Raw genomic sequence first — 142,614 nt, 5'->3', positions numbered from 1 at the left:
TTACAGTTTCAGTACTGGTTCAGATCAGTACAGCCTGCGTCAGCTATGTGATAGCGTGATGACATAGTAGCATGGCACAGTGTACCCTGCTAAGAAATCCAACGAAGAAGAAAATGCAACACAGTAAACAAAGAGCAACTATGGAAGACATCCAGCAATTTGTCTTCTTTGTGGTTGGTATGTGGCTCTTTGTTTCAAAGTGCAATCAAGCTTTGTTTCAGAGAAGGCCATGTGAGGAGAAAGGCAGCAGCCACTGTTGCACAAAAAGTGACACTTCTTTCGACCAATCAACTGCAGTATTTCTAGTGCCACCTTCTGGGGTTGGATCAGTATGTCTGGCACCCTAACAGAAGGGCCAAAAAGTAGGATGGTAATTTAGGGACTTGTCTTGTTTTAGTCAAAGGAGACTCCACCAAATGCGTGCCATACCGAGACGAACCGAACTGATCCCCTTTTTAAAGACAGGGCTAATGTGTCAACTCACACTGGATCCATTGGGGTCCAGCCGCGTGGTTGGTCCAGCAGGCTTTTAGGTAGTTTCCATGCACTACATCCTGTCCTGTAAATTCACTCATCACCATCTCTGGCACAAATATGATTGCTGCATATTAGCTAAAAACACACAGTGACTTTCAAAATAAAACAAACCATGAAAAAAAATCAGACTCTATTTATCTTTACCATGGCAAAAAACAAACATAATGAGCGGAGCCAGACTAGGAGCCTGCAGACATATCTGGTGTATTTGAGGCGTTGAAGTTTGACCTGAGTGTCTCCAGTTTGCTTTTCTTGAGCCCCAAAGAGAGCAGTACCATCCCTCCATCTGTCAGCTTGTTGTTACCCAGGTCCAGCTCTCTTACTTTGGATGAGCTGACAGCAAATCCCAGGGGTCTACAGCAGGCTGCGGTGAGGTTACATCTATTCAGACTGTGGAATGGACAGAATAAAATATATAAAAGAGTGGCACAGAGAAATTACTTTATCAGACACAGAGTCAGCTTGAAAGCGATGTCAAACGTTCAGAGTTTCATTGAATCAGAAAGGGTTGACTTACTCTGCGATTCGTGCTGTTTTCACCACAGGCAGCAGCCTCAGAAGACCTTCCTCTGTCCTGGTGTAGTTGCTCAGTTTGAACTCACTCAGCTCCTCCTCAGACGTCAGCAACACAAACACCAGAGTGGCCCATTGCGCCGGTGAGAGTTCAGCCCTGTTGAGACTACCAGAACTGAGGAAGCTCTGGATCTCCTCCACCAGAGAGTGGTCGTTGAGCTCGTTCAGACAGTGGAAGAGATTGAGGCATCTGTCCGGGGATGGACTCGCCCTGATCTTTTCTTTGATGTGTTTGATGATCTCAGCTCTCGCCTTCGGGTTGGATCTGTTGCTGGTCATCAGATGTTTTAACAGAGTCTGATTAGATTCAAGAGACAGCCCCAGGAGGAAGCGCAGAAAGATGTCAAAATGTCCATTCTCACACTGCAAGGCCTTCTCTACTGCTGCTTTATAGAGGATGAGCTCTGAGGAGTCTCTTGATAAAAGTCGTCGAGAAGCAGACGACTTCTTGACCAAGACGTTGATGTTGTCGTTGTGAAATGTGAGGTAAACGTACAAAGCAGCAAAGAATTCCTGGACACTCAAATGCACAAAGCTGAACATCCTTTCCTGACACAGTGTCAGCTCCTCGCTGAAGATCTGGGTGTAGATCCCTGAAAACATGGATGCCTGTGTGACTTTGATACCGTTTAGGATGAGGTCACTCTCGTAAAAGATCAAATGGCCTTTCTCGAGCTCTTTGAAAGCCAGTTTACCCAATGAGATGAGGTTTGTCCTCACACAGTCAGCGTTTGAGTCTCTCCTCCCAGGGAGCTTTCTCTTCATGTTGTCCACATACAGGGTCAGGAAGTGTATGTACATTTGTGTCAGACTCTTTGGCGTGTCTTTACCGTCCATTGTTGACAGCTTCTTCTCAAGGACACTGGCTGCCATCCAGCAGAAGACTGGTATGTGGCACATGATGTGGAGACTCCTACAGGACTTCACATGTGTGATCACCCTTTCTGCCAGGCCCTGGTCACCAATTTTCCTCCTGAAGTACTCGTCTTTCTGGGAGTTATTAAAACCTCGTACCTCAGTCACCAGGTCAACGTACTCAAGGGGGATCTGACTGGAAGCAACTGGCCGAGACGTTATCCAGACGAGGGCTGAAGGAAGAAGTCTCTTCCTGATGACGTTGATCAAAAGATCAGCAACTGTGGTTGGCTGTGTCACGTCAGTCACAATTTCACTTTTATTGAAATTCAAAGACAGTCTGCTCTCATCGAGGCCGTCCAGGATGAAGAGAATCTTGTGTTCACCTACAGTCAGTAACCGAGAGTCTTTTAGTTCAGGGAAAAAGACATTGAGAAGTTGCACAAGGCTGAGGGTGTTCTTCCGCATTAGATTCAACTCTCGGAAACAAAGAGGAAACACAAAGTCCAGGTTGGTGTTTTCCCTCTTCTCTGCCCAGTCCAGAGTGAATTTATTGGTGGACACAGTTTTTCCAATGCCAGCAACTCCCCTTGTGATCACAGTCCTGATCTGGAGGTCTTGTCCCCATTGGGAAATAAACAGTTGATTGCAGTGAATAGATTTCTCCTCTGTCACATGGCTCTTGGACGCCGTCTCAATATGTCTCACCTCATGCTCCTTGTTGACCTCCCCGCTTCCTCCCTCAGTGATGTACAGCTCTGTGTAGATTTTATTGAGAGGTATTTTGCTCACTTCTGTCGTCATCCCCTCGAGCAGGTAGCTGAACTTCCTCTTCAGGGTGTCTCTCAGCTTCTGTTGACATTCAGCAATCTCCTCATCTAAAGGAAGAAGGATATAAAGATATCATGGAATCTTTTCCTAATTCACAAATATTTCACAAACAAGTCTTAAGAAGTTCTTACGTTTAGGTTGGGAAGAAGCATCCTGGTTCACAGAGCCTAAAAACAAACAGCCAGAATGATCAGCAGGAGCCAAAGCCTGGTTTCAGATATTTCATGTATGTTATAGCATGTCTACCTTGGTCTACAGAAGAGATACTGATGTTGAGGTTGCTTATGCTGGAACCATTGATGAGGGGAGCAACCACAATCCCCCCGCTATGAGCAGAGTTACTGGGGTTGAAATGATGAACCACAGCGTGAAGAGAGTGGAGTGACTCTACAAGAAACCAGTAAATTCAGTTTAAGGCAAAAATACTGAGTATTAAAAGAGTAGGGACAAATTGTTTTCAGATATACCAAACTTAAAGACCAAGTTTAACCAATTTTAGGAGAATGAAGTACCCCTTGTTGGGTGGCCTAACCTACAGTGCATCCAGAAAGTGCTCAAAGAGCTTCACATTTTCCAGTCTTTTTGAATGTGATGCTACAAGCTTCACACACCTAACTTTGGGCTGTTTGGCCCATACCTCTTCAGCACCTCTCAAGCCCCTTCAGTTTTGATAGGGAGTGTCAGTGCACAGTCATTCTCAGATCTCTCCAGAGGCCCCAGTCTGACGTCAGAGGTGCTCTTTAGCAGGTTTTAATCCAGGATGCCTCTGTACATTACTGTATTCACCTTTCTCTCAACCCTGTATAGTCGCCCAGTTCCTGCTGCTGAAAAACATCCCCACAGCATGATGCTGACACCGCCATGCTTCACTGTAGGGAAGGGATTGTCCAGGTGATGAGCTGTGCCTGGATTCCTCCAAACATGGCGCCGACATTCATGCCAGAGAGTTCAGTCTTTATCCCATCAGAGCGGAGGATTTTCTGTCTCGTGGTTTGAGAATCCTTCAGGGGCCTTTTGGCAAACTCCAGGTGGGCTGTCATGAGCCTTTTACTAAGGGGCGGCTTCTGTCTGACCCCACCACCATACAGGCCTGATTAGTAGATTGCTGCAGAGATGGTAATCCTTCTGGAAGGTTCTCCTCTCTCCAGAGAGGACCACAAGAGCTCTGACAGAGAGACCTTTGGGTTCTTGGTCATCCCCTGACTAAGACCCTTCTCCCACAATCACTCAGTTTGGACAGGGAGCCAGCTCTAAGAGGAGTCCTGGTGGTTCTGAACTTTTTCCATTTACAGATGATGGAGGTCACTGGACTCATTTGTGACCTTCAAAGCAGCAGAAATGTTTCTGGACCTTTCCCCAGATTTGAGCCTGGGGACCATCCTGTCTCAGAGGTCTACAGACTGTTCCTTTGACTTTGAGCTTGGTTTGTGCTCTGACATGCTCTGTCATCCTTATACAGACAGGTATGTGCCTTTCCAAATCATGTCCAATCAACTGAGTTTACCACAGGTGGACTCACATTAAGCTGTAGGAACATCTCAAGGATGATCAGTGGAAACAGGATGAACCTGAGCTCAGTTTGGAGCTTTGTGGTAAAAGCTTTGAGTACCTATGTACATGTGGTGTCTTAGCTTTTTATTTTTAATACATTTGCAAAAACTAATAAATAAATAATAATTAAAAAAATAAAATAAAAAAACAACAACTTTGTATCTATTGTCTTTATGGGGTAGTGTGTGTTAAATTTTATGGGAAAAAAAATTGAATTTATTCCATTTTGAATTGAGGCTGTAACATAGCAAAATGTGGAAGAAGTATTTTGTAACATCAGATTAGAGACCTGCTGTGCTTGGACTCTTATTCCTTCCTTTAGTGTAGTCCATATGAAAGTCATAAAACCAAGAAATCTTTTCAATAAGTGCCCACACTTTTATGTAACTGAAAATAGCATAAACGTAGCATTTCAAATGTTGAACCAAAAAAAATTCTCGGTCAAATAGGAAAATTGTACAATCAATTTGGAAAATTGGGATCCCAAAGGGACCTGTTTCTGGACTTAAAAAAGTGAAATTTTGTCCCATTTTTGCCTGGTACCTGATTTCAGCTGCTCAATCTTTCAGGGTCTACAATGTGATATATTTTTTTTTTACTTCCATGAGGTCTTTGGACAGGCCAGTCTAGCACCAGGACTTTCCTACTACAGAGCTATACTGTTGTAATGCGAGCAGAAATGACAGACTCAGACCCTTTATTTTGGTCTTTTTAAACCCTGTCACATTGCCACATGTTGTAAACAACCTAGTTAGTACAGAGATGTTTCTTTTTAATATGACAACTTATTTCTTCATGATTGTGTCCTTTCTGTCTTATAAAAGTGTTGTTGACATCATAATCAAAAGGAGTGTTGATGTTTCATGAAACATTTTTTAGTTTCAAAAGTTGATACTTTGTTTTTGTGTAAACTGCAATGAAACTGAAAAAGGGTTCAGATGATTTGCAAAACATCAAAATCTGTTTTTAATTAGCATTCTGACATTTTGATGAGTAGCTCACTTTCATATTCTGGTGTCTTTCTTCATCTTAACTGACTCAAATAAATATTTACTGATGATTAAACAGCTCTGACATTTTGTTACTTGTTCAGTTGCTTTTTAAAATAAAGTTAATGTCTAAAAACTGGTGTTTTATCAGAACCTCCAATACCTTCAGTGACATCCTCACCTCCAGACACATCCCCACGTTTGTCAGCAGCTCTTCCTTTCTCTAGGTCGGCGTCTTCCACTCTCATGTCTGTTGATTAGGCCTCTTTATAGATGATTTCTACTGCGGCTTAAACATGTGCAGTTCCTTCACTTTCCTGGTCGCGCACAGAAATTCTTTCAAATACGTGGTAAACCATGCTCCATGAACACTGATCTAAAGCTCTGATTGATCAAAATGTGGGGGAATTTCCTTCTTCAATAAAAACGCTGTCTGCAGCCTTTTTTTTGCCTTGAGAAATGTGTCTCGTTTCCCCTCTTGCCGATGAAGAAAACAGGAAGTTGGTATTTCTTTCAGAGTCTGGTGCATTTCGAAGTCTCCTTGAATAGACCACAACTCTCACATCAGTTTCTTTTACTGCAAAATGAACTTCCTTTTCAGATAAAATGCAACAGCACGACCTCCTTTACTAGCAAGTAACACATTGTTTTGTTAGGAATCAGAAAATATACAAACCAAATGTGTGGTAAATTAAAAAAAACTTTATTCACGTGTACAAAATCAGGTAGAAAAATTCACATTATTCAGCTGTGTTCTTATTTACAACAGAGACAGTCAATCAGTGATAATCATTCTGTATATGATACCCCATGACATGAAGAGCGGTCACTTCTCATTCTAAGACCAGGAAGTGACAAGCTGTGATAGGCGTATTGTCTCTTTAAAGTGTAGCTTGAAAACAAAATGACAAAAAAAAAAAACATGATAGGATGTATTTTATTTAATGGACAGTTAATCTTGGTGGTTGAACTCGACACTTAGGTTGGCAGATAAATTATCAACTTCCGATTCTGGATCTTAATTCGAGTCAATTTAAGAGGCAGGGGGCATTGTGCCAAAAAATGAGCCACAAAGGCCAATGGCTCTAGTTTCCCTCCACCATAGAGTGGTCACCCAGCTCCTTCAGACAGTGGATGAGGTTGCAGTGTCTGTCTGAGGGTGGACTCACCCTGATCTTTTCTTTGATGTGTTCGATGATCTCATCTCTTGTCTTTGGGTTGGTTCTGTTGCTAGTCATCAGAAACTTTAATGGTTTCTGATTAGAGTCAAGAGACAGCCCCAGGAGGAAGCGCAGAAAGATGTCGAAATGTCCATTCTGACACTGCAAAGCCTTCTCTACTGCTGCCGTAAAGAGGTTGAGCTCTGGCTTATCATCTAGTTTAGCACCTGACAACTTATTGATCAAAACATTGATGTTGTTGTTGATGAACATGAGGTAAACGTACAAAGCCGCAAAGAACTCCTGGACACTCAGATGCACGAAGCTGAACATCTTCTCTTGAAACAGTATCAGCTCCTCGCTGAAGATCTGTGTGTAGAGTCCTGAAAGCATGGATGGCTCGGTGTCTTGTACCAAATTTTCAGAAAGGTCACTTTCATAAAAGATGGAAAGGTTTTCATTGAGCTTCTCAAAAGCGAGTTTACCCAATGAAACAATGTCGCTCTTCACACATTCAGGAGTTGATCGACTTCCAGGCAGCTTTTTCATCATGTTGGCCACACAGGAGGTCAGGAAGGCTATGTACATCGGAGTCAGGGTCAGAGTCAGAGGCGTGTCTTTACCATGCACCTTGGCCAACTTCTTCCCAAGATCACTTGCCAACATCCAGCAGAAGCCCGGTATGTGGCACATGATGTAAAGACTCTTGCAAGACTTCAGTTGTGAGATCACCCTGTCTGGGATGCCATGCTGGGTGGGCACTGTCTTTCTGAAGTACTCGTCTGTCTGGGGGTTTGTGAAACCTCGCACCTCAATCACCAGGTCAACATACTCACCAGGGATCCTCTCAAAAGTTTCTGGCCGAGTGGTTATCCACACAAGAGCTGAAGGAAGAAGTCTTCCCCTAATGATGTTTATCAAAAGATTAGCAACTGTGGTTGGCTGCTTCACATCTGTCACGATTTCACTGTCAAAATCCAGAGACAGTCGGCTCTCATTGAGACCGTCAAAGATGAAGAGCATCTTGTGTTCACCCAAAGTAAAGATTTCTGAGTCTTTTGTATCAGGGAAGAGGGTTGTAAGAAGTTCAGCAAGACTGATGGCTTTCTCCCTCATTTTATTCAGGTCTTGGAAAGGGACAGGGAACACAAAGTCCAGGTTGTCATTTTCTTTCTTCTCAGCCCAGTCCAGGGTGAATTTATTGGTGGACACGGTTTTTCCGATGTCGCCGACTCCCCTTGTGATCACAGTCCGGATGTGGAGGTCTTGTCCCTTGAACAGATGGTTGCAGTGGATAGATTCTTCTTCGGTCATATCGGTCACATCTGTCTCCATCTGTCTCACCTCATGCTCTTTGTAGACTTCCCCGTTGCCTCCTTTAATAATACGGAGCTCTGTGTAGACACTGTTGAGAGGTGCCTTTTTCATTCCTGGCCCCACCTGGAGCAGGTAGCTGAACTTTCTCTTCAGGGTGTCTCTCAGCTTCTGTTGACACTCAGCAATCTTTTTATCTGAAGGAAAGAAAGTATTGGGATGTCATGGAAGCTTTTCCTAATTTACTAATGAAGATATTTGAAGTATTTCATAACCAAGTACTGGGTCTGAAGAAGTTCTCACCCTTGGGTTGTGAAGAAGCATCATGGTTCCCAGAGCCTGAAAACAAACAGCCAGAAAGATCAGTAGGAGCCAAAGCCTGGTTTCAGATATTTCATGTGAGTGATAGTGTCTACCTTGGCTGGTTGGGTTGATATTGATGTTTATGACTCCGACATTGGAACCATTGAAAAGTGGAGCAACCACGTTTGCCCCTTCTTTCGCCGAGTAATCGGGGTTAAACTGACTAACCGTGGAGTGGACAGATGAAATTGACCCTAAGAGGAACCAGAAAACTCAGTTTAAGACAAAATTACAGAATACTGTGCAACAGTGCGAGTCATGGCTTTAACTGGATTAAGCCTGTTTGCTCACCCTGTCTGGGTTTTTTAGGTGAAAGTGGCTCATATGAAGTCTTATAACTAAGGTTGGGCAATTGTGGAAAAAATCAAAATCATTTTGAGTTGAACCTTCTACCTGGATTTTGGTTAATGCATGATGATCCCACTCTCAACTCAGCTTATTCCATGAATGTTCTTACAATTTTCAAACAAGTTACTGAAATCAACATGCACAGATGGACAATTAAGGGTTCCTAATTGAAACAATGGAAATAAAAACACACATCAGCTAGAATGAGAATGTTCTGTGAAAGAAACAAAAAGAAAATAAAAAGTTGTATTTCTTGCAAAATAAATATTTTCAATACTGTAGTGTTAATGTAGAAAATAACTTTCGCCTTAAGAAAAAAGTACTTCACTACTTTTAGATCTACATCATCCTTACTGTGGCCATAGTGTGTCCAAACAACTGACACAGAGCTCCTTTTGGGTCCAAGCTGCTTGTGTTGTGCTGTCCACTTAAGTTTGAGTTTTCCCTCCCTGATGCTTCTGTTGTGAGACCTGCCGAGTCCTGTCAAATCGAACCACTGTCTGACAGCAATCACATTACCAATCTGTGTCGATCGAGCTAGGTTTTGTCCAATTTTGGTCCAACTAAGCTGTGTACACACATTTCAATAATCCAATCTTATGCTGACTAAACTCATAGTCAAATTTCTAAAGCTTGAAACTGAGTGTCATGCAGCTACTTTTTCTGCTGGTTTTCTGGAAGCCTTCAAGCTTTGCAACACCTGGCTGCCGGTCGTGTAACTACACAACTAGCAGTGTATTTCAAGGGGATGGTGAAATCATAGAGAGAGAATTAAGAGGGGAGAAAAGCTAAAATAATCAACACAGCAGTTTTCCAATTAATCACCCAGCCCTACCTTTAAGACCATTTTTATTCAAAATAATTACTTTGAGAGGTCTCAGCTAGCTGATGTTTACACTCTCAAAGCAAACCTCTTTTAGAACGTTCTCCATGGTTTGTTTTGCCTGCTTTAGTTCCCTACCGCATGAAGTCCTTCCTCACCTCTGCACACCTCACCTGTGTTATCAACAGCTTCTTTTGGCCCCAGTTTGAATTCATCCTGTTTTCTGCAGAGTACCTGGAAAGAAACAGATAATTTTGTTGCATGCGCAGTTTGCAGAAGCAGAGTGAAAGCTCTCCTGGGTTAGGATGAAAATGCTTACTGCATCAAAAACTGATTCACACACTGACATGTGCTTCTTGAGTGCAGAAATCCACCTGCTCATTTCACAGATGCTAGCATGCAGATGTTAATCAGGGATCAATTCAAGTCCATCAAGTGTACCTAACTCTGATGTTAGCAAGAAAACATGCAGCAGAAGTGCTCATATTGAGTATGTTAACATGCTGCTGCTGCTGAGAAGGGGTTAATAAAGTCTGAATGTGCCGTTTTAGTGTACCCGATGAAATGCCAGCAGTAGCTCATGAGTGTTAAACCAAAGCTGTAGCCAAAGGTGAATTAATATCATTACCTTTGCAGGTATCTGGACATAAAGGAAATAACCAAACAGGAAATATGTAAGTCACTTAAATTGAAATGTCTAAGAATGACCTCATGGGGGCGCCAGAGGAGGTCTAATGTTGATGGATACAGCTGTCACAGATATGCTGTTTAATCTCAGAATATCAATAAAGAAAGTCTCAATGATGAATGTCTCTGGAGTTTTCTTAAATGACCTCACCTGGTGGAACTCTTCTGTGTTTCCTATCTCCTTCTCATTTCCACTCAAACTCTTTGGAGCTGGATTGAGGTGAGATGTCTGCTGGTCCATATTTTTGGTCTATTTATCTGAAATCAAACCAAACAGAAATTGTCACAAATCAGTCACAGATAACTAAACAAGTCCTGAGCAACATCAGATGAGGTTAATCAACCAAAACTGTTTATGTTGTTCCCATGGAGTTAATGAGAATTTAACTGTGGCCTCAATGATCAACTGTATAAATGAAATATGACTCAGACCAGACTTTTTGTTTCAAAATGGAGTTAAAAAAAATATATCTGTAGCATTAATTACCCTTTATAAAATAATAAAGGTTATCTATCTAAAGCTGGTTCAGCTCTTAAATTATCCAGCAGATAAGACACTTTACCTTTGATCAGTTCTGTGTAAGGTCAGGGGCCATCTTTATTTTTCTTGCTCTTATTCCCTCAGGTTGTCCGCGTTCAGCTCTTTCCTGAAATATATGTGAAAATGACAGAAAAAAAGGTTGGACTTGGCTTTGGAGTAGGAACTTTACTCCTAGGAACTTTTGACTGACTGTTTTTAAGGCTGAATGTGAGACCGTGTGAGCTTAAATACAGGTGTTTCTTCAAGGCCTCTGGCTCCATATTGCATCACATAGCAAATTGCTGCATATGATTGATAAGATTGTCAGTGTATTTGAGTGTTATGTTATGTATTTTGTGAAGCATATTAATTGAAATGGCTTTATAAATAAAGTTATGATCAATGTGAATAATAATATTATCTTTGTGTGTAACATTAAGAGATAGCTTTATGGGTTTTTTACTTAATCAAATGTTAACAGACGTTATGAACCACTATAAACACTTTTAACAAAGCTTTTGCTTAATATGTGTCCCCGTAATGACAGAGACATTTAAAAATTAACCTAAGGGGACATTTGTTCACTTTGTTAGGTTTTGCACTCGATAGCGAGAAACTTATTCAATGCATTTCCGTGTTATTTTTTTCCTTTCGTTTTCATGAGATGTTATATAACAACCTCTTCAGCTCTTTGTTTAAAGGTTTATGAAATTAAAAGCTCATAGTTCGGTTTAACCTTATCAAAAAGCAACTAATATCGTCGAATAAAATTATACATAATGAGAAAAACTGAATCACAATACAGTAAAACTTAAACTACGGAAGAGTTAGAGTTCCGCAAAGTTGAGCAGTTTCATGGCATTGACGCATTTACTTTCAAGAGGTTCAAGAGTTTATTCCCAAATTCAAAATAGCAATTAACGCGTGTTGAAATACAATAGCTTCGAATTATTCCTCATTTTTTTGTTGCTACTTACCCTGTAAATCCAATTTATCCCTGAAACCAAAGGTCTGCTCCTCCTGCCCTCCTTCCTCTCTCCGCGCTGCCACCAAATGGTTATCACCGTCTGTGCTTCGTGGTTTCATGCCGAACATTACTGGCCTCTAGTGGAGAGAGATGTGTACTGCATCACAAAACAGGAAAGGCAAAGTCCAACAAATAAGGATACTGTTAAGGATTTTTTTTGTTTGTTTTGTTTTGTCTTTGTTGTTGTTGGGTGCACTGTTTGTCTAGAAATAGACAACTTTTACGGATGTCTTAAAAATTTCTTCCATGATTTAATGTAGTTCTTTCTTTCTTTCTTTCTGAAATTTTCATTCAAGAGCTCAGCTGCAGAAAAATGTATGCATAACTTTTTAAATCTTATTTTATTTACTATGTAAATAGATACTTCCTCAGTTGACGCCCTTAGTAGTTTGCCCCTCTTCCCCACACTGCATCCAGATCTCAGGTGTTTATGCAATCTTCTTCCTGAAGCCCTCTAGTGGAATTTCCTGAAACTTCCTGCCAGACTTTATTGGGATAGTTCCAACATCTTGATTGTAACCCTGAATTAGAGATAAAGAACAACCTAGCTCTAAAACTAACACACATAGAGTCACTTTATAGCAAAATAAGACCACAGAGGATGCTCCATACAGGAATATATTTTTCTGCGTTTTGGCTGAAGCAGGATACCAGCTGTCCCGGCCACAGGACATGGATGGAGAAATGCAGCAGAGAAACCCACTCACTACCAGTGCATCTTGGTACATAAAGGCACTGCTGGAACAGCTCCACAAGCAACAGGACTTAACTTTCTCTGGCAGAGAAGCACATGCTGTGGGATTTAGTGCTTTAACTGAATGTATTTGCCTGAAATGATGATTTGACATTCAAATTCATCAAGGGGAAAAAAGGTTTTAAAGAAAGAGGTTTTGCATTTTGTCATTTTAGTATTACCCAGCTGCTGTTTTACAATTGTAATAATAATAAGAGACTTTTCTTCTTTACTGTGCATAATGTTTTTAAAACACAAAGAGAATCAGTATTTAATCCCTTAACTGTTTATCATCTGCATTGCTTTTTCTGTGAAAATTAAAATTAAATCTAGTTTTCTTTGATGATGTTGTCATCACACTGTGTTCACATCAGTACCATGTTACTCCAGCCATGGAGAGGAGTTTGTGAAAGATGCTAAAACCTCTGACCACTACGTGGCACCAGTGTGTCACTATCTGACAGTGAAGGTGTACTGAGTTTACCTGAGGTCAAACTGTTTACCTGAGACAGGATACGAATCAAACCCTACTCTGACATAGCAAGATGGATTGCAGACAACTTGAGCAACGTCAGACCATAAAGGAGTGCCTGAACAGTGCAGTGGCAATGATGTTCAGAGCCAATGTGAGTGTTTTTTTTGTCTCCTTTTGCCCTGTTTCCATCAGTTCAAGCAGTTCAGTTTGGGTCCTCTCAGTACGGCAATCATTTTGCGGCGTTTTCTCTGACTAAAACTGTGACAGGTCCCCAAATATCCTACCTGTACCATCCTACTTTTTGGTACCCCTCTGTTGAGGTGCCAGACAACTGACCTGACTCCAGAAGGTGGAGCTAGAAACACTGCAGTCCTTTGACTGGTTGAAACAATCAATTTACAATTGTTTTGTTTCAATTTACACATGTTTACAACAATTTGTTTACTGTTTCACACTTTTCTTTCTTGTTTGAATTATTAGTAGGATGCATTGTGCCATGCTGCTTTGCTGTCACACCATAGTTGGTGCGTAGGTAGCATGGCTATCTACATCAGACTTACATGGCACTTACCAAGAAGGGTACAGTTGGCTGTTAAAACACAAACAGGATCAGGCTTCACCGATCCGATCCATTGCGAATGGTACTGATCCACACTGAACAGCTTGATGGAAACACTGCTTTTGATTTCCTCCTTTGCTGCGACAATCCCACGATGAGCTTCAAGGGTCACATTAGTCAAACGAGCTGTCAATCTTTTGTTGTTGTTACATAGCACCTAATAACTAAAATTAAAACTACCTTTTTGAGGTGGATTTATTTGACGTGTACCACAGCCAGCCAACAGAAGGAGCTTCTAATGTTTTGGTGTCACTTACATGGTGCTGACATATCATCCATCATGCTTTTTGTGCAGTCCATCTAAGACACCGTTTAGTGATCAGTATGATCAGTGAATGTACTCTCTGTTTTTCTCATCATGTAAACAGTAAAGGTTTATGTTTATACTTCAGTTTGTTATCTAAAGCTCACACGGTGTAGTCAGAGACATCCTTAAGCAACCCAAGTACGTCAGGGCAATATTGTAGGATTTCCGTGCCAGTGTGAAAAAAAAAGAATAAAAGAGCAGACTCTGAACTTTGAATGACAAAACTCTTTAATCATCAAGAACAGGAGTAGAGAACATGTCACCTCTGATTTTTGCTGTGATGTTCAAAAATGCACCATTATTTATTTATCCCGGCTGAGCTGACTGAGCACACTGCCCTTTCATCAGCGACACCCCGATTTTTACCCACTCAGCCACACACACTGACAGCCAGGACGCTGTCCTACACGACCACGACAGTCGACTTGAGCAGTTGGAGGTCAGGTCAGTGTAGCTTATCGCTCCAGGCCATCACGACGACGACGCTATCTGTTGGAGGAGGAAGGAGCGTTACTCATTCACTTCCTCCAGTCAGATTATTTCTCCTAAGAAAGCGGCGGAGGAGCAGGAGTGTCATGACTCAGCTCTTGGCCCTGTTCACTCTCTGGGTTGTGATGATGTAACAGATGGCATGTTCACCCTCATTAGTCACAACAAAGGAAAAGTCATGCCTAAATGTATCTCAGCGACTGCAGCTCTTTTTGCAAAATTATTCTATTCTGGATACAAAGGGAGCTTCGGTTTTCTACAGGGGGAACGCTGCAAACAGATATGTGATATTTTGGCTGGATCATACCACAAGACTTTTTTTTAGCTCAGAGAGCATGTCAAATTCCTGCATGGGTGTACTGCAGTAAGCTTCATACAAAAGATAGATAGGTGGGCAGATTTTTTTTTCTGCTGCTGATACAACTGGATTATACCAGATTCTTCCACTGCCTGCAGCTAGGTTTAGTGAAGAAAGTTTGTGAGCACACTTTACGATGGATATACCCTCAAATCCAAAATTCACCCAAATCTTTTTGTTTGTATTATTTATAAAAGAGATTTCGGCAATAATCAGTTTGGAGATTTTCCTGTGAGCAGACGGGATGGGATCCTCAAAAAGAAAGGCTAAATACCAGACACCCAAACTCAAATGTAGGAACTCAGTTTCTTTTCTACAACAGAGGAATTTTTAAAGTTTTGTACCTACACTCTAAGACATGATGAGTTTTTGGACCAAACCAGTGTTAGGTTACTTTAACCTCGCACAATGGCAGGATGGTTCAGTGGTAACTTGGGTTCAAATATAATCTGTGGCCTCTTTCTTGCTCTATTCACTGTTCTCTGCTCTAGTTAAAGGCAATTAAAACCCAGGAAAAAAAAATAGATAAATAGATAAAATGGGAAAACAGGAAGTTATTGTATTAAAGGGGCTGTGAGGTTTTTAAGTTAAAGTGATCTCGAAAAGGTATCCCTTCTTGATAAATGCCTAATTTTAATCTAAACTCTAAAGTGACATTATCAGCGCCAATATAGGCTCATTTGAAATGCTACTTTTTAGCTTCCCGATCAGGTCAAGCAGGACTCTAAGTCAGGATTCTAAGTGAATTTAGCAGCGAGAAGATAAATCTGTGTTTTTCTCTGTTGAAAACGATTTCTGTGACTAATTTTGTAGTGATGGTGGACACAGGGGCCCAACTGTCAGACAGAAAAAGGACAGAAAAGCAGAAGAAAGCTAAACAGAGGAGTGATAGAGAACGAGCTAGTGGCTAAAATACCAGCTTCACTGTTTGTGGTAACGTCCATTCCAACACACATGCAGCAGTTATTCTGCAGTGGTTAAGCTCTGCTTGGTAGATGATCACTGGAAGGACATAACCAGGATTCACTAATGTTACATGTTGTGGACACGTCTCAGAGCACCTGGCTGTCAATAGCCGTAAATATAGCCGGTAACTAAACTATGGTACAAACTTACAGCGCTTTGTAACGGTTGATAAGTACCTAACCTCATTGTGTTGTATCTGGTAAAAAGTTGTCTTGAACAAAGAAAATTTGTTTCAATCCCATCCCTATTCATTTTCAAAAGAAACAAACACATGCCTTGCTAAAAGTCACGTCTTCACGGCAGTCTGCATGAGACTCTGGGCCAAAAGGTGGCGCTGCAGTCCAATTAAAACAGATCCTCCTCACAGCACGTTTAAATTTCTCTGTATGTAACAAGTGGCAACCTCTGGTCCTAAGAATATAACACAACAAGGAAATGCTAAAACCTGCTGTTTCTTGAGCGTCCGTTTGAGGCTGGCTCTAGGAGTACTGGTTGTCACAAACACACCAAGTCAAAAAAAAAGACTTTTTCAAAGCAGAAATTAACCTATTTACAGCCTGGTTCAAAAAATGTCTCCTGTCTGAATTGCTAAGTTTACTATCAGCACACACTTTATGGAGGGTGAATTTGTTTCTAAATCTGCAGATTGCAAGGTTGCCCAATCAGAGGCATAGCTCAGCTCGAATGACTTACGAGCGCTTTAGAGCTGTATTCTGAGAAAAGCGCTGTCTTGTACAGTTTCACTCTGTAACTTTTGGAGTACGGAGTGGCGTAGGATGCAAGCTTGGTTGGCTAATTTGACCTAAAGAGCAACATCCAGTTTCAAAATATGAAGCCAATGCAGAAGTGCTGAAAGCTGTAGTTCATGAAGTGTCCACTTGAGGCTGGCTACAGAATGACAGGAAACCACATACACACCAAGCCAAAAATAATGGACAGCACTGAACAACATTCTTACAGCTTAAAAAACAGCTTGTGTCTGAATCGGTAATTTCTCTATTGGCACACACTGCACAGCTATTTTTTTTTCTTACTCAGCAGTTCAGAAGATATTAAGATCACAAGTTTGTCCAATCAGAGGCAGAGCTCAGGTGACTGACAGGTCAGGCATCCTGTAGCTGTTAATGATCAAGTCTTAAAGCCCGCCTTTTGAGTCAGCACTTCCAATATGGACCCCGCCAATGACTGTCTGCATTACTCAGATCAGGAACAGATGGGTGGCATCACAGAGACTATGTCCATATATCATACAGGCAGTGGTTGGCACCAGATAAATTGTGTTCAGTTTTGAATATTTTATTGCAATTTTTCGTACCTTTAGACCATGCTGGTGGGAATTTGAGTTTCTGTTTGAATTATTGGAAAATGATTTCCCTCTAAACGCTTTATTCTGCAAAAATAGCAAGAGGCTGAAACAGTGTAACTTCTATCTCCTTCAGTGTTAATTCAAAACCTGCAGGTGGTCTTTGAGTCGAATGTGAAAGTTGTATTGAGTGCATCAAGAAGAGTAGTTGAAAGGTTACTCAGGAGGAAATATTAGGTCTGACGGTTATAATAATACAAAAATAATAAGAATACTACAAAACTGAAAATTGCACACAGACTCTTCTTTTCCTCTCTCACTGAATCCTGATTTTAGCTGCAACCATCCTACTTTTCTCTTCTCTCGGCCTCCCGTGCTCTCACTCCTCTTCCCTCCTCTGCTCCTCTGTCTCTCATCAAGCGGGCAAGGCGTAGTGTGTGGTTGGTGTGAGATAACAAAGGCTGAGGAGTTCACCATTATATAACTTCTGTGGAGGCTGAGGAGGTGGAGGAAGAGGAGGAGAGGCAGCAGGGTTAGCACGTAGGAAAAGGAGGGCAGGAGAGGGCCAGTAGCCTACGTTGCAGTGCTCATTTGTCTTCCACATAACACACACACACATACACACATACAAGCACAAACATTCACACACACACACACACACACACACACACACACACACACACACACACACACACACACACACACACACACACATGCTGGCCTGCTTTTTCTTGCTCTCCATCACGGATTCAGCAGGCTGCACTTGCAGATATGGCCTCATAATATTTGAACTTTTCAGTGTTCCAGCTTTGTGTTCCCACGCTGACAACCACACATAAAGGTTTTCAAGCAAAATCACCATTTCACTCTCCGACTATGAGAACCAGAGTGCTGAGCAGGCACACACACAAACACACACATAGACATGCAATAACACACACTCACTCATGGGCCTTTTACTCTCAAGCTGTATGGCTCCCTCCAGCCCCACCCGCCTGTCCTCTGATGGCCTCCCACTCATGCCACATTAAACATTTAGTGAGGCACTCTGGATCTGTGTGACACCATCTTTTAGCGCCGCCAAGCTTACAGCCCTCACACTGTGGAAAAACATAGGTGCATGTTAGTCGGTGGAAACTCGATACAGCAGTCCCTCTCTTCTCTCTTCTCATCTCTTGCTCTCTTATGCACAAACACGCACGAGCCCTCAGATGCAAAAGGCAAAATCAGTGGTTCAGAGAAGCCCTCTGTGTTCAGAGCAAGACCTGCATTAATCAATATTGATTCCTTGGGTGTGTGTCTGTGTGTGCATGGAGAAATGCAATGTGTTTGTCACAGTTTGCCTTCCTGCTGCAGTGGAGTGTGACCCAGGCAGGCTTGGGTGTATCCCAACCAGTGCAGTAAAATGCTGCTGCTGTGTGGTGTTCCCTGCACTGTTTAGTATATATGAGAGGAGACTGCAGCTGGGTTCAGAGTTGTCTCTTCAGCCAGGCACATGCACTGTGATAATATATCTTCCATCTTCATTCCTCCTAATTATGATCCACCTCCTTATTCAGAAATGTTCATGTAATCCAAACCAAAACCCTGCTTCATCTTTTAACATTCTCAGTGACTTCATTGGACAAGAGATTGATGGGCTGACCACGGACGAGTTGACTTGAAGAACCTACTCCTTTCTGTGAACAAGGGAAGCTGCCATTCTGCTGAGAGACTTTCTTTCTCATACGTTCAAATAAAGTCACATGGAACGTTGTGGAGTCTATCAATAAAATGAAGGGCCAGGTTATGTTTGGTCTGGTGAGGTTGGAGTTGGTAGATGAGCACTGGTAGGACATAACCGGGAGTCACTAACGTTGCACGTTGTGGACACGTCTCACAGAGCCAGGGTATGAGGAATACTAAATAACACTGGGCACTAAACCACACTACACACTGAGTTTACAAAGGATGCTTGTCGCCTTTCAAATTGTAGTGCTTAACTACAAATAATGCTGTTGCATCCTTGGAAAAGCTGTCTTAAACAAAAAAGTAGTGTTGAAAAAGAGCTCTGATCTACATTCATTTGCTGCAGATGCTGGCGCTCATGGGAAATGGAGTCTTTTCACTAGCTTTTCTGGATAGTCCTTAGAGTGCCTTTATTATGGGATCTAATGCAGTTTCTTGCCTTTTGGAGCCACCCTCATGTGGCCACTCTAGGAACTACAGCTTTTTGCAATTTCACACTGGCTCTTTTTTCTCATAGACTATATACTAAACAGGCATAGTCTCAATGACATCACCTGACTATTTCTGAAATAGAGTTTTGTTGGTGGGAGTCATATTGAAAATAGGGCGGGCTTTGAGCATCCACACTAAAAGATATAGGGTGCCCCAGATTGGGTAAAATCCCATTCTTTATAAGAGATGTCCCAGTCCGATATTGACATCGGATATCGGTCCGATATCAGCAAAAAAACAAGTATCAGTATCGTATGGGAATGCATCTAAAACCTCCGATATATGCACTCCGATACAAGCAGTTTCTGTTATCCATTGGTTAATAGTAAATGGGTCAGTTTTTCCTCATACCTACTGTTGCTGACTACTGTTCCTTGTTTGAATAATATCACTTAATCAAGCCTTTTCTAACATGACAGACATACTACAAAATAAGTCATAAAAGTATGTATGTTTAATGCTGATATTGTATCGGATTAATATCGGTATTGGCCAATACTCAATGCTGCAGTATCAGTATCGTATCGGAAGTGAAAATGTAATATCGGGACATCCCTATTCTTTATACCTCCAAACTTCTGAGTTAGAAAAATTAAAAACAGCCCCCGCACAGCTGTTAAAGAAATCAGCCCTTCATATACTACATACTTGGTGTGTATGTGGTTTTGTGTACTTCCGGAGCAAGACTCAAGAGGACAGTCGGCGAACTGCAGATTCAGCACTGTGTCATAATTTTGTAAATGGATGAATGAATGCTTTATTTTGAACATGTGAAAATTTTAGAGGTTGCACATGCGTCTTCTGCATCAGAAGTTTAGAGATAGAGATGTATGTTAACATTATTGACTTAAAGAAAGGGTAATTAGCTGAGATCTGCTCAGAAGCAGAAGAGTCGAGTCTTTTCTTCAAGATGTGCCAAATGTTCTGGTTCAGTTTACAGTGTCGTAATTCCCATCATTAAAACTGGAGGCCTTGGTCTCATGCTCACGAGCCTATTCTCGCGAGGATACCTCCCCTTTACCACACACACACACACACACACACACACACACACACACACACACACACACACACACACACACACACACACACACACACACACACACACACACACACACAACCATCATCACCCCACCTCCTCCTCCTCTCACCAGCCCCTCCCTTTCCGTCTCTGCTCGCCTCTATCCTCTTCAGCCTTGCCTGCCTGTCAGAAAGGTACTCCAGTATTGGAGGCTAGGCTACCCTCCTCCCGGACCCCGCACGAGAGAGAGCCAGCCATCGTCGTACCCTAAGGCTCGGGCTCCCCACTCAGCGGCTCCAACCATGGCAACCACCGCTACTTCCACCCGGTTTACCGACGAGTACCAGCTGTACGAGGAGCTCGGGAAGTAAGCAGCAGCAGTCTCAACGTTACAGTGTGCATCGTGTTTGTCTTGTCGTTTTGTCCCCCACCCCCGCAACCTCGCCTCACATTATTACTGGTTAGCGAGCTATCAGGCAATAGCTAGGAGAAATAGCTTGCAGACCTGACATTTCCAGTGCTTGAATAATTCGTCAGCGTATGTAAATGTGGGTCTGTCATCGCCGTGGTGCAGTCAGGCTAAGTGACCGTCGCTAACGGCTAACTAGCTGAGAACAGCGCACTAACGTACAGTCACTAGCCAACCAGCTACCATGCTGATATTGATAAACTAGCTGAGTTAGCCCACTAGTGTTGCGTCTTTTAGTCTCTCATGGTGATGGAGTTGGTGCATTAACATCTGTCGGTTCATACGTGTGTGCTAACCGGCATTGTCTGGTCTTGTGGAGCCGTCAGCGGGGCCCCGAGAGACGCCGGAGACGGTAGCCCTGTGACATTTCACCGGCCCCCGGGTCTGACAGCTCCGTGCTGGCTCGGTACACCAAAAGGCTGCGGTCGCTAGCTAACTAGGCCGACCACTTTTTTCCTCCCCTTGAGCAGCTGCAGATGATTTGTGTTACCGTGTTGAGTATCGTTACGTACCCCTGGATCACTTAATGAGGAAGTTATTCTTCTGCGTTATGTTTGCAGTGAGCTGCCTGTGCGCTCCAGCTGGACAGATCATCACGTCATGTTATCCACGAATGTACCGTGGCTCTTGAAAACGGATCTTGATTGTTAAACCGTGGCAGTGATAGTGGTCATTTTTACTGTGCAAGAGGCAGTGACGTGTTTTCTTGGTATTGTGATGACGACAAGAAGACTGGGCCACTACCTCATCTGTTTCATCATCATCAGCAGCAGCATCTGTTGTTCTTGGCCGGCGAAGGCTCCCCCCACCCCCACCCTCACCCTCACCTCCCCCTTGTTGTACCCAAACCAGAGGCTGCAGGGCGGCACTGGCCCTATCACGCAGACTGAAGGTCAAAATTTTGTTTTAATATAGAAACAAATCAGCAGAAAGACTATTGTGCAATCCACAATCCAGCCCAGCTCGCCTGTTGTAACATTGCATGTGCATGCTTCACCTTCAAGCTCAAAGCCTCTTGATGCGGTGAATCACAGAGCAATGCAACTCATAACATCTCACTCGTCATGATGTATCAGAGGACAGACTGCTCCTCCTCAACTTACAGGAGTCTAGCTTGATCTATTAGGCCCAGTTTCCTGCTGCTAGTTTACTCATAGTTAGCTCACATGGCAACATCACCTTGCAGAGTATTGTGACATGAGCAGTATCTCTTGTTTTTAGTGACAAGGTAAAGTAGGTTCAAATACTTGGATGCAATTAAAAAGAACAGGCTCTGACGGCATATGAACAGGTTGTACTTGTACACTTGCAATCACACTTGATGTAAAATTGTGTGTGCATGTGTTTTTGTTTGAAACGATACATTCTTGCTTTTTGGATCTCAATCTCAGTGTTTGTTAAATAAATGAAGATACAAAGGCTTTAATTCCAGCTGTTGTTTCCACTCTGTGCCAAATAATTGACAGTAATCGATGGCACTGATTGCACAGGCAGTACACACACATATAAACACCTACACATCCTCCTCCGTGCTGGAGCCGAGCTTAACTGCTCCCTGCATCTCCAGTACACCGACTGACCACTTACCTCGTCTTATATTTCTGCTTCCGTTTGTTAATGCATCTTGCTCCGTCATAGGCTATTAACATCAAGGCACTGACTTGTGCTTCTGTCACCTGTCACCTCTCATTTACTGGTAAATAATTGAAACAAGGAGCAGAGTGGCTGGAGTGGAGTGCAGCATAAAAGTAGCAGCCCTTGGTATATCATGAAAAGTAGTAAAAGGCTGCTGTCCCCTTTAAAGAAAACTCCAGATACTGCAGGCTGTACAGACTCTATGAAAATCATGCATAATTACTTGTCCTATGATGCTCAGAGCTGAGCAGTCAACTGCTGAGCAGCTAGCAGGTGAAAAATGTATAGAGCATTCATTGAGGTCAATATGAAACCCCTCAGACTGAGAGGTGCTTAAAAGTGTGATGTGCACTTCCCTCTTTGCTTGAGCAGGTTTAAAAGCGAGCGTTGTTACCTTGTGAATGTGGTCAATATAGCCCATTGTTGCGCAAGATGCAGTCTGTTCTTTATGCAGGCTGGTGCAAATTGAATTTCCTTCTGGGGCTGCAGGTTGCATTGTGTGCCTTTCAAAAATTAGTTCAAGTTCAGCCATGTATTTATAATCAACAGCCTCAACTGATATGCTCACTCCCGAGTGTTGTTACACTGCTGCTGCTTTGCTAGATTGTTGCCCACACTGCTGCTCTGTTAGTTATGACTCTAAACTGTGTGTGCGTGTGTTTGTGCGCGTTTGTGTGAGAGGGGGATCAAGGTTGTTAGCATACACACAAAAACAAACCACCTGCCACAAAAATAAAAGCAGTTTTAATGTCACACTTTTTGAGCATGCAAAAAGCAAAACGAGCATGTGTAATGGAACTGATTTTTGGTTGTTTATGTTCTTCTTTCTTAGGGGAGCTTTTTCAGTGGTGCGTAGGTGTGTAAAGAAGTCATCAGGACAGGAATATGCTGCAAAAATTATCAACACTAAGAAGCTGTCTGCAAGAGGTACGGTAACATCACACACTCACACAGAAACTGAGATTTACACAATTACTTTTTTGTGCTGAATTGAAAAAGGAGAGCTCTGTTTTATACATTGTGTCCTGTTGTGACAGAAATGTCCATCTGTGCCTATGCACATCACCTATCAGTTTAAATACTCCAGTATGTATAATAGAGGATGTAAAATGTGACAAAAGTATGAGATGTACTTTTAATACCTTGCTATTTTCAATGAAAAAATTTGTGCCTCACTTCTTGAGGCGCCACCTGGCTAAAATACCATTACACGAATAATTACTTGTACTACCTCTTTATTTGTGTGACCAATATGCATATATAAAACAAAGGAAGTAGCTCATTGTGTTACAGTATTTAACGCAGTAGATGGCACTTTAAGAAGCAAGGTGCCACCCATAGACTGTGTATTTAATGGACGTAGTCTCACCGACATCACCAGTCTGTATCTGAAACAGATTTTTGAAGCAAATTGACTATTGTGGCTATCTTGGAAGTGGTGGGGGCTTTGAGTACAGCTATGTGGCGAGCTCGAGATCTTAATACCCTCTAAACTGCAGAGTTAGAAAAAATTCACCCCCCATACAGTAGGTGCTGATAGCGAAACTAACGATTCGGACAGGAGACGTTTTTTGAACCACAGCATGTCCGTAAATAAGTTAATTTCTGCTTTGAAAACAGCTTTTTTGGCTTTGTGTGTATGTGATATCTGGTACTTCCGTAGCCAGCCTCAAGCCAACACTGGAGAAAAAGCAGATCTTAGCCATTCTGCTTTTTCTTATATTCTCCGACCAGAGGTTGCCGCTCGGTGCCACCTCACTACGTGTCCTGGGCTACTTCACGGTTGGGACCAGGCTGTTCAAGAGAAATTATACAAACCAGTTTATAATTTAAAAATCCAATTTTCACCAACATGGCCAATGTGTTTGTCAACAAAGCAGGGGATTATTTGGTAAAGAAGCGGCTACACTGTATGGAAAACACGGTAACCAACATCCATGTGCAGATCCACGCCTAAGAGCCTCTACACAACAATTCCCTGTGGCAGCTAAAGTGAAAACGATAGCTGACAAACTTCTTCAGCATGTTAACAAGAAAATAAATTAATTAACAAAACATTGCCACATCAGAGATATACTAGGGATGCACTATATTAACGGCACAATATTGGTATCGGCAGATATGAAAATTTCTGCCGATATGCACAGCCGATAAGGTGCTATTCAGTTAGGATTATTATTATTTTCCATCTAAAAAATAAGCTCCTTAAATAAAATGTAGCACTTCATTTATTTTCACTGCAGAGCTCTGTGTCTGTCACCAGGTTGTTACAGTAGCTCTAAAATAATCAAATGCAACTTGGTTATGTTTAAAAATGCATTGTACATTCAAAGTTCATGTGATCTAAAGGAATTATTTTTCTCTATTTCAATACTAAATGTCTTGGGTTTGAAAAAATAATACATTTCTTATTTATGGTAAAATCAAATGTTTTTTGTCTTGTTCATGTGTGTTTCTTAAACAAATAAGACCGTCACAATAAGAGTAACATATAAATTCCAGTACAGGATAGACTTAGCTTTCTTTACAGTGAAAAAAACAAACAAACATGTGATTATCGCTATCGGTATCGGTATCGGCCAAAAGGGGTTTCGATATATTGGCATATCGGATATTGGCAAAAATCCAATATCGTGCATCCCTAAGATGTACCGTTCAGTAAATAAACTTTGAAAGGTTAATTTGGTTGATGTGCAAACTCCTCACAGTGGAAAATAAACAGATAGTACCAAAAAGAGCTCCACATCTGCACAGAAATTGCACATTGCAGACTTAGCTATGGGAATTATCATACATGAAGACACTTTGAACCTTTTTCCTCTTAGATCTCCCAGGAGCAGTTTGCACTTTGAATACCGGTGTGATGTATAATCCAATCCAGACCCTACAACAGTTTAAAGTCTGGTTTAAACCACACTGGTTTTGTTCAGCAATTACTGGTTCCATCTTGAAATATATCGTCTAGTGTGAGTGGAGAGCACACAACTGAACAAGACTCTCAAGTTTTCGATTGCAGTGGAAATCTTTTATTCAATCACCGTGTCTATTGAGGATTCTTAACAGGGACCTCTTGGTGCCTTAATGACCCTCTTTATAGAATAACTTTCATTTCCTCCTTTGTGGTTTCATTAGGAAACCCCTGTGTGAATGAATTGATCTAAAATTCTATGAAAAGGGAAGAAGAAGAAATGGATTCAAATCACACAGGATGTGAAACACCGCTCTTGTCTGTTGTCCTCGCTCTGCTTTTGTTGTTGCAGTGTCTCCTGAATTTTATTCATCACGTCACTCGCAGCGCCTCGGCATAGATTCCACACCTACGTGCACATGCCTGCTGTGGCGTGCCGTGTCGTAACAGTGACGCGAGCCTGTGTCAGTGTGTCAGATCCTCCTCTTGGCTTCAGACTCGGATACTTAATTGCCTTCTCCTTTTTTGTATCTTGACAAATTAGGCCTGCACTCCTTCCTGACATCCACACACACACACACATACACACACCTGGCTTCCTTTGTCCTCCTTTCCTGCACACTCTTTCTGTCTTTCTTTCTGTCTTTCTGATTAGTTCTTCACCTCTTTCCCTGCAAGCCTCTTTCTCACTCATTGCCTTTCTCTTGCAAAGGGGGATTGGTTTGTATTGAGGCTAATCCACTTATGCTAAATGTATCTCATCAACTACTAAGACCCCACGGATTCCATAGGCGCCTCCCTGTTTGCCCTGTTGTTGTCTCTGTCTGAAGGCATTTGTGTGTGCGTGCGCGTGCGCGTGTGTGAAAGAGACAGAGAGGGCAGGGAGTAACACTAATAGAGCATGTCTGCATTGTGAGGCATCTGTGAGTGTGTTGTAATACTGTTATTGTTCTATCCCTGCCATCAAGTGTCCACACAGGCCAGCTCCTGGTATTAATGTCCCACCAAGGAAAAGCAAGGGCTCAGCAGAAAACTGTTGGCTCTTTGCAGAGGCAGGCAGCACAATGTAGGCCTGTTGGTGTGTGTCTGTGCGTGTGTGTGTGTGTGCCAGAGGAGAAGAAAACCATCCAAGGGGGCAGAAGAAGGAAAAGGAAGAGGCCATTTTTAACAATGTAGTCTTGTGAGGAGATCAGTGACACTCTAAACCAGGGCGGCAAAGGTGAGACAAGACAGAGATGAGGCAGGATTGAGGAAGCAGGAGGATTCTGTGCAAAGCGAAGAAACGCAGCACGCCTCACGCAACATGCACCTTTATGCACACAAAACCCCAACGTCCGCAAACACGGGCAGCCAGTGCGTGAGCAGGCAGCCTGCCTGGTAGGATTTGGGTGGGTTTTTTTTAGCCTGATGGGGCGAGTGTGACCTCACGCGTGGCCTGGTGGGTAAGTCTCTCAAAGCTCTGGTAAACACTGCAGTAATCTGAGGAGGGGGGAGGGAGAGAAAGAAAGGAAGGAAGGAAAGAAGGAAGGAAGGAAGGAAGGGTGGATGGGATATATGAGATAGGTGTAGGTAGTTGGCTGTGAGACAGTCCGGCCTACAGGCAGTTTGGGGGTGGATGCGTGTGGGCAGCATGGTGCACAGTACGTGCTAACACACATCTACAAATATACATACACCTGATTCTCACCCCAGAGGACTCTATTTTCTCCTAAGAGTTGAATCTTATAAGCTGAACAACCAACTAGAACCATGCAAAAGAGAAGCACCCCAAAAATCCAGAGCATGGGCACGGTGTTTCGTTTGAAATATGTCTTTGTTTGTTTTACTTGAAAGTGCTTGAAGTGTTTTGATGATGTGATACAAGTTTCATTGTGCAGAATGAATGCTCAGCTTTATTTTTTGTCTATGAGTGGAGCAAACGTGAGAAGTGGTTGGCTGCTGCATTGTCTGCTGCGACACTGTGTTTGTGTGTTTGTGTGTAGGTGGGGGAAGGAGAGAGACAGAGCCAGGGTGAGACAGACCATCCACTGGAAGCACTACCCTGAAGCCTTTTCCCTTGAAAGTGTTCGGCTATGTCTGTCGTTTCTTATTGCGATAGTAGTAAAAATCCCTCTTCTTAAGTTTAGTTGGCTCATCTTCTGCTGCCAAAATCTCTGTAATTGCTATTATTGATGACGAACCACTAAACCTCTGAGACTCAGTGGTTCAGCCCGGGCCCAGACCTCTACATCACGTATATGACAGGTTTTTGAACACGTCTGTTTCGTGCTCAGTGACAGCTTTTCAACCCTGTATGAGCAGAACATGACTAATGAGGAGTTGTAGGTTGGGATTAAGAAGCATGTGGTTCATGTTTGCCTTCAGGCTTTTCGTCCTGAGGGGACAGCTGTTCCGGTCCCCTGTGAAAACTAAAACTCAATGCAAGCCGTCACCTTTTTCGAAAGCTAACCAGGCAGCTCTGGTGTCCAAACCATAGATTGTATAAAAAACGGATGTAATGTCTGTGATGTCACCCTTCTGATTCAGATGCAGACTTTTGAAGCCCATCATCAACAGAAGCCATACTGGAAATACTGAGCCAAGCCTAGCTTTGTTGGAGTTTGGAGGTAAAGAGGCAGGTCTTTAGTCTCTTTACAAACAGCTACGTGGTGCCCCCCTGTTGATCATGCCCTTATATGGGCCAAACTTATGTTAAACAACTTAAAACTCACCCCTCCCTGTGTGTGCAGAAAAATAAGCCAATCAAACCCAAACTGTTTCCGAACCAGGCTGTAAACATATTTATATTTGTCTCATTTTGTGACATTTCCTCCATTTGTCAATACTTTTTTCTTAATGAGGCGTGCTGACATTTTTACACTCTTTCCTGGTTGTCGCGCTGCACATTTTGTGTATTTTTATGTTACTGCACTTTTAAAAAAATGTTCATCTACAGCATTAGGTGGGCCAAGCGGATACCTCAAAGCCAAATAAGCAACAAAAGAGACACGTACATGAATTGTGCAACTGAATCTGATGTGGGTCCCATACTCAATCAGATAGGAAGATCTTGCTTCAATCTGATGAACAGTAGGTATTTAGTGTTTAAACCTTCCTGTTTCCTGAAGTTCTATGACCAAACGATGTCACTTCACACCAACAAAATCTGAAGAACCCGTTTTCCTCCTTCAGCCTTCCTTCATCCACAGCAAGTATTCTGCTCTGTGCCTCCTTATTTTTACTTACACGGGTGTTCGGTTTCGTAGCAACCGAAGCGTCTCGGCTTAAAAAATGTTGCACCTCCAAAGCGCTCTTAAGGGTTTTCCACCTGGCGTCTCTCCAGCTGGGAAAAAACACTTTGGTGCGTGCACAGCTTAGAGTTACTGGAGATGACAACTGATGGAGTGTGTTTTTGTGGAGTGGCTACTGTGAAGACCAAATGCCAGTTGCATATGCTTTTCCATCGTTCTGTTGAAGTAACGGCTCTGATGACCCTTTTTTGTTATCAGGTCTAGAGTAGCATTTTGCTATTTTGATTACTATTTTATTATGGTGCCAAATGAGTAGGTGCGACTGTTGCTTCAAGTTTTTAAGTTGGGAGCTTCATGTGATATGTGGCATAATCTACTTTAGTGGTTGGGTGGTTTTTCAGAAGAGAATACCTGCTCTCCTTGGTGCCTGTAAAACAGTAATCTAAAATATAAAACCAATGCTAAAAAGTGCAGTTCCACAAGAGTCCACTAGAGGCTGGCTGCAGAAACACTTGAAACTATTAACACTAGGTCAAGATACGGTGTTTCTTAGAGCAAAAATCAGCACATTTTCTAGCCTGGTCCTTAAAACCTTTGGCCTGATTAGCTCATTTCTCCATCAGGACACAATCTTTCCCATAAATCACAATTTTCAATGTTATAAAACTTGTGAGTTTTACCAAGGACATAGCTGGCTTGACTGACAGGTGGGTACTTTTCACATTTAAAACGATACGGTACCAATGCCCGGTACCTGGCAATCGGTATCAGTACTCAATGGTACCCATTTCTGGCTCTTTGTGTGTATATGTGGTTATTGATACTAATTTTTTTAATAATAGAATCTCATGGTTTTTCAATTTAATATATTTTTTTCTCAATACTTACTTTCACATGAATCAGCACTTGGTACTTCAGGCTTCAGACAGATTCAGTTGGTACCTATAAAAGTACCTGACAGGGCTGAACAATTTATTGATTTTAAACCAACATCGCAATGTAATAGAATGCAATTTTCAAATCACAAAGGCTGCAATTTAAAAAAAAAAAAATTTTCGTTCAGTTACACAGACCTGGAGGGAATATAGTAACTTGTACTTGTTCTCCCTTAAAACCAGCTAAAGTCAAAATGCTGTGTTTTTTAGGCAAAAAAAAAAAACCATTTGGGCTACAAAGATCCATCCAGTGGATCGTAGAGCCATACCCCTCGGTCACTTTTTTCTGTATGGTTTGTTACTCTTACTGACAACTGGAGGTCAGTAAAATTTTACAGTGTTCCTTTTTCTTTTTCAATTAAGAAATGCAAAAAAGACTTGTTTAAATGCTAACGGTATCTTTTGTTGGTTAGTCATATTATAAAATGACTTGAAACTTGTGTTAAGTGAACGATGCAGAAGATAAAAAATTGTTCGCTAAATCTTAATCGCAATATTGGTCTAAGTAAAATCGCAATTAGATTATTTTCCAAAATCGTTCAGCTCTAGTACCTGATATGGTACCCATCCCTGGTGGAATTTTGCAAAGAGGCTGAAGACCCGCCTCTTTATCTCATTCAAACCTCAACAAAGCTAGGTTGAGTTCAGCATTTCCAATATGGCCTCTGATTTCAGTGGGCTTCGAAACTCTGCATCAAAAATAATTGGGTGACATCACAGATGATATGTAGAATTATTGATATGAAGTAATGGTCAAAAATGAAGTGCTGTTTCAGCGGTGTCAGCCCCTGTTTGGATTTAAGATGTCTGGATGAACAGTCCTCCATCAGATGTCCGTTTTGCATGTGTGGCAGAGAGAGTGAGAGAGGGGAAGGGGTTAGGGCAGGGCTGCACATGTGTGAATGTGCCGGGTCCTCTCCATCCTCCTCAGCTGATGTAAGATGGCTGTAGGCCCGCCCCGTGGCAAAGCAGATGGCCAATTAGAGAGCAGCAGGAAGTGCCAGTAATTACCCTGCAGCCCTTTCTTTCCTGTCTTCTTCTACCACACACTCTCGCACCAACAAATAAGGAGATTGAATGAATTAGCGAGTGCTGCAGTGACACTGCACCAGGGTAGACGGCTATACACAAATACACACACATACTCACACACACACATACTCACACACAGGGGAGCTGTGATCCTCCTTTAGCAAATGGACGTTCCATGTAATCCCCTCTCCTTCTCTCCCTCCCTGTGTCTGTCTCTCGGTCTTGCGTCACTGGTGTAATTAGAAGGAGGTTCAGGTCTCTCCCTTATTCACTGGCTTTCGCTCACATGCGGGAAATCTATACCTGCAGGGAGCCGAAGGGGAGGCGAGTGAAAGATAGACGGAGCCTAAAAGCACAATGACTGCAGTGTTTAAACTAGTCCAGGTCAGCAACAAGTTAGAGACAGTCGGGGAAAGAAAGGGGAGCCATGACAGTCAGGGGTGGTGGAGCAGGATGCAGAGGGCTGCAGAGGTGATGCTGTCTTTTAATGCACGCTTACATTAGACCTGCACATTCTTTATAACGTGTTGGTTTTGCAGAAGAACAGTTGTGATAGTTGATCGCTCAGCAGCAGCAGCATGTGAGTTTTATCGGAGCTCGTTGCTGCACTGGGGAAATGAATGCAAATCTTAGTGAGCCGGCCTCTGTGTGTGGTGTAATCGCCACGGAGCTGCTGTGTTGAGTTAGCCTGACCACAGTGATAACTCACACTCTGGATCCTCTCAACAGTTCCCACACGCGACCCTTGACCTAAGCAACATGTCTGTGAAAGTGACAAGAGGGAGCAGTTTAACATGTGTGTCATGTGGTTGACACACTGACATCTTGTACAAACAGGCATACATACTGCTACAGGATTCAGTCAAATCCCCAACAAGGATGTTTGTTTGGACATGAGTGTGTGTGTGTGTGTGTGTGTGTGTGTGTGTGTGTGTGTGTGTGTGTGTGTGTGTGTGTGTGTGTGTGTGTGTGTGTGTGTGTGTGTGTGTGTGTGTGTGTGTGTGTGTGTGTGTGTGTGTGTGTGTGTGTGTGTGTGTGTGTGTGTGTGTGTGTGTGTGTGTTGTTGCTGCTGGCGTCCCTTCCAAGCCTGAAGAGCAAACACTCCAGTGTTTTGTCTAACTGTGCTTCACACTAACCCACATGCACACGGAGCACGAAGAACCCAATACTGTTGCTACACTCAACCTGCTTAACATCTACAAACAATTTAATACTCTGAAATAAAACCATACATATATACACACAACATGAGGTGAGTGGTTTTCCATGTACCTGCACCTGTTACCTCTTTGAGACAAATGTGGCCACGAGGTCAGGTTTGAGATATTTGCCTTTAACTACACAAAACAAATTAAGGCAACACAAATAAGCTCTCACTTTTCTAATATTTGCATTGGAATACTTAATTTAGCAGGCTGATTAAGTTGTCTTTGCGTGTGAGGCTTCAGTAAATAACAAGGACCAAAGAAACAACAGAGAGTTGAAGTAAGTTTCAAGCAGTTGGCAGGTATCCACATGCAAGTTTTCACAACAAAGCACTGGCTCAGCCTCGTCGTGTGTGAGGTTGCGTGTATTAGGGATGGGTCAGAATATTAGTACAGCAATATGTCATCGTCCTGACTCCTGCGGTGCTGTTATCTTCACTGTTCATGTAGACTTTTCCTTTGGTATAATTTCCTTCACAAACCAATCCTCGGACTTCTTGCACATGTAGTTGTCCTTGTTCATGTCACACAAACGATGTAGCTTTAGCCTGTGCTTCCAGTGCTTCATGACTTTAGCTGTCCCCTCAGTCCACACAGAGCACCCACAAGGTCTGACTAAACTTAGCACACAAAGTCAGGAAATCTGTGTTGGGTATTTCTTCGCTATTGATTCTTGTTTTGAAGATGCCAATCAGAACAGGGCCTGTGTCATAAGGCAGCTTGTGTGACGAAATGCATTATTTTCCATTTCCTCTTCTCCACTGGTTTAACATTTACAGTCGGAGAGAGCTATTTTACTTGTGATTGCACTTTAAAAAAAAAAAAAAAATTCAGTTTGAGGGTCTGGACAACCGTTTGGATGACGGCCTAAAAACACAGGTGTATCTCTCTTGGTTTTAACCGATTGGTGTCATGTTTAAAGTGATACTCCGGGATGGAACAAGTTGGGTCCTATCACAAGGTTGACCCCTACAGCAGTGTTTTTGTGCAACAGAAGTCCAGGGCACACGCACTAAACACCCCCCCAGCTCCTCTGCCGGTTTGCTCTGCACTCAGACGAGGCCATATTTTACTTGACCAAAAACACAAATAAACGGACTCCCACCTAGGGATGGGTACCGAAATAGGTACTTTTATAGGTACCGACCGAATTCTGTCAAAAGTATTGGGTATCGATTCATGTAAAACCAAAAGGTACCATGTTTAGGTACCTAAATTCATCCTTGTGACTGTAAGGGAGTGGAAGAGTAGGTCATTTTCTATGCTGGACATCAACACAGCATTCCAAGGTTATATATTGTTGAATAAATTTGTTAAATTGATGTTTTTTTTATTTCATTATTTTTTACCACATGAACACAAAAAAGTACCGAAACTTGGTACCGTTGAGTACCGGTACTGATTGCCAGGTACCGGGCATCGGTACTGTATCGTTTCAAATGTGAAAGGTACCCATCCCTACTCCCACCGAAAAATCTGATATCAGTCGCATTCACGCTTTATTTAGAGAATTTTCAGCGCGTTACTTTCACACAAAAACACCGCTAAATAAGGCTCTAGTTCTCATCGTGTCTCTTCGTCCTGGCAGACTACCTGCGTTTGTTTATATCTGGCATGCCGTGTGCGCGGACTGATACACTAAGCAGCGAGCGCCTCGTAGCCAGCTGTGGCTCTGCAGCGGAGGTTTTTACCGTTTTACGACACAATGAGAACTAGAGCCTTATTTAGCTGTGTTTTTGTGTGAAAGTAACGTGCTGAAAATTCTCTAAATAAAGCATGAATGCAGACCGACATCAGATTTTTTTCGGTGGGAGTCCGTTTATTTGTGTTTTTGGTCAAGTAGAATATGACCATGTCTGAGTGCAGAGGAAACCGGCTGTAGAGCAGGGAGGGGGTGTTTGGTGCGAGCGCTCTGGGCTTCTGCTGCACAAAATCCCTGCTGTAGGGGTAATTTCTGCCCTAAACCTTGTGATAGGACCCAACATGTTCCATCCTGGAGTATCACTTTAAGACCCAAACCCTGTAACAACAATTTCCTAGTTTAGGGGCTGTTAACACATTAATGGTTTCAGGATGAAGTGCAAAAAATATTGTTGCGTTTCAGCCTTGCGTTCACATGGAAGCAGCATTTTAGTTGACCTGAAACAGAAACTTTTTAGCGGTAGTCTGCTCGTAACAATGGCAGACTACAGTGTTGTTTGTGCTGCTGAATCCTCTGATAAACAGAACAGGAGAAGTGCATCTGTTGCATCACTTCTACACTTCTGTTGGTTTATCTGCAGACAGACTTTTCTGGTCTGTGGAGGGGTGTGTCTCTTCAGTTATACCGCCAACTACAGGCCTGGCATGCATACTACAGCGTATTGAGTCCTTCAGTGTTTTAGTACGCAGATTATTGTCAGTTTGCATTCTAAGGTGAAACCTAGTTGTGTAAACTGGGCCTATACCCCAGATGATCAGCCTAAAGGCAGGCACACATTTGAATATGTCAAACCTTCACGTGTTTAGAGAGCACACACTGGATGATAACAAAAGAAAGATTGCATAAGATCTCTCTCTTCTGATCTCCAGATTAAACCACACACTAACTGTTTCTTCAGCAGAGTATCAGCTTCTTCACACTCAATAGTCCAAATCTCAAATAGTAAAACGTGACTCCAGTGTGAACATACATAACGGACAAACAAGAAAAAGCAATGATGTTTTTTTTTGGCCTCTAAAATTTTGAAAAATAAACAAAAAAAGAAAAATGATAATGAAAAAAGTTGTGGAGACGGCGGGAATGTGGGCTGTATGCATAACAGTGCGAGTTAGTGGTGACTTAAATTGTCACATGTATTACAGATAGATTTTTTACTACCTCTCCCGTCAGCCAGCTCTTTTTTTAATTGGCTTAGCTCCAGTACACGTGACATTACACGCTGTACCTGCTCGGCTCCTCTCGGAGAGCCACACACACTAAGAGTCAAAGAGTGGTATTTCAAATAGAGCTGAGGCCATATTAAGAGAGTTTTCAGACCCCTCAAGCTACCTCTTATACAAAATAGCAGCTAGCAACAAATGTAGCTTCTTTTCTGGAGTTTGGAGACTAATGGGTCATTCTACGAAACGGGTGCCATTTGGGTCCACAACATTTGATGAGATGTACAAGGCACAAAAAATGTGTTTAAGTGTTTTTACAAATTTTGGAGCTACCAAAGCAAGTGCTTTTACTGACATGCTGTATCGGAAAATTCTATTTCTTAAAGAGAAAAATTTACGTTTGAAAAATAACTGCTCTTTAACTAAACAAAAATATATTTTATCCGATTACTCGATAAATCGATGGGATTTTCAGTAGAATATTCGAATACTAAAATATTCGATAGCTGCAGCCCTAAAGTATATGCCTATCAGGATGTCCCCATCAAATGGAACATTAATTTGTGTTCAGCACATGTTCAGTTCGCAAGGAATCTTGGTCTTTTGAGTGCAGGGAGTCCGCTACGCTGCTGCTGTTGTTGTTGCCATGGATACATCAAGCCGAAGCAGAGATGACGCACATTGCGTCATGACATTCTCTGTGCGTCGAGGTATTGCCTGTGTGCTGCTGTTTTGATTGGTGTACCATGTAAAAAGGAACTAATTTGATTACTCACACATTCACAGGTTTTTCCAAATGTTTCAGAAACTGGAGTATTGACCTTAACCGGAATATTGACTCCATGTAAACGTAGCCACTGTCACAAAAGCGCTAAAGTTATAAGGAAAGCTCTATCAAGCGGTGCATTTTTCAGGATTTTCTGTGTCTTTGGGTTTTATTTCTGCCTGCAGTGTTAGGCTCATTAATTTGAAGCACTTTAATTGTTTACACCATTTGTTTTGTACAACAGTTGCTGAACACTACATGTTGTTTGTCTTCTGTGAATGATTATTGTCTAAACATCGACTCTTGTCTCCTCAGACCACCAGAAACTGGAGAGAGAGGCTCGTATCTGCCGTCTCCTGAAGCACCCTAACATTGGTGAGTATGAGCCCATCCCAACACGCGTCAGGTGTGTTCCTGTTTGGTCCCTAATGCACACAGGTTAACATTCAGCTGGAGTTTGCTGCCGTCAAGATGCTCTAACCCTCACTGTGATCATTCATTTGAAATGTCAATAAGGCTGATCTCACGGCACAGCTGCCATTGTTTATGGATGTTGGTGCAAAGAGCGAAGCTTCGGAGGCAGGAGGAGAAGGCGCAGGGTTATGTCAGATTGCAGGGTGAGCTCGTCGGGATTGGTAGATGGAAAAGTGATTGCTAACAGGCTGCTGTACATTCAGGAGCAGATTCGCTCGCGCTGATTGACAGTGTTTATTGTTGTTTATCTGTGTAGACATCTAGCTCCAGCGAAAGCCTTTTGAAATGTGCAGCAGAGAGTAGATTTTACTCTTAGCGGTTTGTTTTTCAGTATCTTCAGTTATAAAGCTGATCTAGAGCAGAAAGGAAGAGACGTGGTTGCCGTCACTGATGCTCAGAATGAGGGTGACAGAAGGTTATCTTCCTGTTGCTAACAGTGTGACAGCAGATCTTCGCTCTGCCAGCTCAGATGAAACAGACTTTATTAAGACAGAAATGTCCTCTCTGCTTTCCTGGCTCCTCTGCTTTTATCACTCTTGACCATTTTGATATCACGGAGTGAAACAGTCTTTTAATGGTGGAAATGTGGACCACAGCGATGATTAAAGAATGGGACACATTGTGCTCCTCTAATAGAGATATCCAAAGGAGAAAGGTGTTAACGGGTAGGGAGGAGCAATGGGACAAAATCAATGACACCTTTCCCTCTGCCCTCCTCCTTATTTCTCATTCCTCGTCGTGTCCTAGTTTTCTGTCCCTCAGGCACTTATTCGCCCCTTGCCTACTTTCCTCTTCCCTTCTCCGTATAGATTTTTCTCTCCCTCTTGTCCTTCCTCCTCGTTTTGACATATTTTGGCATGGACTGGATTCAAACTTTGGACAAAAGAGGGCACAAAATAAGAGAGACAGATGGAGAGACGAAGGCAGGAGGAGTAGGAGACAGATGGAGGGAGAGTGAGAAGATGGGAAGAGGAGGAAAGAGCAGTCGCTCTTGTTTCTTGCTGCAGGGCCATCCTACTTCATCTTATTATACAACTGATATTCACTTTACATAACGCTAACTGTGGCTCCCTGACACTAAACCTAAGCTGTATCTCCAACCTCTGCTCTGACGCCTGGCTCCTACTGCCTGCATGCCGCTCTGTCACTCTGCTGCTGTGTTGTGATGACACAAGGGCTCAGATGGTTACTGCTGAACCACAGTATCATGGTGGTATGAGCTCATTACTATACTTTCCACTTCAGTTTTTCTACCCCTGCCACAAGGCTACTCATGTTTATCAGTGATCAGGAACTATGACTGTAAGAAACGTTATTCCTTTGCAGACATTTCAAGTCACAGACCTGTGACTCACAGCCTGCAGATGTAGTTGTTTTTTACTTGTTTGATCATTTGAGTGTAACCCAGCACTACAGGGTGTTTTTGTCTGCCACACACAGAAATCAGGGATGTCCTGATTCTGATCTCAGCCATCGGATCAAATTTGTTGAGCATCTTCGTCCATCATCTCATCTGATCAGCCATGTTAGCCATCACTTTGCACAATTTGCTGTTTTAATCTTCCTTTCATCAGTAGCCCTCTTGGGGTCATATGGTTTAAAAAGTGAACATACAAACAAGGGGTAGGAGAAAATTGTTGTATTGTAGTAGCTGGATTTTTTTGTTTAGTGATTTTAAATTGGGAATTTTTTGTTCAAAAATCTTTTTTTTTTTTTTTTTTCAAATTTAAATGCTTCATTTAAGTCTTTGATTATAGGCTGGGTTGGAAAAAAGTTGGGATTTCAGATCCCCTGTATAAATCTTAAAAACTGACTCACATGTGATTAGGGCTGCAACAACTAATCGATTAAATAGATTAAAATCGGTTATTAAATCAGTTGGCAACTAATTTTATAATCGATTTTCATCGGCAACTAATCGCGGGTGTTTTGGTGCATGAAACTGTAGCTTACAGTATGTTAGTTCGTAGGAGATGAGCCCGCTCTCTTGCCATGGGCTACTGAAAGAGGTGCGCACGCACTGAAAATGAGTCAGTGGCCAATTATATTTGCAGATTCAGCTCTACTTCCAAGAAAGAGAAAGCTGTAATAAAATATTACTGAAGGAAAAATGCTTTTATTGTCTTTATTGCTGTTTAGAAAATACCTAAAATAATTTTAAGCTAAATTGTAAAGGAAAGTGCAAAAATTTGTCATTATCCGATTAATCGATTAATCATTTAAATAATAGCTGTATAAGTCGATTATGAAAATAATCGTTAGTTGCAGCCCTACATGTGATGTGCATTTTTGGAGAAAATTTGGCTCCTGATATACTCTGTAAACATTGTTGTTCAACTTTTTCACTTAGTCTGGTTTTAAAAAGCAAACCAAACATTACAAAAATAGGAAATATCAAATGATCGCAATTTGAATCGAATTGGCACGCCAAAAATCGTACAAGAATCGAATCTGGGGAAAAGCAAATCATCCCAGCCCTAATAAAAACACAGTCTGATACCTTGGCAGTAGCAAGTGTAGACATTTTCATGCTAAAAAGTGAAAGCAGTCCACCAGCTACATGTAATAATAAGCAGTACTATCATTTCTCAAAGCGGTCGCATTAAGATTGCGCTCAGTACTACAATAATACTTTTAATTTAATCAAACACAACATTCCAAATCTCAGCATTCACACACTCTTGTGTCTTTTGCAACTATTCACTCAGCAAACTCAAATGCAGGGTCAGGACTCGAGGTCGGCAAACATTCAACCCTGAAAATCAAATCTGATCAGGAGCAAAAAATTCTGATTCATTACGAAAACAATGTTTTGGGTTCCATTTTTTCTTTAAAGGCAGGGTCTGCAGGAATTTTTGTTAGTTGTTAGTAAACACAACGTTCATACTGGGCTCATCCTCCTTGGCTCAGTGCCAGCAGCAGCACACACCCACTGCCTCTGACCCTGACTACGTGAACACATTCACTAGCCCAGCAACCACCTAAAGCATCACGTCTCTCCAGGGGAGGGTCTCGAGAGCCTGACTTGGCATGTTAGCACAAGCTAATCACAGGTATTTGACACATACCTGGTTAGCAGAAAGCTAACTCGTGTCACTCTTTGTCCTATGCTGCTCACCAAGTGCCCAAGCTAGTGAAAGTTGAGCCAAGCTTCACCCACGTTAAGGAAAAAGCTTTATGTGTTTGGCGTTTTGTTTCACTTGGGTTGTGTTTTTCTTCCGCCATGCTACGCCCATTATCATTATCTGATTACCTTCCACTCATGATCACCAACTCGCAAGGCTCATGTGCACTGGGCGCTCTGTGATTGGCTGATGTAACCACACTTATTCCCCGCCAAGAAACGGCCCGAAACAACCGAAACATCAGCATACAGACAGAAGAGGGGTTTGAGGCAGACGCAGACACTTACACTTACATGCGTAGAGGCCTGTACGATTGAACAGGATCATTCCTGTAAAAGTTGACATTTTCATTTTTTAGGAAAATCTTGCAGATGTTACTTTTGAACCCAAAAGAACGACTTTTCCATTTCAAATGGGACCATTCCCATGTAAATGAGACCTTAAACCCTTGGCCTTTTTTAACATTTGATCTGTTTAGATTAGTGCTGCAGGATTTGGGGAAAAGGTGCAATTTGCGATTAGGTGGACAATATTGCGATTGCGATTGTGCTTGCGATTTAATAAAAAAAGTAGTGTCATGATGAGTCTACAGACTTGCTTGGTTATCATGGAGAAAAATCTGAATTGCATGTGCTGACATTGCGATTGCGATTGCGATTGCGATTGCGATTGCGATTGCGATTGCGATTGCGATTATCATGCAGCCCTAGTTTAGATCATAACTTGGGTTTGAAAGTTTGGTAGATCTCTACTGAAACACCTCCATCAGCAGCAACAACATTGTCTGCTACTACTGCAGGATATCTTCCCAAGTCATGTCACAGCAAACAAATAAAGGTTTGAGTTGGGATTTTTGGAAAAGACTTGTAAAAAGTCAAAAATTGATCAAAATTTATTGAGCATCACTAAATACAAGATCATAGTCCGTGTGTAAACAGTGTCAAATGAGTTAGCACCTCAGAGCTAACACTCGTGTCCTTGCAGGTCAGTGTCTACATCCCTGTGCTAATTGTGCTTTAGTTGAGTTGTTGTATGCCACTTTAAGCAGACACAGCCTGCACACAACTTTATTTTCATTAAAGCATCAGCCCTAAAGCACATGTTCATCTTTTGAGGATTATATTTTGAGCCTTTAATTATTCAAGGGATGTGACAGTGGATGGAGGAGGACACTGAAAAGAGAGAATGAGGAATAAGTTGGGTCAGTTTCAAGGACGAAAGCCAAAAAATATCCATTGAGATACATTTGAAACCAGGAAACAAACCGGACTTCCTCTGTCCATACAGTTTCAGAGCTGAGTTTTGTTTATTTTTACTGTCTCTTGTAAATCTGAGTGTTGTGTTTTTTTAATAGCTAATCATGTCAAATCCTGTGGTTAATATTTATGTCTCTTTGAGTTTGTTCTTCTTTCATATGTAGTTTTAAACGTGTTTGGGGCTCTACCTGTAGATATAAGCTGCAGTACCCCAAAAACGTCACAACCATAGTTGACATTTATTCAGCTCAGCCTCGGCCCGTTTCTCTCTTCAAACGCTGCGGCAGTTCTTTCTCTCTTTTTACCTGTCTCCTGTCTTTATGTCTCCATCTCACTGCCCTCCCTCTCTCCCGCAGTGAGACTCCATGACAGCATTTCAGAGGAAGGCTTTCATTACCTAGTCTTTGACCTGTGAGTATACTCTGCACACACACACACACACACACACACACTGACATTTTATCCATGCCTGTGACTATGGTTTATTTGTGTATGCTAACATCTCTTTTCTTTTTCCTCCTCTCTTCTGTTCCTTCCCTTTCCCAGGGTGACAGGAGGAGAGCTGTTTGAAGACATTGTAGCCAGGGAGTACTACAGCGAGGCGGATGCCAGGTGAGCCACTCTGAACATACGAGCAACAATAACATATGAACACACACTCCGCTGCAAACGTACAGTGTAATCCCATTAAATATATGAATACCCTCTCATTTGATGAGCATGAACCCACAGGCGCACAGTGCTGGATGTAATTGGTTTGCTTGTGTTCTTGGCGGTGACTGCACCCCCCCTCCCCGTCAACAAGTGGGTTATTATACCGGTCTCTCATCTCTCTTTGGCCTCATGCGTCAGTCTCCTTCCTACATCCACACAGTCCTGAAATGATCAAATTAATCACAAACCAGTTTCGTGAAATGATTAATTCTGCCAAAAGACGCTGGCTCCATCTCCTCTAAAGTCACGATTTGCTTCTTTTTTGTGTGGTAATTTTGCAAATTGATTATCCTCGGGGTTTAGGTGGCTGCTTGGACACAACCGGCAATTGGAAGACGTCATCTTGGCTCCTGTGAAACAGCACCGAGCATTTTACACCACATTCTGACATTTTGTCGACATTGTGACATTTAAGCTTTCTCCTTCCTCGCTGCATCTTCCTTCTGGGAGTTCCCCTCCTTTTTCTCCCCGTGGCTGTGCGGTGTGCAGCTTATGAAGTCTATTGTACAATTGGATTAGGGGTCTTTGTCTGTTCACGCACACATGGCGAGGGGGTTTGAAACACACCAACCTTCACACACAAACAGGGAGGAAGACACGTGTGCTGAGCCTCGACCACACTCGCCCTCTCTCATCTATCTCTCGCTGTGCCCTTTGACCCGTTAACCTTTCTGGAGACGTGACATGAACATGAGCCTCAAATAACGGGATGGTGGAGCCTGACACCACAGTGTGTTGGACAGTAATAAGGTGGTCGTGTACCGGCTCATTGGAACATTTTATAAGATCCATCATGAGCCAACACACTCACCACCAGGCGAGTGTGAAAACACGCTCAGCAGCCAGGATTGAAAAATAACTATATTAGTAGCAGCTGAATTGACGCCCCCATTATTAAAATTGCTACTGGGATAGAGATTTATTGACTGTGTGGTGTAAGGCCTCCCACACCACTGCTCAGTATTGATTGTTGAAACTACAGTACCTTGATTGTGCCTTTTGAAAAATAATAGTGCTTCTTTGGTTAATGTTTGTTATGCAACTGAACCTTATGTTCAGACGCTCCTGACTGAAAACAAACATTTCATCATGATTTAAGCCAAGAAGAAAAAAAAACTTCATCAAAGCCTAAGCCTTAAAAATATTTATGAATATAAAATGTCTTTAAGTTAAGAGTGTCCTTCCTACAGAGGTAATTCATTTAACAAGACTGAATATTTAAAATGCTTATTATTGACATTTGGTGAACAGCCTAGCATCATGACACAGCAATAATGATTAAGTATCACAAGAAATAGGAGTCAGTCTCATCCTCATGACTTTGTTTATTTGTGTTCATCCTCCTTTCACGGTTTACATCGTGACTTTAGTGAAGAAGAGTGTGAGAGTTGATCAAAAATAGTACTGCGGCCCAGCAGTTAGAAATATAATCCTCCTAAAATTCTGTTTCCACAAGGGATCTTGTAGAGGGCTACCTTCTAGATATATGCCCAATAGTAATCCACACTTTAAAATGAGATTATCAGCACCAATATTGGTTCTTTCAAAATACTACTTTATAGCTACTTCTTAGCTTCCCAATCAGGTCGAGCAAGACTGGATTGATTTATGGCGCGTTGAAGTCTCTGACAACACCACGACGGCTGGCAAAGTTTAGTAGTAAGAAGAGAGATCTGTGTTTTTCACTTCTGAAAACGATTTCTGTGATTAATTTTGTAGTGATGGTGGACACAGGAGCCTAACTATCAGACAGAAAAAGGACAGGAGAGCAGAAGAAAGATAAACAGGAGAGAGATAGAGCAGGAGCTAAAGGCTAACACAGGGGCTAAGCTGTTTGTGATAATGTTCATTCAAACCCACACATGCAGCAGTTTTTCTGCAGTGGTCTGTTTAAACTGGAAAGTCTGTCAATAAAATGAAGAGTGAAGTTACATTAGCTCTGCTTGGTAGATGACTGGCAGGACATAACCAGGATTTACTAAAGTTATACATTACAGACATGTCTCACAGCATCTGGCTGTAAGTGCTGCACGTGGACGGCCACTAAACTTCTGTGCAAACTGACAGTTTACTTGGCCTTCAGATACACCATAGCACCAGGCTGCTAGTAGCGTTACATATAGCCAGCTATTGTTTGCTTTATGTCACTCTTCACTAGGGATGGGTACTGAATTAGGTACTTCTATAGGTACCGACCTTCTATAGGTAGACGACTTTTCTTGCTAAACATGAACACAGCATTGCAAGGTTATATATGGAAGAATTAGCAGGTTGAATTGAAAAAATATATATATTATTAATTAACAAATTGATATTTTTTACCGCATAAACTCAAAAAAGTACCAAAAAGTGGTACCGTTGAGTACCGGTACCGATTACCAGGTACCGGGCATCGGTACCGTATCGTTTCAAATGTGAAAGGTACCCATCCCTACTCTTCACACAACAACACTATGTTACTGATAAATACTTTACCTGGGCGCATTGGAACTAATTGTCTTAAACAAAGACAATTAGTTTCAAAGCAAACACACACCTGGTTAAAAGTCACATTTTCACAACAGTGTGCGTGAGACCCCAGGCCAGATCCTTTAAAACAGATCCTTGGCATAGCATCTTTAAAAGTATGAGGTGCATTGAGTTTTTCTCTTGAAATACCGTGACATTAAACCAATGTTGCAAAGAAACTATAGGCTGGAAGACGTGGTCAATTGGTGTGACCACTGTTTCTGATAAAAATCTGATACTACGCACAAAAGTCCCTGTGAATATGATTTTATCAGTACACTACCCTGTGAAAACTAAAATTTAAATTAAAATATTTTTAAACCAACTGACCCAAAAATGGAGAGAAAACATTGATGTCTAGAGCAAACTGACTTGTTCATACAACAAAACCCATGTTATCAAATATACAAATGAAATATTTTAACTATACTTTGAGATTGCATTTCTTACACAGTCTATGGGCAACACACAGTGGAGTAGCTCTTCAGCACCATCTACCACAGTAGAGGTGTGAATGCCAAAATTTTCTTCCAAATCAGCTAAAATATTATCGTTTTCTTTTACAGCAACAGCCGATACTGAGTTAAAATATATATATTGTATTGTCGCAATATATTGCTGTACCAATATTTTTAACATCTGTAATCGTAACGAGCCAAATCTCACCACAGGAGCCCTAAGTCACATTACTTAACTTTAAGATATCTAAAAAAAAAAAAAAAACATTTACAACAAAGCAGCACAGACGTTCAAATTTATGACTGAAATTTATCAGTTTTAACAAACAGAAAGCAGCTCTGATGAAGTCAGGTGAAGCTTAGGCTAGCTATCAGTGTCCCTTCAGATTAATCTGTGCCTTTTTGTGTTGGTAAGGAGCAGCAGATAAACACAGAGTGCAAGTTAGTCACATTCACTGTTACACATCTTGTATTTATCACATGTGATTCGTGAATGCCTGACCCAGACTGTGATCTGGCGGTCTTAAAGGAAACACTCCGACAGTCCACGTGATGCTTTTTATTTTGGAATGACTGACGTCGCTCTCTCTGTTTTGTCCCCTTTTCTCTCTCCGTAGTCATTGCATTAGTCAGATCTTGGAGAGTGTCAATCATATCCACCAGCATGATATTGTGCACAGAGACCTCAAGGTGAGTGGCTGCCCGTTGCTGTGACAACCACACACTCACACACACCTCTGCTTGTGGCCATGGCAACACACAGACGGTTCTCGGTTTTCTCTCCATCTCTCTTTCTCTGTTTTGTCTTTCTTTCTGCACTCCTGCTTTTATCGCTTATTATTATTTTTCCCCAGCGTCCCTTCTCACCCACCCTTTGTTCCCTTTTTTCCCCTAAATCCATCTCTCATCTCTTCTCAGATGTGTCAGCGCGTCATCAGTGCTGTGTGTCTGTCTGAGTGAGTGTGTGTGTGCATGTGGAGCGCGGGGATGGTGAGTCATGGTCACGTGCCGGGGTCGGTCTCTCACCTATGGCAAGGAAAAGACAAGGACTCGAGCGGCACATGAACACACTCTGTGCTTTTAGGAGGGAGGGGGTCTATTATAAGAGGGACAGATAAACCTCATGGGTTGCTACGACAACCCAAATGACATCACACCACCCACAGAGAAAAAAAGGGGAGTGGCTTATCCCATCCTTAAGAGCTGATTGGCTGAGCGGGGAATAGAGGAAGACAGCTTTTCACTTCTGTGCTTAACCTACTTTAGGTGATGATTATGATACAGGTAGGAAGCAGGAATAATGATACAATCTGAGCTACGCAGAGACCATGAGGTGCTCAGGGGAAGAAAAACAACCACACGAGGTGTTTCAGACTCATGTGGGCGACTTTCCTGTGAGTGTGTCGGAGAATAATGCTTCTACCTCGAGCGCTGCCTGCCTGATTTGTTGGCCTTTTATCCTGAGTGGGCTTTTACTGCGGCCATTTATGTCCCACTGCCCAAACAACGGCCATTTAGAACGCCGCCACACAACACGCTGCCTCTCGCTAAGTACACTCTCCATTTAGCATGCAGTCTGCAGCGCTGCCTAAATGACTCCCGAGTGGTTTCTATGGCTACCAACCCATGCCCATATAAGGCGATGTGGAGATTCTCTCCCACCCATCTTTTCTTTCTCTCTGTCTCTCTTTTTTTCTCTTCATCCTCTCTGCTCCATCACTCCCTCACACCTTTCCCCCGCCCCCACACGAGCTGTGCCCAATTCATCAAATGTGAATATTTCTCAGAAAGAGCTTTGCTGAAGAGTGCTTGTCACTATCTGTCTCTCACTGTCTTGATCTCTTGTCCTACATTCTGCTTTACCGTGTGTGTGTGTGTGTGTGTGTGTGTGTGTCTCCCTCAGCCTGAGAACCTGTTGTTGGCCAGTAAGATGAAGGGAGCTGCAGTGAAGCTGGCTGACTTTGGCCTTGCTATTGAAGTGCAGGGAGACCAGCAGGCTTGGTTCGGTAAGAACACGTAAACAGAGACACCCACAAATCAAATGTGCCGCGCCGTTAACTGAGCTGTTATTCTGTCTGAGTGTTTAGCACTCCATAGTTTCAGTGTCAAACATAAGGATCACTGCTGAACAGGCTCTCATTCAAACACAAGGCCTCCACATATACGTGCACACTCATCAGCCGTCCAAAGACTCGCTGTTGCCGAGTTGCTTAAGAGGCTCACAGACACTCTCCCAGTTCATGCTTAGGCCATTGTGTCTTGGCAAACAGCCGAGCTGCCAGCGTTTGGCTGACTCTCCGGGCAGGGATGAGATGATTAACGGGTATTTGCTTGTGACTCTACGCTGTCATAAACTGGAGTCCAACAGGTCACTATCATCCAAACCATTCACATAACGACACAGAAATAGCCTCCATCACAACTTTATTGAAAGGCACCGGTTAAATGAGCTGTCTGGTTTCTCTGTGGGGCAGGGTTTGCAGGCACCCCGGGGTATCTCTCCCCTGAAGTCCTGAGGAAGGACCCCTATGGCAAGCCTGTGGACATTTGGGCTTGTGGTGAGTCGAGCCTTATCTTTCTGGACATTAAAGCTGGCGTCAGTTTAAGATCTTGGTCATGTTTGATGTCTTTTGAATTCACCATTTATTTTCTCCTGTTATCTTTCTGCACATTTTAGTATTATGAAAATCTGACAACTTTTGATCACGACACTGTGTCACGTTTTGTTCTCTGTACCAAACAACAAAGATTGAGATTTGTAGTCTGGTGCACCACTGCAGTCTTTCATTGTTATACCCTTATGGCACATTTTACATTTATCATACAATTATAGCTTCTGCATTTTTTAATTCATTCAATTCTTGTGGTGCAGCCAGTCTTAAAATACAACATCCATATTTTCACATCAGGATGATTAAAGTTGCTCTCCTCAACCTTTCTCCCACCTTTCTTGTTTTCTGCCAGGTGTTATTCTCTATATCTTGTTAGTGGGATATCCTCCATTCTGGGATGAAGATCAACACAAACTGTATCAGCAGATCAAAGCTGGAGCATACGACGTGAGTCTGCATTGTGTGTATGTGTAAGGTGTTTATTTGTGAAGGGTGCAGTGCAGAGGTTTGCTAAGCACTTTTTGAATGTTTAATAGTGTCCAATTGAGAGCTGGTCCAAAGCTATTGATCCTATCAGGGCCTCCCTGACGCATTGCAGAGAGGGGTGTGTGTGTCTGTGTGTGTGGAGAGAGAATCAGAAAAGGGGTATCCTCCTCTCTCAGTCTCTGGATAATAAAGCCACACTGCAGCCTGTAAGGAGAGAGCCAGTAGAAGCTTCCAACATGCAGTCTGTTTGTTTGGAATCCACTCTGTGTTTAAAAAAACTGTTTTAAAACCTAGAACAGAAGCATGTGTTCATGCCTCTGTATCAATCTGCAGAAAGGAAAATTAACAGTTTTCTTCTCATCGCGGTCTAATTTTGACTGATTAACTGGAAACCTGGAGTCCAGATGGTGTGGATTAGCTAAACATGATGATGCAATCTCTTAACAAGTCCCTCACTGAGCGTGTTTCAAATCTGCATTCCTTCCTCCCAACTTTTCAACCTTTCCCTTTCTTCGTTTCTCCACAGTTCCCTTCTCCTGAGTGGGACACAGTGACTCCAGAGGCAAAGAACCTGATCAACCAGATGTTGACTATTAACCCAGCCAAGAGAATCACTGCCGAGCAGGCCCTCAAACACCCCTGGGTCTGCGTAAGTATTCGCTCACTCGTCCTAACTGCATAATGTCCGTCACACAAAGTGTAAATAGATTTGTTCAGAGTTTGTTCATGATGTGATGATTCTTGTCACTCTGCAGCACCGCTCTACAGTGGCCTCCATGATGCACAGACAGGAAACTGTCGAGTGTCTCCGCAAGTTCAACGCTCGCCGGAAACTCAAGGTATCTATCCTGATAACGACCACACCTCCTTGATTATGAGCTCAATGCGCTGAGTATGTTGACCAGCATAATGAGGAAAGAAAGAAGAAGAACATTAGTGACGTGCATTGTGGGAAACAGTTGGGAGGTGGACTACAGGGCTGGGGGATATGGCATTTGATTCATATCTCGTTATTTGTAGGCTGCATCACAATATATGGTATGTACTTCAATATTTCACCTTAGCCTTAAGAAGAAGCTTTAATGCATACAATCAAACCAGAATGGCATTACTTGGAATTGGCCATTTCTATGGGTGCACCAATCACAATTTTCTGGCCCATCACTGAAGCCTGACCTGCATATACCGATTTGGGCCAATACCGATTTTTGTTTTTTATTTTCTATAACTTACAGCATATACCTTCAATGTTCCAATCGTATTTTATAGAAAACCATTGAACAATCCATGTGAAACAATAAAATCCTTATGTTTTCACTAGTGCTGTCAGGCAATTAAATTTTTTTTTTTTAAAAACTGTGAGGAACTATGTACAAAACACTTAATTCAAGTCTTGGATCAAAGAAAAGTGAAGTATCTTCAGTTTTACATGCTCTGAACACACAAACTGTTGCTCATTGGTGCAGAGCAGCCCCAAGCTGAAACATGACACCAGGAAGATGGAAGAAAATTTTAAAGAATTCTTTAGATTTAAATACGGGACAAATATTGATCATTCAGGACTTGTTTAATGCAGTACAGAGAGTAGAATTATCTGTTTTTTACAGAATTGAGCTAGAGCAAACGGTTGATTTTCTGCAGATTTTCAAAAAGGACGTGTGAATAAACGAGATGTGGACGGCAGTCTCACAAAAATCACTTTCGCTTCCCCCCGTTTAAAGCATGTTGCTGAAGTCAGGTGTGATACATTCAGGGACTGTCGGAAATTTGAACATCTGACGAGAACACCACTTTTTCCAAGTAGGACAAACAGTTTGTAAACGCCAGACATTTGAAAATAAGTGCGTCTTTCAACGCCCCACGAGTTTGGGCTCCAGATTAATCTGCGCTCATTTTTATAATGCGTTAATTTGCAGTGTAATTAATTAATCTAGTTAACGCGTTAAAATGACAGCCCTAGTTTTCACTTAAACAGACAATAAAGTGTCCTGAGTTTTAGGTCTCCGAGCAAACAGCGACAACAGCTGGCTGTCAGACCTTCCTGGAGGGATATAAGATCAGTTTCATATGTACGGATGGGCCTAACCCAATTTTGAAAAGCAATGTACAGGTTTAACAAACAACGGTTAAATACACTTGTTTACATGGAAACAGGAGATTCCCAGGGGCGTTTGTACAGCCATTTACAACTATTTACAAAACTGTTAAGTATCAACAACATTTTACAGAAGAATCTCCATGAATCGGCTCATTGCTCAACTACGCTACACACCAATATAACAATATTGTCCCATGTATATTTCATATAGAAATACATTGATATAAATTAAAATCTTGATATATCACCCAGCCCTGGTAGACTGGCCCATGCATACAGAGAACTTGCTTTTTGGCATACTACAGTTTTTTCCGACAAATCAGTACGTACTACTAGTCTAGTCCGTGGTTTCCAAACAGTTTTGGCTTGTGGTTCTCTGGTGGATAATCAAGAGTCAAACAATGCCCCTCCTTACACGCAAAAAACGCGCTGTGCAATTAGTTTGTTTAACTTTGTCCAACTGTTGGTTCCTTTTCTGAAGATTATCAATTTTACATTCAGTTGAGACTAAAGTTTCAAAATTCCTTGACTTCTTTTCTTCAAATAAAAAGTTTGATTTCTACTTCTCAAATCAATGTTTAAAAAGTTCCAGCTTACAGAAACTTTCAGGACTGAGACGCTTTAACCTGAGCCAGCTCATTTAGCTGCAGTTTGCATTGACATGAGAACATGCAAACTAACGGATCAAGTGTCATTTGCTCTTCTTCCCCCCCCCCCACATCATTTCAATAAATTTGCATAGAAGAAAATGTTCTGGGACTTGGAGATGTGAAGACTGCTAATTGTGCTCCTCAGTTGTAACAGGATACGTAGAGTATCTTAATAATTAGACGCTGTTAGACAAAGAACAAAGACGCACACAACCTTGACTGTGTTGGAAAAAAGAGAGATTATAAAGTTGTTGTCCCTCCAGACGTGAATACAAAGCCAAAAGGGAAAAAAAAAGTTGAATCCTTGTAAATAAAATCAAACTCCTTGTTCTTATTACTCCTCCCTCACTTCTCCCTCCTTCCTCTCCTTCTCCAGGGAGCCATCCTCACCACCATGCTGGTGTCCAGAAACTTCTCAGGTGGGTGTGCCCTTCGCCCTCAGCCTCCCACGCTGCAAATGCAGAGGGAGAGGAGGAAGGAGAGTAGATAAAGTCCTTTGCACCTCTTTTAACCCCCTCACCAAACACACATTTATACACACACTCACAAATACACACACACATACACTCACCCACTCATCCTCAAAATAACAATATGTTTTTGTGTGTTCACAAGAGTTATTATCACACTGATTTAAAATGTGAGGCTCTGTCGGAGTCACTGTAGAGATAATGTTGTGATAACAGCAGATTATTGAGTGAAGATCGTCTCTGATGTATGTTAGCAGGCTAATATGTGATTTTCTGTCATGTACCAGATTATATGTGGGCGCTTGTTTCGTCCTTGTCAATGCTAATGTATCTCTCCCTGTGTGTCTGTGTGTTTATGTGAGTGAGAGAGTGTGTGTGTGTCCCTCTTTTCTGCTGCCCACGGAGCATTTGCATGTTCAAAAGACGGAGGCCTTAAGTTATGAGATTTTATACTGGGGGGGAGTTGTGTTATAAAGTGTTTTTGTTTTTTTCTCAGCCTGCTGAGAGTGACTTGTTTTCGTTGAAGCCTTGTTCTCAGCCTCTAAGTTAATTGGTCAGTCGATGGTTAATGATTTCAATCCTGGGCCCAGGAAACCACAGGGGGGCACGACTTTCGCTTTAGCCCGTTTCCATCAAACCTTGTGATGCTTCTGGGCTGCAGCCAGCTCACCCTGTAGCTCTCTGGGCCCATGAGCGAAAAAAAGAAAAGAAAAAGAAAGAAAAAGCGTGACATTAGACCTGCCTAATTTGAAACAGCCCCACCCAACTGTAGCATTTCTGTCCAATAGTGGGCCGGCAGCATACCAACTCTGCTGCTGCCGCCTCCTCCACGGCCTCACTGGCTCAGGAAGGTACGTCCCAGAGACACGCCCATCCACCTCCTCTCCACACACAGTTACTTCTTTTGGGTCATAGCGCAGGGCGGGACCCATCACCATCCTCACAATCCCGCATGCAGCCTCTGCCAGCATCCTCATCAACATACACACACACACACACACATACCTGATCATATGCATGCAATCTCACACACATTAGGCCCTTAAGTTTGTGTTTAGTCTTTGCTGCTCTGCAAAGACATAATGCACACAGTCATAAACATCAGCATCACTTAGCGGTAATCGATTCAGTCCAACCCGCACTCCAAAGTGCTTCTTCACATTCACACCTCACCACCACTCCAGCCTCAGATGCGCAACCCCCATTTCATCTTCAAAATCAGTTTTACCGTCGCCTCCAACACGCTCCATCCTGAACTCCAGCTGACCCCACGCTCACCTGTGCTCTCCCAGGGCGCAAGGCGGGCTGGGGCAGGGGATGAGGAGGGGCATGTATCCTGGGGGCGAGAACTGACACTGCAGGGGGCCGGCAAGAGCTGGGTTGGCGTGCTGCCATCGTCCGACCTTGGTGGTTGAAGGGAGGGAGGGGAGGGGCCGGGCGGATGTCAAGGAGCAGGGGGGAGTCTGAGACGGATGGGAGTGCGGCGCACAGAGCCAACTGTTGAAGTCATCACTGTCCCGCAGCCTTCCTGATGAATCACTGGAGTCTGAAGGCATCCCACGTCTCATCTCCCCAAACAGAGGTCTGTTTTAGTGCTTTCCAAAAAGGTCTCCAAACCTCTTTGAAAGGAACGGCACCAGCCAGCGAGGCTGTAAACCTGCCACCACGCTCATCAGATACCGGCCTGTGTTTCTCAGGGTGGACTCCTTTTGTTTGAAAAGCACTAAAACCAGACTCTGCTCTCGCCCTGCTGGTGGTTTGGTGGGTGGGTAAAGGTCGGCGATTCCGATGGTGGCTCCATGGATTCAGTACACTAGACGCAAACAGTGTTGAGCAGACTGGATTTGCTGTCGCCCTTTCAGACGTTAGAATCTCGTCTGCTCTACAGTGTGTAGAAATTAACCCAAAGAAGAATAAGATGGCGTTCAGGCAGGGTTGAAGGTTCAGAGTCTAAAGGGAGGCGGGTGTCACCTCAGGGATGTGTGATGAGTTTTGGGGTGTTTGTGGTGGTTTGATTGTCTGCCAGAGCCCCCCTGAATGCGGGCTTCCCCTCTGATCCTGGACCACGTTGCCTGTTTGTAAGTGTGTTTTTGAAGCTCACATGTGACACCATCAATCTAGATGGAACTTCTCAGCTCTCTTTTTTTTATTATTTTATGTTTTGATCGTGCAGCCTTTTTTTTATTGGCTTCTGGTTTCCTGATGATGTCACACATCACTGCAAACACTGACAGCAGCTTGCACATCTCTGCAGAGTTTGGCTGAGGCGAGGCTTGGCAGTTTGCTCATGATGTTTTCTTTTTTTAATGACATTATAGCAAAATGTGACCGAAGCGTTTGAAGCTTCTTTTTTTTCTCTGTTTCCTGAAAAGGTGTTTGCCTTGCTGCCTTTCGCATGTGGGTGTCCTGTGTGGTTTGAGAAATAATAAATGAGGTGCAACTTCAGATGCTTTCTGATCCGTCCTTCCCTGCTCATCACAAGAGCTGGGACAGAGCGGCGAGGAGCTCCTGCTGTGGGTCATCTCGGCTTAACTCATCCTGTTATGAGGAGTTTGTTTACGACTCTACGGAGAAAGCAGGAGGGCAGGACGTGTTCAGAGAGCATTTGAACATGGTGCCCCCATGCTGTCACAATCAGCACCCTGATGGCTTTTCGATAGCAGACATAGCCGAATGAAAACAAATCAGCTCTTTTCTGGTTTTTGGAATGAAAATTTCTTTACTTATAAATCTATGATTCTTTTTCCTTGGATGCTGCATGATCGGGTCAAGTTAGAAGCTGCAAATGGACGCATAATGAGAAGCATGAGTTGTCACATGATGATGTTTGCTGCTGTAAATGCTGTGCCCCTTATCTCCTTTCTGTCATGTATTGAAATGCTAAGCCCTCTTTTCAACCCTCCTCTCTCCCCACCTCCCCCTCTCCCATTTCTTTTTGGAAGGTAAGACATTAAAGACAAGACATTTTCGGGACTGTTTCAGTAAAAAACGAGCCAAAAAAAAAGCTGAAAGTTGAGAGCTTCAGAGCAAGAGGGAAAGTGACCGGGGCGTTAAAGGAAATCAATGATTTACATTAACCCAGCTCATCTCCGTCAGTCCTGGCGGCTGTTTGAGTCTGACCATCCCTCTCTTTTTAGATCTGCTGGGGTCTTCCAGACAGGAAATGGATTGAGGAAGTTTACTTGGCTCTCAGGTTACTCTTTTATCCCCAGATGGCAATGAATGGATTATGATGTTGAATGGGTTTTGCAGAGTGTAGCAACTTGCCCCAGAAATCCATTAAATGCATGTTTTTCTCAGGCAACACCCAGACTCACTTTGTCATGAAGACTCAGGTATTTGGGAAAGGGAGGGGGTGGGGGCAGATATGAAAAATTGCCACTCCAGGTTTTTGCACAAGTTGCGGGTTCCTCTAAGAGCTGAATACAAAGTATGGATTGGCGCGGCTGCTGTCGTCATCAGTTAAACTTTTCTTTTCTGCCGTTTTCTCCCTCTCTCTATCCTCTTTTTCTTTTTACAGCGTGCAAAAGTTTACTCAACAAGAAGTCAGATTCTGCTAAGGTAAGGCTGTCTTATTCCATCTCTGCCCTCTTTTGTCCTAACACACCATTCCCTGTCTCTCTTCTATTTAATGACCTCATTTTTGTTGCTCTCTTGGTCCTCTTAGTGTCGTCTCTTCTGCGCTCATGTTATGATCGTTGAAGATCAAGCAGACATAATTTATGCCTAGTTTCAAATAAAATCGTGTGAGCATAACCCTCGACATACGGCTGTAAAAGTGGTCAAATTAAAGCATTAACGGTTTTATGAGGCCTGGACATAAACTGGGTTATCCACGCCATTAAAGACACGGTGAACCCAGCGTCGTGAATTGTAATTTATGCGATTTGAGTGTATCGTTCCATCCCTGGAAGTCTGAGAAACTGTTTTCTAATCATCTAATAATCTCTAATTGTACATCAGATCTTTTTCTGTGCAGTTCTTCCACCTTGAGTCAGCCCTCAGTCAGGCTCCTTCATTCTCTGCTGCCATTAAGCATCCCTCCTCCTCCTCTTCCTCCTGCCTCCTGCCTCCCTCTCACCCGCCCCAGGGGTCTCTCTGTGCAGTTAAGTGGCGGAGGCATAAAGAGTTAGTGAGGCAGTAAAAAGGATGATCTAGAGGCCATTCTATTGCACTCACCCTCTCATTTACCCTGTTAGCTCTTAACAGCCCGGGAGCCTCAGCCAACATTAGCTCCACTCCCTGAAAGGCGTGCAATTCTAATGCATCTGTGTGTATGTTGACGTCTGTAACGTATGTGTTCACCCTGAGTGTCTGCGTTCTCGTCCCAGCCTTCCACCAACAACAGTAAGAACAGTATAGTGAGCGCCATCAATGCCCTGAAAGACACCAACATGGCAACCAACGCCCAGATGGTACAGTAGGCCGCCTCAGCGACAGTTCAAACCTCCTAACACCCGCCCGTCATCCCAGTAGTTGCATAGTGGCCCATTGTGCATCACCCTCCATCGTTGTAGTCGCTGCTTGTCATCATTCATTCACCATCCTGGAGGTGTAACATTCATCCATCAGCTCCCATCCTCTGGACGTTTACCTCCCGAGGTGCTCATGTGTTCCTGAAAAACTAGTCTCCAAAGTCGGAGGGTGAAAAGAAGAATTATGACTTCCATTTGACTGGATCTCAGCTGCACATTCGCACCTCAGTAGATTTCTAAGGAGCATGAACCTGTCTGCAGGATTAGCTGCACAGAGAACTGTAGAGTCCTGATTCATTCCCATGGAGTAAAAGTAGAATTTAGTTATGTCATGTTTAAGCCTCTGTGGTCTTGGATTTCTGCCTTTAACAAGTTCCCTCCTAACTTTTTAAATCAGCTTTGCAACCATCTCACCTTGTGTTTTACTCTTTATTGGCTCCTATCATCATCCTCAACCCAACACTCCCATTACCATCCCTGTTCTCCTAACCAAACGACCAATCCTCAGTCCATGTGCTGGCATGTTCTAATTCACTGACGCTTTACTAGCATGTGTTACATACTACTAGTCGCTATTACTCTGTCGGGTCTACTGAAGTGTGTCACAACTGGTGGAACAGTTGGCTGAAAGAGAAAGTGTTAGATCCATTTTCAGCTTGGTACTCTGTGCAAGATGTTAATGAAAACAAAATTTGATGGTTTGCAAATCATTTAAACATTTTATGAAATCGAAAATAGTGCAAAGACAACAGATCAGATGCTTTAACGATAAATTTTAACAACCCTCAGCTTTATATAAATGTTTTGAAACTGAGGTGTTGATTTCTGAAGATTTGAAAGTGAAATGTTTTGTTATTTCTGCCAGGAATTCAGTGCTTTAACATCAAAACTGGATTTCATCAACATTTATCAATTGATTAAAATGAAAAAGAAAGATTGGTTTCTTTTTAGGATCACAGCTGTGACTTAGATAAATGTGACATTTGAACTGAGAATTTTGTATTCATTTCTTTCTTATCCAATCAATATGCAGATTGATTTCTCAGTCGATCAAACAAATTCTTAAAAAGTATTTTCTAACTATAATTTTGTTTCCTCTCTTGTTTTAGTAATTTAGCTCCAATATCTTTGTTTCACCGGGGATTTTGAGCACACCCACAGGAAACATATTATGAGTCAACAAAATATGAAATCCTAAAATCAGAGAAGCTGTCGTAAAAAAAAAAAAAAAACAGGCATCAGGTTTAGCTTTCACTCCTGAAGTGATGTATGAGGTCCAGCTTGAAGCCAGTTGTGAGGCACTGGATCAGGATCATAACATGCAGGACTAACTGTTCTGATCTACATTACAGGAGTCTCAGAGCACAGTGGTCCACAACCCTCCTGATGGAGTCAAGGTGAGTGTAGCCGGCCTGAAAGGCAAAGCATCTCCCTACTGCTCCACTCTTTGTGCTGATGGACGACAAACCCGCTGAGTTAATTCAGTTTCTCTCTGTCCATCTCTCGCTGCACTCCAGGGATCAACAGAGAGCAACGCCACCAACGACGAGGAGGAAATGAAAGGTAGGAAAGGTACTCAAGTGTTTACTTCCTCTTGTTTTTATCCGCTCTGTCTCTCTTTCTGTCGTCCATCTGCTAAAATGTCTTTTTTTGACTGTACAGACTGGCAGGTGTTCTGAGAACACAACAAAATGTGTCTCTCACACTTTTGACTGTGTGCCTGTGGTGTGTGTGTGTATGTGTGTGTGTATATGTACGTACTTATCGTGTGTGTGTTTCTAGCGGACAATTCGGCGCAGAGCAGCGCCACAGAGGAGATGCCCCCACTTCTGCCCTCACCTCAAAGCTCACCTGCCAGTAAGTGTATCCATGGCAACCAGAAGCTGTGCGGTCGCCACTGGCAAGGACCTAACAACCCCCACCCAACCACCCACCCACTCCAACCCCCCCACTCCCACCCTGGCTTTCTGTAGTCACTGGCAATGACGTCTCACATCTTTGAGCTCCCTCACTCTGATCCACCAAGCTTCTCTGAGGGTTCCCACTGGTTTAGAAAATGCAAAATATTAACATGTTTTTTTATTACCTCAATTAGAGGAAATCCAGAAAAACAGGAACAAGTTTGAGTTAAAAACTTATTTCTCTTGAAATTGCTGCAGGCAGCCTTAAAGAAAATCCCCCAACTCCTACAAATGAAATCTTAATACTCTTGAATACGGCTCCAGACTGATGTAACCAAAAACATGGCATCAAACCAAAATAATCCGGATGAGCGTTAACCTCATCATTTTAGCCTCACAATCTCTCATTAGCCCACATTAGCCGACTGAACAGGGCTCAGGTCAGCCTGAGGAAAGATACACATCCACATGTCGTGAGCGTCCATCACAGTTTCACTCTGACTCTATTTGTCAGGTTTTACCACGTTAAGTGACCCTGTTTACACAGAGTTTTCTTGGAGAGTGTTCACTAAACTCTTCTTACCTTCATATAAAGTTGTATCTAAAATCCGGCGGAGCTTTAAGCTTTTTGACTTTAAATTGCCCTGGATTTGCTCCTTGTCCACTGAGTCGTCGCCTCATTTGATCTTACAAGCAACAACGACCAATTAAAATAAAAAGTTCTTCACAAGTTAAAGTCTAGAGGTCACGGTGTAAAGTCAGTGAGGGGTTGTTATGAAAATTAGCGTTAAGCTTAAATCTAAAGACGTAAAAAGAAATGATTTTAGACGACTCATTGTCCCTAAAAACAAGAAGTCCTTTCAGTTTCATCGAACGCTCTATTGGAACAAATAACGATAACGTTTTTGCCACAGTGTCAACAGGCTGGGCTGAAACTTTCTGAACAGATTTAACATGATGTGTCCAATCAGGTTGTTGGATTTGGACCAATCAGGATCAAGTATTTTACACAGGTAACAAATTAATTCCTACAGTGGTGCCAAACACCAGCAATATCTGTGTTCAGGTATTGAATATCTGTGTGTTTGGGTATTCATAAGATTTTATTGATACCAGTACCCTTATCAGTTCCGCTTATTGATCTGATTCTTGATCGATTCCCTTATCAGTTCCCTGCACAGAAAAAAGCTTTAAAGGTTTTGTGTGTCAACATTTAATTGAGTTTATAAGTAAATAAATATGGATCTGGATATCTCTGGACATAAATAGGTGAAAAAAATCACATGTTGTGTGACATCGATGTATTTGCGCTTTTTGTTATGTTATTGACTGAAATAGGCCACCTAGTGTCTTGAAGTGGTTACAGCAATGCTTCAAGTTTAACTTTTCTCCTCTCTTGCCTGTTACTGTAATGACGTTAGAGTTGTCAGTATTGTTTACAAAGAGTAATTGTGAAAGTATTCTGTGATGAAAGTTAAAATGCTGTGGTAACACCGAAGTTGAACTGATTTATGCTAACTGCTAGCATATTAATGCAATTTTTGCTGCAGCCTAGGTAAAGATGCCTAGCAGCTCCTGTGAATTCTAAAGAATGGATAAGGGAATCGTTAGGTATAATTGCTAATGATGTCGATGGATTGAACCGTTTCTCATCGATTCTTAACAGGAACCAGTTTTTGATACCCATCCCTATCCGTGTTTCCATCAGTGAACAGTGTTGAGAGCATGGCTGTAATCAGCCGGAGAAGAGAGCAGAAGTTGATGTCACAAACTAGACATTTAAACACAGAAAGACTTTTAAAGACCTGAAAATGAAGGGAATTTATTTTATTTATTCATTAAGATCAAACTTAAGAGGTGTACCATCCCAAACAAACACCACATGTTGGTGAAACTTGGATCAGTTTCCTTCCCTCATACTCAGGCTTTGTATCCGCCTGTTGACAGGGCTGTCTAGCCATTAATAAGATGAGCAGTATTAAAGTGGAATATGCCTTTAATCAGGATACATTACCAGAATGAATTTGTTTTACACTCTGATTGCAGACGCTCATTTCCTGCTTGGTGTGTCCATTAAAACCGTTTAATGTGAGTCCAGCCAGACTCCACCTTTCTCTGCCTCACAGCCCGAGCCTGAAGTTCACTTTGCTCTGAAACTTTCCAGAAAAGCAGACTCATTGTTTCGCTCGCTGAGAAACTGTGACCTAATTATGAAAAGTCAAACAGAAAAAGTCAAGTTTTTTTTTTCCATCAGGGCCACTGTGGGAACCCTAAAATGTGTGTGTGGGTGTGTGTGAGTGTGTGTTTCTTGGTGATCACTGCATCTTTCCCCTTGTCCTCCTAATGTGACAGCTCCAGCTGGAGGAAGCCTTGCTCACCTTGCAGCTGGGTGTCCTTAGACCAGCTTCCCTGTCTGACAGGCTCCTGCTGCCTGCCTGTCTGACTTTAACTGGAACCTTGCTCAGCACAGAGCATCAGGTTCCTCTCTGTGCTCACATTTTCTCCCTCATACTTCTCTTTTTAATCTTCTCGATTTCTCTCACTGCGTCCTTATCTCGCCTCCTGCCTCTCTCAAACCGTCCCCCCTTCTTTGCTCTAATCTCTCATCTCTTAACCTCTTGTCCTCCTGGCCTCCTGCCCTCGTCAGACACACCTGCACTACGGGACAGTCTGATCTCTTGTCCTCCCTCCTCCTCCTCTGTCCTCCTCTCCGTCTTCCTTCCTCACCATGCTGAGTCTACTCACAGCTCATAACAGTGTCTTCGATCCCTGTCTTTGCTCGTCGCTGCAGCTCATCAGACCAAGCTTTGTTAATGCAGACGAGCATTAAGAGTAGAGTAGATGTGAGCAGAGCAGGCAGTCCAATGACTTCACATCACACAGCATCAGAGCTTTAACAGATCTGGCTTCCAGCTGCCATCTTGTCCTTGTGTTTACCCATCAGCACGCCTGTCATAACCCCACACTAACCCTCTCTGTTTATTTCTCATTAATCCCACTGAACACTAACACATGTCTGCTTTGTTTCGGTATGTGCATGAGGTTTGAGTGCATGCTGTTGGTGTGGACGATCACATGTTCGTCTCTGTCATCCATCCATGTGTCCTCCTTTGTTGACCATCCGTTGTGTGTTTCAGTTCCACCGCATGACCTAAAGCGCATGGCATGGAACAGCACAGGCAACAGCTCCTGCCCTGACTCTGAGCTCTCGCAGTCCTCCATGCCTGCCGCTCCGCTAGGGAGCAACACTGTCGCAGCTATAAACAACACTAAGCAGAGTAAGAGCACAGCCACGACTAACAAACCTCACCTTCTCTTCTGTTTCTCACCTAAACCCTAACCTCTCTGACAAGATGCTTCACACAGGAGCAGAAAGAGCAGCCAGTGTCTCGCATATCTTTAGTCGGGATGCACGATATTTAATTTTTTGCCAGTATCTGATATACTGATATACTGATATTGAACAACTCGTTTAGCCCACACTGATACTTTTTCTGTGCAAATAGTTGCAGAGATCATCAACTGTCTTCTGTATTGGAAGCAGCATACTGTACTATGGTGCAAACTCTCATCACATTTTTTTATGTAATATTCATTTCTTGTGCAAAATAAAAGTAAAGAGGGATTCTCAGTCTACGTCATCATAAAGACGCGCTGTATCTTGACTGCAGAAGCAGCGTTTAGCTCCATTCATTCAGACGAGTTAGCGTTTTATAAACACTAAATTCAACCTGTTAGCAGCATAAAAATGTTTGGTTGTTCTGTTGTCAGTTTTTAGAAACAATACTATACAAGAGATGCAACGTCTATCAAGTTTTGACCGTCACAGAGCAGTCAGTGTTTTGGAGTTAATAGCGACCATGCTAACTGGTGACTCTCAGCCTACAGTATCATAGACTGTTGAAAAAAAATGGAAGTCCGCTTGCTCGGCTTGAAGTGAGGTCTCCACAAAAACTGCTCCCCCTGGTGGCTGGCTGCAGTATAGGTTAAAAAATCCAGCCCTCCAGCCATTCCAGATGGGGTGTGGTCAAACTTAAAAAAATTAATACTGCTCGTGGAAATGTTTCTCACGTCCGATTGTTGTGGTGATTTGAAGATATCATTTGTCAGTCTTGTATTCCAGTCCTCTTTTTTTTCTGAAAAGTTTTGTTTTCATTAGTTATACGAGGTCAAAAACGAGGCTTTACGTGACGTTTAACGATGATTGACAGCTGCCGTTCTCGTGTATTGTAAATTATGTCAGGAGGTAGAGTCGAGAAGTGATTTGATTCTCGAAAGAAAAAAAAATATTTGTCTCAGATTCTCCCAAAATCCCTCATCATCTCTACTGCGCAGACTCTAGCTGCAAACTGCTACAATGGCTGCACCTGTAGTGGGATTTTTTTGCCTCAAAACCGTACAATGATAAATGGCAGAGCCACGCTGTCCACTCTATGTACAGTCTATGGACAGTACAGTGATTAACAGCCGAGAGTCACCAGTTCACAGGGTCACACTTAACAGTGAAACACCAGCAACGTCTGGGGGTAAATAATTAAATGTGTCTTTATCTGATTTGGTGCAGTTCTCTCAACATAGTTTTCTGGTTCTTTTATTATGAACCTGGTCTCAGACTCAGCAGTCTGTGTGCTCTTTTTAGTCTGGGGGTTTTCTGGTTTGTTGACACATGTTTACATCCTGGTCTTGTCACAGTGTGGTAAGTGTCCACGGATAATGCAGTCATGAGCATCGAGAGACAGTTGTGTGTTTGAATTCCTCTCTGGGTACACGCCGGATTTCTCCGCTAGGAACGTCTATCCACCAAGTATCTGTCCACTTGCTGATCTCTTCTGTCCACTCACTGCTGTTTCACAAACCTGGGAGCAGTTTACCATCTGTCAAAGTGATGATATTAAGTTTAAAAACCTGTTTTTTGGTGGTTAACTCCTTCATGGCAGTTGACAAACCATGGACAAGTTTCGCACGTATCCGGCGTTGTCAATTAACAAATTATCCCTCTATATACTACTCTATGGTGGAATTTGGAGTGTCGGCTGATATCTGATATTTTATTTTCAAGCCAATACCGGCAGATACCAATAACGTGTCAATAGTATCGTGCATCCCTAATCTTTAGATCTTAAGATTTAAGTGTTGTGGTTCAACTTCTTCACTCAAAGCCACAGTAAGGAGTTTTTATCAGGTCACAAAAATAACCAGAGTGACCACGTTACCAAAGAGTGATCCGACTGGTTCTGCAAGTTCATTCGTTTGTGTAACAGACTCTGGAGTCCGTAAACTATTGATGCAAAAAAAACAAAGCAGACAGTGAAAGAGGCGTTTCATGTTTTTTTCTGTTTAAAGTCAAGTTGCAAAGTCTTAAAAGTCCCACAAGTCTTTCTATGATTTTCTTGAGCGTTCAATCCCAGCAGAGAGCCTTTAGTCGGCTGTAAGTGGCCATCGTACTCTCGCTTCCAAGCGTCTGCCGCTCATGAGAAGATTTTGGTGCCAGCGTGTGTGACTCGGCGGTGTTTTAGTCAGTTTCTGTGCTGCACAGAAGGTGAGAAGCGGAGGGACAGACGGCGATGAGGTCAAGCTGCAGCGAGGCGGCTGCTCTGAACAGACAGGGAGGTTAAAGAAGGAGCGCTGAGCTGTAGAGACAGAGGAGGGAGAGCCTGAAGGAAGGCAGGAGCTGAGGTGACGAGAGGAAATGTCGACGAGTAAAAACCACAACATACTTAATTGTTGACTCACCTTCTCCTTGTTTCTCACCATTAACTCCTGCTCCCTCTGTGTCTCTGTGTCTGTGCAGCTCGTAAACAGGAGATCATCAAGATAACGGAGCAGCTGATTGAAGCCATCAACAATGGAGACTTCGAGGCCTACACGTGAGTACGGCTGCATGAGCACGGCGAGAAGCAGCAGGAGGATCTATGCAGCAGGACTGGAGCTGTGTTGAAGTCGTCTTTATGTTTTCCCCAGACTGTTTCTTTCCTCTCATGTCTCACCCACACTTCTTCCCTCTCACTCACCGCCTCTTTATCTCCTCTCCTCTCAGGAGGATTTGCGATCCTGGACTCACCTCTTTTGAACCTGAGGCCCTGGGGAATCTGGTGGAGGGCATGGACTTCCACAAGTTCTACTTTGAAAACTGTGAGTCTCTTCTTGTACACACAGACATTTTTTAATCCACCTGGGTGGAGCTTGGTCCCAGACAGGATGAGGATCACCTGAACGCCTCGTCTGTCTGTCTTCTTCCCTCAGTACTGAGCAAGAACAGCAAGCCTGTGCACACCACCCTGCTCAACCCTCACGTGCACCTGATCGGCGAGGACGCTGCGTGCATTGCCTACATCCGGCTCACACAGTTTGTGGACACCACGGGCCGCCCTCGCTCCAGCCAATCAGAGGAGACCAGGGTGTGGCATCGCCGGGATGGCAAGTGGCTCAATGTTCACTTCCATTGCTCAGGAGCGCCAGCTGCACCACTCCAGTGAACAGGTACGGGCACAAACAGAGAGTTTACAGACGGGAAGAAGATGTGTTAGACTTCTACAGATGCTTTAATTTCTGTAAAACCTTGTTAAGACGAAGACGTGTCACTCACAGCTTGGACATCTTTGACTTTATGATCCCTAGTCTGTCATTTTGACACTAAACTGAAGAAGCGCATGATTTACAAAAACTAAGTCCCTCCAGGTCAGAAAGATTACTCTAAAGATGATCAGTCAGGTGAAAATCCCTTCAGCCTTTTTTACTTAATGAAGCCAAAGTTCTTTAAACTGACTGACGTTAATTTCACACTTCCTCCTAATTTTCTCCTCTAAATAAGTTTTCTTCTTGTTTAAAACCTCTCTGAGGGCATCCTGGTGTCCTTGGATTTTAAGAATCTGCCATGTTGTCCCTGAGCGCCCAAACAAAAGTCCAGCTGGAGACCTCTGCCATCCCCATTGTCAGTTTTTTACTAATTATAAAGGCAGAAAATGTTGTTTTTCTGACCCTGTCTGATCTTCTGACTGTTGTGTTTCTGGACCTGTGCGGCTCCTTTTAGCTTTGACGTCCACTTAAGTCGCTTCTCCTGAAAAAAAGAGCAGAAGCTGAAAGGATAAGAACCAGTAAGTAGCTCTAATGTGTTCCTCTTCTCCCCCCCCAGTGGTCCTGAGCCTCCAGTCTACTGGAGTGTGTGTTTTGGGGGGCAGTTTTTTTCAGCGAGCGTGTTTCGGAGGCCCGTCCTCTGCGTGGATTGGCTTGTGCCAGGAGCCCGGCCGGGCAAGATTGCATCCCTCTCCACGTTACCAACCAATCCTGTCCCCCCTTTGACCTGCTGGGGGCCGGCTGAACACAAGACACCGCCCCCATGGGATGATGCATGCATCTGGCGCCTGATTGGAGGGCGTGTCTTTGCCCTCTATCCCTCCCCTGGCAGCCATCTTTTTTCTGCCCGCGCGACATGAGACGTCCTGCGTGAGGAGAGGATTTACAGTTGAACTTGTGACAGTTTATGAGTATGAGTTATGAATATGCTGTGTAAATTATGACTAGATGTACCAGAAACCACCAAAACCCAACCAAGCATTTATATTCACTATCTAAGAAGGGAGGAACAGAAGGGAGTGTGAGGTTAGCAGCTGAGATTTGGGACACATTTTGTTGGCATTGTAGGGGTTAACCGGGTAGGAAGTGTTACGTGCTCGTTACCCGGACGTTGATGTTAAGAAGTAGGGAGGTTTTCCCCAACTGAATTCTAGCGGGAAAAAAAAGTCAAGTCTGCTCAGTCAGAGACGTTGATGACCAGAGAAACTTGATATCAAAAACATGAAGCACCAAAGTGTAGAACTTTAGGCTTTTTATGTGTTTATGTGTTTTTGTTTGTTTGCTTGTTTTTCCGACCAAACGGAAAAAAAGAATCGTGTCGTTGTGGGATTTCGGGGAGGGAGGGGCGTCTGATTTGAGGTTCTGTGTTTCGTTGTGTTTTTAGCGTCCTGTTCCCTTTCTGTTCCTGTGAAGAAATAACCGAGCCTCTTTTTCTTTTAACTGTTTTTTTTTTTTTTGTCTGACTGATCCGATGTTTGAGGCTCCTTCATTTTAAAGCAGTGACTTTTTTTTAAAAGAGGGATTTTATTGTGCAAATTTGAAGTTAACCTGCGCGTGTTAACACGTTCTGTTGTGTCTGTATGCAGTGGAGGGAGAGCGCGAGCAGGGGAAAGGCGTCTGCGTTTTGCATGTTTGCCCGCCGCCTCTCCCTCATTCACCTCCCGACCCTCCCTCCCTCCCTGTCTCCCCCTCTTAAACCATTCCCTCTTCTAACCCTCCCTCCTTTTCTCTGCTTTCTGCAAGGGCCTGGTTTGTTTATAATCACTGTGTAAATACAGTGTATGTATAGATATATGTAGAAAAGTGTAATATATGTACATGTATCTAAGAGACACTCATCCTGTGCATTCTGACGTGGGAGCCTCCCCGTGACCTCTGTGAACCTCGTTTAGGAGCAACATCTTCCTCGCATTTTTCAATTTGCTTTCACTCTTCTTCTCAGAATACTTCCTAAAAATATTGGTAGCTCTAATCTTTCTCTAAGGACACGAGCACACACACTCCCTCGGGCTGCCAGCTTTCATCCATGGCCGTAAGACTGTTTTTTTTTTTCTTTTGTTTGGAGACGAGGAATAAAAGAACAAACAGGTTGAAAAAAGTGTCACTCCTTTTCCCGACAACTCTTCAAACTTTCATCCTAGTGTCCTTAAATCCTGATCCCATGATGCTGTCAGCCGTATCTTCATATCACACACACACACACACACACACAAACACACACGCACGCCTGGTGGTGTGTTTTAGCTTTGTAACATATCTGCACCACTGCTGTGTGACCACGGTGCCACCCTTGCTGTGCTGCTTAATTGTCTCCATCCATCCGCAACAGTCGTATCTTCACCACCCCTTCCCCCCTGCTCCCCTCAGCCTGATATCTTCCTCCTCCTCTTCCTCGTCCTCTTCCTCCGTGTACCAACGTGTCCCTGCTCTTGAGATGTTGATTTGTACCTCTCTCTGTTGTTTCTCCGTTCCCGTGTTACTGGTTTGAGTTTTTTCGTCGTCGTCGTCGCTGTTGCTGTTAACTTGTCGTTTGGTAATTTGCCGATCTGCCAAGCTGGAGTTCTGCACTCTCCCTCGCACACAGAGAAGAAGAAAAAAAAATAACCAAAAGGGAAAAGAGGGAGGAAGCAAAGACAGCACAGATTTACGGATTGAGCGATCACAGATTGATCCAGACTAAATTATTTATCATGTAATCTACCCTTGGTGGTTTGAAATCGTGCCTGCTCAGTTGAGGAGGAGAGTTAAAGCCAGAGAGAGAAGGTTGGAGTAGGCGTGCAGGTTGTCGTGACCTCCACTGTTGAACCGGAGCGGGAGACCTAGTTATATGCATGTTTCAGTTACGCATTTCTACCATGTACCTACCTGAATAAGGATGGAGCTAGTGTTAATATATGATATTTGCATCTTTTGAAATAAGAATTTCTCCATCCAGAATGTTGAATAGGTGACATGAAAAATATTTAAAAAATAAAAAAAACGCAAAATTTTTAAAAAAAGGATTCAGGAGCCGTAGCTTGGTATGAGGCCCTCGATGTTAGCGTTTTCCCTGCGTTGTAATGATATACTATTGGGCTGCGCTTTCTCCCCCAGCCTTCTCATGGATGCTGGAGTTTTTTTGCATGATCATGATGTACAATGAAATACAACCATGAATTGACGACTATCAAGTGTTTGTCTGAGTGTTAGTTGGTCTACATCATAGCTTTGTTATTCTTCAAACTTGGATCTTGAAAGTATTTAATAAAAATACTATTTCAGCACTGGTTGGTCTCTTTTGACTCGTTCATTCTGCCTCTGGGGTTTGTCACCATCTCTTCGTGTCCTGTTTACTCTTTGTCCAAATTTTTTTTCCAAAATGTGGTCAGAGTGGATTGTTTGTAACAACACCCTGAAATGTAATTAAATGAATTACTAATGATTTTTTTTTCTAAACATGATGACTTGCTCAAAATGTAACTAGGCAAAAAGTGATAATGTTTTGGGAACAGCTGTGTTACATTTCAGGTTAGTTATTAGAGTTTGGGTTTAATATCCTTTTTCAAAAACATTTGGAGTTTTATGACAATTTTTGTATTAAATTCTGGATCAGTTATTACATTTTGTTTCAATGTTTTTTTTTTTTTTTGTTTTATTTTACAATTTTTTATTCCATTTTTGACCTCAGCACTTTTTTTACATGATCAACCAGTCATCACATTTTGGGTTTTATAACTTTTGTTTTCATTACATTTTCGATCATAGTCACATTTTGGTCATCGTTACATATGGGGCTCAAATTTGGTTTGTAAAGTTACCATGAGGAAATTTTATCTTGTGCTGTTTTGGGTGACCCCTGTTGACACAGGGCTTGATATTTTCTAATTTCTTTGTTTAAATCAAGTATAATTATTGTCAAGTTAGCGCCTGCTTTGATAATTTACAGAACAATTTGCTCACAAAAGCACTTCCTCTTTTGTTTTGTTTTTTAAATTGAGTTTCAATTTTTATATGCACCCTAAATTTAAATTTGCAACAACCTTTTTTTTTATTTTCTTGGTAAGTGTTGTTTTCATCAATGCTGTTTTAATGAACAGTCATAAATCTTCCCTGTAGCTTTAAAGCCTCATTGGGAACATCTGACATCACATTATTTGATAGCTAAAGAAAAACATTTCACCCGCTGCTGGAGAATAAACAATGATATTTTTTTCCAATTCAGTTTATGAACAAAGACTAAAATGAAAGAATTTGGGAGAAATGGATTTTTGAACAAAAAAAAATCAAAATCAAACTACAAAAAAATTCAGATACTTATTTGGGAAGAATATTTCCTCCCATCCTTGCTGTCCACAGAGGGCGCAAAAATCAACACAAAGAGAAATCAACACAGGAGCTTTAAACTCTACAATTCATAAGTCATTACTAGAAGGTTTAGCACAGTTTTTCTTGTTCGTTACACCAAAAAACACTGAGAACACTCTAAGATATATTGTTGGGAATCGTCAACTAAATCTTGTCTGATCAGCTCATACTGAGGTGACTCTGCTCCATCTGAAGCTAACAATATGTCGTCATAATCAGGCTTTTTTAGATCCATCATTACTACTTACTTATTTAAAAAGTCTGGTGTAAAGGCTGTCAGGTCTGTCGTGCAGCCTCTTTTTTTTTTCCTCAGCATCCAGTCGCTCAAATTTCTTCCATCCATCTTTCGCCCAATCAACCTGCCAGAGCGTTTTTTTTTCTCCTCTGTCTGCTTTGTAGCTCCCTGATTTCTGCTCTGATTGTCTCTCACACTGGTGCTTCATACCTACCTCTTTTTTTTTCTTCTTTATTTCCTTGTTTTGTAGCTCTGATCACTGCACCTCTTTTTGACCTCCCCAGCCTGGATTTACCCAGCATTCCTTTTACACTCACAACCTTTAAAAATCACCAAATTTGGAGCTAATGGAGAGAAAGCTTCACACCATTATGATTATGTAATGCTGCAACATTGATTAGTCATGCTGAATATCTGCTGTCCAACTTTAGGAAGAGGAAACCAGATTATCTCAGGTGACATGGAGCATTAAAGAACTGGCTGTTAGTCCACGCTGAAACTGGACCATGTGTCTGTGGTTGGCTCCGTGCTCTGAACACCAGCTGGCATAATATTTGCCCTCCATACTCGTCTGTCATCACATAAAGTCAGATTAAGTCCTGCATAACGCTGCATTGCCACCAGGCCATTAACACACACACACACACACACACACACACACACACACACACACACACACACACACACACACACACACACACACACAGAGGATGAAACAATCAGTGCCGTCCGTTCAGCAGCTCATGAATCGTCCTGTCTGTCTCTTTCTCTGTGAAGTGTTGAGTAATGCTGCAGCCTTATTTAAAAAGGGTTTTGGTGTTATTTATGTTGGTCCCAGTTATTTTAAGGAATGGGTCCATGTGTGTGTCCGTGTGTGTGTGTGTGTGTGTGTGTGTGTGTGTGTGTGTGTGTGTGTGTGTGTGTGTGTGTGTGTGTGTGTGTGTGTATGTGTATGTGTGTGTGTCCCTGGGATGTAGGACAGCTCCCCCCGGTTCCTCTGCTTTCTGTGTGATTAATGAGGAGAGCTCAGCAGTTGGTTAACTCAGACACTCGCTCCCACTTTCTCAAAGACACAGAGAGGGAAAAACTCTGGAGGGAATGTGTCTTGTTAGCTCTCCGTGACCTCCCCGGCTCTTCATGTCAATAAAATTAGGAGAAAAGCTGACCCAGAACGAGCCTCCTGAATCCAAATTACTCTTGACCTTGATGAGGTCTTAAAGCTGGAGTCCTCTTTCTCCATTTGAGAGATTTAGAAAAGATTTTCAGACATTCACAGTCATTTTTTCTTCTCTTGCTTTTTGTTGTTTGACTTGGTATGGAAACAGCTCAGTTTCTAGCAGCCTCTTCATGAAGTAGTTTGTGTGTTGCTGCCTTTTCTGAGGTCGTCACTGACTGTGAAGGTGATAGGGACATATTCATAACATTATCTATAACACAGCTGTGTTGAAGGCTCTGTGAGGAGGCAGAGGCTGGTTTTTCATCTGTGGTATGTTAAAAAAAGGGGCTGCCTAACAAGCCCCAAATAAAGTAAAAAGGACAGAATAAAAAACAATTATTAAAACACAAAAACAATGTGCGATTAAACATTTCTAAATCTACTTTAAAGGAGCTGTGAGGAGTTTCTGAGTGATCTTGTAAAAGTCTCCCTTCTGGATATATGCCTGATCATGATCCACACTTTAAAATAAGATTACCAGCGCCAATATGGATTATTTTGAAATGCTATTTCTTAGCTACCCAGTTGGGTCGAGCGGGGCCAGATTGATTTACAGCAAGTCTAGGTCTCTATGACAACACCATACCGGCTGACAAAGTTTAGAAGTGAAACAAACTATTTCTGTGGTTAATTTTGTAGTGATGGTGGACACTGGAGCCTAACTGTCAGACAGAAAAAAGACAGAAAAACAGAAGAAAGATAAACAGGAGAGTGATAGGGCCCAAGCTAAAGGCTAACACAGGAGCTAAGCTGTTTGTGCTAATGTTCATTCCAACCCACAGTCAGCAGTTATTCTGCAGTGGTCTATTCAAACTTGTGAGTCTATCAATAAAATGAAGAGGGAGGTTACGTTAGCTCTGCTTGGAAGATGACTAGTAGGACATGACCATGTAACACATGAGGACTTCCTGATTGGAAAAAAAAAAACAAAATAATAAAAAAAATATGTTATATTACAATGGGAATATCCCTGTTAAGAAAAAAAATTTGCTTAAAAATGTCCCACGGGTGAAACCACAGTTAAGTCATTATTAAAAAAAAAAATACTGACTAGTTCCTGTGACAGTTCTCACATCTAAAAAATGTATTTCATCAACTGTTTTCACCAGGCCCTGGTTGTATTGTGATATTACTGTGGTTGATGGTTGTAGAGCATGTTTAAGCTGTTTACTTTTTGTCATTAATGCAGCGAGAATTACAAACTTCTGCAGCGCCAAATACTTCTGAGAGTAAATACTAGAGTAATCATCATCATAGACCATAAAAACATGGACCTCATCTTGCTTACATTGATGTGAGGTCAAACACGTCTCCCTCTGGTGGCTGGCTGCAGTATAGGTGAAAGACTCTGTCTCCCCAGTCATTCCAGATAAACTGTGGTCAAACTTTAAAAAAATGTATTCACCACGTAGAAATGTGTCTGACACCCGTATGCTGTGGTGATATGAAGTTATCACTGGGCTGCATTGTATTCCACTTCTCTTTTTTTTCGGAAAAGTTTCTCTCTCATTAGTTATAAGATGGAAAAAAAACAGGGTTTTACGTAACATTTAACAGATTTTTTTTCTGAATAGTTACCTCTCTTAGGAGGGAGAGCCAAGTAGAAATGAGACTTTTGAAAGAAAGAAAAAAATTGTCACCTGGCTCCACTTGGATTCTCTCAGAGTCCCTCATAGTCTGTACTGCGCGGGCTGCTCTGGCTGAGCTCTTCCTCCTTGTGTCTGCATGGTCAACTCTTCTGTTAATGGTTGAATGGATAACAATGACTGTTAGATAGTGGACTGACTGAGGCTGGAACATTGTAGGTGTTAGCTAGGATGCCTAATGCCCACCTCAGCTCCTCCTCTTCACCTCATATCAGCATCCAAAGGTAGGGGTGATTCAGCACTTTCAGTCTGGTGACTGCTGATAATTGACATCTGACCACCAATGCATGATGTCACAAAGTTTACACCTGTGTATAACCCAAATGGGAGAGCAGGACCTCTTCACTTTAGGCTCCCTCTCACCCTGCTGGACCACTCCTTCACTATACATCATCCCTGACAACAGGTTTGAAAGACTGTTTCTTTAATCTTAAACTTTGGGTTTTAAAGGTTAACATCCCATCATTTGTACCCCTAAAGTGAAGGCCTTTCTTAGTCTGGTTTTCAAAATCCTGCCATGCCCTCAAATCTAGCTCATTTATGCTCATTGTAGTTCAGTTTCTCTGCGTTTCCAGCAGAATCAGAAAGAGCAGCGCTGGTCTGCACTGTTCCCCTTTCATCAGGGGGAAAGTCATCCAAACAAAAGAAAAGATTAACAAGGCTCATGTGTGACTGAGAGCAGACGCTAAGCAGATTTACTCTTTATTTAGAGGCAATTAGCATTTTGTAAGCAACCTTTTATTTCTTTTCAAGCTAATGAAGAAATGGATGATTTCTGAGGGTGGGAATTTATCTACTGGAAATGCTCCTTTAATGTAAAATAGTGCTAACCTAACGGAAAAGGAAGTATAAAAATAAGTGAAATAATGACTGAAGGAGAGAAAAGAGAGGCCACAGCAGCAGTGAAGACTTGTTCTCACCAGGTTTACATTTTAATACTCCACCATGATTCAGCACATTACACCGAGGAGCAGCAGCCGGCTTAGACTCTCCAGTCTGCGCCCTCACCGTCCAGCTACTGACACACATTAATCATATTTACATTAACCTACAGGATCTGCATGTTCAAACACCAAATCTTAGAGGAAAGGAGGAGGTCACAGGATTGAGATTATGTACAGGATTATAACAACGAGATTCAAGATGTTGGAGGATCAGCAGGTGCAGGTTACAGGATGCGTCACGACACAATGGTTCACAGTACGTCAAAGCACAAGTCCCAACACTTATTAGCAACAGTATAAAAAGAACCATCAGGGACGGGATGCCCTGTGAAAATAGAGCAACGTCGCCCTCTTGTGGTTGGATCACACATCTGCTCAGAATACAACAGAACAGACAACATTTAGGAGTTAGTCTATCTAATCCAGTCAAGAATGAAGCAGAACACGAACGAGCTAAAGTCTGCAGAGCTTTCTATCTAGCTTCTATCTATCTGTTTATCTACCTACCTATCTACCTGAAGCCATCTGCTGAAATCAGTACAAAAAGAGATTCAACGACCCAACAGTAAGCGTCCGATGGCTTTTAAGAAGAATTCTGTACAATTAAAAGGACCATACCGCTGTTTTAGCAAGTTTTAGCTCCTTGATACAACAAACCATGTACACTTCACATTACTGCTGACCAAATCAGGCGTGTTTGTGTCTCTGTGGTCGTTTTCCAGGCAGACACTTCTTCTTCTTCATTTCTATTTCCATTTAGGATGAGAAATCAATAAGCAGACTCTTGAAGTTGCTTATGTTGTGTCGACAAACATCACAGTGTGAGATAATGCAGTTTAACTGAAGTATAAATGTGCATGTTGTGCATGTTTGGAGCTTCTTTTGATGGAGAGTGTGTAATTTGTTTCTCATGTTGCAGGAAAATCAATGGAAACCACAGCTTCCTGGAAAAAAAGAAGACTACGGCAGCTAACCACTGACACGTTTATACAGACTAAAATCCAAGTCACTGAAAACTTTAGATTCTACAAACTGGAGAAGAAGAACAACTTTACCTATAAAAACCATTATTATTGTAACTGAACCTTTTTTTGAACACCCTATGGGTTATTGTGTGTGGAAAATATTCGCCGTTCACAGATTTGTTGTTTCGTATCGACAAAAGAAGGCGTTAAAAATTTCAAGCTCCTGTGAGGAACTTTCTGTTTGGTGATTTTGGCGCCACCTGTAGGTCCTATTCAGCCAGCAGGGCTGTGGCGTTAACCTTAACTTTTACTATTAAGTATTGATCTTTAGTTGGGTTAGTCAGGAATCCCTGGTCCTTTTTGTCTTTTAACTTTTTTAGTTTTAGTTTCAGCTCGATTTAGCATGTAAACTCAACCAACAAAGGTCAAATTTAGGCCAAAAAATGATAGCAAAAAGTCACCACTTTATTGAATTTTTGTCATATTAAATAAATCTGTGGGGAAAAAAAACTGCACATAGAAAGTTAAAAAGTTGAATATTTTGAGTTTATCATAAGGATTTTCAGAAAGTGGAAGAATTTTTTTATATGAATTTTAACACTTTATGTAGTTTTTGCCCATTTTTGGCCACCCTTAGGTCAAAGTTGTGTTTTTTTAATATCACCTTTAAATTGCTTAAAAAAATAATATTTACAAAATCAGAACTGTAGCAAGTAATCAACATATGTCAGTCTGTTGTGATAAATTTAAAAAAAGTTTTTTCTTTTTTAATAGAAGAGAAACAATTTAGGGTATTTTTTTTCACTCTGGTGCTTAAACAAGTTGTTAATAAAGGGTTAATTATGATAATTGTGATTATTCAGTGTTACTAATCAACACTAAAGTTGAACAAAAGTAAAAAAAAAAATAAAAGATTTGATGACAGACTGACAGATGTATGCCAGGGTTAATACTCATCTGTTAGTTACCAAACATGATTTAATTGAACATCTTTTAAGACACAAGGTGTTTTTTTCTTCTTCTTTTAAATCCTTAAGTTGCACTTCCTGTTTCTTGCTTGTCTCAGGTGTTCAGATTATTTATAGTCATGGTTAATGAAAAATGATCAGCAGCAGTGTGAAGTGTACATGATAATTTTAGGTTAAAGCAGTAAAACATGTCAAATCTCAGCTTTGTTTTTTGTTAAACAGCTCAGTCTGAACAGCACTTTGAACAGTAAAGGTTAACGACAACAGCCTGAAGCCCTGTTTGAAAAAAGCGACACTGGGTTTTTATAAAAACTAAAGTTAGGACATGGATCACAGAGTTAATCTGGATTAATAACATCAGAGGGATGATAATGATGCACAATAATCCCCTTTATTCCCGGTGATTGGGCGGTTAGTTTGTGGAGTTTTGTTCCTAAACGGCTCACACAGAAGACGCACATGAACCGGTGTGTTTAGCATAGATTCTCTCGTGACCGTCTCAGAAAACTCTCAGATATTTGTGGTCGTTTGGATTCATGCCATGCTGAGTTTGATTCAAAGTCTGCGAGCAGCTCAGACTAAACCTTCAGGCTCTCTCACACACACACACACACACACACACACACACACACACACACACACACACACACACACACACACACACACACACACACACACTACACTGATTTCAGGCTTCACAGATTTTTAGTTTGAGCTTCTTCAAAGTTTACGTCTCTAACTCATCTTCTGTCTCAGGCGGTCACATGGCACAGATGGTCAGCGGCCTCACTCAGACCTGAATGTGTGTGTTTGTGTGAGTGTGTGTGCTTTTAATGTGTGTGTTACCATGGTGGTTAGAGTGTGAGTGATGAGTGTGTTTGATATCGTTGATTTCATTTGTTTCCTGTGCATCTTGTGTGTGTTTGAGCTCGTCTTGTGTGTGTGTTAAGTCATTGTCCAACGCTGTCGTTTCATCTCGTGTGTGCGCATGCGGCTCTTCAGGACGCGCCCGTATGCCGATGACTTCGTCGATCCAGCTCCTGAAGCGGCTCACGCGGGTGTAGAGAGCAGGAGAGGAGGGGGCGGAGCAGCCGTTACCCCCGGCGACCACACCAGTGAGGACCCAGCGGCCCGACTCCTCCTGACACACCAGGCCACCGCCAGAGTTACCCTGACAACTGTCGCCATGGAGGAGGCTGGTGTCAGGAGGACTGCCAGCGCACAGCGTGCCGTGGCTGGAGAAGCTGTCGCCATAGCGCTTCTTACACTGCCACGAGGACATGAGGGGGACCCAGGAGGCCAGGACGGAGTCTGAGAGGGACAACAAAAGAGATTATTACACCAAATGAAAAAGAGAAGACGTTTGATCAGCTTGTGTCGTCGATCTCTGACACACAGGCCCAGCAGGTCTGCAGCCAACAACACATCTGCTTCATTTATAGTGCTACAGTACGTTCATTATTTATTAGGTTCACAAAAAGTTACCACAGAGTGCAGCTGAGGCTCAGTCACTTAGGGCATATCTTATCATTAACCAAAGAATCGGACAGTTTCAAAAATGACCACAAGGTGGCAGTAGATAGAGGTTAAACTGAACTTCAACTGACTGAAGCATAACATCCACAGATTTCAATGTAGTAGGTTGAAATCTTTGGATGTAGTAGGCCTGAGTGTAATTTTGGTATTTCTAATTTTTGCCTAAGATAAATATTAAAAAATGTTCACATTTTTAGTCACAAAAAAATCACAGGAATTAAAGCCAAAAAACATTGATTGAAAACATATAACACATCAACATATAAAACAATGTTTTCTATTTTAGTAATTAAATTGACATGTCTTTCTGTTTATTTGTATTTTAATTTATTTTATTTTATATTATTAAATTTTATTTCATTTATTTATTTATCTATTTATTTATTCATTCTTCTTTTTTTCTTCCTCCCCAGAGGAAGAAAAAAATTCTCCTCTGTTATCACCAAAAGCAGAAATAACACAGACCTGTCCTCAAACCAGTTGCTGAAGTCGGAGTAGAATCACATCAAAGTTTAGTACGGAGGTACAAATGAAAAAATTTACCTTTCACAGAATATTAATTGTGTATATGTTTAAAATGCATCAATGTGTTCTTCATTTTATTGTCATTGGAGTTAATCATATTCACTGAACTGTACCTGGATATCATGTAACATTACCAAGGCAGAATTTTTAGGGCACACATTTGACCCAGTCAGACGTTTGAAGTAAAAAAGTAAACTAGAGCTAGCTTGTTAAGGCACTATGCCATGTAAGAGTTGTGTTGTCAAATGCTCTAGTTTCAAGCTGTTTCATGTCACGTGGTGCTCTGTGTTGGTAACGTGTTGTATCATCTGTTATCTCTGTTTGCACAGTGAGTTTTGTTTCTCGCCTTTCATTGTAGCAAACAACTATCTTTCTCCCCACCATGTAAATCACTTTACTGACAGGATCCCTTGAGCATTTTAAAATCATTCTTGGAAATTTGCACCATCGCATGGCAAAACCCCTATACTCTCCTTTTTGTTTGTACTTATGCATGTGTTTCGCTTTTCTCATTTAAGCTATATGAATGTGATCATGTGTGTACATGTGTTTATTTGAGTATGTGTATGATACATGTACCAACGCATGTGCAAATGTGCGTGAGTATGGGTATGTATATACATATATATGTATGATTTTTGATATTTAGCTCTTGCTTCCTTCTTTTACAGTATGGTATGATGTCATAGGGAAAAAACAAACCTTAACTTACTCACGATGACCCCTGTCTGTCTTAAGATGTCTGTTGTATAATTGTTGTAAAATAATGAAAATCAAGTATTAAAAAAAAATCTGTCATGTTACAGAACGCCAGTTCACTCTGATGCTAGGTGCCACAATAAAAGCCTCCTACCCAGAGCGGACTTCACAAAGCAGATGAAAGTCTGGCTGTAGCCTACATTGAAATGCCTCACAGATGCTAAACTACACTTGAGTAACTGAATTTAGAGAAATACTGATTAAAAACAGCAGTCAGCTCCATTCTTTTTGTCTGACTGACACTGACAAAAAATGTAACAATTCTGAAATTGATGGATATCCATCGTAGCGATATAGAGCTGTAATCCCTGGAATGAAAAACATCTATCTGACTGATAAAGGACAAAACTCACTGAGGACAGAAACACTCACCTGGTCCTGTCAGTCCAGCAGTTACCATCACAACGCAAGAAGAAGGAGGACTTCCTCCTGACGCCATGTCTGCAGCAGGAAGGCACGCTGCGTTGGTGTTGGGGTCAAAGGTCAAACAGTGACCCTTGGTTTTAGGAAGCTTCAGTAAAGCCAGATCGTGTCCCCCACTCTGACCTTTGAACTTCCTGTGAACCACCAGCTGCTCTGGGGTCACGGTGTGATCTGACGCCCCGATACGCAGCACGTACCGAGACGGATCGCTGCCAAACCTGCAAGAAGGATGGGAATGATCAGAGGATTGACCTGAAGCTGACTCAGCGTGTGCGCAGAGTGAGTGGGTGTGAGATTTACCTGCTGACACAGGTGGCAGACGTCAGAGCCCAGCAGGGGCTGATCAGGGTGCCGCTGCAGAGAGGACCGCCATTGTTTTCTTGATGAGAGTGAAGCCACACGGACACCTGCCAGGGCCACGTGGTCCTGGAGGAGAGAAGACGTGACTCCTGGTTTCTGATGTTTGGATTCAGTCACAAAAAACGGTTTTTGATGTCCCTGTCTCCTACCTCAGCATGTTCTCCTCTCCTTGGCTCCTCCTCTTCTCACTCTCCTCCTCGTCGACCTTCCTCAGCCCACAGCTCTGCTCCTGAGGCCGGACCTGCTCAGCCGTCTTCCTCCTCTTAGACACGTCACACCTCACTCCTGCGTCTTCCCTCCGTCTGCAGCCCTGGATGCTCTGACCCAGAGAAGGACACTCTCCCAGGAACTCCTCCTTCCCCGTGCACCTCACCTGGTCCAGGTGGATGGGTCCTTTCCCCTGTCCGAACCCTGCTGCTGCCACAGCTCCACCACTGAGGACGGAAACATCAGTCCTTACAGCTATTCCTCTTTTTGAACTCTCTTTGTCTTACCTCTGATCACTGACCTGTGTCCCAGCTGTCTGCAAACCACCACCGCGTTCAGGTCGTTCCAGCCCGAATCGCAGATACTCCCCCAGTCCCCATGGAGATAGACCTCCACCCGGCCCTCCTTCCTGCTGCTGCCACCCACCAGACGCACCAGAGGACCTGACGGCAAAGAAAACACACAGCTCTCATTTAGATTCATGTCTGAGCATCTGAAGCCTCCACAGTGTGTGTGTGTGTGTGTGTGTGTGTGTGTGTGTGTGTGTGTGTGTGTGTGTGTGTGTGTGTGTGTGTGTTTCTGACAGAGTGAAATGTCACCTGCAGGCTGCCGTATTCAGACTCTTTTCTCATTCTAATGAGCTGAATGTCTGCAGGAGGCTCGGCAGCTCCGGAGCGATGAGACAGAGAACACGATTTATCCTGTCTGCTGTCGACACGCAACATTTACAACCCAGACACACAGATACACACACAAACACACACAGATACACACTCAGATACACAACGTCTCTTTTCTCTCACCTGTAGCAGGAGCGATAGCCGGCACCTCGTTGGTCTCTTGGCTGGTTCGTCCTCTGCATCGAACGCCGACGTCCTCGCTGTGGGAGCAGTCTGTCCTTCCCCAGATCCCGTGTTGGCAGTCCAGCAGTGACGTCTCAGATCCCTCACAGTGGACGTCGTCCAGCAGAATCAGACCGACGCCCTCGCCAAACACGCCGTCTGAAACCACCTCGGCGTGCCCCCTGAAGGAGAGACAGACAGAGAGAGGAGTGAAGGTTTGGAGGTTTTATGCCACTCGCTGCTCAGAGTCCGGTCAGTTACCCACCTGTAGCCCAGCTGTCTGCAGACCACCTCTGCGTGCTGCTGCGTCCAGCGGTCGTCACACACCGTCCCCCAGTCCCCGTTGTGGAAAACTTCAACTCGGCCCTCCCAGGGACTGTCTCCTCCAACCAGACGCACCACGCCGTCTGAAAACGTTCATTATTCAACTGTGATTAAAGACAGAAATGTTTTACACGACCACAACAAGAATTTATAGATGCTACATTTTTCATCCACATGAATGTTAAAGTCAAACTCTGATCTTCATTATTAATCTGGGGCTGACGAACGTCTGCTGCTGCTTCCTGTTGTTTCTCAGCTCATAAATGTCACACAGAGGAAGCTGCTGCTTCATGCTGCAATGATTTATTGATGTTCAGGGCTATAAATAACTGCCACAGGCCTACTGGTGTGTTTGAGAGTGTGTGTATCTGTACCTGTATACGGGCTGCAGGAGACCCCGGCGTCCTCCATGTGGTCACAGTTGTGCTGCTCCCAGTCGCCGTGAGGACACTGATCCAGAAAGAGCTCGTTTCCAGAACACTTCACAGCATCCAGGAGGATCGGACCTGAACCCTGACCGAAGTGAGCCCAGGACCAGGCCTTCGCCACACCCCTACAACACACATACACACACAAAAACAAACACAGAATGTTAAACCGTAGGCCTCTAACCTGTGTGGGTGGATAACAATCCTACACGTGTTCGCTGAGCAAAAAGGAGAAAACTCTGAAAATAAAGCGAGTCTCTAAAATAATCCAATCCTACAAATAATGAATGAGGAGCTCCCACACAGATCTAACATTTATGAGGAGATGATTTATTGATGATAAAATGCTACAAGAAGCTTTTAAACGTGTTGAATAGAAGTTTGGCTCCGTGCGTCTCTGTAGCTGCATTCAGTCTGAATTCATCTCATAGCTCAGAGAAACACAGAGCAGGAAAACTAAAGCCTTTCTAACCTCTTTGTGATAATTATTTCAGCGTACAGCCTTGGATCAGAATCAGAGAATGATCGAATAAAAAGAAGAGAAAGAAGAAGAAGGGGGGTGTTGTGAACAAATTTCTATTAAAGAGGTTAATTTTCACTCAAAAAATTATGTTAAAAAATCTGAGTTAAAACCTTTACTGAAAATCAGAAAAAGACAAAATTCTAGGATTTAAGTCCACTTCTGACCTTCCAACAGAATTCTGGAAAAAGCAAATTTTCTGACAAAAAAATTAGATTTTTTTTTTTTTTGTCAGAAAATTTTATAAAAGTGTAATCAACTTATTTTTTTCTCAGATGTTTGAAATAAATCAAACTTTCAACAAAAACTCAGGATTCTATTTTTTTCTCAGAAATCTCTGAAGGAAAAGAAACTTTTAATTTTGATTATTTTTTTCTTTTAGAATTGTGAAAAAAAGTTAACATTCTGAGGAAAATTTGAAAAAAAATTGTAGAACTGTATGACAGAGGATTTGGGCCACATTCAAGAAAGTAAAAATTACAGGAGAGCACCTGTACACAAATGAGGATTGTGGAGCACAAACATCATCATGACGTCATTATGGGCCAGTTGTTCAAAGAATTCAATCTGGATCAAAATGATCCGGATTTGGAAATCCCATTTCTTGCTATCCAGGATTGTAGGTGTTTTTTTTATTTTGAGAAGAAACAAAAACAACATGAAGATCTACTTTTTTAAAACTTCTTTCATGACCCCTTATCTGAGCCACAACAAGTGAATACAAATGAAAAAAATAAAAAATGGATATTTTTGAAAATGTTTGAAATGTTAAAAACGAGGCTAAATTTCTAGTTAGCGAAACAAAAAAATGTTCAGGGTTGTTCTTCTGTGAAGGAGAGTCCAACATTTTTAAGCTCTGCTTTTAGAAGGTGTGTCTGAAGTTTTTCTCTGGTTTGCTGCAGTTTGCTCAGCTTGATTTGTTCCTCTGCCAGGAGTATCTGTGCTTCTGCTTTTTCACTTTCTTTATGTTTTCACTTAGTTATACCGAAAGGCTTCATTGGTAGCCAAGCGAACTTCATCTACTTTATCATTGCAATGGTTAAACAAGTCAAGTGCAAAATACAAATAAAAGTTTGACACCAAATTCTACATATGTTGTATTATTTAACAATTTTAAAGTTTTAATATATTTATTTCCTGAAATGCACTTTGAAATCCTACCCCCTGTTGGGATCAGGATAATCCAATTTTTTTGGTTCAAAGTGATCCAAATCCTACTGAAAAGTTCTGAACAACACAAAATGAAGGTTTGATACAGATTAAAACTAGGATTGGATTACGGGATCAAATCCAATTTTCAAATCCTTTTGAACAACCCATTTTCAGAATTCAATCCAATTGATAACCAAAATCTGATTGGATTACCTTTAAATAACTGACCCTATAAGTTTATTTATACTTATTATAATAATGCTGACATGGCAAAAGATGAAATAATTCATTTTTTTTGTGAAACTTATACTAAAGTGTAACTTCACAAGATGCTCCACAGTCCTCATTTTTCTCCTGATAGCCTAGTTGTAGAATTTGATTTGATGACTCTATTCTCCTACATTTATGAGAATTATCTTTAACTTATGACTTTCCTTGTACATCGTGGGATGCTTGTTCCTTATTACTTTATTCTTGTAGAGAATTAACTTTTTGTGTAACGTGGCCCTTGAACTCTGAGGTTAAAGTTAATATTCAGAATTTTTTCTCCGCTCAATTTTAACTTTAAATCCAAGGTTTTAAAAAACAGTGACAGAATTTCCTTTTTTTAAGCCTTACTTCCCTCAAAATGTGTCATGGTTCTGATCCTCTAATCCCCTCGTACACACAGTTACAGAAACACCAGTTCACAGCCAGTTGAAGTATTTGAATTCTGTCAGGGTTAATTTCTCAGTGTGTATCTTCTTTCTTTCTTTTCTGTGAACGATGTAACATTTAAATAAGTCACTTTAGGTATCATGACTCTGTTGTTTTCATCCACCCTTAAAAGCTCATATCTGAGCCACAGCTTTCAGGAGTGTGTTACACTAAAATGTGTAAATGCCTGTCACACATACTGCAGGAAAAAGCAGCCAGGGAGGGAAAGAAATCATTTTCATCTGATTGTGCCGGTAAGAACCACGGCACATCAGCTCCTGTGAGCAGCTGTGTGGGAATCTGTGCCTCAGCGTCAGAGCATCTATTATTCAAAGGCACAAACACAGACGAAGAGACGTCCCACAGCGTTTGAGGAGATGAAATGTACACTCGTGTCGAACAGGGGAGAAGTTTTCTCTCTTCATAGTTACACCTTCATCACTGTTTGACACTTTAACGCTGTTACACCTCTGCAGCAGGAGGAAACCCCGGCAGAGTCAAACGTTATCGACTCAGATCTGTGAGGTGTTTCCCGGGCGGAGGACACTTTGATCCTGACGACACCTCTGAGCTCTGATCCAGAGTGTTGACACTGAACTCTTCCACATCACTGGTGGTTGTTCACACAGGAGCTCCTGGAGAGGAGGACTACAACAACAACGGCAGCTGGAGCTGAAACATCACCATGAAGTTCATCTGGTTCACCCCACCAACATAAAACTAAGACCAGATCACACAAATCCCTCTGAGAGGACACAGGCGTCATGTGGAAACATCCACAACATGTAGGAGCTGAAAAACTCAGCATTCAGAAAGCAAAACGAACGTGAGCAAACATGACACCAATCAGCATCTGTTGTGCTCGTGTTTCTTGTCATTTAAAATGGATTTTTATGGAACAGTTAACGCTAACGAGAGGAGATAATTAACCTCCATCTGCACAGTGTTAGAGAGCTGTTACATTAATGTAAAGACTGATGCAGGCAACAGATTCAGCCCTCCATGTCAAGAAAACAAAGAATTACTAAAAAGAAAACAAAGAAAATACATAAAGTAACAGAAATTTAAGATGAAAAAAGTAAAAGAAAATAATTCTTTCAAGCAAACAATAAAATACAATAAACTCAAAAAATGTAAAACAATAGAAAATGAAGTAAAGGAAAATACAAAAAGTAAAAATAGAAGAAATATTGTAAAAGAAATTTGAAAAAAATCAAAGACGTGAAATAAAATAGAGTCAAATACAAAGATAAGAAAGGTGACAGAGAAAAAATGGTGCAAAATAAAATTTAAAAAAGTTAAAGTAAACTGGAAGTCAAACATGTAAAACCAAAAAGTTTTTAAAAAAAGTATAAAAGGAAATTAAAGAAAAGTTAAGAAATAAAAAAAGAAAAGTTAAAATTAAAGTTAAATGACAATAAATTTGAGTTAAAGAAAAGAAAAATAAGGTTAATTTTTTAAAATCCAGAAAAAAATAAAAAAGTGAAAAAATAAATATAAAACAAAATCAAATAGAAAGTTCGACAAACACAGCTTTTGTTTTTATAATCATATCATGCATATTAAGTGTTGTACCTCAAAACAAAGTTTAAAGATCAGTAAAATCGCTGTACATATTTTGCCAAAGTCAGGCTAATTTAATTGGTTCCTTTCCTTGAGTGCTGCTTTAACATTTACAGCCTCCAGATGTCGCTGTTTTGCTGTATGTAAAACCTTAAAACCATGAATCAGACGTGAACACTCAAAGCTTCATGAAGCATAATCCTTCACAAAGTAAATCATTTTTACAGCAGAGGATCCTGCACAGGTCAGAGATTTCATGGGTTCACTCTGGAGTCAAAGGCTCCTGATGTGGGATCAGTTTAAGCACAGTTAACCTGATGTTAAAGCGTGAATCAGATCTGACATACGTACCCAAAGCCGAGCTGTCTGCACACCACTTCAGCATCTCTGTCGTCCCATTGGTCGTCACAGATGGAGCCCCACCTGCCTGCATGATACACCTCCACCCGACCTTCAAAGTCCTCCTCTCCAGCAACCAATCGCAGTGGAGGGCCACTTCCTGAGAGGAGAGGCAGAATCTGAGCTCTGACTGTGTTTTTTCTATCATTTAAACTTTGTTAAAACAGGGGAATTAAAGGAAACAGCATCAGAGGATGGAGGACAGAGGAGGAGAACAATCTCTAAATCTCAGGTGAAGACAGGAAACATTAATGACACTGTAGAAGTCACACTGACCTTCTGGTGCCGCACACACCACTGCTGCTTCGTTTCCATGGCTACAGTCACCTGTGACGAACGTCCTGCTCCGGCACTTGCTCAGACTGTTCTCATCACCACGGCAACCCAATCGCTCGTAGTGAAAGAGGCCCGAGCCGGAGCCGAACTGAGAGTGCTGCAGGGCCGTGCCGATGTCCCTGAACACAGAGAGTGAGATGAGAGGACGTCAGACTGATGAGGAGCTGTGTGTGTGTGTAAGAGAGTGTGTGTGAGTGTGTGTGAGTGTGTGTGATTCTTACCCCAGGCCCAGCTGCCTGCAGATCACACTGGCATCTCGGTCCGACCAGTGAGAGTCACACACTGCGCCCCACTGGCCGTTCAGGTAGACCTCAACGCGTCCGCTGCCAGAGGACGAGCTGCCGACCAGACGAGCTGCACCTGAAGGCCACAATGAGACAGCAGACTGAAGTTTCTGTGTCATCCGTTTGTTCTGTAAGACTTTTATAAATATCAAAGCTCATGTAAAGTGTGTTTTTGAACCAAAAGACAAATATTCCCTCAAACTTTAGTGCTGAGTGGGGGGAGTAGGGTGAGGAAGGCAGGGCCGAATAATTCACCTGACCTCTGATAAATTCTGGGCTGCACGGCTATTAGCACTGTGGCCTCACAGCATAAAGGTTCCTGGTTACTGTGCCTTTAAATGATGTATTTTGCATAAATGCTAAACACTCTTTGAGATAATAAAACATCTTTTCTGCTCACTTTGTAAACTCTTCCAACCTTTTCAGCTTCTGTTTGTTGAAAAAAAAAGCAGAGTCTACTGGTTGGACATTTGGTCCAACCAGCATTTTTTTCATATTTCATTTGGTAATATTTAAGAGGCAGCAGAGTGATGTTGAGCAGTCTCGCAGGACAGATGCTAAGATTAGATAAAAACAAGGAAAGTGTTTCTGTTTGTTTCAAACCCATTACATAAAGATCCCGAGGTCCAGCTCTGGACCGGTCTCTCTGGAGGACTCATTAAATGACAAACAGAGGAAGATTAACTTATTATGACTGAAGTCCAAGCCTCGGGTCCTCTTGTGAAAAGCTTTTGTGATCAGAGCTCAACTTTTACTTGACTTCAAATAGGGGAGAATGGGGTCAGTTGTCACCTCTGGTTTGAATTTCTCTACAGTTTTAAAGATCTACAGTTTCATTTAGCAGACACTTTCGTCCAAAGCAACACACAACACAAGCAAGAATTTAGACAGAAGGAAAAACCTAGTTAATAATAATGTGGAATAATCTAGCCAACAAACCAAAAATAATTGCTGCGACAATATACTTCAACCTTTAACAACATTCAATGATCAGAGCTAAACACTGACTAAGAGCTGGGTCTGAGACCTTCTGACCTATTCTACCATCGAGGACAAAGAGAAGGGTCAGATTAAGTGCTAAAGTGTTCGCTGAACAGATGAGTCTTCAGACATCTCTTAAGGTAGAAAGGAACTCTGATTGTACAGAGTTAGGTAATTCATTCCACCATTCGGGAACAACAGAGGAGAAGAGTCTGGCTAGAGATTCGGAGCAAAGCTGGGCTGGGAGCACCAGGTGTCTTTCACAAGCAGAGCGTAGTGAGCGAGGAGAAGTGTAGACTTGGATGAGGGACCCCAGGTAGGCTGGAGCCGTTCTTGTCAATATTTTTTAGGCCAGAAGAAGGGCTTTGAATTTGACTGGAGCTGCCACTGGAAGCCAGTGAAGAGAGATTAACAGCGGGGTGACGTGCTGTTTTGGGCTGGTTAAAGACCAGACATGCTGCTGCATTCTGGGTAATCTGCTGAGGTTTAAATGTGCATGCAGGGAGGCCTGCTAGGAGGGAATTGCAGTAGTCGATGCCTGATATCACAAGGGCCTGTACCTGAAGCTGCGTGGCCTGTTGTGTCAGGTAGGGTCTGATCCTTCTAGCGTTATAGAACGCACATCGACAAGATCGAGCAATTGAGGCCACATGAACCTTAAAAGGTCAGCTGATCATCAACCACGACACCCAGAATTCTGGCAGAGTTTGTCGGCACAAGTGGATTGGAATCAAGCAGGACACGTTGATATCTGAGCTGAGACAGTTGTGGCGTCAGGAGGAAAAGACAGGAATTTCTTATCATCAAAACATCTTTCAATAATCATCCCTACATTTAACTGTAGCTTAAGGTGTTGGCTTGAAATGTGTAGCCCTCTCATTTTCCAACTCCAACTGAGAGACAGCGCCCTCTAGTGGTGAGATATCATGAGTGTGACAACCAATCCATGTGACAACTAACCCCGTTCTCCCCTACATGACAACTACAGAAGCTAAGTCATTGTATTATTATGAAACAGTGCATTCAAATAATTAATAACGCAGGACAATAAACATTTAGGGCTTAAAATGTTGATAGAATCCTGATCCTGCCATAAAAACATCCTGACATATTTTGTCCACATCGCCCCCTAATGGAGAACATTTTTCTTGGTCAAAAGCAGAGAGTGATTATTTGGTTTTAAGAAACACCTGAGGGGCAGGTGAGGTTTGATTTCATCAGGCTGTAATGATGGTACAAATGTTTAAATCTATGAAACTTTGCTTCATATTTTTGAGGAAAGAATAACCCTCACCCTGGTGACAGTCGCAGTACGCCCATCCAATGGCTCCAGAGTTTTGTCTGAAGAAGCACCAAGGGTTTGATTCTCTGTCCGGGTTCCTGCAGAAGCTGTGGTCGCCCAGACCTCGGCCCGGGTACTGCATCACATAGTCCGGAAACTCTGTCCACTTCAGACAGGGGGCGCCAGAGTCTGTCTGAGACACGGTGCCGTTGTAGTATCCCAACTCAGTGAATCCCTCAGAGCAGGACAGAGGCACTGCAAACACAGAGGGGGAGTAAGATGTTGAGGGTAGATGCAGGAGGATTTGGGTCAGAAAAGGACAATGTGAAGAAAGGAGGGAAAATGAGGAAATTTTGGAGAATTTAGAGGAAAGAGGAGTGGAACTGTTCTGATTCAAGCGACATTATCCCCGTGTCTGCGTTTCATCCGAACATAAAGGCTTACATGGAAGACTCTCATATTCTGTCCACTGCCACAGCCGGATCTGGACTAAAGCTTTTTCCCCCATGAGGAGAAATTCACACAACCTTAAACCGCCTTTTCTACACATGGTGGTGACCGGACACTGCCAGTAATCTGCTCTCAGAAGAGCAAATGTGTGAGTGAAGCTCAGACTGACTGAGAAGGAAACTGCTGACATCAAAGTGGAGCAAAATTAGGCCACAAAATGTGGAGCGAGTTGTACGCTGCAGACTCATGAAACTTCACTCTACACATTGATGAAAGGGAATAACAAGCAGATTAATGTGTACAGAAATGAACCAAAGTGGTGCAGAGTCACTGCAAACATTCCAGGGATTACGATGGAGCTGGTTTTTGTCAAACATCTATCAAAACAGAGCAGACTTTTTGGGGCATTTCTACGATGTAATGTCTTAATGTGTTTGTAAAATGTTTAAGTGAGTGAAAGAGAAGCTCCTAATTCGATTCTTTTTTGATTTTTAAAGTTCAATTTAAATTGCGATTCTTCGATATTTCGATATTTATTGCGAGTTTTAGTTCACTTTTTCATAACCAGACCATGTGAAAAGGATGAATGATGGTAATGATGTCTACAGATTTTAGGAGCCATATTTTCCCAAAAAAGCACATCACATACGTGTTCATTTTTAAGATTTAATCAGGGGATCTGACATCAAGCTTTTCTCAATCCAGCTCAAAAACAAAGACTAAAATGAAGGACTTAAATTTTAAAAAAAAGAAGATTTTTAAAGTAAACATCACAATTAAATCATTATCACATTGATTTTTTTTATGCCACCCATAAGAGCTATTCCTAGATCTACCCCTTTTTACCCCTTAGCCCTTGGTTTTGCGCGTGCACCTCTAGTGAAGTGTCCCAATTCTCCTTAAGATTGAGGGGAAGGGTCACACAGCCCTTGAAATGAAGACAAAACTGGGGCCTTCACTTAAAACCAAGACGCCACCCATGGGATGAGGAGCAGAGACTAAGGCCCCATTAACATGACAACATTCATCCAAATGCTAAAACACTGTGAAAAAACTCTGCGTTTACGTGGGAATGCTGAGGGACTGAAAACGCTGTAGTAAGCATGCCAGGCCTACAGTTGGCGCTATAACTGTCTTGTCCAGGAGCCCCTCTAGGGAGATCTCCACCCAAGTACAGTTGAACCAGTCATTTGGTGCATTGGTGAATGCATACCCTGCTGGTGGGAAGGCCCTCACATTGTGTATGTGACTTCTAATACTTCTGGAGCCAGCCTCAAACGGACACACCAGAAACAACAGACTTTTGCACCTTAGCATTGTCTCGTATTCTTAGACCAGAGGTTGCCACTTAGTTGTCACTTAGTTGTCACCCCTTCCCCATGGCCTGCAAAACATAGGGCCAAAGTGAAGGGGTAAGAGTGACTAGAATAGAATAGAATAGAATAGAATAGAATAGAATAGAACAGAACTTTATTGTCATTGTAACAAGCACAACAAAACTGAAGTCACAGCAGCAAACAAGAAAACAAAAGTAAGAAAGTGTATAGAAAGTGTATAGAAAGTGCAAAAAAGGTCCATAAGAAAATAGATGATGACAGCTTGTCCATTATTCTCCAGTTCAGCCAGTCTCCACCTCCACAGGGTCCAGGACTGAGCTTCTTCAGTCATGCTCCATCTCTGTCTCCTAGATCCTGTCTGCTCACAGCAGGTGAAGCTCTTTTAATGTGGTGTCTGATGTTAGCTCCGTTAGCCATGTCTGTGAATAGCATGATGCTACTCTGCCCTCTGGTATTCCCTCCGTTGCTGGGTTAGCACAGCTAGCTCATCCATCTTATTGGAGATAGATCTTACGTTCCCAATAACAATGGATGGAAGGACAGGTCCATGTCGTCACTTCTTAGCTCACACCTGAGAACCACCACATCGTCCTCACCTCTTTCTCTTCATCCTGTGGGAAGACATCAGGCCTTACACCAGTTAGCATTGACATGCTACAGGCTGCTGACAGCTGAGTTCACATGTAAACAATGTGGCCATGGTTACACGTAGGATCTTCAGACAAACACAGGAGAAAAAGTAGTAAAAATATCACTGAAGCCACAAAAAGTTTGGTGTTCATGACCAACAAATGAGCCACACAGAGTAAGGATCCTCTCCAAATACAAAGATTACGAAAAAGAGATGAAAAATTCCAAGAAACGGACAAAGAAGAGAGAGCTGCTGCAAAAGGCAGCCATAGCCAACAGGGCGGCGCCCAGCCTGGAAATGGGAATATAGTTTCCATATTTGCTAGAAGAGCCCAAAGAATGCTGTATAAGGAGAATATCTGAATGAAAGGACAAAGAAAAGGATGGAAGCCTGCAGAGAGGAGGAAGAGGTGTCTCTCTGGAGCTCCTCATTGTGAATTCAAGTTCAGTCTTTTCTCTAATTTTCTTCTGTCTATGGTCTTATGATCCTTTTTAAAACAATCAAAAAGGTGCATTACAAAAAGAGAAAGAAGATTTCAGTCCTCTCTGTCTCCACATCCTGAAGCTGTACCAGTTTCTCAGGACGAGCAGCGACTAAACTCTGATTAATGACCGAGCAGCCTCAGTCACCATCAAACGTCTTATCTCTTCTTCACACACACCTCGGCAGCCCAGTAACATTATCTCCACGGTGCCCACCTTACACACCAGCACACTCACTGACTGGCTGGCTAAACAGAAACAAATACACACAAGTACACACACACACACACACACACACACGATGGGTTCCAGTTTGGAGAAAGATAAGAGGGGGAATGCGGTGAAGCAGGAAATCAATCAGGCAGAAATGTAGCGCGCTGAAACAGAAATCTATCCTCAAACAATAAATAATACAGAGCACACTCAGGCATGGGAACCAAACACAGCCCTGACGTCAAGTGTGCGCCTGTCTCTTTAAGAAATGCAGCGCGGGGAGAAAGAGGAAGTAAACTTCTTTTCCATGAAAGACGGAGCACTCCTTTTTTATTTCACCCTCACAAGACCTGCAAACACACGTAAGAAACTGCAAATGAGCAAAATCTGAACTCTCACAACGAAAGAAGAGAAAAATCTATGAGCTCAGTTAACTTTCTGACTTTCTGATGTTATGTCATCAGTTAATGGCCTGATTTTTGACCCACTCTCACATCGTGTCAGCTTTTTAACACCAAAAGTCAGGCTTTCATTTCCAAGTTTTCATTTGTGTTTTGACCAAAAGTCTTTACAACTCAAATAATATCTCTATGTAGTATTTAGAGGAGGATTGAGCTGTGATTTCACAACCATCAGGTAAAGTCCACCAGGTGGTAGCATAATCTGCTCAGTAGACCTTTGGATTGAGATTATCTGCCTCTGCTTCATATATGACACAAACTTTGACTCTGTACTTTGTCTCATGTTTCTCAGAACATTCTGTCTTTTGTGTGTTTTTGCAGAAATGGCCTCCAGCAGTCTCTTCTCAGAGGAGCAGTTTTTGTGTCCCATCTGCCTCGATATGTTCACCCAACCGGTCTCGACTCCATGTGGACACAATTTCTGCAAGTCATGCATCTCCACCTACTGGCGTGACCTTCAGGTGTGCCAGTGTCCGGTGTGTAAGGAGACTTTTGAAAGACGACCTGATCTGAAAGTTAACACTTTCATTTCAGAGCTTTCGTCACAGCTGGAGTCTCTGAAAGTGTTGAGCGCTGATGTTCAGAGACCGGTCCAGGAGTTGGCTAGCCGTGGCGGTGTGGTGCTGTGTGATGTTTGCAGTGAAAACCAGCAAACTGCAGTGAAATCCTGTCTGGAGTGTTTGACCTCTTACTGTGCAGCTCATCTAGAGCCTCACCACAGAGCTGCTGGGCTGAAGAGACACAGGCTGCTGGAGCCCACGTCGAACCTGGAGGAGCGGATCTGCAAGGAGCACACACGACTCCTGAGCATGTTCTGCAGGATGGAGGACACTCTGCTGTGCGACCTCTGCTTCAGCTTAAATCACTCAGAGCACAATGTCATATCTGTGCAGCAAGCGTATGTAGAGGCCAAGGCTGCGCTGGGGATGAGGGAGGACGGGGTGCAGCAGATGATGAAGAGAAGGCAGCAGAAGGTCACAGAATTGAAGGAGCTGGTGGAAAAAAGCAAAACAGAAACCAAAACTGTGATCGCAGGGAGCGTGCAGGAGCTGGCCGGGCTGGTCTCTGAGATTCAGCAGAGCCAGGCAGAACTCGTACAGGTGATGGAGGAGAAGCAAAAAGCAGCTGAAGAGAAGGCCGGTGCTTTCTTCACCAGTGTGAAGAAGGAGATGAAGGAGCTGGAGCGTGTGGAAGCAAAGATTCGTGAGCTAAAAGAGGCTGAAGACCCTGTTTGCTTCCTCCTTCATGTGCCAGAGATATATTCCCATCAGCACAGAATGAACTCGCTTGAGTTTAGTTTTGGTGGACCTGTGGAGATTCACCGCTTGCAGAAATGTTTGAGCAAAACTGTGCCTAAACTGCACAAGCTTCTGAAGGAAATGAACGCAGAAATTAAAGAGCTCTCGAGTAAAACAGAAGAGCCAAATGATACCTATCTGAGATTTCAGCGACAGTATGTCGTGGACATTTCTCTGGATCCCAGCACGGCTCACCCTCAGCTCATCGTGTCCCACGACAGGAAGCAGGTCAAATACGACGAGCGCAGAACTCACAAGAGGCACAAGAGCCCCAACAGATTCACATCAAAACTTGCCGTCCTGGGAGACACGGCACTCTCCTACTACAAGTTCTACTTTGAGGTTTCTGTGGGTAGAAAGACCGAGTGGTGTCTGGGTATGGCAGAGAAGTCGATCCAGAGGTTTGGGGCGATCCCTCGGAAGCCTGGTTGTGGACTCTGGGCGATCTGGTTCAAAGAGGATAGGTTCGAAACCTTATGTAATCCAAATGTGTCGGTACACCACGGAAGAGTGGAGCAGGTTGGCGTGTATGTGCATTACCAGAACAACAGCATTCACTTCTACGACGTGAAGACTTTAACAACGATACACGAGTTCACCAAGTGCTCCTTCACAGAAGAGCTGTACCCATACCTCAACCCATGTAACAATGAGTACGGATCAAACCTGGAGCCCATGGTTCTCATCCCCGTCAAACGTACACTGTGGATGTAAAGAAAACTAAACATTCAAAGGGAACCAGCCAAATTAATGTAGACTTTTTCAAGAATTATGGACTTAGTTTTGTGTCTTTATGAAATCTAATATAAGCTGTAGGTCAGGAGATTTTCTGCTGGTTCTATTGTTTGCATAAACTGTACAATAAATTACCTAAAACCAAATATATTTTTTACTGAAGGGAACTCTGAGTGTTAGCATCAGTTTGCCTTAATCTGATAGATTTTTGATAGTTTAGAAAAGGTTAAATATTCCCTGAGAGTCTCAAAGGACAAATTTTACAGCATCTATGATCCAATAATAATGTTTTCGGGTGAACTTCAGCAGATATTTTTGTTTTTTAAAACTTGCTTTTATTTTCTTTGCTACTCAGAAGTTTTTGGACACAATCTTCCTCCAAACCCAGAGACGGCCATTCTCGGCTGGTCACAACAACCGGAAGCTCCAGGTCAATGGAGGTCATACTCAGTACAGTATGGAATGGTAGTTGCAAAGAGAATGATTTTGGGGGTTTGGAATAAAGAGGGAATACCCTGCTTTGAGGCCTGGATCTGAAATGAGTTGCTGGGTAAAGCAACCAGGTTCAGACAGACATGGCAACCCTTCTGCTCTTAGAAGAGCCTCATGACACCTCTACACCTCTTCCTTTAAGTCACTCAGTATAATTTCACACAAGGATAATAAAAAAAAATAATAATTTAGAGCACTTCATAAATAATGTCTTTAATTTGTATTTTGTATTTCGGGTATGTAATATATGTATGTATTCATCTCTGTATATACATCTTTATTTTTGTTTTATCGTTTGTCTGAATAATAGGATGGAGGAAGAGGGTATTGTTCTTCTATGTTAACTTTTCAATTTTTCTAGGTCATTAAAAAAAAGCTATAAATAAAGTATTAAAAAAAACTTGTGTTTATCGTACTTGCAGGTCGTAAACAGATGCGAAATAAAAAACAAAAGAAGTGCAAAACTGGAACATTACTTGCAAAAGACAATCCAAATTAGAAGGAGTCATCTCAATTATCTATAAAGCCCTGCAGAATGAATCTAAGACAATAACATAGAGGTTAAAGATAAATGGGAACTGGAAGCAAAGATTACAGTAACAGACAAACAATGGAGGGAATCATTCAAAGCAGGACACAAACTAACAAACAGCTCTATATGGAGAGAGTTTGACTGGAAGGTTGTTACTTTTATACTCCTTCAATCACGTAACACAGCTGAGCTATGCTGGAGGGGTTGTGGATTAATCTGGGACTTCACACATATATTTTGGAATTGCCCAAAACATCTTAATTTTTGAGAGGACTGGCTTTTTCCAGTTACGTCTCCTGGCCAAAGTCAAAACATTTTTAAGCCATCACGACTTCCAGAAAGCCATCCATGCTCTCATTAGTATAACACTGGACTACCGCAATGCACTGTATGTTGACGTCTCTCAATCTGCACCGAGTCGCCTCCAACTTGTCCCTGTTTTTAACTCTCTCCATTGGCTCCAGTTCATTTAAGGATTGATTTTAAAATTTTAATGTTAGTTTTAAAGCACTGAATGGCTTGGCCCCTTCTTATTTGTCAGAGCTTTTAACTGTTTGGGTACATGGAAAAGTGCTGAGATCGTCAAACCAACTTTTATTGGAAGTGCCCAAGTCAAGATGCAAACACTGAGGTTTTAATATCCAGTAGCATGGTGACACTTTTATTTTATCTTATTTTATTTTTTTATGTTTTTTTTTTTTTGAATTTTATCAATTCTATTTTATTTTATTGCTTTTATTCTTGTTGTATCTATTGTTTTTACTTGTTGGTTTTTATTGTTTTTATATATTATCTTTTGTAGAGCACTTTGGTTTACCCATGGGTGGTTGTAAATAGCTGTATAAGTAAAGCACATTTACATTTGCATTTACAAAGGGAAATTTAAATAATTTGGGGCATTAAATTTATTTTCAACCCTTCACTCTTTAAACTTGGGATACTACCTACTATAACTACTGGTATCAATAATGGAATATTAATTTACTGAGGATTTTGCTCTTAATAGCAAAAGTCAAAACAAAACAATGACTGCTCTCTGGTTGAGCCCACTTACCCCCCAGCATTATATGACAGAGAAACAGAGTCAAAGCTGTTTTAATCATGGAGAAAATAACCACAAAGTTACAGCTCCAAACAGAGGATTTTTTCAAAAGATGGGAACCAGTGATACATGCAATTTCTAAACTCTAGTTATCTCTTATTGTGTATGAATTTGATTTATTTATGAGTTGTTCTTAGCTATATTTTACCTTGAATGCATTTGTAATGTACGGTATGAAATGTGTGGATACTGTTAATGAGATAACACAGAACAGATCATGATTTTTTTTTCTTATTTGTCCTTACGAAACAGTCTATGAAGATATACAGTATGTTTAATAAGTGGATTTTAAATGCACCTACTTAATGTTTGCTTATTGTGTAAAAAAATAAACAAATAGAAAGTTAAAAAAAGGAGAAATGCAAAAGTATTACAATGAAGGAGCTGCTTTGATGATCTAGAAACTCAAATATTCGTATTTGCACGTCTCATTTCTCTTCATGTTGAAGATGATCTAAATTAATAAATAAAAACATTTCTTAAAACCGTCTTTGCTTTGTAATGCTGATTAAATTTTAATGGCCAGCTTGATGAAATTTTAATATGGTAAAAAAAGCATTACATAACTAAGGCAGGGAACGGGTTCACTCATATTCTGGTTTTACACTAACATCATCAGAGGAAGCAGGACGTCTCTGAGTGCATTTCTGATTCCTTTGTTTTGATTTATTTTCACTCCGAGTCTCTTTTCGGCTTCATCCCGAACATCTTGTTTCATGTCTTTTATCAATCACGACACCCACTGCCTCAAACCAACACACACACACACACAACACCCTCCTCATTGCCACGACAACGCTACTCTGCCCATCGCCATGGGAACACTCAGTCTCCCTGCTCCCATAATCCATTTCCCAGCCACAATGAGTATTTGACACGGTTCACACTCAGAGGCTGGCTGTATGGGGGGTGGGTGTTTGGCACCGACATCTTCTGCATAAAACACACAATTTAATAAAAATGGAGCTCAAGGAAATTCAGTTTTCTCTTTTTTCAACAAAGGAGCTATGCAGTGGAGCAGCTTGTGCAACATTTGCTGAATAATGAGGATGTTACTGTGAGGTGGAGGCCAAACGGTGCAGCGGGTGTAGAAAAACGTAAGAGGAGTGCTTTTACTCATTTGTCAACGTGTGCAGAAGCGGAGACATTTCGGTTTCGGTATCGGTAATGATCCCAAGAAGGAGGAGTCCCCTCGCCCCACCCCCCATCCCAGCCTCCTCTTGCTCCTGCAGTGAGGAAATCATGAAATGCAAAGAGGTGCAGGCCAGAGGGGAGAGGAGAGGAGAGGTATGTTGGAGCAGATAAAAAAGGAAGAGGAGGAGGAGGAGGCTCCATCACAGAAGGGTTTATGAGAGTCTGAGTCAGAATGTGGGAGAAACAAAGACAGAGCAGTGGGGATGAGAAGATGTAGGAGGAGGAAGGGTTTGGATGGAGGGGAAGTGGATGCAGAGCTATAGATGACAGGGTTTAGCTCAGAGTGTTGCACTTACCAGAGTTCTGCACCTCGTTTAAGTAGCTGTCCTCAACCACCACCTGCAGGGAGGAAGAGGAGAGGCTCTGATTATCATACAGGAGGAAGGCTTCTGTTCATCATATCCTACAGAAGGGGTTCACTAATAACCCAGCTGTGGGAAATACTTCTTTCTGATTGGTCAAAAATTGTGGGAACAAAAAATCAATCAGTGAAGTTGTTATCAGGGACACTTTACATCAAATAACATTAATATCACATTAAATCAAATCCTCGTTTCTCATATCTGCCTGTTGGCACGATAGACTGTTGACAATAAAAAATGGACAAAATCACGCTCGGCTCAAAGTGAGGTCGCCACAAAACCTGCTGTTGTAAAACTTCAACAAATAAATACAGCTTTTAGAAATGTTTCTACAAAGTAATTGTTTTTATTGTTTTCATTACTTTGTTAGTACTAGTTAAAAATAAGGATTTACATCACATTTAATGATGACGGACAGCTGCTGTTCTTGTGTAGTTTTTTCAGGAACAGTAAAATATGTCAGGAAAGAGATCCAAGAAGAGTTTAGACTCAAGAAAGAAAAAAAATGTTATTCTTGTCAACTGTCTTCACTCAGATTCTCTCAGAGTCTCTCAAAGTCTCTAGCTACACAATGGCGGCGGCGGTGACGGAGGTATTTTGGGGTCAAAACAATACAACAATAAAAGGTGGAGCCATATTACCCATTCTATATACAGTCTACGGTTGACACTGTGGCAAAACCGTTAGCGTCATTCTCAGGCTGGCCTTTAGAGACAGGAAATGACTGGTTCCTGAGCAGCCTGAGGAGCTACAACTCTCTACAAGGGAAAAGTGGGGCAACAGCCTGTCCTGCAATCCAGGCACTGCTAAACTGCAGGGATTGGTATCTTTCACATTTGAAATGATATGGTACCAATGCATGCTACCTGACAATCAGTATCCGTACTCAACAGTACCAATTTTCAGTACTTTTGTGTTTATGTGGTAATAAAAATTAATTTGTTTGATAATAAAAACCTCAAAGTTTTTTTTTAATTTCACATCATTTATTTCTCAGTGAATAAACTTGTAATGCCGTGTTCATGTCCAGCATTGAAAATCTCCTACTCTTCCACTCTCTCACAGTCACAAGGATGTGTTTAGGTACCTAAAAATGGTACTGTTTAAATTTCAAGTAAATCGGTACTTGGCACTACAGACGGAATTCAGTCAGTACCAACAAAAGTACCTGATATAGTACCCACCCCTAATCAGGAAGCACAAAGAATGACCAATATAAGCCTTCGCTGATAATTTCTTAAAGGTCCCATATTACGCAAAAATCACTTTATTAAGTTTTTTAGTGAAATTAGTGGGCCTTTGTCTTTCCTCCCAGTCCACAAAATGTGATATTTAATGACTAAACCTGTACTTAGTTCTTGTGAATGTAAAATCCTGACCTTAAATGAGCTATTTGGAATTACCGGGATTTGCCGACGTCAGCGATTTCCTTTTTTGACCAATCAGAAGCAAGTCTGACCTGATTGGTCCACCGGAGCAGAGCTGGAAATGAGAGTATTTTAAATGCTGTGAGCTGTGGAGCAGATGTCCCCCTGTCTCTGTGTTAGCTTCAGGATGCTAACTTTAGCTGCGGTTAGCCTGTTGTTTAAGCCTGTGATGTTACGGTAAACAAGCCTTGCTGTTTTTTAAACATTGTGCACTCGGAGCTCGTGGCGCCACTCTCAGTGACGCAGAAGAGCGGGGCGGTATCAGCGTTGGCTCATTTACATATGAAGGTCACGCCCACTAAATCAGAGCGTTCTGAACAGAGGGGCTATGAGAGCCTGGAAACAATGCTGCTGTGCTTGACTTATTGGCTTTTTGGACCAAAACATGTTACTACCATTTCATGAAGACATCAATGATCCAGATTAAACTGCAGAAAAGAAGCATAATATGGGACCTTCAATTGAGTTTTTTTAATGTCAGAGTTATTTTTCTTCTAACCACTGGGAGAAGCTCTTGATCATACAGTTTAAACATTCATCATTTTAAGTGCTGCTAAATTGTTGTCACCTCCTGGGTAGGACCCTCTCCTTGATGGCGTAATATAACCAAAACACACCCACATCCACTCAGACTAATCCCACAAATGTGACGGTTCTCTGCTTATAGGTGCTGACTTTAAACAGACACTTAAAGGATGAGTCTGACTCATTCCTGTAAAAACTCAGCACTTCAAATGATTTTACTTTTTCCCCGTCAGGATCCAGCGTTGGCGTTTATTCCCTGAAGATGAAATCCTGTCAGGTTAAAGATGAGGCCAGGAGGTAAAATCATAAAGAAAATCAACACATTTATTCACCCATGGCTGTCAAATAAAGAATAATAATACAAATGTAAGTCAGCCAGGTGTGTCAGCGCAGTGATCAGTGTAAAACACACACATTCACATTCACACAGTCCCTCCTGCTGCTCTGAACACCTGAAGTGACACATTTCACCTTCATTCAGGTGCTCTCTCTTTTTCTCTCTCCCTCTTTTTACAGTATACATACACACACATACACACAAACTCACAAAACACACATTCCAACATTTCCCACAAGCCTCGGCACAGCCCTAATGATATTACAGCAGGAACAGGTGACCTGTGCTCGTCAACATGGGTGCTGATATCTCCGTCCACATCAATCACACGGCGCGATTACAAGGTAATCAGGTGTGATGCTCCAACAGCTGCGTCCATTGCATGGCTACACACACACACAAACACACACACAAACACACACACACACACACACACACACACACACACACACACACACACACACACACACACACACACACACACACACACACACACACACAGACTGGCTAGAGCAGAAGAAATGAATGAGCAGACATTTGTACTGGTACAAACTCTGACTTGTTCTTGTAGCATTTCAGGCTTTGTTAAAGTGACGCCGTTTCTCTGCAGATCAAACTGTGTCTGTGAAAGCACAATTAGAGACCGGTTAAGTGCTTCGAGTCAATGTTTCCTTCTGTCTATCATCACATCAAGGTTCCACAACCTCTACACGGCTGTCACACAAGAAAGTAGGACAGCAAAATCCATTTACTTTATCGTGAATTCAGAAAAAAAAACTCAAAATCACTTCCACTTGCTTCCAAGGACGGGAGTTTCTACACCCACAGCAATTAGAGACCGAGTGTTTGTGCCATTCACTAATGTCTCCTGACAGGAACAGCTCATGCTGACAAAGCTCCGTGAGTAAATCTGCAGAAAGTCTGTGATTATAGAAAATAATTTCCACAAGATCCTAAATTATGGATCCTCAGAGAGTTGAAGTCACAGGATATAAATAACTCTGTTGAGCACTTTATTCTGCTTGCTGGTACAGCGGGGAGGAAATGCATATCAGTTAACTGGATGTCTGACCTTCCTCCCTCACAAAGACACAGACTCAGAGAATGAACATCATCCTGGAGCTTAGAGAACATCCAGAAACTGCAGGGTTGAGATTCGTAGACTGACAGTGGTTTCAGTCTGGACCAGATTGTGACACATGCTTGATTAACTGGACAGAAGAAGCTGGTTTTCTAGTGTCCTGCAGCTACAGCCTGCTGGATGTATATCACTTGTACACATTTCCTCATTACACCCACAGCTTGACGTCCTCCCCGCCGCTCTGTCCTCTGCTCTGTCCAGTCTCAGCAGGAACTTGGCTGACATTGGCGGCCATCAGCTGATCCGGCTCACTCGTGCCTTCAGGGCTATTTTAGCCGGTCCATGTGCTCGCTCTATCCACCCTGCATCACCTTCTTTCGCTTCTCACCCGCACTTCACACATGCGGCTCATCACGCAACTGCGGTTCATGTGTGTAAACTCTGTTTTAATAACGTCTCCAGGAAGAAGAGTACATTAAAGGTTTATGAAAGCTCTCCCAGGAGGACGCTGTCGGAGGACTTGTGTCTAGACAAATGTAAATAGCAGATTCTGTAGGTGTTACACGTAGGTGGGCTGCTGTTCCCATCATGACTGAGAGATAATGTTTAATATTATTTTAAAGGATGCTATAAGAGTCACAGTAAACGCCTGTGACTCATTTTTATATCATGTTTAAATAAAGCTCCTTCTTCATCTGGAAAAGAAGATTCAAAGAGAATCTCTCTATCATAAAGCTGCACATACATGTGCAGTTTGCATTAAGCCAAACAATTTATCAAAGTAAGACTTATTTATTTCAACCATGGCTGCATGATATTCTCTTATTGAAGATAGAAACGATTACGTCCTGTTTCCCACTTTCTTATCGAACACTCTCAGGAAAGACTCCAGATGCTGAAACTGTTCAGTGAATATCATCCTTATCTCTTTTCCTGTGAGGTTCTCATATTTCCTGAGCTGGCCTGTCAAATAAAGGTAGAAACATCCCACAAAAATATAAACACAGGTACGTGAAAGAAAAGTCAAAGCTTTTGCATTTTTTTTGGAAGCACTGATGTTCAAAAACCTCAAATAAGTGTTGATTTTGGCACAAAGCAGACCCCTAACGCCTGTCTCTGCCAGTCCTCCTCCTTCATAAAGCAGTTTTTTAATCTTACTCCAACAAATCTGACCAAAGATATCGCCCCAAGACTTGAAATTGGACTAACTCACAGATAAAAACTTTGTTTGTTCCTTTTTGTGTATAATTCATCAATTTCCTGTAAGAGTTGTCCGATATGTTCACCTGCACACAGGTGAACATACTGTCTCATTCAGTAACATAGTTCCCCCAAAAATGCCCAAGTGTGCTTTTCACTTTTAAACATTTAACGCACAAATGCAAGAAAAGAGCAGCAAAACATGTACAACATGTAAAAGAGCTATGGAGGAGAAAACAGCTGAAAGCTCACACACACACACACACACACACACACACACACACACACACACACACACACACACACACACACACACACACACACACACACACACACACACACACACACACACACACACACACACACACCTGTCCAGGATGCACCCAGAGAAGCAGGAGTAACTAAAGTGACTTAAGTGTGTTTCTATCACTGATTGTTCAAATCTCCAGACACACCCACAGGATCAGTTAAAACCTAACGTTGACTGTGAGTAGTTTGGAGAGAAACAGCACGCCTTTAACAAAACTAAAAATGAGGACAAGACCCAGTATGGGGACTCAACTCAGATTCTGTGACTTTAAAGGTAGTCTGGATTTAACCATACTGCTGGTCAAAATGAAACCGACACAGAGAGCTTAATCAAACGTAAGGAGATCACTTTAGAAAATATCTTTAGGATTGCTCTGGTCAAAAGAATCTGCTAAAGAAAACTAACAGTTTTTATTCATATGCTTGATATAGGGATGGGTACGAGTACTTGAGAATTTGAGGATTTGCCGTCGACCACATTGAGTAACGTTCTATATTGAACTTGATAAAAACCAGACCGGCTCAGGAGTTTGAGGACGTCATAAAGGCAGACATCAACCTGCAGCTTGGTGTACAAACAAAGTCGAGATAGAACTAGAGATAGGTATGAGTAATTGAGTACTCATCGTTAGGGCTGAACAATTTATCATTTTCAGATCGAAATTGCAATTTTAGACAATGCAATTTTGAGATCGCCAAAGCAGCAATTTTTTGCAGTGCTCCTGACTGACTCAGGATCTGTTGTGTCAAGTATTATACACATTCTGTTTTACAAATTTGTAGACAATCTAAATGTTAAAAGTGCTGGTAAGCAGGTCAACAACACAAAGCCTCTGTTTAGGAGTAGAAGTTGATAAAAAACAGATTATTTATCATCACTATTGATGATTAAAAAATCGTGAATTGCACTATCTGCCAGAAAAATTACATCTTTTCCTAAAATCTTTCAGCCCTGCATGTGAATATCCCAAAGCTTGATTTGAAAAAAATCGTGAATCGAATTGAAATCACAATATCTGCCAGAAAAATCACAATTGAATCTTTTCTGAAAATCGTTCAGCCCTACTCACCGTTGACCTTGTTATTTGAGTAACATTTTTTTACTCGTGCACCTGTGTGACCCATATTCCTGTCTTCATCTACCTGAATGCGCGATACAAACCTATGACTTCTATGGCCACGACTTCAGCACACCAAGCCAGATTTCAGCAAAAACAATAGATTTACGGCAGGTACAGCAACCCTCAAAAAACATTTTATTACACCAAAAGCAAAAGTAGAATAAATGCAGAACCGCCTGCTACACCTGCAATATGTCACTCAAGAGAAGTGACGTCTGAAAATACTTTGACAAAAACGATGGCTTTAATGTGAAGTGCAAGATATGTGGCGTTCAACATGCATGCCATTGATGCTAAACCACAAATTGAGGAAACACAAAACAGGAAGTCTCGCATAACATCAGTTGCTAGCCCTGTTAGCACATGTCGTGGTGATAAAACCAGAGCAGAGAAGATTAGCCTGTTAATAACCAGAATGGTAACTGGAGATATGCTCCTGTTAAGTTTTATGAAAGGTGAAGGCTTCAGAGAGCTGGTGGCGTTTGTCGAGCCAGAGTACAAGCCACCGCCATGGAGAACAACATCTATGAGAGTTGAAAGATGTAAGATATGTATAATCTATTATTGCATTGTGGGAGGTCTGTGTCCAATTGACCCTATTTTTGTTTACAGACAAAAAAAAAAGAAAAACAGGAATTACTGTAAATTCCCATCCCTAGCATGAATCCAGTCTGTTCCTGTTCAGTGTTAAATCTTAAAGCTCAGTCTCAGAAAATGAAGCACTGTTGAAGACTTCACTGATAACTTCACAGATAACAGGGGACTACTGTCCATGACTTGATTTCCACTGGGAAATATCTTTGAAGTCATGTTGCCTACAAAATGAAACATCCTGCTCCTGCACAGAGAATCCTCCTGATGAAAAGATTTAACTAATGAAAGCCAAAATGAAAAACTCAATCTGCAGTGTGTGCTATTTGTGCGGCATGCTCGGCTGCTTCCAGAGTGAGAGTCTAATTAAAACCTGCACATCACTTTACTCCAGTAATGACTTCTACACAGGCTACACGGCACATGTGCTGCTGCACATTAAGGCTAACCACAGTCAGTGTGCTAAAACAGGAGAGGAGAGAGAAAAACAACAATTAATGAATCCAATAATTAGCAGACTGATTCAGTGTAAACGGATTACTCTGCACAAGCAGGCGGAACAACTTTCACCACTTCTGTCTCATGAATTACAGACAGCCTGCTCACACTCAGCTCTCTGTGACCCACTCCTCCTGGACACCTGCTCCACCAGGGTTCAGGTTTCAGTGTTTCTGAGTGACGGAATCACTGTGACAAGCTCCAGCAGCGCGTGCAGGGTTCGATCCCACATCACCGTGGGGGCAAGCAGCCACCGGCGGGGTCCTCTCATGATATCCTACCGAGGGGGGAGGAGGAGGGGGTGGAGGGTGGAAGGGCTGTGATTGACCGTGCATGACTATGCGCGCGTGCACGTGAGAGACAACAGTGTCCGCGTAATTGGACAATGCGCTTTGAATGCACCATTAATTGGCTGAGGGACAGATTAGCTGTGTTTGGCGCTCCTCTAACGCCCTTCTTCTGCGGTAAACACGTCCTAAATCAACCACTGGATTTATTATAAAGCATGAAACGTGGATTAGTTGTTTCACATGCTTAAAAATATTACCCTTTTTCTTTTGTGCAGTGTTACCAATCTCATGAATGGCCTAATTTATGACAGAACGCAACCTGGGTCATCAAAGCGTGACTATCATAGGACGTGTGGTCAGAATGAGGGTGAGAAAATCAGGCCACATTACAAAATCAACCTGATTTTCTGGACTTGAACGTACCTCTGCAAACAGCGGCAGCCAGAGGCAGGCGGATCCGATCAAGCACAACATTTCCCGGCTGGTGAGAGCCATCCTTCCCGCCCGGTGTGTCCGTGTCATAGCTTGAAAAACCTCCGCTCCACTCCCATCTCTGAGTCCAACCTGTCCGCGAGGTGAGCCGCTTCCCCTCTGCTGGGAGGAGGAACGTGGTGTGTGATGATGAAGAGGATGATGATGATGCACCTACGCGGGAGGTTTTACGCACAGAAGACAGGGTGCGGCACTATAAACGAGACGGAAAACACACACTCTGAGAAACACACACCGATCCAGTGAGAAATAGTGTTGAGCTCTGCAAAAACCTGCAGCCACACACACTCACTCTCTCTCTCTCCCTCTCTCTCACACACACATCCACACACACTTTGTCTCCTTGTCAGCCAGCTGCGGGATAAATCATTGACGAATTTTGAATCTGACTTTGTTTACAGCGCGTTAATCGCCCTGCTGCTTCATCAGAGCAATGCGGACAAATGAATGGGATCACCTGCTTACACAGTCAATCAGACCAGCTCTGATGCATGGAAATGAACGCCATGTTTGCATTTGCTGTGTGTGTATTTGTGGCTCACTGATCAGATGTAATATCCGACAAGACATTAGATTTGTCTTCAGGAGCTATGGAGACCACAAGTGCTCAATAACCCAGTCTATTTGTGGCTTACTGACAAATTGAACATTAACTTTGAAGTCCTGAAAGTGAAGGTGATGACAAATAGTTTCCCCAGGATCAAATAGGCTACTGAACCAGCTCACCAACTAGCTTAAAGAGGGGTATTGGTTCCTTTTTTCTTTCTTTCCTTCTTTTAAGATGTTCTTCAGTCTCTGCTGCCTCCGTAGTAGCTTTACATGACTTAAATCTGTATTTTTCCCTCTACCTGATGTTTTAGAAAACCTTTATTTCAGCCTCCATCTAAGACCTTTATTTTAGCTGCTGTCTCTTTAAGGCTCCCTGCTTAACAAACCCCCTTTACTCTGATTGGCCAACCCCTACTGACAGATTTACAGACAGGAATTTCTACAATATTTGAATATGAAATAGCTTAAAAATCTGCACAAGTATAGTTTGAACAGTCAGCGTTTTTATTTTTGTTCCATGGCTCAAGTATGCGAAAGTGCAACACCCCCTCTTTAACGGTCTTCAGGAAGTCAGGATCTTGCTAGAATCTCAGCTGTTAAAAGGGAATGAAGCATCATCTTAATATAACCAGCGAAGTTGTTCATTCTTGTGTTATTTTAGTGAGTTTTTATAGTTTTGGATATAATTATTTTTAACAGAAAAGCTTGGTATTTAAAATCTTAGAGGATTGTGACATTGGCAACATTTAAAAAATTGAGAACTTTCTAAGATTTGACTTGTAATAACTAATCTTAATAATCACAAACTTCTTGATTTTCAGACTCGACATGATTCATGTGATCAGGTCGCTTTGGTAACTGAGAATTACTCGCCACAGTCATGGGGGTTTCAACCAATCAGAATCAAGCAATCAACAAAGAAAGACTCATAAAATCAAAACACAACGCTGTTCTTCTCTCTCCCTTTGACAGTCTTGTTTGAGAATCGTGTTTCATTAGAGGAAGCTGCAGGGGGCTTTTAATCACACAAAACGTGTCTTTATTTGATGACTGAAACCACTCAGGGAAAAAAAAACCTCTCTGCAGTGTCCCCATTTCACCGTTTTCTCTCATTGCTGCAGCTTTTGTTGGTAAAAGTGCTAAAACCTAATCAGCTTTGTGGTGAAACATCCAAAAGAGAAACTGGCTTTGGAATAAAAGCAGAGTTTGGCTGGTGGTAACTAAAGTGCCTCCAGAACACCACACAGTTTGATTATAGTTGTTGACAAAAATTGCCCGAATGCTTTTTGTCCCTGAATGTTGTGTTTGAGGCTGAGCCAAGAAGAAGCGTTTCAGAGCAATACAGATAAAAACAGAGAGAGCTGCCAGGTCGCTTTGTCTTCACTCAGCAGTTGGACTTTTCTGCTGCAGAGAAGTGGTCAGCTCAGCTCATTTTGTGTGTGTGTGTGTGTGTGTGTGTGTGTGTGTGTGTGTGTGTGTGTGTGTGTGTGTGTGTGTGTGTGTGTGTGTGTGTGTGTGTCCCTAAACTTTGGGTTTGTGTCGAGCAGAATCAATTCTGGGTGCAATGGCAGCTCGTTTCTGGGGCTTCCTTTTTTTCCCTTTTTCTTCAAGAATTACTTCCTGCTGAAACTTTTTCAGAGTTGGTTTTTGTTTTTTTTCAAAAACTCAGCAGTAACTTTGGAAGAACAACTGCCCCCGCTTGATCACTGAGCGTGACGTATCAGGCTGTTAACCTGGCTTCAAAATGTTTGGTGTGTTGCTCGTCCTGGTGAGCACAACTCTTTGTCTTAGTCTAAAGGGGCTGTGAGGAGTTTAAAAGTGATGTTGAAAAAGTCTCCCTTCTAGATATGTGCCTGATCATAATCCACACTTTAAAATGAGATTATCAGCACTATTGTGGCTTCTTTATAGCTTCCAGGTCAGCTAGACCAGGACTGGATTGGTTTAGAGCACATCCAAGTCTTTCTGACAACACCACGCTGGATGACAAAGTTTAGTAGTGAGAAGAGAGATCCATGTTTTTCTCTACTGAAAACAATTTCTGTGATTGATTTTATAGTGATGGTCGACACAGGAGCCTAACTGTTGGACAGAAAAAGGACAGAAGAGCAGAAGAAAGATAAATGGAAGAGTGATGCAGCCCGAGCTAAAGGCTAAAACACCGGCTCATCTGTTTGTGATAATGTCCATTTCAACACATATGCAGCAGTTATTCTGCAGTGGTCAGTTCAAAGTCTATCAATAAAATGAAGAGTGAGGTTACGTTAGCTCTGCGTGACTGTTAGGACACAACCAGGATTTACTAACGTTACACATTACCGACACATCTCACAGCATCAGGCTGTCAGCGCTACATATGGTCAGCTACTATACTATACGAACTGACAGTTAGCTTTTGTCTATGTCTTTAGTCTATGGATACGTAGTAGCACTCAGCTGCTGTTAGCCCTATATATAGCCGGCTACCGACATCTGGTACAAGCGTTCAACTTTTACTTGTTGTCACGTTTCAAACAACAAATAACTGTACTGATAATACCTTACCTTGTAAAAAGTTGTCTTGAACAAATTTAATTATTTTGAAAACAAACACACGCCTGGTTAAAAGTCACATTTTCATGACAGTGTGTGTGAGACTCCAGGCCAGAAGGTGGCGAGGCAGTCCAATGAAAACGGATCCTCCTCATAGCACCTTTAATATTCTAAAAGAGATGTGCTGTGAAGGTTTCTCTTGTATTGAGGCTATTTCTGTATTTTAACACGGGTGTTGTTGGAGTTTCCTTAGCTTTTGGCATCATCCTCTAGTGGACACTTGAGGAACTGCAGTTATTAAGCTTTTGCATTGGATCCACCAAAGGATGTCGCATGTACTAAATCCCAGTATAATGAATGGAAGAAGTCTCCCCAACATCACCAGCTGGAGTGGTCATATCGGAAGCTGAGCCTTTGATTGAGCAAACTTTAAATTAATCATTCAGATGGGGGATGTTTTTCGTACCAGGCTGTAAACATGTTTATTTCTGCTTTTTTTGGCTTGGTGTGTATATGAATTCTAGTACTTTTGGAGCCAGCCTCAAGCCGACACTCCAGAAACAGCAGGTTTTAGCACTTCAGCAATGTCTCAATATTTTAGGTTGGAGGTTGCCGCCTGACTGAAGTGGACATTTGACTGAGCTCCCAATCTGAATTTCTTCTGACCCTCACATTGAAGGTAAACAGGATGATTCTGTGAACTCTGGTATCGCCTCTCGAACTCTCTCTCCATCCATCACTCCTCCCGCCTGCTGTTTCAGCACTTCACCTTCACACAACACCAACCAGGTGTCCCCCCCATCCTCAGGGAGCAGACACATCAGAGGAGACAGCTGTCAGTCATCCTCACAGACTGATTCTCCTCCTGTATCCTGTGCAGAAACACACTTTTCCTCCTGTGCGTTGGAGAGCGGGGACACACCAGAGGAAAGAGACGTCTCTGTTTCATAAAGTGCAAGAACAAAACGAGCCAATTTTCTCTCGCTGTGCCTCTGTGATCCCCTGAAGCTGTGCGACGCAGATTAGCTAAATTCATCTACTTCACAGAGTTTTGTTTTACCCACGAGCCCCGGGGTGGGAGATTACTTGTGAAATTAAACTTTTTCTAAAGTTTCCTTTGATGTTCAGGCTCGGTGATAACAGCGTGTTATCTTTACCCCCAATCCAATTTCTCTTATCGCTGCCATCATTCCCTCTCTGTTTATCTCTGCGTCTCTGTTTCCCTCGTCCTGTCACTCCTAATATCGTGTTTATGGCGCTGAGTTTCCAAACATGGCAGATGGACAGGAGCCATATTAAAGCAGAGCCACACCATCGTTCCTAGGATGCATGTGTGCTGGCTTGTTTGCTTCTGCCGGGCGTCTCCGTCTCTATTGTTCCCCCCTGCAGGAGGAGCACATATGTGATCCTGGATGCGAGTTGGCATCAGGCGGATTTTTTTTGTTGCAAACGCGTGGTCGTCATGGCAACCCAGCAGCTCCCCTCGATGTGAGTATACAGTATCTCTCATCCATGTTTGTGTAGATGTCCAGAACAAAAGCAGGAGCTGAAACACAAACACACACACACACTCACTCACACACATACACACACAATGAAAAGCACCAGAGTGGGTGAAAAATCTTAATTTATCAGGAAACTAAGGGCGAGCTGCTTTCAGGCTGTCATGATGGATTTCTGCAGAAAGACAAGCTTTGAAGATTAGCTTTCTACAACACACACACACCTCTCTCATGAACCATGCGTGCTTGTGTGTGTATGTGTGTGTGTGTGTTGAGGCTCTACCCAGAAGCACTTCCTCAAATCCCATTATACCCATCCTCAAAACATCATTGAGAGGAGCTAGTCCCCACTGTGAAGACAGTCGGTTGGGAGAGGGATCAGTACAGCCCCAAATTTCTCTTTTAACGACTCATTACCAGCCGCTGCCGCTCTTTAATGTCACTGCCTCGATTCCACGGCAGCGAGGAACACCATCTCAAACCTCCATCGCTGCAGGGATGAGGAGGAATGTGTGAGCGGTATGTGAGCACAGTGGTAATCTTCCTGCCCGCCTGTAATATTTCAATTTCCTCCTCCAGTTTATCAGACTTCCTTCTACTCGCATCCCATTATTGTGCTGCTAGAAGATGCTTTTATGGCTTCAGAGGAGGGATGCATTCAGAGCTCAGGTCTAATCGTTTTCAGAGAGCAAGATAAAGAAAAACACGTGGGCTGAAGAAGAGTTGGGAGCGTCACAACAGGTGAATAAAACAGTCCATGGTCTAAATCATCCATCTGTTATCTGTACCACTGCTACCTCAGATTCTGAGAAATGAAGCCAAAAAAGTTCCTCGAGTGTCCACGTGAGGCTGGCCATATAAAGTGGACAGCGTGGCTCCACCATTTACCATTGTACAGTTTTGAAGCCAAAATACCCTCGTCACAGGTGCAGCCAGAGTCTGCGCAGTAGAGACTGTGAGGGATTCTGGGAGAATCCAAGTGGAGCCGGGTGACAGAAATAGCATTTATTTTTTCTTTCGAGAGTCTGATCACTTCTTGACTCTACCTCCAGAAATATTTTACAATCCCTGAAAAAATTACACAAGAACATCAGCTGTCAATCATCGTTAAACATTAGGGATGTTCGATACCACTTTTTATAAAGACCAACACCAGTTTAAGTACTCCCTCTTGAGTACTTACCAATACTGAGTACCGATACTACTAGTATTTTTGATACATAAAATTTTGATTAACAGTGACAGATTATTTTGATCAAAGACAGCACAGTCACTCTGCCATTAAGTCTAAATAAAACACAAACAACTCTCTTTTAGTTTAGAATTTTTTTGATAAATATTTAAAAAAAAAATTAAAAGTGCACAATAAAACTAGCAATGTCAGAGTTTAAGTATTTTTTAAAATAAACTAAAGTGCAAAATAAAACAGTTTAATGAATAACTTTCCCTGGTTCATTCATGTCTAAACAGAACCTGGCGCACATTTGCCGTGGTGTTAAAAAGCAGCAATTAGCAGCAACTAGTGGCGAGGAGGACCTGCTCGATATAAGATTTTTTTGCCCAGAGTATCTGCTGCTGGTATCTGCAGCCTTCATGAGTAACAATACTTTGAAAAAAGGCTGATATCAGCCCGATATCGATACCTCGAATCAATACTCGCCCATGCCTGTTGAAGGTGATGTAAATCCTCGTTTTTAACCTCGTATAACTAATGAAAATGAAACTTTTCAGAAAAATGAGGACTGTAATACAAGACAGCCAAAAGATATCTTAAAATCATCACAACAATCAGATGTGAGAAACATTTCTATGAGGTGTATTATTTTTTTAAAGTTTGGCCACAGCCCATCTGGAATGACTGGAGAGCCAGATTTTTTGACCTATACTGCAACCAGCCACCAGGGGGAGCAGTTTTTATGGAGACCTCACTACAAGCTGAGCAAGATGATGTCCATTTTTTTTACAGTCTATGGAAATACACACTCATTCAAACACTGATCTTCAGAGCAAAAACAAACGTGTTTATAGCCTTGAAGAAAAAACAATGTTGGTCTGAGCAGCTGATTTCTCTCTAAGCACACACTGTAAAAAGGGGGATTTTTTTTGTATAAGTCAGGGGGGCGCCAAAATACCATTGAACACCGTTTCCAAAGCAACGTTTATTTGTTCTAAACTGTATCTTTTACTGTTTATGGTACAGTCTAACAAACGTAAGTGTTTCTATGTTTTTAAGTTTTCTCTTCTCTCTAACAGTCAGAGGTGGATTTGTGCTACGTTGTTGAAGGCTAGCTCTGTCAAACAGAACATGAGCTATCAGAGGGTTATGTGGCTGTCTCCGAGCTTTCTTCCTGTTGTTTCTCCAGCTATGAGACATATCCCGCAGCATCAACCCTTGGTGTCACTAAAATTCTAATTTCTACACACTATACCTTTAATGAATCAGATTTTGGTCTGAACATCAAGGTCTGATTTGGCTTGTCTCGTAAAGAGCAGGCTCCTGTAAATCAGGTAACACAGCATCAGTAGAAAGTAAAGAGGCCTCTGGTGTAGCGTCAACATGAAGAAACACAAACAGCGTTGATTCTGCAGAATAAAGATCACAGCTATGAGAATCTGTATCCCCACAGAGAGCTTCCTCCTCAGCCCACTCCTCTCATCTCGCTGACAGCCACAAAACAGAGAGGAGGGAATCAGGAAGATGGTGAAGGACGGATGGGAAGAGAGGGAACACGCTGAGGGTGGAGCACAATAAAGAGCCATGTGAGATGAAAGGGATGGAGCTGAGAGGCATGAGGGGGGAAGCTTGTGATGTTACAGCAGCTTATCCTCGACCGGGATGGATTATTTGGCCTGGGGTTTAGAGTCAGTGTGACGGAGACAGAGTTAGCATCTGCTCCGCCCTCAGAGCTGCTCTGACTCAGCTTTATCATCAGCCATTTGATTCATAGGTGAAAATAATCATTGATGACTGACTGCGTGACAAATGATTGAAGTGTTGGAAAATCAAGTAAATGCACAAGTATGAAAAGTGACACATCTTACAGTTTCTAAATGACAATACAAAATAGTTTCTTTGTAATTTCTGCTCTGTGTTTAAAAATTTGATTGATTCCTGACCTCAGTAAACTTAGACGTCCGCTCTAGAAACATCAGGAGTAACATGCACACACTCTGTAGGCCGTAAACTGTAGCATGAATTAAACAAGAAAACAGAAGCAGTGATGAAGAGGCTGGTGCTGTCTTCATCATAACTCTCTGGGGCCCACAGCAGTACATCATTCATCACCAGCTGACAGCTCTCTTCATCATAATGAAAGTGAAACCTGATGTGCAGCAGTTTAAGTGCAGTATCTTGCCTTATTTCCCTCTAAATATGTTGAAAACTGTACATTTTTGGGCTTAAGTGTTGGACTTTAAACCTCTTTATGTTTATTTTAATGCATTAATTCATAGTAATTTTGTAGTTACTAACAAACGGATAATTATATGACTGTATGCTGATTGCAAAAGTTTAAATTTATTGCAATAAACTATAAGAATTAGTCTCTTATCTGATTTTTGTTTATGCTTTACAATCATTTGATGCAGTCAAATAAAACTCAAGCTAGCCATCAGCTTAACAGCAGATCAATTAAAAAGTGTTATTTCACATCATGACAGCAACATGAAACATGCACATTATTTCTACGTTACATATTTTTCTGTGCAGGCCTGAAATCTGCATGCAGCATGTCTTCTTTGTTTCAAAAAGTGTCTTGGGTTAAGAAAGAATTCCTGGACCACACTGCCACCCGCTGATGGAAACATGCACCATCAGAGCACGTACTTATCACTGACATGTTAATGGGATTAAACAGAACAACTGTACTGAACATAATAGAGAAAAGTGGATGAGTTGTTTAATTAAGTTCGCAGAAAGCAGCACTAGAGCTGTCTAGCTGTTGAATTCAGGGCCCACATTTTTTAGATATTCCAAACAAATCATGAAACCAGCTCATCCTGAATCAATGGCTGCCACCCACTCTCACTGCACCCACTGAGGTCTACAGACCTCGGCTACTCACAGAAACTTTCCCTCTCTGAAAGATGACTCAACCATTGACGTCTCACGCCCTCTCAGTCTGAGCGAACCATCCGTGCACTCAGAGAAAGACAAGGAAACTAGAAGAATATTCCTCCAGTGTGAAAGAAGTTTGTGTTTCAGTTCAACGCTCTCTGGCGTCCTGCTGAGGGTCAGGTCGGAAACGTTGGCAGAGAGATTCTCTGGTTTGACAAATAAATCCCCTTTTGCTCTCACACTCTCTATTTATTCCATTACATTTATGACCTACTGTCTCAGAGTGAACATCCTCATGGTGATGTAGTCTGACACGGAGCCACCAGCTTCAAAAACAAGCCCTGCAGACAGAAACAAAACGTGGCTTATTTATAGCAACTCTGGAAAAACTTGGTTTTATACAAAAATACAAGGAGTCAGTTATTTTTCAGTCCTTTAAAACCATGGTCACGGTCACATTTTAATGATAAAAGATCTATTTTTGAGTTAAAATCATACTGGAGAAGGGTAATCCATTTAATCAAATTTTATTTTTTACCTCAGGGATATCTAAATAAAATTACGTCAAGTTAATTTGGGCTTTGAAATTAAGGTATATGAAAAAATGAGTTAAAAAATAATAATAATAACATTAAATTTTAAGAAAAAAGTTACATAAAGCATACTAGAGGTCTAAAGAATAAAAAGCATGCACTTATTTTGAACGTAAAATTTTGAGATTAAACAGGTTAATTCTATGATAAATGTTTTGGTTGGACTTTATTTCATAAAGTACCTTTCATACAAATAAGTGCTTTTCAGTGGTTGAATTAAAATATTATTGAATAAATAAAAAAAATTGAATAATGGTGAATTATTTTGTAAAGAAATATTTGAGAGAAGAGACTTATTTACATCTACATGACATTTATTGTAACAGTTTAAAGGTTAAGAAAGCTAAAACAATGAAGTAGGATGTGAAAAATTAAAGCAAATTAAATAAATAGGTAAGAATATCAGCTAAAAACTACAAGATGCCAAAAAATGAATAAAGAGAATTTAAACTATTTAATCATAGAATTCGTATAAAAATAAATAAATGAACAGGTATTTTCATTCGGGAAACTGTTTAAATGTTGAATATGAATGTGAAAAATTAACAGACTTAAACTAACCATGCTGTAGTGTCAGCTGGATAAATACGCCCCTGTTCCTCCAGCGCCCCCTTGTGGCCACTGTGTCATTACGCTGCGGTTTCCAGGGAGAAACCAAACAGACGCAGGTGAGATGAACCGCTTATCAAATCCCGAGCTAGAAACAGGTGCGCACCGGATACTCAGTCGTCTAACCTTCAAAATAAAGCACGAGGAACTGAGTGTTATAATGCAAAGAAAGGCTTTTTTGACCATACTGAATAAATTGCATCGTTACAACTTCAGAAACTAGTGGGTTACTTACTCAAGCAAATTACGAACCTCGTGTTTTTCACTGGCCCCTTTGTTCCTCCAGGTTCTTCTCCCCGACAAAAACTAAGTTTGCTAACGATACAGGGACCAGGACCAGAAAAAAAGACCTCGTCATGAACAGTGTAAAAGGGCGAAACTAGCTTTGCAGTGTGATACATCCATGGACTGTACAGGTACACCCGCCATCAGTGTCCAGGTGGGAGACCAAGCACATCCGGGTAATCGAAGGTCAACATTGGTCCTTCTGATGTGACGTACCCGGATTAATAGTAAATCATGTGGCTGGTTTAATCCCATTTTTGTTTTCTGCCAAGTAAATACGTGCATAGTCCTCTTAGGTACTGATGTGTTTTTTTCCCCTTAATTTATAATAATCATTTTAAATAATAATAATAATAATAATAATAATAATAATAATAATAATAATAATAATAATAATACTTATTATTATTATTATTGTTATTATTATTATTATTATTATTATTATTATTATTATTATTATTATTGTTATTAATATTATTATAAATATTGTTTGAATCATTTTTTATTTAATACTCTTTAACTTTAAAACTTGAGTCAGCTACCTATTATCAAACCAACATTTCAAGAGATTCCAGAAGTTCAAAAATAGAATCTCTTTTGTTTCATGTAAAAACAAATTCTAAACTAATAGCAGATTTATTTATTTTTTTAAACTGATTTATGCGTTTATTTGTTTTAAATTTAGTCAGTGTGCACAAGATAATTATTACCTATTAACCTGGGCACAAAGGTTTAGCTACATCCTTCCAAATCTGAAATAGGCTAATGAACAGACTTAATTCAGTACTAAGCAGGCCTTCATTATTTCACTGATTGTTGAGGATCTCTGGGTCTGCCCATACGTGAATATTCCAACCGAATAGTATTAATTTATATTCTTTTAGACTTATGTATGGAATAATTCCGCTCATTGGATTTTCTGCCTGATAGATAACTTCTTTAAAAACAGAAGTGCCGCGTCATGTCGAAAAGGCTGCTTTTATTTTGCAACACAACACCGGAAGTCCACCCGCAGCATAGGAGGGTTTCGTCAGCTCTGAGGTGTCCGTCTGTCCCTCTCCCTCCGACAGTCTGCCCGTCCTTCCACCCGGTGATGCACGCTCACCGCTGCCGGCTGCAGGCGTGCCCACAGCAGCCTCCAGGACGCGGACTGACGCGTTTATCCGCGTTTCACAAACTTTGTCTTCATCATGTTTAAAAATCTTCCATCTGTGTGAGGCTGAGGATGCTGACGGACATGATTGTGGACGAAGAATTTGAAATCAAGGAGGAGGAACCGTGGTACGACAAGCAGGACCTTGAACATGGTACAGTTTCCTCTCTCTTTGTCTCTTAAGCCTGAAAAATAAAGAACCGTATTGATCTGAGCAGTGGGCTGTAAATCTAGTAGAAACATTACAGCTGTAATATTGAGGTTATTTCCACTGTTGATACCAACACAAGCCTCGCGTTTCAAAGTCACCCTTTGTCCCTGCAGGTTAGTTCTACTGAGGTGTTTCATTTTTTTGTATAATCTTTGGTTTGTTTTTACACACATAAAAATGAGTGAAATAAATCTAAGCAGCTCAGACTAAAGCAGGGTCAGCAGGACACAGACATGCTGCAGCGTGGAAAAAAAACAGGAGAGCTCTGAGTTTAATGAGGAGTGACTTTGAAGACCTTTTTTAATGCTTATTGCATGATCTTATACTAAATATTTCTTGCATGTTGTTGAATATTTCCCTCTAGTTAGTCAGATTTTTGTATTTTTATTCCAGGGCTCTCAGTTTTACTGCACACTGAGGTTAACAGTGAGTATAGTTGAAGGACAGGTGACAGCATTTACCTGACTCAGTTAAATTTGAAGGTTCATTAAAGGTAACCCTCACCTTTTGCTATTATTGAGAGACCTTAATATTCAGTGTGTTCTCAAAAACTGGATCAAAACCTTGCAGATCTTACTGTTCACTTCAGTGTCCATCACAGAGACCAAACTGTGAGTCCTGAAGCATTCACCGTCCCCGTCTCTCCTCGTCTCTCCTGCAGACCTGCAGCTGGCAGCTGAGCTCGGGAAGACACTCCTGGAGCGAAACAGGGAGCTGGAGCAGGGCCTGCAGCAGATGTACTCCACAAACCAGGAGCAACTGCAAGAGATAGAGGTAAAAAGGTCTTTAACTTTAACTTAAATTTGCTGACTTGATTGGTACCTTTAATTTAAAATGTAACCAAAACATCTGGCATGGGATGGGGAGACAAATACCCCCCAAAACCTGATTGTTTAACCACTCACCTTTATAGCTTCTTTAATATTGAGTCACTTTAAGAAGCTTGGTACCAAACAGAGGACCCTGGTAGCTGTACAGGGAATTTTAAGGGTTGTTTTCCCTGATTTTTGCCTTCCAGGCAACACTCAATCCCCGTATCTCTGTGTGCTTCAGTAGTTTTTGTGCTTCAGTACTGTGACTTTTTGTTTCATTTGTTAAATGCATGTTGTGAATTTTATTAAATTCTGCGTTATTTTATTTCCTTTTATCAAACTATTTGATACTATGCAGATTCTTCCTCAAAAGTTACACTGAGTAAACCTGCAGACGCCACCCAGGGCTTCAAACTCACTCAGTTTACTTTGAGAACACAGAAAATTCTTCAAGTTTTTTGTGCTGTCATGCAATTTTCCCTGGAAGGATTCCTACAATAACTATTATAAAGATGTAAAAGTAGATAAAATATATGATTTATGTTTAGTCAAACTCTATAAACCCTCGGCTGTAACCTTTGAACAAACTTACTTTGAGGAATTCAATATTTAAGCTCAGGTTTTTCTGGTTTCCCACATCTCAGGCCTGGTTTTAATTTTCTTGAGTAAAGCCAGCACTAAATCCTGCCCCCCTCCCGGCACTGACACGCTGAATTAATCTCTTTAAGACCTCTGGCTGGGCTCTTGTAGCGTCACAGGTCTGAGTCCAGCTCCTGACCTGTGCTGCAGTTTATTACCTCCCTCACTGTTGCACTTTAGTGGTTAAACTGTGATGTATACATGACACAGATACCCCTCACTGACTCCTCCTGGGTGTGTGTGTGTGTGTGTGTGGGATGTACGCGTTGCACTCAGACGTTGAACGCTGCATGCTGTGAAGCTGAGGTTGAGTGTTTTTCTTTTCGGAGGTGTTGATCGCGTAGATTAGATGACCCAAGGTTCAAAGTGTCCTCCTGGCCGCTGTGGCTGATAAGATAACCTGTTCTCAAAGAAACTCTTACCTGAAGGAGATTATAAGAGGCGTTCAGGTGTTGCTGGGAAAACAAACATTCAGATGAAGCCTTACATTCCCTAATATTATATAATTCTGCCGACTGCTGTTTTAATCATTGAAAAGTTAATGATTTGTAAGCAGTAACTTCAGTTTGGCAGTTAGGCTCAGTTCTGGGACATGGAAGCTGAAGCGTGAGGGACCTGTACATAACAGAGATTTAAGCAGCTGTCTTATTTAGTCGTGTTTCTTCCTGTCTCTCCTCAGTACCTGACCAAGCAGGTGGACCTCCTCCGACAGGTCAACGACCAGCACGCCAAAGTGTACGAGCAGCTGGACGTGTCGGCCCGGGAGCTGGAGCAGAACAACCACAAACTGGTTCAGGACAACAGGATGGCCCAGCAGAAGATCCAAGGGTGAGAGAACAAACACCAGGCACAGCTAACAGCTTTTTAATGTTGTACCACTAACCTGAGGCGACACTGCTTTCTCTGCGCAGCCTGACAGAGACGGTGGAGCTGCTGCAGACGCAGGTGGAGGAGCTGCAGCATCAGGTGGAGCAGCTGAAACTGAGTCCGTCACAGCCTCAGAAACGTCAGCACAGATACAAGTGGTCACCTGGAGGCGCTCAGAGTGTGTCGTGCCTGACGGAGCTGCAAAACACGCTCAGGTGAGGAAACTCAGGAGCTAAAATACACCCGAGCCGTACTAGGAGTCAGAAGGTTTGAGGTTTTACAGCCCAACATGGATGAAGAGAGACTTATCGCTGGGGTGAAGCACAGGAACAGCTCAGTCTCGCGTCTCCAGCTTTCTGTCAGTCATGCGGCTTGCTTGACTGAACATGCAGCTGGTGTGAGTTGACAAATGCAGTCAAGATGCATCAGAGCAGAGCTGAACTGCAGAAATATCTGATATATTTGAGGCCATAAAGGATTATTTTACACATACATTGACAGAGAAAAGGACTATATGCCTGTGGCAGAAATGTTTCCAATCGATCACAATTTTCTGGCCAATCACCGATCACCAATCTTTGGACAAATACCCATTTTTATTTTTTATTTTGTCCCAATCTTATTTTATTGAAAATCATTCCAATACTGGTGAAACAATAAAATCCTTATGTTTTAACTTTAACAATCAATAAAGTGTCCTGAGTTTTAGGTCTCAGAGCAAACAGCGACAATGGCTGGCTGTCAGACCTTCCTGGAGGTATATAAGATCAGTTTCATATGTAAGGATGGACCGATCACCAATCCCTGATCACTGATCCCTGATCCCCCAAAATTAAGTCAGCATGTCTAGTTTCTAACACTTCTTTTTAGGGATGCACTGATCCAACTTTTCTGGTTCCAAAACCAATACTGATATCGACTGATACCTATACTAATCCGATACCAGTGTTAAATAATAACCTGCATGCTCTTCTGTGGGGTAAGACTGGTAATGTTTTAGGTAAAAGGCAAAAAAATGAGTGTATTGAATTACTGAAGTTAATATTTATTTAAACTATGAAATATTTAAATGTTTACAATCATAAAAGATCTTCAAAATTAGACATGCCCCAATCAATCGGCCGGCCGATCAATTGATGCCGATTTCCTTAATTTTGGGGGATCGCTGATGGGCCCGTCCTTTTTTATGAAACTGATCTTATATACCTCTGGGAAGGTCTGACAGCCAGCCATTGTTGATTTTTGCTCTGAGACCTAAAACTCAGGGCACTTTATTGGTTGTTTAAGTTAAAACATAAAGATTTTATTGTTTCACGAGTATTTTTCAATGATTTTCAATTAAGATAAGATTGGACCATTTAAGGTATATGCTGTCAGTTATAAAAAATAAAAAATTGTCATCAGCCCAAATCGGTATCGGCAGGTCAGACTTTTTAAAGATTGGTGAAAGGTGATCGGCCAGAAAATTGTGATCAGTTGACTGGTAATTCAGCTACAAACAAAGCAAGTGCATCAGAGGCAACATTTCAAATGAAGTAGCAAAGAGCGCTGGTTAAAAAAAAAAAGACAAAAAGGCATGGTGCTGTTTGCATGGATCAACACCGTGGATCTCTTCCCACCGATACCGATCAAGCCTTGTGAGGCACAGATACACTGATGGTTTTACCCTGACACTCTTCACAGTGAAGTCTGTCTAAACCACAGGCTCTTGTAGATGTGTTGTAGAAAGAGCTGCAGGAAATTGCAAAAGAAACAAGACTGACAAACATCTCACTGAGTTTATAGACAACTCACAAGTTTTCAGCCATAATGGCGAGACGTCAAAAAGATGTATTTGATATTGACTAGTACATCAAATTGTTGGGATAAAGAGTCAAATGAGACGATAAAAAGACGTGACTTTATCAATAATGATTCATTTCTTTGTTATGACAGAGCACCTCTTTGTTAAGCACGACACATCACAAACTGCTGCTTCAGACAGCAGAGTTTCAGGTCAGCAGAATCAACAGAAACAGGGACCAAGGTGTGTTCATAGGAAAAAAAATAAACGTGTAATGAGTTCTTGAAGTTCTGCCAGCGTTAATTTTTTAACCTTGTTTAAAATGGAGCCGGGCGAGCTTTTCCATGTTTCCGTTTGTTATGCCAAGCTGGGTTAATCAGCTGCTCGCTGTGGTTCAGTGTTAACGTGCAGACGTGAGGATGGTGTTGACTTTACAGTTAAGATTTATCAGAAATACTCATCATCACTATAGAAGCTCAACAGGATTTCGTTCTCATGACTGTGCCGTGAAATTCTCCGGCTCAATGTTTTCTCTGGAAGTTTGAGGAGAGTGTAAGAAATGTGAATTTAGTTGTAGTTCTGGGTCAAAGATTAATTCTTTAACCTGGTTAGAATCCAGGCTTTCATGGCCCCGGCTCCAGCAGCTCTTTGTAAGCTTCAAGGAAAGCAGCAAATCCTCCCCTGAGTCCTCCTGGCTTTGGCCCCCCCTCCCTATGAGGGCTAATCTTCCTCCCTGGCAGCTGTCCACGTCTACCTCGCAGCAGTCTAACGCTGACTCTTTCAAGCTGTGGTCACTTCCTGTCTGCTTGGACCGTGCTGTGCGTCACAGGTTAATGCAGCCCCTGAAAACATCTCAGCCAACACAGAGAGTGTTTGATAGATCAGGTTGGAAAGAGGGAGGTCAAAGTCTGAGCTGGAGGGTACAAACATGTCTTCATATCGTCCTGAAGCAGCTTCCTAATCTGATCTGTGGCTGATAAGTTGTTGATGAGTGTGCTCTCTCACCCTCCATGATGTTTCTCACCGTCTTACGTCACATTTCTGTTTTCAGTGGTGTTTAAGTTCCTCTTTCCTGGACAAGTCTTGCAAAGATCTAGCTCAAGGGTCTGCAACCTGCGGCTCTGGGGCCTCATGCGACTCTTTGACTTCTTTGCAGTGGCTCCCTGTAGCTTCAAAACCAAGAATTTTTATTTTTCCTTAAGAAGGTATTGATGATTAAAGACCTTGTCACTACAGAAAAACATACATAAATATGCATCACATCTTGCAATAAAGCCTGCCATCGCTCTACTTCACCTCCTATAACATCAACAGCCCACCAACTTTCATTGCATCTGTGGCTAACTTGGGTTTTAGACCCCTGGTATGATAACTAAACCAAATTTCAAAATGTTTGAAAGTTTAGCAAATTTTTGATATTTCAAATTTTTTTTAGAATTTAAGCAAATTTTTTTAAATTCCAAGAATTTCATGTAAATTTTGCAGATTTTTTAAAATTTGACAATTGTCTGAAATTTTTGATTTTTTTCAAATTTTGAATAATTTTTCCAAATAATAAAACCACAAAAATTTAAGAAGATCTTGGCAGATTTTTTAAATAACATTTTTTTTTTGATGAATTTTTTGCATTTTTTTTTAGTCACTAAAATGTAAAACATAATAGGCAAATTTTCTAAATAACAAAAATTCTTTAATTTTGGCAAAGTTTCAATATTTTAAGGTTTCAAAACTTTTTTTAAATTTATGAAAATTCATGAAATTTCGTTTATTTTTTCAAATATTTGAAATAATTTTCTCAAATATTTGAAACTTTTTTTTAAATTTTTTTAGAACTGCATTTTTTATTTTTGCATATTTTTGAATTTCCTTTTTTTAATTTTTGCAAGTTTCTTTAAATTGAAAAAAAAAATGCAAGTGTTTGGAAAAAAAATGTGATCACATGAACAATTTTATATATAAAAAAACACTTCTTGTTTAGATGATTTTAACTAGATTTTAAACATGCATAGAATTTTATCCACTTTAAAGTTTTTATGGTGAAGATAAAGTAGATTTTATAGCTCCAGAATGATTTTAATCCAGGTGAGCTGAGGTAAAATGGTTCCTATGAAAGTTAAAGTTGCAGACCCCTGATCTAAAGTTAAAAACCTCAAACAGCTTCCTCTCTCTCAGCCAATCAGAGTCCCAGGATGAAATCAAGCACATGGCTCTAACCGTCTCTCTCTGTGCAGCTACGACCCAGATGAAACCTCTGATGACCTTGAGCCCTCGGATGTGTCATGGCGTGAGGAAGAGCAGGTATCACTACGACAATCTCTGCGCACCCTGCAGACCCAGTATGCCACGGAGCGTGCTCGCAGGGAGGAGTCAGAGCGAGAGGCTGAGCTGCTGGCGAGTGAAAACGCAGCCCTGGAGCAGCAGGTGACAAAGATGGAGGGATGTCAGGTACGTCTGATGGATGAGTCTTGATGTGTTTCTTGTGCGCCTCACTTGTTCATGGTCCCAGGAGGATGAATCCCACAGTGTCTTTGATCTGAGTCCCTCTTTCTCATCTCTGCTGCAGGCCAGAGTTTCTGAGCTGGAACGGGAAGCTGACGAGCTTCGTCAGCTCTGGAAATCAGAATCCTCAAGGAAATCCTGCAGGCCTGACGTTCTCCACGGCCTACTCTCCAACTCCATGTTCCTCCACCCTGAGGAGGAGACTGACGGGGAGTCGTTGGCATCAAAAAGCCCACGACTCCTGAAGCGCTGGGACAGCGAGCAGCTCATCAAAGTGAAACAGATGCCTGACACCAGCGACAGAATCTACGACCACGAGTGCTCCTGCGTGCGCCGAGCTGGCGTGGTGAAGTACCGCGGGATCTCGCTGCTCAATGAGGTCGACGCCCAGTACAGTGCCTTGCAGGTGAAGTACGACGAGCTGCTGCGGCGGTGCCACGAGGGGCTGCAGGAGGAGGAGGACGAGGAGGAGGAGGACGGGCAGAGCCACAAGTCAGTCCAGACTGCAGCTCTCACGGCTGCTCTGGCTGACATGGAGGACTTCGAAGACGACTTCCACCAGCCGGAGTACAAGGAACTGTTTCGGGAAATTTTCTCTCGCATTCAGAAAACAAAAGAGGACCTGATTGAAAATAGAGGGAAACTCTCGGCTGATGAGGTGCTTCCTGTTTCGCATTAAATGCTTACCAAAAAAAACAAAACAAAGAAAGCCAGACAAATCAAACCTGCTGTCTTCCAGTTCATTGAATCTCTTTGGAAAGACTTCTATCTGCTCTGTTGTGTTCCTGATTTACCCAGAGAGTGATGGAGGGAGAGCGTGGAGAGGAGAGGAGTGATGTTGGGATGAGAAGTCAAACACCAGCAGCTCATGTCTCAGATGTGACCCGTTTTTTGCACAAAAACACCCGTGCCTCACGCTGCTGTTTACCACCTTCACTCTACCTCACTCTGCACAGCCCGAGGAAATCCTTTCTGGGTCTTTTTTTATACACACTCTGTCATGCTTTACTCTGTGAAGTCAGCTGCAGGGGAACATGAAGGGTTGCTGAAAAAGTCTCAAGATAAACCTTCATTAGCTGCATTTAAGGGGACTCATTTTGGGAAATTTCAGCTTTGATTGTTTGACAGACTTTAGGGAAACTTAAAGTTTGTAGAATCCAAAATCAGTGAGTTCGAACATTTACTTGAAACATGCAATCATCTCTTTGCAGCTGTCTACTCCTCTCTAACTCATTCTTGTCTTTACACAGTTTTTTTTTATCCATTACTTTGTAAATACTCCACATTAACACTTATCACCAGAAAACTTAAACAATAATAATAATAATCTTTAGAATAAAGTGATGTTGGTTCTGTATGGACCTCCTGTGATCCAGTACAAATTGTAAATGTAGAAAAAGTCACTTTTTCTTTTTCTTCCTGATGGTAGATTCGCCTCTGCCTATAAGAGCAACATATGCAAAAATGTCTGACATAATAACGGATGGACTTTTAGACGTAGGTGATTTAAGGTGCTTAAAATGATTTTGTTATTCTGTGTATCTCTCTGTGGCTGTACTTGATTCCTGTGTGATAGGCTACCTGTGACTGAATGAAGAGTATAAGCTCCGTACTCATCCATGTAACGTCTTATCTATATTAGCCTGACGAAGGATCATACCAACAGAAGCTTTCTCTCCTTTGCCTGAAATTTGTCGAGCTTCAAACTGTGCGAACAGTTTGACTTAAGAGAAATGTGAAGAAGCACTTTAGGGTTGCACATGCATTATTTAATGCTCTCTGACACTTTATATGTCACGTATCGTTATTGAAATATGTGATGATGATGATGTATATGAAGAATCTGCAGAATGTATGTGCTTAGTTTTTAAATGTGTCATGAGACAGCCTTTTGGGTTTTGGTGTTCTGAGCCATAAAATGTGAAGCAAGCAAAGAGATGAGGTGTGTTTATTTCTGTAACGCATCATAAGTAAGTAAATCATTCATTTTATTGCACTTTATTCAGCTCAAAGTCACAAAGTGCTTTAGAGATAGACTGATACGCTTTTTTCAGGGCTGATAACAATTATTAGTTACCAAGAAGGCTGATAACTAATATTTGGAGCTGATATTCATATGCAGTAGAAGTGATAATTTTGAATCATACAAACTCCAATGCTGAGCTTAGTTTAAATACCTTTAAAGGTAGAGTCTGCAGGATTTTTTTTTTTTTTTTTAAAGTCAACTTTTATAGGAATAATCCTGCTCACTCATATCCTTTAGACCTCTATACATGTGTGTCAGTGTCTGCTTCCAACCCTCTCCTCTGCCTGATTCACAAGTGACTTTGTGTGTTCATGGTAGAGAGTGGAAGTAGTTATTCAGAGCAGTCAAATAGTGGATGTAGCACAAAGTAGTGGATGCATCCAAAGTGAAACAAAACAGGTGAAGCTTGAAGAGCAACACGAGTTAGCTTTCTGCTAATCAGGTATGTGCCGAATACCTGTGATTAGCTTGTGCTAACACGCCAACTCTGTTACACAGCTCTTGAGTCTCTCTCATGTAGAATTATGTTGCTACAGGTGGTTGCTGGGCTAGTGAGTGTGTTCACATAGCTGCATTTAGAGGGAGTTGGTGTGCGCTGCAGCTGGCACTGAGCCGAGGAGGAGGAGGCCACTTTGAATGTTGTTTACTAACAAGTAACGAAAAATCCTGCAGACCCTACCTTTAAGCATATGTCACAGCTCCCAGGCTCAGCAGCATGTCCTATAAAGTTGAATGGAAACTTAAAACATCATTAGCTCCCTAAAGTTTTATGTGGTAAATAAGATTTTACAAAATTTCATTATAACTGAAATGTAACTTTATCACTGCGCTTTTGAAAACTTTTTCTCCTCTCCACAGTGTGTGTGAGCACTGTGTATGCACAGCTTTGCCTGCTGATTGGCTGTTACCTGCACCATGGCTCTGCATGTAACCAGTCAGATGGTACTGTGGGTGGGATAATGCTGCAGACAGAGATGCAGCTGCATAAGAGCCAAAATAACGCAGCTTTAAATTAATTTCTTATTGACCATCAGATAAAAAAAAGTCTGATATGCCATGGGCCAGTCAGTTTATCCTTAAAGTGCTTCACAAGAGATAAATTTATAGAGGGTAAAAAAGATAAAGCAAGTAAAATCATCAAGACATTAGAGGTACCACAAAAAACAGTCAGTTTACAACAGTCCAAACGTCTACCTGGGTCTTTCACAGGCCTTTAAAATTGTGCACAGAGGTAGATGTTGGCAAGACCAAGTGCAGCGAGTTCCAGAGGTTTGGGGCCACAAATTGAAACCATCGGTCACCTCTGGTTTTCAGCCAAGAGGCCCTAGTCAGAGGACCTCAGTGACCAGCTGAAGAGGGGATAAAGACGTATGTGCCTCACCATGGAGGGCTTTGTATGTCAGCATCAAGAGTTTGACTGGTACCAAAAAGCCACAGGGAGAATATGCAGGGAGGCCAGGATGGGAGTGATATGACAGGACTCAAGGTGAGCAACCTAGCAGCAGCATTTTTGCATAAGTTGTAAAATGATCTGTTAATGTGATTCCAGTGCACAGAATCATTGCACAGGATTCATCAAAAACACGTCAGGAAACTTTATATTACACTTTTTATTGAGTAAAGTAACAAACAAATGAAAAGGAGAGGAAATACTGTTTGATTTGCCACATCATGGATTTTAAATATCTTCACTGACCCTTTTAAAGGTTTAAGTTTATGGATTTCAATGAAAGTGGGTTTTTCGGTCCTGTTTTTCGTGCACATGAACATGTGTGAGTCTGTCCTGAATGCCTTGTGAGGCAGAGGCACTTCAAGATGGAGGCTCAAGATAGCAGCAAATGGCATTACAACAGCGTGTCCATGGCAACAGCTTCACCAAATCAGAAGATGGTCAAATTTCAGACAAATTACTGTGGCTTCAAGTTTCATTTTTATTGGCCATCATCAGATTCAGCCTCACGCACACAGAAAAGATCAACCTCATCCAGTTCGCTTCATGTTTGACATTTCAGTCCACAGTTTGCTGAATCGCTGATGGAGCAGTTTTCAGGTCCACATTTGCCAAAGACGGCAAGTGATTGAAGTTGCAGAGCAGAGGGAAAACCTTTCGAGGATTTTTTTTCGCCTTTTTTGTTTTCTTTTTTCTGAGTCAAACATTTTAGAGACTCTTTAAGTGCCTTCAGTTGTTCTAATGATGCAACATTCATCTGAACTTCAAGATCAGCCCTTTGGATTTCAATCAAGCATGGATATTCTTTAATTTATACACTGTAGGCATGTCAGTTTGGGATTACACATACATCAGGCTTCCTTAAGAGAAATTTTTAATCCACAAGGTCTGAAATAATATCTGCCATGTTTCCATCAATCAGGAGTCAAATTAAAGCACTTTGAGCAGCAGCTGCTTTCCACAGTAAACACCGTCTGGATGTGTTAAAAGTTCAATCCCAAATAATCAAACATCATGTCAGAAATCCAAAAACCTAGTGACAACCGTAAATATATTTATCTTCATATGTTCCATCACACACTCCAGCTGTGTGTGTATGAGTGTGTGTTGGGTTTCCATCCTCCATGCTGCATCAGAGCGCTCATACTGACGTTAACTGCTTCAGGACAAGCTTCGCTTTCTGACGCTCAGTTCTCCAATCACTGCCCGCAGAGTCAGGACAGATGTGATTGGCTCTCGTCTCTCTGTCTGCCCTCCCACCGGACACCAGGGAGAGGATTTGATTGGCCGAGGGTGACCGCAGGTGGGGGGCAGGCTCTCAGCGTCACGACTGTATCGTTCCTTTGAGGTACCACATACCCGCGTGGCAGATGCAGCACTCCTGGAGACGAGAGAGCGGATACATTCAGAAAAAGTTACAACATAACTGAAGAAAATTAAGTTTGGTCTAGGGATGGGGATTAACAGTAACTCCAGTACTTGATTACTCTAAATATCTAACAAACAAACATGTATCTTTTCCACTCGTAGATGGTTTTCTCCATGGTGGTGGCTTTTTACTCTGCTCGACAAACGCCATCTGCTCTCTGAAGCCTTCACCTTCCACAAAACTTAACGGGAGCATATCTCCAGTTACCATTTTGGTTATTAGAGGCTAAAACGACATGTGCTAAGAGAGCTAGCAACTGATGTGATGCATCAAACTAGTTGTTCTATGGCATGCCGGTTAAATGCCACATATCTTGAACTTCACATTAACTTCATCGTTTTTGTCTCAGTGCTTCCAGACGTCGCTTCTCTTGACTGACATTTCTCAGGTGCAGCAGACGGTTCTGCATTTTTGTGCTTTTGCTTTCTATGTCTTAAATGTTCTTAGAGAGTTGATGTAGCTGCCTTAAAACAGTTGTTCTTGCTGAAATCTGGCTCAGTGTGCTGAAGCTGAGGCCGAAGAAGTCATAGCTTTGTATCTTGTTAATTATATTCCTACCTGGAATATTTAGTTAGGTAAAGACAGAAAGCTGGGTCACTCATGTAATGCTGTGTGTGTTCAAGTTATGTCGTCAAAAGCAGCGCTTGCACAGGTGCACGAGTTAAAAAATCTGACACGAATAACGGGGCCACAGGCTCGTACTCGATTACTCGTACTCGATTACTCGTACCCATCCCTAGTTTGGTCTTGACTTTGTTCTTACGCCAAGCAGCCGGTCAATTTCCGCCTTTGAGACGTCCTCGAACTCCTGAGCCAGTCTGGTTTGTACCAAGTTCCTCCTGACACGGTAGTTCTTGGTGAAAAGGTCATAAAGAAGTCGCCGATGCTGCAGTAGGAGAAGACCAAGTTAACACAGCAAAGGACAGAAATCATCAAGCTCCAGAAGACAAGATTCCATCTCAAACAAAGTGAGCTGAGGTATTTTCAGCTAAAACATACTCAACGACACAAAGTGCCTCCTGCTAAAGGTAGGAAAAAGAGAAATGTGCTTTTGCTTTGCTGCTTTTTTACTCTGTGCTTGTTGGCAGGAAGAGCACTGTCCTACTTTTCTTATCTGTGATGCATCCAGCCAATCATCGCCCACACTCACACACACTGTTTGATGTCTCAGCATCATGTCAGATTCTGTGATCGCTGGCCGAACATTTGTGGTGAGAAGTCTACTTTCTGTACAACAAAAAAAAGCATCAGAGTGTGTACCCTGTCGAAATCCTCTCCGGTCTCCCACAAACCAAAGACCTTCTGTTCGTCCGGCGCTGCAGTGCTCTGAGCAGGAAACTGAAGCGAGAGACGGAGAGGAGATGTTAGGAGGAAATCAGTTTCTGCTACAAAAAAATGATTAAACCGAGACAGATCCAGAAAATCAGAAAGAAGATGGTGCATGATGGGGAGATGGTGAATGAAATGTTCCAACTTTAACATCAAAGAGCAACTTCCTCACTCTGAACACGAATTTTACCAGGAGAACTTGAATGCAGCATTAATATTCTCTGCAGTCAGAAACTGTGTTTGATTCAGCAGAAGCCTTTCTGCAATCTTTTTGATCATTTTCTGATGACAACGTGTGATAAGGTTCAAAGATATTTCTCTCTGTGCATTGATGTCTGCAGCCTGATGTTCTTGTACTCGTGATGCATTCCAGAGAGTAAGGAAATCTAAATGCTGATTGGTTTTGGTGACTCAGCATTAAGCAGATTCAAAGCTCAAACTGAGAGTTGTTCTCAGTTGTGAGCTGCACGAGGATCCCAGCCTCCAAATTCAGGTTTTATGTTTAAGCAGAGCCAGTAAATGGGCGTATGAAGACAAACAAATAAAAGCTGGTCTTTGTTCTTTTTAGTCCCAGCTGAATGCTCAACAGCCTGAGCTGCTCTGACCAGAAGGACCAGGACTGAGCCCTCCAGCCCAGGATTACCCTCTAGACACATCCCACCATCAGACACAGACCTGATCTCTGAGCTGTCACATGTCTTCACAACACATCTCCAAGTGATGCAGGAGGAGAAGCACCTGATCCTAGATCTGTCTGAGTTTACAAACACGGCGGATTAGTCCCTCTCTGATTGCTAATGAGCTTAACTCTGAGGCCAATAATCTGTTGTGTAACAAAGATGGCGTCTGGCCCTCTAACACTGAGGAAATAGATTGTGTAAGAATTGGAGCTGCTTCATGTTAGATGACGCCACGCCCTGACTGTAAGCCAACACAACACAGAGCGAAGCGCAAATAAACAACCATAACAAATCTGATCTGTCTGCATTAAGCAGTACGAACTGGAGTCCAAACATAGAGGAGGGAGAATACACACATACACACACACACACACACACACACACACACACACACACACACACACACACACACACACACACACACACACACACACACACACACACACACACACACACGTATCAGGTGGCTCCAGGAACCTGGGTGGAACCTGAGAACCAGGTCTGCATCACATCAGTGCACAGACTCTGGAGCAAAGTGACCGTTAAAGTGAAAACTAATAGCTTTGCATTCAGGCAGCCATGAGGAAATCCCCTTGCTTCACAAAACAGGGGGTCTGTATGACACCAGGTCCACACTGGATGTAGAACAAAGAGATCTCAGAGCTGCATACTCACAGGCACCATGATCTGTCTACACGGGCTGAGCAGTATGGCATCCTGCAGCATGTGGTCTGAGATGGACTGGAAGACGCTCTGACCAACCGGCATGGAGGCCAGGTGGAGGTTCAGCAGTCTCTTAAACTCGCTCAGCGTCAGTACAAAATGCTTCCTGAAAGTCTTTTTCACAAATTCCTGCAGCTCTTGCGACGACGCGTTGGCCCCGTTACCGTTAGTGTGATCGAACCCTGGAGAGGCGGAGCTGGGGTAACCGTTGATGGAGCCGTTTGGGATGGAGGAGGAGGAGGAAGTGTCCATGGGTTCGTCCTCTGTGATAGGCTCCTGTTTGATGTGGATGCTGCTTCCTACTCGTTTGGCGTCCAGGTCCTTTTGGAGGGACAAGCGGTGTTCTTGAGCACGCTCCTGAGCGGCCTTCAGGCGCTGCTCGCCGCTCAAATGGACCGGCTCTGGAGAAGACATGAGCAGAATCAGATCCTGTCTGCTCAAAATTTATTTCTGACATTCTGACAATTGACTTATGGTTAAGTCCCGCCTACAAACACAAGGAGCCAATCACAGTGTGTATAGAATTCCAATACACTTAGAAATTTTTTGTCCATATGTCAATTTAAATACATAGACGGTCTGTTTTCATTATGTCTTGTAAGGTTTTTCTGAGATTTTGAGTTTCAAAAAGGTTAAACGGTGTTCATGAGGCACATGTAACTCCAACACAAAGTATCCTGAGAGGCTGGGCAACAGGATGTACTTTTTTACCCTTTCATAAGTCGCATCAGTAGCCATGTATACATGGACCCAAATATTCCGCTAGCATTCGGTTTATTTGCCCAAACGGAAAGAATTTAACCTTTATATACACCTCATTCCCAAAGAAAAGTGTCGATCCGAAAGGAAATTTAATCGGTTTCACGATTAATATTTTCACGAATATTCCTTTCCCCAAACCGATTGAGGTATCATGTATCCGCTCAAACGGAAAGTTGTCAGGGTGTGTTCTTTCAGCGCATGCTCAGATATGACTTAAGACGCAACAAGAGACGTTCCTCAACTTTAAAAATGGCAGCGAGCCATCAGCACTGGACTGCTGCGGAAAGTTTGTTTTTGATCCAAACTTTGAAAGAAATTAACATAACATCAAGACTGGACAGATGACAAACTCGCAATACGGAGTATTGCAACACCGTGATAAACAAACTGTCGTCCTCCAGCTTTGATAAATATTGTGATGTTTACGTTTTTCTGCGCATGCCCCATTGACTATTCTGTTTGATTATAGCGGCGCATGTAGACCAGAGATTGGAATATTCCTTTCCATGTATACTATTGTTTCGGAAAAGTCATTCAGAAAGATTCCATTCGAAAAGACGAAAAACTCCTCATGTAACCGTGGCTAAGTTAGCTCCTAGCTGTGTTGTTCATCATGTCTCTTTGTTTGTTGGGAGTTCATTGGCCTATTTTGTTCTATTTTTTCTTTGGTAATAGTACATCATTGTTAGCTGTTGTCCAATGGGCTCCAGTTAAACTAGCGTCAGCTTCTAGAGGTTAGCTTCATTAGCTTTTCTATAGTAGCTGAGATAACAAAGGTTGGCAAACATTGCGCTGAATGATTCAGTGTAAATACAGTCCATCAAACTAACAGACACACTCTTGGTAAAGACGGTAAAAGGAAGTTATATTTTTCTCATGACCACAGCTGATCCTCTGTCTTGTTGTCTGAGATGGTGATGGCAACAAGGTTCATCATGTTTCATAACGTCTTGTACCTGAAGCTTTTTAATCGACCTTCTCAACAGTAAAATGATTCATATATACCTCCAATGTGGAGTTTAGAGCCTTACGGTGACTTCTAGATGATTTCTGATATGTCTCCAAAACTCATCAATAGCATCCTGTGAAATGTCTCCTATGTTGCCTGCCATAGCGCCGGTCACTGAATGTTCATTGTTTGTCCGAGTGAGTAGAGGGGGCGTGGCTTAGCCATGGGTCAACACTGAACCATTAGACACTGACACAACTCACCAGGCTGAGGGGAACTCTTTGGCATGAAGTCCTCTTTAGAGAAGTTAAACACTTTTTCCAGCCTGAGAAGAAAGAAAAGATTTTCAGACACACATTTATTAAAAGACAAACTTCCAGAGTTGCCAAAAACACCTCACAGATGTTACCATGTTGTGCGACCTACTTGCTCTGAATGCCGAGCCACAGCATGTGCTGCCTGTGGGCGACATCCGGGTGTTTTTTAATGAACTCTGCATCAGTCGGCAGAAGGAACTCCCAGCCCCGGTTCACCCGAGGAGCTGAAACGTGCTCCAAGAACTCTTTCACATCCTCTGGAGGAAGCTGACAAACAGGAGAGGATGGAGTTAGTTTGGTTTACCTGGAGGAGGAAGCACTGAAAAACACTCCAGCTCAGCGTCTAAATAACTGTTTTAGACTGAGGTGGCTCTGAATAATAACAGGAGCAAGTTTTTCTGTTCCTTTCTTATAAAATATGACCTTTAGCTGCAGATGTATAGGCTCTACCTTTGATGCAGATACTACCTGGTACCACCAGGGGCTAAAAGATGGATCCATGTTTGAAAGCTGTTTAACATCATTTCCATGGACAGCCACGCAGGTATCTTACTGATCCCATCTAGTCACTTGCAAGAATCTCTGCAGAAAGTCTGTGTTTAAGATCCGGTTTGGGAAACAAATCTGTTTGGCTGCAGCTTGGTTTTAGAGTCAAAGACGCTTCTGATGAATTGACACAGTTATGTTTTAGTGTTTCATACTTTGATGATTGCTGTGATCTCCTTCCTCATCACAGAGCGCTCCAGAGTGAATCTCCACATCTATAAGAGAAGATGTGATTCAGTCAACATCACCAGGCTCTGTGTCGTTAAAGACCTGAGGTGGGATAACAAACAGCTCACCACAAAGTCTCTGCCCCGACACAGAACTTCAGCAGGGACTCCACTGTGAGGGCTGCAGGTGTTTTTAGGATACAGAACATCACTGTGAAGAAAAAAAAAACCACAATTACTCAGTTATTTTAACTTTTTAAACACAGAAAGCTTTTTGTGAGCTGTGCAGAAGCTGTTGAAACTCACCTTTTCACAACCCAGTTCCCCTGAACGAGCAGAGCCACCTGCTGGATGCAGCGCAGAACTGCAGTGGAGTCAGTGCCAGAGGCGAGAAGGCCCATGAGGTTCGCAAATGGCATCACTTTAACTGGAGAGCAGAGGAGATGTGTAGAGAAAAAAAATGAGTAATTCAGACATGACTCTAAGATTGTCATTCAAAGAAATGTGTTGTCTAAATGTGTCCTCATACCGTTCTTCATCAGAGTCTTGACTTGGTCTCCCAGCGGCAGGGTGCGGAGCTGAGCCATGGAGAGCACGTTACTTGGACCAACGGGCTTCACACTGGGGAAAAAAAAGGAAAATAAGAGTAAAAATCTCAGAATTCACTCCTTTTATTATTGTATTTCTGACTCTCAGAGATTCAGTTGAGGTGAGAAAAACTTACACTTTTTCCTCTGCGAGCGGAGGCATCAGCATGGCCAGATACTCCCTGTGGAAACAGAAACAGGAGATTTAGAGAAACAGAATTACCACCAACTCTCTCCTGTCACCAAAAAGCTTTTTATTGATACTCACTTTGGAGTTTTGACCAGGTCAGTGTTCTGTGAAGCATCCACTGACTGACAGAACAGATACTGCCTCTCATGCTCCGAGCGACCATCCTGGATTAAAAAAAAAAAAAAAACAGGTAAAAACTGAAGCTGCAAAAAAAGTATTTAAATTTGCTGGTTTGAGTAATCAGGTAGTATTCTGTCTCACCTTGACTCCGTGGTAGCGCAGGTGAGCCCACGGCTCCTCCGCCTGCTTCTTCTGGAGGAACTCGTACGACTGAACCCTCCTCTGACGGGCCTGCTCCGACTCAGGACGAGCAAACCTCACCTGAGGAAGAAGAGGACACACGCAGAGACTTCTTTACGTAATTTCTTTGACTAATTAAACTGTGTAATTGTGAGCTTCTGGATTTTTAGTGTGTATGAGTGCTTCAGTCCTTACCGTGATGGCTTTGACTTCCTCCTCAGCTTCATCCTGAGAGGAATCTCCACCTGGATGCAGCAAGTAGTGTTATAGTTTGGTAACAGATGAGGAGTTTTTTTAGCTGAATCCTGTTCTTTGCTGCCATAAATATTTACAGGGAATTTGTCTGCTAACAACACCTGAAAATCTTTTTCCTAGATTTTAAAAAAGATACTGATCTATAAAGTAGATAAGTTGATTTTTTAATGTTTTATTCAAATAAAAACACATCTACACTGATCCTTGTGATTTATCTTACTGAAAGCAGACACACCTTCATTTGCCGCCTCTCTTTCTCTGGTTTTGTTGTCGGCCTTATCAAGATACGTGAAACTTGGTCTCATCTGAAGGATTCCTGTCAGAGGGGTGACGTGGAGTTCACCTACCAATACGAAGAACGAGACAGTCACTAACAGTAACAGTAGCAGACGCTGTCATTGGTTAAGAACTCAAGAAAAACTTGAGATCACAGCAAAACATGACACAACAAGATAAGAACTGTTAAAGGTTTACATGGACTCTGGGAGCAAACTGCATAAAGTAGCAAACAGACTGAGATGATAGATGAGGCCAAAAGTCTGATCAGACCTTTACGGAACACAGCAGCAGCATATCTGGATGTGTTGGTTGTGGCCTGTATGGAGGAGAAGGTCTGTTTGTCCATCATTTTCCTGCAGAAAAAAAGAAGACATAGTGTGAGAACATTTCATTTTATCTTGCTGTTAAAGGTGCAGTGCGTAGAAGTTGGCAGTTTTTCACCAAACAGAAACAGGTGAAATGAGATAAAATGTTTAAATGTTTTTGAAGTATGTTGAAATAAGTGAACAATAATGCCCATAGAAGAAAAACGCGACACAGTAAACAAAGAGCATGGATGGAAGACATGCAGCATTTCGTCCTCTATGTGATTGTCATGTAGCTTTTTGTTACAAGGTGCAATCAAGCTTTGTTTCAGCGAAGTCTGTGTGCCGCCAGGAGAAATGCAGCCGCCGACGGGGTAAGTGACGATTCTTTTGACCAATCAGCGGTCTGCAGTGTGTTGCTCCACCTTCCAAGAGCGGATCGGTTCAGTCTGGCACCCATACGGAAGGGTCCCAAAAAAGTAGGTCGGCTCGTCTCAATTTTTAGGGATCCGTCCCGGGATGAGTCAGTGGAAACGCCGCAAAAAGCGCGCCGTACCGAGACGAACCGGTCTGCTTGGTGGAAACGCGGTTTTAGTGATGGGATGTTTTAGTTACAGATTGGCTCATTTTGAAATCTGAATGCCCTATGTCTAATTTCTACACACTGCACCTTTGAACAAAGGTGGTGGACGTGTGGGACGACAGGTCCAGTTTAAGTCTTCAACAACATAAAAACAACACAGACGAGTCTTTGAAGTCAACGTACGCTGTGTAAGTGTTGGTTTCATCGTAAGCTGTGCCGTCCACATTCAGAGCTATCTGTTCTCCTTTACTGCGACAGTAGTTGGGGCTCATCGTGTTGATGGCCATCTCCAGCTCCACCTGAATCATCAATGAGGTAAAAAAAAAAAAAAAGGTTACAAACATGCTATAACATTGGGATTATTAGTGAAGAGAAGGAGGTTAAGTTATCCCACCCTTTGTTGCTTGGGTTTGATCCTTGCAGCTAAGTGGCTGACATCATCATAGGTCATAGTAGACGGTCTGACAGGATACTGTCAGGACACAAACAGGGAATAGTCATTCATATCAATAGACTGTTAACTAAGGCAATCACATTCATCAGATCTGAAAACACAGGAGGACAGAAATTACCTGGAAAAGGTACAGCTTATCTGCCAGGCTTTTAGCGAGGTAAACATCAATCTGAAACAAAGACAACAACAACAACAAAATCACCAATCAATCCATCAGTTTTTTTTTTTTTTTTACAGTTCCTGAGTTTAAACTTTACATTTTGGGACTTAAGCGTGTTACCATTTATGACACTGTTTGTGCTGTGGAAGATTTTATTCCATGTCTTATCTCTGCAAAAAGGAACCTTGCTCTCATTGAAATTACAATAAAATGTTATAAATAGATCTCATTTTAAGCTTAAGTGTTTTCTTATCTATATTTAGTCTTAGGAGGGTAAACAATAAGTAAACCTTTATATTAACAGAAACAGATTTTATGTTTAAAGTGAAACTATGGTATATTATCAAACTAAAACTGTGCTCTTTTGGATTTGTTTTTTGCTTTTTGTTTTTGGTGACATGCATTTGTGTCTGTATATGTCACAGTCTAGTAAGTGACTGTGCAGTCACAAGCATCAAGTGACTTGTGTGCTTAAACTTTTCCCTGGGGTACAACCTGGATTATTCCACTAAAAAAGTCTGTCCACCTGTTAATGTCTTCCATTCACTCACTGTTTTTTCCCAAACCCGTGAACCATTTACCATCCCCCAAATTGGAGTTACTTAGGTTAAAAAAAAATTGTTTCTTTGGTGGTTAACATCCTCACATCACTTGACAAACCATTGCACTCCGCAGCACTTTTGTTGCTAAACTGCGCATGCAGCTGCAACTGTTTACAAACAGTAAATTGGTCTACATGACTTTAAATTAAGGGAAATACAACCCGTGTATTGGTTGGCCCAACAGGAGTTAACGGACCAATTGCTGTGGGCTGTTCATGTCGTGGGTAGGTGGTTTTTCGTAAAATGAGTTACAATTAAACAACTTTGCTTCTAAAACTGTAGGTACCCTTGAATAAGACGATATCATCTCCAGAAATCCTCTCAAAATGAATTCCATGTTCAGAAAAGGAAAAAAAAAGATGTTTTACTCCCAAATCTACAAACAACTAATTATTCCTTGGTGTTATCTGGTACACAAGTTTCCTGATGCTGCTGGTATTAGGAAAGACTGATGCAACTGGTTTTAAATGCAACCAGTTTTAAATCTCTGTGAAATGGTAACAGTAAAGATGGCAGCAGTATGGATGGAGCATCTTTTTGTGCAACATGAGTGAGAGACAGGAACGCCCTGCATCTTATACTCCATGCTCAACCTTTTCCCAGTAGAGCATTGTGTTCATAACTCAGGGTACACAATGTATCTGAAAGCAGAGTCACCAATAAATCTGTGGAACTCCAATCCCCTTTAAACCACTGATATTTTGTGGCTGAGTGATTTCCATTTCTAAATGACAAATGAGTTACGAGCTCAGAGAAATACAGCACATATGTTGCATTAGCAGGTTACCTTCAACTCCTATGCACATACCTCTTCTATAATGGGGTCATCATCATCCCCGCTTGCCATCTTGATGCAGACAGAACAAGAGAGGGGATGGGAGATGAAACACAGGGGGAGCTGCAGCAGATCTCAGAGATCTAACCTAGAATCAAAGACACACTGAGTTACATAAAGGTATTTAAAACGGTTACACCCCAAATGGTTAACAAAGAGGTCAGGTGACAGGCAGTTGGTGCAAAGAACAACGTGATCCATCATGACAGTTGTATGTGAATTGATCAAAGCTATTCTCGTGTTGCCACGTCCCTAAAGAAGCTAAGATCACATCACCAATTGTAAACAAGGATTCACCAGCTAAACACAAAGAAAGTCAGACATACATGTTCATCAAGTGATGCTATCACCAACTACCAGGTATTACTGAGATGATGAAACACAGTGTAACCCACAGTAGTATGATCCTCAAATGCATACTGACTATGTTTACATAAACATTACATGTACAGTAGCAACCCAAAGTAACTATTTCACCAAAAAGTAGGTATTTTGATTTACCAAACATTTATATATGACCGGTAACGTTAAATTCATTAGCATGCTAGCACAGAACCCTCCAGTAAGTTGTCACAGGCCTGCACTATTATACAGGGTCCTTTTCGTTTCTTACTTAAAAAAATAGTTGTTAATGAAATGACAATTGTGAAATACACATTACTGTTTCCTGTGCATTGACGTAAAAACAGCCAACACAGCGAGCAGCCACACAGGTAACCGGTAGCAACATAGCCTAGCATTAGCAACACAGCAACACATGCCAGTCAAAATGACACTACGGTACAAACAGGCCTTATTTAACCCTTCATTTCAACAAAACATTTTATAAAAGGGGCTCAGCCCTCACCTGTACAGTCTTAGCTATCTCATCCGTGAGTGACACGGCCCATAGGTGAGGTGCGTAGAGGTGTAGCAGTGTAGCATGTTGACTCTGCTCCACACAGACACGTGGGGAGGAGCTCATGCCCATAATGCAAAGCGAGTCAACTTTACAGTTTGTAGCTTTTATTGTTGCTTTGTGCCGTTTCGGAGAACTCAAATTTTGTGTTTTGAGTACCATCAACTTTTATAATCTGTGTAAGCCTCCCGAGAAGTACATGGTGCAGAAGTAACGGCAGCGGTGAGATTCGATCCCACACCAAATAAGCGACCCAAACTTTGATTGAGAGTATCAGTGCTTATCATTTTGGCCACTGGGACAGATTTTTAACTAATTTGATGTCAATCTCATTGAGAAAACAACTTTTTAACTCATTATCTCTCCTTTTACATAAATTCTACATTCTACTATAGGTCCATAGGTTCGTGTGTGCTGTGTCTTAACCGTAGTAACTGCGTGCAGACAGCCGACCTAGCTAACTCAGAAGAGAAGCCTTCAGTTGTTATCCACGTCCACAAGGGGGCGCTGCTCTGCATCGTTTGAATCTGCAGGGCACACGAACAGGCGCTATGCCAGAGGAAGTGAGCAATGATCAGACTGGGGTAAGGAGAACAAAAAATTAATATTACATGCTTGTTATTTGTTTCCTCAGGAGACTGTCAACTGTCGACACATCAGCTGGTCAGCTCCCAGAGAGCAAACATCTACCGGTGGACAGTCCAAATCTTTACTCCAAAGCATAGAAACAAACTAAATATTTAGTTCATGTGAGGTCCAAACATCTGCTATATGCATAAAAAAAAACTATTAAAGTGTTGCTGCAGTGAACACAGGTCATAAAATATTGTTTGTTTTTTCTTAATCCATCTACTATTCTCTGAAGCATTAATTTTCAACCCATCCTAAATCTGCTTGTCCAGTTACCACTATGTCCCCAGTGTTTCCTCAAAACTGGGTTTGGGTCCAGCTTCGGGAAAAAATGCAATTTCTCAAGGCCATTTTGGCAGAGCAAGAAGTGCCTGTTTTGGCCCTTTTTTCAAATGAAAACTCCACAAATGAAGCCTGAGAGCCCACCATGAGATCCCTACAAGTGTCACCAGTGTTTGGGCTTGGAAAAACTTGCCTGGAAAAGGCTTTTTTAAATGGGATTGAAAAAAAAACACAGTTTTGAGAAAAATAACTGGGGATGCTCCTGAACCTAACAGTGGCCCCCTAGGAGTATCAGAGACCTTGGCTACATTTTGCAAAATTTTGTCCCAAATGGAAAAAGGGCAAGAAAAGGGCCCTTTTGGCTCTGCCTAAAGTGCTTTATGAAAAGACCTCTTGCAAAAGTTTGTCTGAAATGGAAAGAGGGCAAAACAGGCCTCTTTTCCCTGCCAGAATGGCATGTGAAAAAAGCCTACATCGCCTGAGAAAATAGCTCTTTTTTTTTTTTGAATAGGACCTTGTTAGACCTTGTTCTTTAATATTGGTACCCCTTAAAAGAAAACTGGAGAATCTTCAGGTCTCAGCTTAACAGTTTATTGGTCACATGCAAAGAGTAATACAGTGCTGGTATAGAAAGAGCAGCTCACACAGGATAGGTTTCACAATTGGGCTATACACAATATCCAATACACACTGAGTTGGTCCCTTACACAACCGTCTGCTATTGGCCAAAATAATAGGCATGTGAGTGCCAACAGACACACATGTCCCTTCTAGGTGTGTATTATAATATATGTGTTTGTATGTGTATGTGTGGCAGACGCGTACCTAAATTATCAGCAGAGAGGAAAAGGAGGAGGAAGAGGGGAGCTGAGGCCAGGGGTGATAATCCCAGCCACAGCTGTGAGGAGTCCTTCACTGTTAATCAGAAAGATGGCCTTGGCTACCAGAGAAAACTTACACACAAAACTTATGAAAGGAGCTACTATTAAATCTTGTGAGACATGCATTATAAATTCAATTTAGGCTAATGAAGTATAAGGTACAATATGCAAACTATAAATGCATTATGGTCACACAAAAACATGCAATATACAAGATACAAATCTAAAAATCTAACATTTCCCTCTCTTGACATAAAGCAATCTTCATGTCAAACTAAATGGGAGTTGGGACAATGTTTTTGTGTAGTGCATCACTGCTTAGACTGAGGATCAAACACTGGAAGCAGGCAGAAGGGTGTGAGTGGTGCTGTCTTTCATCTGCTCCGCGCATCTTTCTGCTGTGCCCCTGGTCCAGCAACTGGGCCACCAAAGGTTCCAGACTCTGCAGGCTGAAAAGCACACCACACCAGCTGGAGTGTTTGTCGGTGCCACTGTCCCTCTGTAACACATAGCTAACACGCAGGGATTCTCCAGCCCACTGATGACAGGCCACCAGTGCTGAGCACAGCTTCCCCTCGACCGGCATCATCGCCGCCGTTCCAGCTGTCACCGCTGCTGCTGGTGGGATCAACGCTGCAGAGAATTGCACCACAGGACATCACCTGCTTTGCGACATCCAACAGAGCAGGGTCCCAAACTGCCGAGTAATGCCAGTGTGTGTAAGCAGTGATGCAACCACATGGGATCCCCAGAATTCCAGGAATTTCCCTTTTGGAGAGTCTAAAGCATAAATCAACCTGTTTGTAAGCGGTGTGGGTGTGGATGAACTCGTGGATCTTTATATGTGAGCAGTATGTGTAAGCATTCTTCATTAGCAGTTAAAAGCAGCAAGCACTCGTTGCACAGAGCATTGTGGAAATTTACTACATTGTGTGGAATGACTTAAACAGCAGCACAAATAATATAGAGAACTAGTACCGTAATATGAAATACTTGTAAACAAAAAAACACATCACATGGACAGAGGGAGATAGAAAAGAAAGAAAAACTATGAGTTTCGCGTCTCTACGTGTTGCAAAAGCACTATATGTGAGTGTTGTAAACCTTAGCACAATTGTGTATTTACAGGGAGTCAGGGGTTGAATAACGGTCTTCTGGCTCATCTTCCTCTGGGAGAGCCTCTTCAGGTCCAGGCTCAGAGGTGGAAGCTAGAGGAAAGAGTTCAGTTGGATGCTGCAGTAACTGATAAGGCGGAGGTGGTGGATATTTATTATTAATGGCTGAGGTGATACATTTGAGGCACAGTTGTCTAATGCAGGGTATGCAGCAACACCCGCACAAGGTCATAATAAAGACAGCTGTTAATAATGAAGTCAACACAAAAATTATCAAATTTTCCATGTGCCGAATGTTTTGTTTAGCCAATCAGTGATAGGATTGTGGAATGTTCAGCTAGTTCGTCAGAGTTCTCAAACCAGAAAGGGCACGAGATACAGAGCCATCTGGAGCAGTATTGTTTGGAATGAAACTACAACAATCTTGAGAAAACATAAAACATACACCACCCTTCTCAGCCAGTAACATGTCAAGTGCCATATGATTCTAGTAGATCATCAGAGATGTAGCAGCCAATTGATCGTGTAAACCAGTAACAGCATCTCTGGTGAGGTTATTTAGCCTATGGATATTAAAGTGGATGTACTTAGGGATGGATACAGAATTTTTTATAGGTACCGACCAAATTCAGTCAAAAGTACCGGGTACCGATCCACAATTAACTGAAAGGTACCATGTTAGGTACCTAAATACATCCTTGTGACTGTGAGGGAGTGGAAGCGTAGGTGACTTTCCATGCTGGACGTGAACATAGCATTGCAAGGTTATATGCTGAAGAATAAATGTGTTAAATTGAAAAAAAAATAGATTTTATCATTAAACAAATTGATATTTTTTACCACATTAACTCAAAAAATACAGATAATTGGTACCGGTGAGTACTGGTACTGATCACCAGGTACTAAGCATCGGTACCATATCATTTCAAATGTGAAAGGTACCCATCTCTGGATGAAATTAATGCGGTCAACATTTTTGTTAACAGTAGACCACCAGAAAAGTGCTGGTTTGAAACCTGCAGCAATTTGATCAGAAAGTTTGTATTGGTCAGGGTCACCAAGTGGAACTCCAATTGTATCTATATACACAGATGAGTTAGCATAGATGTCAAATGTGTGTCTTTTAGAACAAGTTAAAACATTGAAGGGCGCATGGAGTGAAACAAAACCTGACATGTTTAGAGGGGACAGTGGGAATATCTGTACAGAGGCTATGAGTGACACTATGGTGCATGTACCAGTCCAATATGTAGGGAGAATGTAAAACGAGGCATAACCACCACAATATTATAAAACAAATCAGATCACACATAGTGGAGTCAGGTAATGTTAATCCAAAAGGTGGCATTAATAGTGGTACTGCACCATTCATCGGGTATGTGTCCCAAATGCTCAGCTGTAGTATTGTAAATACTCCGACAAGTGTAATTATTCTGAAAATGAGAGTGAAAATGGGAGTAGTGTCACTGGGACTGAGAGGATATGTCTTCTCTAGGGGTTTACATGTTTCACTTGGGTTCTCTGTGAGATGCAGTTCCAGCATGCAGTATGTGTGATTGTAAGAGTTGAGACGGAACAGTCATCAGAGCTGGCCAGGCGCCAGTAAACACTACACAGTCACCTAAAGAGGTGGCTCCTGGCTCGCCAGTAGTTTGTTTAAGAGAGCCAGTTTCAATTTTACGTGTCATTTTCACAGTGTAATTTGAAGAGTTAGGCAGAATGGTAGGAATAAAACTGTTAGAGGGATTGGCAGGTAAAGAAACCCAAACCCATTGGATCCTTCCCAGATACAGCAACACTAATTACCAAATAGAAATGACTAGTGAGATAAGACCAGGGTAAAGTATGCAGGCCTGTGATTGTCACTGGCAGAGGATTTTGGTTACCATTCTGTCCCGTGTGCTGTCCACGGAGCAGAGTGATAGTGGCCCGGAAGTCTTGCCAGCTTTTAGAGCCAGGGCATGCTAACTTTTAGATCCAGTATTCCAATATACATAACATCAATTTGGGCACCAAGAACCCTTGGTGGGTTGTCTGTAGAAGAGGGTGTAAACATAATTTCCTCTTCAGTAAGCATGGGTTTTTTCACATGAGATAATGTCACAGAGTTCCAATTGGTAGGTTTGGGTTGTTGTAATATTATTAAAAATCAGACGTACTTTAGCTCCATAGGGATCGTTTTTGAGACCTCTTGTTGATCTAAGTGACAATTTAGGTGCAGCAATCAGATTTTGGGTGGTGTTCAGAGCCAAATCATCAGGATCAATGTAGTTCAGAGTCAGATTTTCGATTTCAGTGAAGTTCAGGGTCAGACTGTAAATTTAAGTGGAGTACAGACTCTGGTTGTCAGTTTCAGAGGGGAGCTGTTCTGATTTATACTGGTCCTCCCACCAGAAAAGCAGTGGGACTAACAGGAGGGTCAATAACAACAGAGAGGTCAAGGTTTGATTGCTGCTTTTGAAACCCAATCTCTTAAAAGGCTCCCATGGAGGGGTCATGTTGAGCCTAAGGTTAGTAGACGTTAGTCAGGAAAGTCAGTCGAGAGAGTTAGTGTAGTCTTGGTCAGAGGAGGCTCTCAGGTCAGTCTGAACCTCAGTCAATGTACGTTCACACAGGTCAGATGCAGGCACAAAGTGTGTCTTGTGGATCCAATTACTCAATTTATCGGCCGTTAGCCATACTCTCACACAGTGTGAGGTGACTTCAGCAACCTTAAGGGCCAAGCCATCTAGGGCTGGACCAATGGAGCTTGTTTACTTTTCTCTGGATCCAGTCGTTGCATT

At 42.1% G+C, this 142,614-nt stretch overlaps 7 protein-coding genes across 15 annotated transcripts in view; 3 read left to right on the top strand and 4 right to left on the bottom strand.

The window, feature by feature from the left end:
* Positions 1–5,740, bottom strand: part of LOC141785212 (NACHT, LRR and PYD domains-containing protein 3-like) — an 8,125-nt gene extending 2,385 nt beyond the window's left edge. Inside the window, exons 1-5 of one of the 2 annotated variants that reach the window (XM_074663389.1) lie at positions 5,500–5,740; positions 3,043–3,183; positions 2,928–2,963; positions 1,055–2,843; positions 766–927 (exon numbers count right to left, since the gene is read on the bottom strand). In XM_074663389.1, the coding sequence (XP_074519490.1) occupies positions 766–927; positions 1,055–2,843; positions 2,928–2,963; positions 3,043–3,183; positions 5,500–5,584 (2,213 nt within the window). In that variant the 5' untranslated portion in view covers positions 5,585–5,740. The remainder of the gene's footprint in view (positions 1–765; positions 928–1,054; positions 2,844–2,927; positions 2,964–3,042; positions 3,184–5,499) is intronic. The other variant, XM_074663390.1, reaches the window with a different exon arrangement.
* A 293-nt stretch (positions 5,741–6,033) lies between these two features.
* Positions 6,034–11,661, bottom strand: LOC141784706 (protein NLRC3-like). Of its 2 annotated transcripts, XM_074662544.1 has the most exons (8): positions 11,529–11,661; positions 10,595–10,678; positions 10,183–10,289; positions 9,973–9,984; positions 9,518–9,578; positions 8,227–8,367; positions 8,114–8,149; positions 6,034–8,007 (listed from the first exon to the last, which is right to left on the bottom strand). In XM_074662544.1, exons 3-8 carry the CDS (start codon positions 10,270–10,272, stop codon positions 6,422–6,424), a joined length of 1,926 nt encoding a protein of 641 aa, XP_074518645.1. In that variant the 5' UTR covers positions 10,273–10,289; positions 10,595–10,678; positions 11,529–11,661; the 3' UTR covers positions 6,034–6,421. The 2 variants fall into 2 exon arrangements, with proteins under 2 accessions (XP_074518645.1, XP_074518646.1); XM_074662545.1 differs by lacking the exon at positions 9,973–9,984.
* Positions 11,662–20,210: 8,549 nt separating this feature from the next.
* LOC141784910 (calcium/calmodulin-dependent protein kinase type II subunit gamma-like) lies at positions 20,211–65,674 on the top strand. Of its 7 annotated transcripts, XM_074662874.1 has the most exons (23): positions 20,211–20,436; positions 23,006–23,100; positions 35,427–35,486; positions 40,323–40,377; positions 40,513–40,578; positions 44,264–44,336; positions 45,550–45,652; positions 46,121–46,204; positions 46,611–46,705; positions 47,271–47,393; positions 47,500–47,583; positions 49,869–49,911; positions 50,751–50,813; positions 53,483–53,523; positions 54,294–54,377; positions 55,790–55,834; positions 55,955–56,000; positions 56,220–56,294; positions 59,476–59,616; positions 62,130–62,205; positions 62,376–62,470; positions 62,582–62,818; positions 63,471–65,674. In XM_074662874.1, exons 1-22 carry the CDS (start codon positions 20,372–20,374, stop codon positions 62,812–62,814), a joined length of 1,845 nt encoding a protein of 614 aa, XP_074518975.1. In that variant the 5' UTR covers positions 20,211–20,371; the 3' UTR covers positions 62,815–62,818; positions 63,471–65,674. The 7 variants fall into 7 exon arrangements, with proteins under 7 accessions (XP_074518975.1, XP_074518970.1, XP_074518969.1 ...); XM_074662868.1 differs by lacking the exon at positions 59,476–59,616 and having other exon boundaries at positions 20,214–20,436; XM_074662867.1 differs by lacking the exon at positions 59,476–59,616 and having other exon boundaries at positions 20,214–20,436; positions 55,955–56,009.
* A 5,583-nt stretch (positions 65,675–71,257) lies between these two features.
* LOC141785133 (neurotrypsin-like) lies at positions 71,258–113,261 on the bottom strand. The gene is made up of 17 exons (XM_074663286.1): positions 113,084–113,261; positions 112,801–112,974; positions 111,921–111,987; positions 102,938–103,199; positions 95,070–95,112; positions 85,859–86,101; positions 83,521–83,659; positions 83,240–83,418; positions 82,916–83,063; positions 78,580–78,758; positions 78,147–78,288; positions 77,843–78,063; positions 77,341–77,482; positions 76,982–77,266; positions 76,773–76,898; positions 76,422–76,690; positions 71,258–74,540 (listed from the first exon to the last, which is right to left on the bottom strand). Exons 4-17 carry the CDS (start codon positions 103,034–103,036, stop codon positions 74,020–74,022), a joined length of 2,736 nt encoding a protein of 911 aa, XP_074519387.1. The 5' UTR covers positions 103,037–103,199; positions 111,921–111,987; positions 112,801–112,974; positions 113,084–113,261; the 3' UTR covers positions 71,258–74,019.
* LOC141785388 (E3 ubiquitin-protein ligase TRIM39-like) lies at positions 89,744–92,134 on the top strand. Its single transcript, XM_074663708.1, has one exon. The coding sequence runs from the start codon at positions 89,744–89,746 to the stop codon at positions 91,430–91,432; it is 1,689 nt and encodes a 562-aa protein (XP_074519809.1). The 3' UTR covers positions 91,433–92,134.
* An 896-nt stretch (positions 113,262–114,157) lies between the features above and the next one.
* Positions 114,158–123,026, top strand: LOC141785625 (cerebellar degeneration-related protein 2-like). Its single transcript, XM_074664056.1, has 6 exons — positions 114,158–114,440; positions 115,159–115,271; positions 116,628–116,776; positions 116,860–117,030; positions 120,830–121,043; positions 121,162–123,026. The coding sequence occupies exons 1-6, from the start codon at positions 114,359–114,361 to the stop codon at positions 121,774–121,776; spliced, it is 1,344 nt and encodes a 447-aa protein (XP_074520157.1). The 5' UTR covers positions 114,158–114,358; the 3' UTR covers positions 121,777–123,026.
* A 1,729-nt stretch (positions 123,027–124,755) lies between these two features.
* polr3e (polymerase (RNA) III (DNA directed) polypeptide E) lies at positions 124,756–136,996 on the bottom strand. Its single transcript, XM_074663849.1, has 21 exons — positions 136,873–136,996; positions 135,999–136,113; positions 134,547–134,597; positions 134,369–134,446; positions 134,158–134,273; positions 133,357–133,439; positions 133,043–133,150; positions 132,748–132,797; positions 132,514–132,633; positions 132,331–132,416; positions 132,200–132,244; positions 132,005–132,096; positions 131,782–131,902; positions 131,605–131,686; positions 131,464–131,523; positions 130,872–131,029; positions 130,709–130,770; positions 128,687–129,135; positions 127,263–127,340; positions 126,766–126,888; positions 124,756–125,954 (listed from the first exon to the last, which is right to left on the bottom strand). The coding sequence occupies exons 2-21, from the start codon at positions 136,035–136,037 to the stop codon at positions 125,898–125,900; spliced, it is 2,058 nt and encodes a 685-aa protein (XP_074519950.1). The 5' UTR covers positions 136,038–136,113; positions 136,873–136,996; the 3' UTR covers positions 124,756–125,897.
* Between the last annotated feature and the right edge of the window lie 5,618 nt (positions 136,997–142,614).

The sequence above is a fragment of the Halichoeres trimaculatus genome, unplaced genomic scaffold, assembly GCF_033239565.1.
Source record: "Halichoeres trimaculatus isolate MK-OKI-2021-1 unplaced genomic scaffold, fHalTri1.1 fHalTri1_scaffold_23, whole genome shotgun sequence".
In the NCBI taxonomy this organism is placed as follows: domain Eukaryota; kingdom Metazoa; phylum Chordata; class Actinopteri; order Labriformes; family Labridae; genus Halichoeres; species Halichoeres trimaculatus.
This window is presented reverse-complemented; position numbering and strand designations above follow the sequence as displayed.

Bases quoted from the DNA above. Each gene is read 5' to 3' on its own strand.
- LOC141784706 (XM_074662544.1), bottom strand. From the start codon at position 10,272: ATGGACCAGCAGACATCTCACCTCAATCCAGCTCCAAAGAGTTTGAGT. The intron at 8,368-9,517 runs GTGAGGTGTGCA...GGTTCCTCTTAG, and splicing joins AGAAGCTGTTGATAACACAG to GGTCAATTTCATCTGTCCAC. The intron at 8,008-8,113 runs GTGAGAACTTCT...TCTTTCCTTCAG, and splicing joins TGCTTCTTCACAACCCAAGG to ATAAAAAGATTGCTGAGTGT.
- LOC141784910 (XM_074662874.1), top strand. From the start codon at position 20,372: ATGGCAACCACCGCTACTTCCACCCGGTTTACCGACGAGTACCAGCTG. The intron at 23,101-35,426 runs GTACGGTAACAT...TTGTCTCCTCAG, and splicing joins TAAGAAGCTGTCTGCAAGAG to ACCACCAGAAACTGGAGAGA. The intron at 56,295-59,475 runs GTAAGTGTATCC...TGTGTGTTTCAG, and splicing joins ACCTCAAAGCTCACCTGCCA to TTCCACCGCATGACCTAAAG.
- LOC141785133 (XM_074663286.1), bottom strand. From the start codon at position 103,036: ATGACACGGACACACCGGGCGGGAAGGATGGCTCTCACCAGCCGGGAA. The intron at 77,267-77,340 runs GTCAGTGATCAG...TTCCGTCCTCAG, and splicing joins TGCAGACAGCTGGGACACAG to TGGTGGAGCTGTGGCAGCAG. The intron at 76,691-76,772 runs GTAAATCTCACA...TCCTTCTTGCAG, and splicing joins TCTGCCACCTGTGTCAGCAG to GTTTGGCAGCGATCCGTCTC.
- LOC141785388 (XM_074663708.1), top strand. From the start codon at position 89,744: ATGGCCTCCAGCAGTCTCTTCTCAGAGGAGCAGTTTTTGTGTCCCATC.
- LOC141785625 (XM_074664056.1), top strand. From the start codon at position 114,359: ATGCTGACGGACATGATTGTGGACGAAGAATTTGAAATCAAGGAGGAG. The intron at 116,777-116,859 runs GTGAGAGAACAA...TTCTCTGCGCAG, and splicing joins GCCCAGCAGAAGATCCAAGG to CCTGACAGAGACGGTGGAGC. The intron at 117,031-120,829 runs GTGAGGAAACTC...CTCTCTGTGCAG, and splicing joins GAGCTGCAAAACACGCTCAG to CTACGACCCAGATGAAACCT.
- polr3e (XM_074663849.1), bottom strand. From the start codon at position 136,037: ATGGCAAGCGGGGATGATGATGACCCCATTATAGAAGAG. The intron at 132,798-133,042 runs GTGTGTCTGCTT...TGCTGCATCCAG, and splicing joins AAGAGAGGCGGCAAATGAAG to GTGGAGATTCCTCTCAGGAT. The intron at 131,524-131,604 runs GTGAGCTGTTTG...CTTCTCTTATAG, and splicing joins GTCGGGGCAGAGACTTTGTG to ATGTGGAGATTCACTCTGGA.